Genomic DNA, 144,179 nt, shown 5'->3' with positions numbered 1-144,179 from the left:
TACTATTCTGGACAGGACCTATGAAGAAAAAGAAACCTTTATTGAAGTCTTGGTACTGTTCTAAGGTAGTTTTAGTCTGATCGACAATTGGGGACTCGATCTCCCTTCTATGTCTGACGTGTACTAGATGTGTGTTTCTGTGATAATCGGATGGGGCTAGGAAAACTGGTGGCAGTAGGAAGGCAATGTAACATGTTCCATCCCAATCTTGGGGCAGACGTACATATGCGGTCTGACCACACACAAAATACGAATGACGTGAGGCTTTAAAAATAGATTTCCCACTGTCACTATACTCGACCATAGTAGTACAATCACTATGTCCTAGATGTACAGAACCATTCTTTCTGACACATAATTCGCCTTTCACTGGTAGAACTGTAATAGCAGGCAAATCTGGGGTAGTCTCGGACTGAACATTCAAAACCATGAAATTCGAGGAATAATTACCTAGATCATATACTTCATTTTCTAGATCTAACCCTGTCCTATGGGAAAGACCTTCCTTGTCTGGGAAACATGTTCTATTCAGAAGGGACATATCGTTCGAGGATGACGTTAACGTGGACCATGCTCCACACGAACCATTGTGTGAAAACGGATAGGGAAAGAGTGGCAGAACTCCCTTCGGTGTCTGGAAAGGGGGGAGTCGACCACACACCCAACAATTAGTGGCATTGCTGGTCTGGTGTGAATAGTGTAACATACGGATAAAAGTATTATTACGCATGGCAAGACGATAGGATAACTCGTGAGGAGGCAGTTCACTAAAAGTGTGCTCTGCTGTAACATTAGAAAACATATGTACATGTGAAATAGTAGGAGGAAAATATATATATAAAACATAACTTATGCCTGTAATCATAAAACTCAGAAATAATGTAATTAAAAGAGTAACAATGCATCTGCTTCGAAGAGCTTTGTGATAACGTATTCTCTTAGAGTTTCGACTAACTCTCTCACTATGTCGGTCTATCTCATACATGTCAGGAACCTGTCTAACCGCTTCACCCGAGAGGGACTTAGACAATTAAACTGGCTGACTTACTAGACCTTAATTTTTCTTTATACTCCTGCTGTGGAGTTTTCTCTAACAGGGGAAGTTTAGAGTCAGTATCTGGGCAGTCCTTGAGAACGGGGCAGTCTTTGAAAAAAGTTTTTGGTCTGAGTCCATGAAATCGCTTCACATGACTGGAGTGCAACCACCCCTTACGACCTTCGATCTTGATTGCAGTCCTTGTTGTTAGCAGGACGAGTCTTGGCTCCTTCCAGCGGGGCTCCAGCGGACTTGAACGATCGAAGTTCCTTATGAGGACGAAGTCGCCTGGAACGACCTCGTGCGGTTTTACTTGAGTGTTGTCTGGAAAAGCAGCGGCAACCTGTGAACGACAAGAGAGTAGTGCAGACATCAAGGAAGCCAGGTAATCTGTCAGCATATTACTGTCAACATCTGTAATTGTACGTGGTCTAGGTGTACCCCACATGTTTGGGGGACGACCGAAAATGACTTCAAAGGGGGACAGACCTGAACGGGAGTGAGCGACCATTCTCATATAAAAAAGGGCGACTGGCAGTGCTACCAACCAATCTACGCCTTTCTCTGCGCATACCTTGGCAATGCGGATCTTTAAAGTCTGATTATGTCTCTCAACGAGGCCAGCTGCCTCGGGGTGTCGTACACAGTGGAACTTCCACTGGTACCCTAACAGAAGGGATACTTGTTTCATGAGTTCGGATGAGAATGGCTGGCCGTTATCTGAATACACGACCCTCGGTAAACCGTAGCGGGGGAAGTACTCACGAACCAACTGCCTGGCAGTGGTCGCGGCAGTGTAATCTGGGACTGGATATGCCTCTGTCCATCTGGACAAAGCGCACACAACTACGAGGGCATACTTGAAACCTCGACATCACTCCATCTGAATATAATCCATCTGGAGGACTTCAAAAGGGTGGTCAGGAGGATGGAATCCACCTTGTTCCACCGGGACACCTTTACCTGGATTGAACTGACAACAGATCATGCAGGTACGCACTTTCTGCTTGGCGGCTGCTCGTAAATGCTTGTTAAACCAGAGGTTCTGAATACTGTCTAACATGGCTTTCTCTCCTAAATGTGCTGGACTATGTGCGGTGTTAATAATGACTTGAACCATAGAGTCGGGGAGAAACCATGTGGCTTTTCCCTTCGTCAACCATCCCTGATCTGTCCGGACCCCTCCTTGTTCAGGCCATTTCTTGATTTCATCGGGAGTAGCATGTGACTGTATGTCTAGCACGTCTTGGGTAGGATCCTTAACTGTCATACAAGTAGTCTGAACTGGAATATCTGTCGGTGTCGTGTTAACTGGAATGTCTGGAGTCTGAGCTGTAAGCTTGGCTGTTCGATCTGCTAGATCGTTACCCTGGGAAATGATGTCAGTGACTTTCGTATGTGCCTTGCACTTCATGATAGCGATAGCTGTCGGTAAATGTATTGCTTCTAACAGAGCTTGAATGAGGGGGCCATGCTGAATCTTGGTTCCATGAGAAGTCATGAAACCTCTCTCTTGCCAGAGTACTCCAAAGTCGTGTACGACTCCGAATGCATAACGTGAATCTGTGTATATGTTTACTTTCAGGTCCTTGGCTCGTATGCAGGCTTGGGTCAGAGCGACGAGCTCTGCTGCTTGAGCAGACAGGGTGTCAATACGATGTGTTTCTATAACTTCGGTCTCAGTAGTCACTGCATACGCGGCTACTAGTTCTCCTGTACTTGTTCTCATACATGAACCATCCACATAAAGTGTCAGGTCGGGGTCAGGTAATGCAATGTCTGTCAAGTCTTGTCTTGGCTTTGTCATGGTGTTAACCACTTCCACACAGTCATGTGTGGCAGGATTTGAAGTAACTGAAGGTAACAGTGTAGCGGGATTTAAAATGTTGCAGCGTCTGATTTCTATGTGTGGCTGAAACAGTGTCAGTTCATATCCTGTTAAACGTGCAATTGTCAAATGCTGAGTCTGTGTTCGGTTTAAAAGAACTTCCACGGAGTGTGGAACTTGTACCGTCAGGGAGTGTCCTAACACTATGGAATCACTCTGTCTGATAGCTAGTGCTGTGGCTGCAACTGACTTGAGGCACGCAGGCAAAGCCTGGGCCACCGGATCTAACGTGCTAGAAAAATAAGCACAGGGCTTGTATTGTCCTGCTTGATCTTGTGTGAGAACAGATAATGCAGTACCATCACGTTCAGTGACAAAAAGTGTAAAAGGCTTACTGTAGTTTGGTGTTGCTAGAACAGGTGCTTGGCATAAAGCTTTCTTTAATTCATTGAAAACAAGTGTATGTTCTTGGGTCCAAGGGAGGACAGTCAATGTGGCTGCCTCCTGTGTCATTAACTGTATCAGTGGCTTGGCTAGAAATGCGTACTGAGGAATCCATTGTCTGCAGTAAGAAGTGAGGCCGATAAAAGCTCGTACCTCCTTCTGAGTCTTGGGCTGTGGAAGATGTGCTATTAACTGGATACGGTCTGATGTCAACTGCCTACCCCTCTTGGACAGTAAGTGTCCAAGGTAGACCACTTGCTGGACACAGAATTGCAGTTTCGAAGGGGACACCTTGTGCCCCATCTCGGCCAGGAAATACAAGACCGTAAGTGACGCATGTTCGCAGTCACGTTCAGAACGGGCTGTGATCAGTAGATCATCGACATACTGGAGCAGGGCAGTGTCAGTTGGCATGTGAATATTGTCTAGTTGTCTCTTAAGTGCTTGACTGTAAATACTAGGACTTTCTGTGAAACCTTGAGGAGCTCGCGTGAATTTATAGCTTCTTCCATTTAAACAGAATCCGAAAAGAAACTGGCTGTCTGGATGAATGGGGACACTAAAGAATGCGTTCTTGAGATCAATAACAGTAAAGAACGTAGCTTCGGAATCAATGGCAGTCAATAGGGAAGAAATATCTGGAACCACTGGGTACTGGGGTATGATACATTTATTGAGTTCTCGAAGGTCAATCACTAATCGATAAACTGGAGGTGCATTTGGATCAGTACGTTTAAAAATCGGAATGATAGGAGAATTACATACATTGGAGTCAGTTTCTACAACCACTCCTTCAGCAATAAGCTCGTCAATAATTTTGGATAAGGCTGCTACAGCCTCAGGTGGCAATTTGTACTGTCGGATTCGTGGTAATACAACACCTTGTTTCAGAGTGACACGATAGGGTGTAATATGCATACAACCTACATCAGTTGGACCTTGCGCCCATAAATGCTGTGGTACATTCAATAATCTTGGATCAAAATCGCGTAATACATAATGACCTTTAAAATCTCGTAAGAACAGTCTCACTCCTTCTGGGGAGCAACAAATTACTGTTCCTAATTCCTTCAGGGTTTTAATACCTAATAAATTTTCTGGACAAGATTTCGTAAGTAACAAGTCAGTAGTTCGGGACAATGGACCAACTTCTAGGGAAACCGGTTTCGATATTTCATTAACAATAGGCTTTCCTGAAAATCCAAGGGAAACATTTCTTGAGCCTGAGAGTGGAGCCCCTGGAACCTCGTCATGACTGATGGTAGTCCTACTTGCCCCTGTATCAATCAGAAACTTTCTGTCTTTCCCTAATACTTGACTGTGTACATAGGGACCCTCTTGATCTACAGGAATTTCGATGAGAGGCAAGCCAACCTCCCTCTCTAGGCTGTTTCATGAATACTGCTGATATTCTGGATAATCCGACTGTGCATACTGGTACATCTGCTGTGTAACGTGTTGTGTGGCAGCTATAGGCTGCGGTACTGTAACTGTCTGTTGTGCATTCTGCGGTGCTTGCGTGTTCTGCGGAACTTGTTCTTGTCTAGGAGGACGTGGTCTCTCTTTCGTCTTACCAGTAGCTATGTTATGTTTCAGAACTGCACATTTGTTTATATAATGACCTGGCTGTTTACAATAATTGCAGGTCCCTTTAACGGGAGCTGCAGGATGACTAGTTTGACTCGGACCCCTCTTCTGACTGTCTTGTGGAACAGACTGGGCAACTAGCACTTTCATTTTCGTGTCTTTCATACGTCTCCTTTCGTGTTCTTGCTCTTCCCTGATTCTGTTCTGGTGATACTGGAGCATCTGGAGCATTTGTGACGGAGTATTAGCTTGCCAAGTACTCTCGACTTTCAGTACTCGATTTTTAACTTGTGGACTTGAATTCTCAACTAGTTTGGTAACAAAAAGATGTGGATACGACTCACTACTTGTTTTCAGGCCGCTATTTATAATGAAACATTTCTCAAATCTAGAATAAAAATCACTAGTGTCTTCATCTTGTTTCTGTTTACAGGCTGAGATAGCATCCCAGTCTTCCTTTTTCGTGGCTAGTAATCTTGGCAAGACTTGTATTAGCAATTCGGGCAATGCTTTAGCTTTTTCCCCAAGACCAGTACCTGGAACTCGTGTGTTATCTTCAGTCTCTAATGCGGTCCAATCTATCTTTTTCTCTCCCACCTCCCATTCTTTTTCTTTAAGTTTTTCATATATGCCCGCAGGCAACAGGACCTTTAACATTTTAATGATATCAGGATACGTGTATTCTCCCATACGGAGCATGTCCTTTAATTCACGGTGGAACCCTGCTGGATCTTTATCGTGACAGGGTATTAACTTTTTCATTTCCAGAAGTTCTATTTTCGTGATAGGGGTGTAAACAAATACTCGTTCTAGATCACCCCCCGCCCCCTTAACTGGGTGTACTTCTCGCAACGGATTCTGTCTGTCTATGTAGAATGACTTTCTTGCTGGGGGTGGAACAGGAACAAAATGTGGATTCAGAAACGTGCTGTATTTGTGACGTTGTTCTAAAATGACACTAATTAAATCAGTACCTAGACCTTTCCATCTGTTTAGGAGTAGCTCGTTCAGGACATCATACAAAGGACCTGGATCAGAATGCTGATCCTCATACAATGTAATGAGGTGTTGGATCATATACATACCCACCAGACGCTGCTCGGCTGGGGGCAGCTTCAGAAACGTTTGGGCCACTATTTCATCTGAAAACGTGGTAGAATCACTAGTCCATCGGACTGCTGATCGGGCTAGTTCTTGTTCATGCATGGTACTAAGCTCACTATAACCTATTCGTAATTTCAGAATTTTATCTGTAGCCTGGAATACTTGTTCCAGAGAACACTGTTCTGGTACGGGAGGAGGAAAAACTTTCTTGTAATCCAGGCGTGAATGTCGGTCGGAAAATCTAGTTCTACCTACATACGCTATTCCGTCAGGATTCTCGCTGTCTACCTCTTCACTGGAAGAGTCATTCTCTTTCTCGGTTGCTCTTATTGCTTTCTCCTTCTCGTGTATACGTAGAATTTCTTTACGAATTTTCCTGTACATACTTTCTATACTACCTTGTGTCTTGTGTTTTCCCTCGGCTATATTGTCACTCCATCTCGTCAGGGCTTTCATCTCGTCTTTGTCTTTATCAGGATAATCCTGTTCTCTTATTAAACAGTTAATCATAAATTGCAGAATCATACTTTGAATCTCGACTTTTCTGTGTGCCATAGCTTCGTGAATACTTTCTGAATGCTCCCCTGTACGGATAAAATGATATATTCTGTCTAGATGTTCCTTCATATCTGGCAGGGTGGCCAAAAAGTTGGCAACCCGTCTTAAACGTACTGAATACAATATCATGTGATCTTCACCTGGTACTGAATCATATATGCAGTCAGTAAGGTGTCGCTTGAAATCTGCGTATGTAGTCACTTTTGGCGTACGCTGTAACGCTGCTTCTCTCAGCGTCATTCGTTTTACTTGAGGCGGGGTGGTAGGAGCACCTCCCGCCGCTCCTCCTGAACTAGAATCGTCTATTAATACTGAATGTGCTGGTAAAGTGACTGGCAAAACTCGTGACGTGGACTGGTCCGGGGGTACTGGCACATGGACAGGGTTCCCGGGACCAGTGACTGGAGGAACAGGAATTACATTATTAACAGGGTGCTGAGGTTGAGCAGGCAGAATAGGATTTGCATATTCTGGGACAGTATCGTCCAAATAGGACGACAGAAATATTTCAGCTGCAGTCGGTTTATGACGTAGCTTAGTCGGGATTAAGGGTGGCGGTAAATTACAGGATGCTTCCGGGGTTGCCTCCGGCAAGCCCTCGGCAAGAAGAGGATACATACCTTTAATAAGGGCATTTCTCTGTCTGTCTGACTGTTCTGCTCTAACTCGTTCACCTTCTTCTAGAAGTTCTAGAAGTTCCCTTTCTTGGGCTTTTTCTGAGGATTCCCTACTTAATTCTGCTTTTCTGAATTCTTTCTCGGATCTCCTGTGAGATTCTTTGCGCCATAACTCGATGGCGTCTTTCTGGGACTGTCTGGCTTTCTTTTTCCATAATGCTTCTTCTACTCGCATGATGCACTCGGCATCCCATGTACCTGATACGGGCCATCTATATTTCTCTTCAAGATCCTTCGTGTACTCCGCCCATAAGTCTAGATATAATATGGCATCTAAGCCATGCTTGTGACACATAAAATGACCAGGACTGTCCCTAGGAGGGACAGGAACTGCTTCTTCGAGTAACCCTTTTCTAGTTTTGATCTGACGTAATTTCGAAAACAGAGGCATCTTAAACTTGTACTTGGACTTTAACACAATACACAATAAACACAGAAATGAAATGGCAAACAAATCACTCATACCACGACATAAATATACATTAATAACAGTTCGAACAGAATACTACCTGATACACTGAAAACATAATACTTGAATTTCTCGAGAACAGACTTAATAGAAATACTGGATGCACTGCCAAAAACAGTACAGAAACTAGATGCACTGCTAAAAACAGTACAGAACATACCGGTCTCATAAAGAGACACGTCATACCGTATCCACCTAGATGAATACTTCGGACTGGATCTGTGTACCCAAACCCATCGGACCAGGGACAAACTAATGAACCTGTCTAGATACTTCCCCCGCAACGGTACTCACCGGGAAGCAGAAACTGAAGGCCTCGGACTGGACTGGACTGCTACGACGTCTGGTTACGAACTTCGGACTTCAGAAACAGGTGGGCCTCCGGATACCTCGGACCTTGCTCTCTCGGCTTGGGCTCTGGTCGGGACGAACCGCATTCCACACCGCCTCGTCTGGATGCCGGACCGCAGTCTCCGTCTCCTCCGTGGGCCTGAGGGAGACTTGAAGCAGAAATATCTGCACGTGCACGGTAGAGTTCCGTCACGGCTGTAGAAGGGTCAGGGGGCCTGCGTTACATCGCCGGCGCGTGGGGAAAGGGCTCGTCCCTATTCGGGCGCCATTATGTGGTAAATAAATAATTAATTACCGGTACTATTTTTGAATACATTAATGAAAACAGATAGCTCAATAAATAAGAGGCAGGATCCGAGGAATCTGAGTTGAACAGGCTTTAATCAGGCATAAAGGAAGGGACAGGATCGGAACAGCCTGAAAAAGAATGGCACGAGTGGCAGCTGCAACGTCTTATTAACAGTACATAGTATATATAGTAACACATTATAATTACATTACATACAGTAGGCGTAACAAGTGACAAACGTAAGATAAGAACACATGGGCGTGAAAAGAAGGCGTGCACGAAGACATGTGATGTAGACGTCACAGAAGTGTCATGAAATGGGTGGATACATAGAGGGGGCTACCTGGGCAGCTGGAACCTTTAACCTAGTGGTGCGCGCAAACGGACTATGACGTGTATCTGGGGAGAACTGGGGGCTCTGACTTCTGCACTAGAAGAGGAGACGAAAGTCTGCGGTGTCAGGACGACATGTACCTATAGCATATCTGGTATCTTGTGTTTGGAGTACATGTTGATAGAATCTAAAAGTCATCAGGGTAAAGGCTACTTGACACTAAGGCTGGTGCATGCATATATTCTTCATGTATTGCGTGTGCTATGAATCTTCTATGGATATTAATACAGTAATTCACTTGCATGGAGACAGGAAGACTAGACTATAGCTGAAGATGTTTATGCGGTTCGTTAGCTTAGGAATGTGAAGACGGAGAGCTGAACTGATAACTGTAGGCATAACATATTCTTGGCAGGCAGGCAGAGCCAGGCCGGGCACCGCGCTGCGCGGCAGGAAGTAAGTGAAGGGTCAGGGATGCAGGTGGGGGCTGCATCGCTCCTCAGAGTGGGTTCAGGAGACCGGAGCTTGAATCTAGCGTCCGGGCCCTCATGAGGCCTAGAAACGGGGACAATTTGCTGAATTAACGTGCACAATGGAAAAGGGTGTCAACATAGGCCTAGAAGCCTAATTCACGTTGCTTTCACGGGGACTGGATAACTGGCATACTAACGTTGGACACAACTATAATTGCGTCTTTATTCGGTCATAGGGGAATACATGCATATTAATCATGCACATATTACATAGGATGGGGAACACGTAGGCACACATGACAAGGCAAAATTCAATTTTCCTCAGCATGATCACTCTGGGGAGGGACCCAGGACAGGATCATTGTAGCAACCCCACAGGAAGAGTCACATGAACTGTTTCTATTATTGAAAGGTCAATTGTCAAAGAGCAAAATTAACTTGCTTTGTTTTTAGACAACCATTACTACTACTGGAGTGTTAAGGTGAGCAATATTGTGCATATGGCCACAAGTTTTCCTCTTTGATTGTAATCTTTTCTCCTTGGATAATCATGCCCCTGTTTCTCCTCTCCACTGACATTTGTTCACCTGCTCCTTCATTCTGGTTAGTTTAATTACATTTCCTGGTCATTCGTAATGATACAATGATAGATTTGTTCATTACAATTTAGGGTGTCCTACATTGGTTTGTTTTCTCTTATAGTGTACCTATTTCTGTCTCTAATAGGTTAAAACATGTTAGATATAGTATGCCTTCCTTCAAGGTGACCGAGACACCCTGGTCAGGACCATGTTTTGGCACATATGTTAAAGTGGAAACCATGGGACCTGATGAGCTAATAAAATCCAGTTTAAACATTCTCGTACACAAATGTTTTTGCATGAAAATGTATCTGTGGGGAGCCGCGGTCGGTAGTGGGAGTTACTGCCGGGCAGGTACATGGGGAGGGGGAGGGGCAGTGTGGGGGATAGTAATCTATGGATTACGGAGGTTTACAGGTAAGTAAACATATAAATAAATAAAATGAATTCTGTTGCATGCACTGCATCCCCAAATGCGATGTAGTGTGGGCAACGAAATTGGTTTTATTTATTTATATGTTTACTTACCTGTAAATTTCCATAATCCATAGTTTACTACCCCCAACCTACCCCTCCCCCTCCCCACGTCACCCCTCCTGCAGGTACTCCCACTACCGACCGCGGCTGTCTGTGGGAACGTACTATGGAAGATTATTTGTCACCAGGTTACTTTTTTTCTTAAGTTGATAAACTTTTGTGCAAACTTTGTGAACATCACAGCATGGCAACAACAACTCACAATGCATTCTCAACCAGTCATTGTTAACACTTCCCAACCCCACCTCCTCGATTCCCTCTATTCTTCCCAGTTAACTCAAGCCATCTCTCCCTCTGCTATTGCCCCATCAACTAGACTACCTCTTCTTCCCCCCTCTCTTGGCCCACTCAATTATCAGACATTTAATGAAATATTTTTCTGCTTTAGAGTTGTTTATTTCTATTTCCACACCCTACAACACTTTCGGAGTATTATTCTCTGCTGATTTGAGGGTGTTCCTCGTTCCTTGGTACAAGACATTTGGGGACTCACACTAACATTTAAAAAATTTGACATTAATACTTTAAATGTGTTGTTCCGAGTGCCTCGGTACAAGAATGGGTTTTCATGTGCTCTTTTTAACTAACCAACAGTACAACCTATCCAGGAATCCAAACGCTCTGAGCAATGCTCCTTTCTAAGACTTTAATGGCCTCTTTACATTCTGGGCCCATAATTTTACTTCAGTTCTATTCCTATGTGGGTCTATCTCATTTCTTACTAACATCTGATAGCAGTTTTCAAGGAATGAGGTAGAAACTTTGGGAAGGAAGTTCAGCGTTTTCGGTCTTTTTCTTGATTTTTGAGACCATTGAAGGATATAGATTCCCTCAGCTACGCATAACAGGCCCTGGGTAAACCAGGACGAATTGGTGTTTACATGAGTGTATGTATGTATGTATGTATGTATGTATGTTTGGATTTATATAGCGCTTATAACCCAGGGGTCTCTAAGCGCTTGCCTTGGGAACCCGTCCTGGCTTTTCCCTGTGAGATAGCCCCTACGGGGCATCCCCAAGGTGAAAGCCAGGCATCCCGCCGCGGGGGGCCGTTGTGGAGATTAAGCAAGCTATTGCCCAGAGTTGCAGAGTGTGAACCCATGATTAGGTCAGGCACCGAAGCAAGAATTATCGAGTCCGTGGACATTTGAGCTCAAGACCCTGCCGCGTCGGGAATTGAACCCTGGTCCCGGGTCTGACCTCTGCTTCAGGGTCTGCCTGCTCTAACCAGTGAGCCACACTTCTCCACTGTGTAATCATACATAATTTTGGTTATCCCCATGTCATGCCTGTTGCAATTCTAAAAAATGACGATATTATGCCATGACATATAATTACAAGCCATTAGTGTCAAAGTATTTGCTTAGCCATACAGGACCCACCTGAGCGACCCGAACACAAGCAATTTCTGTTTGGGGGTGTGTGAGAAATTGGGCATTGGTTGAGTGGGGTGTTGGCCCTTCTCAAGCAACAGCCACAATCCTCATCATGATGAACCACAAAAGCCATCAAACACCCTAGGCTTAACCCTATGGTCACTGGGCAAAATAAAATTCAGGCTTAACATAGAGCACTGTGAAAGAATTGATGCAACACACAAAAGGTGATAGAGTGAAAACACAAAACAGGAAAAACCTTCACAAATTTAAAAAAATAGTAAAATGTAATTTCTGCTGGTCATTGCAGACGGAAAGATTTTGGTGCAAAAGGGCCTGGTCGCAAAGAGCCTAAAACTTCAGGATTTCTACTTTTCTACAAGGAGGAGCACAACTGATACATCACCAAGGGTCCAGGACCTGGGAGGCCCCTCTCTCCAGCAGAGCCAGCAGGGCTCAGGAATGTCCACTTGCAGGTACAGTCAGGAACAGTACAGCAGGACAGATGGGAAGTTCCAAGGAAGCCTGTGGAGCTTGTTGTGTCCGTGTAGCTAAGAACATGAGGTCAGCTAACTTGCCCTTGGAGTCACTCAGATAGCCTGGGGTGAAGGGTGAAGGTGCCCTCTACCTTCTCAGTCATTAGGACAGCCCTCAAGCAGCACAGCAGTCCTCTGTCAGAAGGAAAGTCCTTCTTCTATAGTATCCACGGGTCCAAGGGTTTACTGAAGAGTGGGTCTAAGCATCATATTTTTAAACCTGGTGCCCCCTTTGAAGTGAAATAAACTTCAGGAGTTGTCTGGAATGTCCTACCTGCAAGGGCTAGTCTCAGTCTATCTGCAGGCACAGTAGGCTAGTGTGAAGTCATTTGTGTGTGAGTTGAAGTCTTTGTAGTGCAAGTGTGTCAGGTGACAACTCTGCTTCCCTCATCAAGAGAGGATCACCCATCCTGCCAACACTCAGACCTTCTATTGTTTGAGTGTCTGGGAGGAATACACAAAGGACAACTGCAAAATACACATATAGGCACATGTATCAAACATGCCATTTGTCATTCCTTATTAGTGAAAAACAGGATTCGCTAATAAGGAAGCACAAATGCCTATGCATGTAGGAATCGCTGAGAAAATAGCGATTTCTACAAATTCTTTAATTGCGACTCGCAAATTGCGAGTTGCAATTAAGGAATGCCTTCCCATTGATTCCTATGAAAATGACACCCTGTTGCACCCCTGAAATAGTGATGTGCACCCATGTTGCACACACACATGCCCCAAGGGCATGAGTGTGTGCAACATGAAACTAAAGTGCATTTTTCAAACTATTTTGCAAATTACCATCAAGTTCAACTTCATGGTAATTTGCGCCCCCTATTAGCGAAATCGCTATTCTAAAGTGGTTGTTGCATTGCATTTAAGGAATCACAAATTGCGATTCCTTAAATGCAATTGCAATTTGATAATTTGCAAATACTTGTGAATCCTCAAATTGCGAGTGCCTTGAACCTTGATGCATCGCAAATGCCCTTTTCGCGGCGCAAACGGACCATTTTTGCAAATCGCACCATTTGCGCTCGCAGAACTGGTTGATGCATGTGCCTGTTAGTCATGTAACCCAGGAAACATGCTGCACGCACCCAATGGTTAAGACAACTTACTGAAAGTTGAATTCTCATAATTTTCACTTAAATCCGACATTCTGAATAAAGAGTGATTTGAATTACAATTCCTCAGACACTGACTGTGCCATTACTACCTACTCAAACACAAGTTATAACTTATGAAAAGCAATAGTGTAACCCAATGTTATTCTATGAGCGAGGTAGGCCTCACAGTAGTAAAAAATTACTTTGCATGTTTTTCACTACAAGCATGTTTAAAACCTAAAAGTACATGTCTAACTTTTCAAATGCACTGCACTCTGCCCAATGGGCCTTTTAAGCCCCACACTATAGGTGACTTAAAAGGAAGGTTAAGGCCTGGGAAAAGCTTTATTTTGGCAAATAGAAATGGCAGTTTAAAACTGCACACACAAGCTGCATTCACATGCCTGAGGCATGCAATAAAGGGAAACTTAAATGGGTGGCACAATAAGTGTTGAATGCCAACTTGTTTAAACTAATTTACAGACCCTGGGTACTTGTAGTACCAATTTACCAGGGACTTAGAAGTATAATAAATGTGCCAGATGGGTGTAAGCTAAATTTCCATGTTTAAAGGAGAGAGCACAAGCACTTTAGCACCGGTTGGCAGTGGTAAAGTACACAGAGGACTAAAAAACAACAAACATGGGTTAAAAGCACAGGAGGGGTGAAGGAAACAAGTTTTGGGGTGACCCTGCTGAGAGGGCCAGGCCCAGAAGGATGCTTGTGTTTTTGTAACTTTTATAAGTGCAAAAGTGTCCTCATATCCATTGGACAGAAAGGTGCATTTTGGGATAAAGAATAGTATCAAACGGTATTGCAAATCAAATGTTTACTCATAATTGTAAAGAGAGTTGCCATTATTATTCACAAATCAAATTATGTAAATTTAGACTCCGATAGGACTAAAATCCGTTTTCTAGCACTGGACTGAGACTATCTCGCAAACCACTATGTGATCTTAGTCGTTTATTTGAATTGAACCATTGTGTATTATAATGAGTACTGATTTTACTTTAAATAGGAGCAGCCTGCTTCAGTATGGTTGATATCGTTCTTAGAGCATGCACTTTGATATCTCTGTCTCAGTAGTGGAATAAAATATGAGGACGTTTTTAAAATACCTATTAACAAACGAAATGTAAACGGATGGGTGGAGATTTAGATGTCTGCCTAATTGTAATTTTTGATATTCACCAAGACTCCCAGTAGTATTCCTGAAGACCAGGTGCAGGGTTCCAGGTATACCACTGAGAATTTCATCTGAATACCCCTTTCTGCTTCTATTTCAGTTGTGCTTTGTTATACATAGCAAATGATCTTCCCTTTGGAAATGTCATTCTTTGAAAACATTTCATGGAACTTTTCTGTATTCAAATGCTAATGTGCCCACTTCACTGCTTGATGTACGAAAAGTTGCATTATGTAGTAGGAAGTCATGTTAATGAGAATGAATTTGCATGCCAATCTACACTAACTCTCATCTGTACAATTAATTTATAGATGGGAATAATTCTTGAGATGTTGAACTTCATTTGAATGTTTTTTTTGCAAGGTCTAGTAATGAAGGCTTTTTACTTGAATACAACTACAACGCACATGTTTGTGTAAATAACAGTCTTTCTCTTTTGTTTATTCTCTAATCTGATGTACAAGCTGTTAAAGAAGTTCAATGAATTGATATCCTTGCTGAAGAAAGTTATAATTGGACAAGTGTGTTGTTATTCTTTCAAAAAGGGCTATAGGAGATTGAATTAACATTTGCAGTGGGTGACTGCTCACCTTATATAATAATTACGAGGTGAACACACCTTCCTTGTTGCTCTGGCACACAGAAGACAGGCCTAAATTAGTACAACAAGTAACGCATTTATGCTGTACCAAAACAGTAATAAAGTAAAAACACCAAACAACAAAAATCCTAAACGAAATTAGAAAAATGGAATACAATGTAAGAAGCAAAATGATCGCAAAATGACAAAAATCCAGGAAGGAACAATAGGTATGAATTTTTTATTTTTTAAGAAAACATTTATTCAAAAAACACAAAGCACCACAGATGGTCAATGATCAGGGTAGGCCAGAACCTAGGAGAGATTTGGGTCTGACTGTAATGCAGTGTGGGTCAAATACACCTACCAGGGTCATCATGGTCAAAAATGTAACTTTCTTACTTTGGGGCTGGTTTGATGTTGACAGTGTGTAGACTCCATAGCAACAGCAACTGAGCAACACATTGCCAACAAGAAGGTTCGTCCACCCAATTTAGATGCAGGCAGACCTGTGGTTTGACTATGGCATTGACTACTCTGTCACCGTCATAGCAAAACCTCTCCGAAGAACCGACGCAGTAAGCGCATTCGAGGAAAAGGTTACATGTCAGTCCACCCAATTTAAGATGGCCGGACATGTCACCATTTTTTTACTGTCCGTCACCACCAGGCAAACCCTGGTGTTGACGGACCGCAAAATATAAATAATGCTCCCCTGCCATGGGAGTTGGCTCCCATTGCAAGTAGAGCATTAATATTTTCAGAAAGATAATTCTGTTTCAGGATTTTCAGTTTGAAAATAAAAAAATAAGCCTGTCAGGTGTAGTGTTGGTCATGCTGAGGCAGCCCTGCACCAATCAGCGATGTGCATTGGGAAGAACCCCTGTGACAATGGTTTATGTCAATGCTTAACAAATTAACCCCAACTTGGCCCCTTGTTAATGTTAATGTTATTGAAATTTATAGAGCGGAAACTGCTACCCGAAGGTGTCCTGGCGCTATTTGAAATCCTTCCAAGGTCTAGATGTGAGAAAGATGAAATGCCAGCAAGAGTTCAGCCTACTAGTAAAGAGCCACGTCTTCAAGGCTTTTCTAAAAGCCAGTAGGCCTGGCAAGGCCTACTGGCCTTTAGAAAAGCTTAGTCTTTTAAGTTCTGATCAACCAGAGGAGCACACTTCTGAAGTTCCCCAGGACCTCAGGGGAGGCACTTAGAGACTCACAAAGTGTCAGGCAAAGGCTAACAGCAGGGTCCAATACACTTCCAGTCACCATTCAGCTGGTGGGTACTTCCAGGAAAAGCCATTCTGCAACTGGCTATTTCCCTGTAGCCACACAGGAGGTCAGCCAACTGTCTTTTTGAGTCTAATTCGTTGTCCTGGGTATTAGTGGGAGCTGGTCCAGTCCTTCAGGCCTCCTACCAGGTCAAAGACAGCAGGCCCAGTCCTCTTCATATCTTTCCTAGGTCTAGAAAGTGTTCAGAACTGTCTGCCTCCACCTACACATTTATGTCTGGCACTAAGTAGTGGATGAAAGTGACTCCCAGGCACACCCTAACTAATGGTCAAAAGTTCCCCCCCTGACCCTATTCACTTTTTCAGTTGATCTTATTTGCCTTAATGTAAACAAGCCAAAAGTGGCATGTGTCAAAGCATTGTCAAGACGGTGAAAGTCTTCTACCACACTAAGCTTGGGTTCTGAGGGCTGAGGGTATGTATGGGGAGTGTAGATTCTTTTGTCTAGTGTTGTACAGCATCCAACACTACACTTCAGGTTGAAGCAGGCACTGTGCCCACAAGAAACCCAGAAACAGATATCAGGTAGAACAAAATCAGGGTTCTTCAATCAGAGAGGTGATCCAAGAGAAATATCTTGGTATCCTGTTCTCTCCCTTTGAGGGCCTCCAGGGATACATGTGGCTCAAAAGACCTGTCATGAAAATTCTGATAGTTTAGTGTTACAGGATGCACGCAGGCTCCACTCTGAATATTCTGTGAAGTACAGGGAGTCATCTCAGCCCTTTCAGATCAGCATATTGCTTACTTCTTGTAAGCATTTCCCATCTATTCAAGGCTGCGCCAGGTTGAGATCTGGAAGAGGCGTATGCTAATTAGCCTTCGGAAAGTTCAGGCAGGTTTACGGTTACTTTCCATTAGTTAATGTTCCTTAATATTTATAAAAATATCTGACTTCACAATAGAATTGCATTTTTACTAACTAGTAGATGTTTAAACATTTTTCTGCTTGTTATCATTCCTGAGTTACAGTATTAGTATTTTAATCTGGATAAGCCAGCCACATTGAAAAAAGCTTTTTGGGCCTCATCAATTTTGGGACATGCTAACATACATTTTCTAAATGTCCCACTTTTAAATACAATGCAAGACCAACATAGGAGTCACTTATTAATATTTAAAAAGAAGATTTTCTTCTGTCATTAAGGGTTATCATGACAAGTGGTACTGCAGGAATTACACTGCAGCTGTTAGGCTGTGCAGGGTGATCCTGAAGTTATATCTGCCCTGCAATTGTAGTTGATGGCACAATGAGTGCTACAGTCCAATATTGCCTTTAATTTGCATGTCATGGGTGCACTTTCTAATTCATTTATTAGAGACTTAAAGCAAATTAAATGTTCTAATTATGAATAAGCGATCCGCCCGCCATCCACACTGTAAAGACCCCCCACCATATTATGATGACTTGGGGGTCCACGACAGACGGAAAGACTGTCCGTGGCTTTTCCACCAGTCGACTCGTCGACCAGCGGAAAACAAGGTTAATATGGTGGCGGTGCCTGCAAGACACCGCCATCCATATTACGATGCTTGCGGAGATGTGCCTTTCAAATGGCAGCGCTGCTGGCATGGAAAGGCATGTGGTCTTTGCCTTCTGGGGCCTGTAGCGGGCCCCCAAGATGTTGGGAGGTGGGGGGTGCACATGGGGGGTACCTATGGCCCCCCTGCATTTGCATGCACAAGGTGGCAGGCACTGCACAGTGCCTGTCACTTTGTGCATGCAAATACACGATGTGCAGTCCCAGCATTGTGGCGGGCGGTGCTGTGAACACTGCCCAACACAATGCTGGGAATAGGAGTTGGCACCGCCACGGTGGCATCCTAATTCCAGGTGCGGGACTGCTGTCCCCTTGAAGACGGTCCCGCATTCTGTTACGGTGGTGGGTGGACTTTGTCCGCCCCCCATTTTAATGGAGCCCATAGAGTTGTAAAGCCAGAAAAAATATAGGGTCCAGCAAAGGTAGAATAATATGGGGTCACTATGTAGAGAAGGTGGATTTCCTACACTGGTACATTGGGATTAGAGACACTACATAAGAAAAATATGTGCTGGTATTCATGCTGGTATAAATGCCCCAAAGATATGGAACATATTAATAAATGATATGGTATAGATAGCAAAGTAATATTTTGTATAGAATATCATGGCTACCAGAGTTACATAGATCAGGTTATATATATCAAGGTACCATATTTTTAGTGTCACTGAAAATGATGAAGGCACTGACCTTGTCACCTGTGGGTATAAATGCTCTCAGTTTTTACCAACTGCAGTGATTAGTTTTAAAAGAGTTTTCTGAAGAATATTTTCATATAAGTAATAAGACTAATGTGAAAAGTCTAAACACTGTTGCTCATCCCATCACATTTCACTTCAGCTCCTGAATGAGTGATAACCTCTTCTTGAAATGCTACAAATGTTGCCTTAGAGCTACTGACTGTCAGAAAGACATGGAAACAATAACATTTATTTGCCTGAAAAATGATTGACTTATGTTTTCTTACTTGTCTGAATACACTAGGTTGCAAGGATATGTTGTTAATATTTGAGCCTCCAAAGAATAGGAACAAACATTTATCTATGTGTGATTCAAGTTTGAGCCTTCATGATAGATCACATATATACCGAATGGGAGAGCTTGAACTAGAACCAACCTAATTGCGGTTCATAAGAATAAGAGAAAGGTTTGGCAAGGATATCTGAGACTGAATTTGCTTGTTGCTCTCTCTGTTGGAAAGCATTACAAGGTAAGGGATAGCTTGAAGGAAAAAACAAAGTAATTTTGGTCGTGCCCCCGTTGTTTTGAAGATTTCCCTCAAAATCCCAATTAAACACATTATTTCGAGCTGGAATAGCCATACCATCAAAGAATACTTTGAATCTGACATGGGTTTTGCTGAGAATTTCAAAACACTGTTTAGGCTTATATTAAGGGTGCCAGCATGGTGAAACATTCTGGCGTGTTAGAACATTGGAATGTTGGGAGTTCCATTGAAAACAATGGAGTGCTCTGGACTTATAATGGCTGGTATAAGCCTGGAGCTCCAACATTCCAATGTTTCTTTGTTCACAGCTCTGGCTGTGAACAAAGGCTTCAGGGAGCCTGAGGGGATTCCAATCCCCTCACGCTTCCAAAAGGCTTTGTTTTTTTTGTTAGAACATTCTCTCCTCTAGTGACAGAATGTTCTAATAGCCTTATAGCCCTTCGTAGATGGGCTATACCGCTATTAAAGTCCCTCTCCCTTGTTAAAGGCCCTCGCCTTCGGCTCGGGCCTTTAACGCTGGAGAGGGCCTTTAATAGTTGTATAGCCCTCTACGGTGGGCTATAAGGCTATATTACAAACTGTGCACACAGTTTAGCAATATTAGAACGGGAGATTGATTGGCTAGAAAAACTACATGCACAGTCAAGTGACCCCCATAAACTATTTGAAATAGGTTCAGATGTTTCACAACCAATGTCTACAAAGAGTTCATAGACACATTGATGCCACATATCATGTCTCTCTTTGGCGAAATTGTGGAGAAAAGATGTCACCCCCGAACCATGCAGCAAACACTGATAATAAACCTAGTTAATTCTCACCAACCACCAGACATGTGTTCTTTCTACCAACAACTCCTCTCTTTATTGAACACCAGAAATAAATATGAGCTAAACTATTAGCTAACAGCCTTTTCATTCTTATGCTGGGGTTAGTCCAGCCTGGCGGAGGAAATCCGCCCGACATCCTAATGGACCCCTATGACTTTAAACCTAAATACTTTTTTGAGAGCAGTTTCACAACTAGATTGCGATAAGCAAGCCACTGCTGTCTTTTTAGGTGCTGAAAAGGCACTCCACTCAGTTGAATGGGAGTTTATATTTGCAGTCCTAGAGAGGCTGGGGTAGGATGGGAGTTCCTTCGCTTGATTAAATTACTATACACTGAAGCTAATACTTGAATGCAAGTAAATGACCAGATTACAGAGCCTGTCAAAGTCAGCACACGGACTTGGGAAGGATTCCCTCTCTCCCACTTGTTACACACACTGGTGGCCAAGCCACTCAGGTGCATGATGAAGGAATAGCAAGCGCTATGAGTTGAAAATATTGGCCTATTTCAATGAATTCTTACTTTACATTAGAGAACCGGATCTTAATATTCTCCCCATACTTCAGGAAATTTCAGATTTTGGTGATATGTCAGGCCTAAAAATAAACTGGCTAAACTTCCTACTAACTGCAACCTTAATGCCAATCACACTGAATTTCCCCAAAAAGTAGACATCAGATTTGGTGTGCTATTTGTGTATTAAAGTGCACAAAGTCCCTTCGGTTATGATGGGTGGCAACTACTGCACAATCTTAACTAAGTTATCAGATAAAATAGATGACTGGATTAAACTTCTATTGTCTCTTTACATATATATTTACTTAACTATTCCACTTGCTTTTACCAGGGAATTTTTCAGAACTTTACACATAATGATTTAAATGGCCTGTGCAGGCACACACCCAGGAATTAGTTGAACATGCTAATACTTCCATATAGTCGGGGGGCCTGGCAGCACACAATTTCGAATTATATCAACTCATTGAATTTGCATACCGTTGGCTGCACACAACAACTAGTCTCCATACTCATGGCTAGAGTGGAACACATTCGCCTCCACTCCTCTTTCAGGGAAATGATTTCTCTGACCAATTGGAACATATCATTGCATAGATCTAATTGGAAACACTGTTTATGCATGCCATTGGCTGCAAAAGAGAGTGGATGGCAGTTTGTTGTATTCTCAAGAATTTAAAATAGATAACAGCGCTTGGCAATTTAAAACATCTGATGATTACAAAAATTGTTCACTTACAATAAGTTTAAATCACCTGAAAAATTCACAATCCATCCCGAACAGTAAGACATTGGATATGTTTTTCGTTTTTAGGATTTGTCATGCTTTGAAAACCTTCATTTCGGAATTTCCTGCTGAACCTGCACCCTTTTCTCCACTAACGATTAGGTAAATGCCAAAAATCCCATAACATAATAAGGCAACTGCATGCCCTGACCTTTTGTGTTATCCCTTCTAACATCTCAAAATCTTAGAGGATGTGGCCTTACAGCTATAAATATCGACCTCGAAGCTGGGAAACCGGTTTGAGTCTCGGCAAGACTCTCAACATCCTGTGATTTTGGGCAAATCACCTAATCATCCTGTGCCTAACAAACAAAAATGTGTCCATCTGTAACGAAACTGGTGCTCATGTAAATAGCTCTGATACCCGATTTCTCATGTCTAGTTCGCGCTATATGAAACTCTAAAAAAAAACAGGAAAAAAAAGTAGGAGACTGACATTGGAAGAGAAATTACTGATAAGTAATGGTTACTTTGTTTTCTGGATATTAAGAATGTTTCATTAAATATCTGACATAGACTCATACTGTTTAAATACATACAAAGACACTACTACACAAAATACAAAGATTCGGAATGAGAACGAGTACCTAAGGTCTAAGATGTGAGTAAGAAGTGGCTGACTTCTACCATTTATTCTGGAGCTGTCCAGGAATAAGACAAGACTGGGAAGAACTGTTTGTCGAACTTTTTTTCAGTTAAAAAAAAATAATTTTATTTCAGGGAAGAAGAGAGGGACAAGGTGTCAATACAAAGTATAATAAAAAAAATTGAAAATACAAGCAAATCAATAAGCAATGGGCATAATACAGTTATAAACATAAATGAAAGCTAATCATAAGTGTCAGGACTAAGTAGAATAAAAACCACGGTTATAGAGATAAAATTATATAAAGGGAAGTACATACAATTGATGTTGTAAAAGAAACGGAATGCGGGGGGCATTCAAGGAGGCTTGAGAACTTCTTGCTGTGAAGGCAGTGGATGAAACGAACGTTTAGCACATACATCAAGATAAAGCGTAACAGGGAGCCATAAGTCTGTGCGTTTTGCTGCCATGTGGGCAGGAAAAACAAAAGCAGTATCCAATCTATGGTTATGGCAAACATTATACCACCATGCTTTAAAAGAAATGTGAGAAAAATTCTTCCAGTTGACTGTGATTTGCTGAAACGCAACAGCTAATAGTAAATCAATAATCCAAGTGTTGAGATCAGCACCCTCCCAGCAAGGAGAGAGGCTTCCTAAAAAACATTAGTATAAGAGAAAGGAATGCAAGTATGAAACATTAAATTAATTTGGGCCCAAACCTGCAACCAGAAGTCATGAACAGATTTACATAAGAACAACATGTGAAACAAAGTCGCCTGCGGAGAAGAACAAGACCAGCAAATGAGTGGAGTGGTAGAAAAGCGCTTATGAAGACCAAATGGCGTGAAAAGAAGCCTATTGTAAGTGAAGAACAGGGTTTGTGTCAAGGTTGCTGCTCTAGAGGACTTGCGAATCTTATTCCAAATCTTATTCCATAAAGGGATGGGCCAAGATGTACCAAAATCTTGTTCCCAGCATTCCTCCACCTTAGGTTTGGGTCTAATAAAGTCTTTAGTGTGAAGGTATTTGTAAATGAGGGAAGCTTTGGGAGTGGTGTGCAGGAAAGAATGGAGTAATGTGGCGTGGGTACGAGAAGAAGTAGGGGAAGGTGCATGCAAGAGACGGGTGTAAGTTATCATTGCAGCCTCTTTAAGAAGAAGATATTTGTGGGTAAAAGAAACAGGTAAGCCATAGGTGGTGCAAAGAGTAGGGAAGGGTATGAAAGATGAATGTGAGAACAGTTGGGAAACCCAGATTAGCCCTCTATGCCGCCAAAACTTCCAGTAAAAGGGCTTGCCACGTATCAAGAGGGAAGTGTTATGCCAAATAGTGGAAGCAAGAAACTCAGCAATAGTCATGGGAGGATTAGGAGAGGAAGAGTGAAGCAATTTAATAGTGAATTTGTGAATGGGAGTAGGAACAGAGGAGGGCTTGCGTAAGAAAGAAAGATACTCAGCGAGGGAGAAAGGGGAAAGGAAGAGACGTTCAAGTTTAGCCCATAAAGGGCAAGGGGAAGTCGGATCCTGCAACCAAAGGGAAGCCTGTCGCAGCAGAAATGCCTTATGATAAACTGGGAAATCTGGAAAGTTGACTCCACCCTCTGATTTGGGATGAATAAGTCGGGTAAGGGACATTCTAGGTTTTTTTATTGCTCCAGAGAAAAGATGTCCAAATTGAGTTAATTCTCTTGAAAAATTTAGAGGGAATGGAGACAGGAATATTAGAAATAGTGTAGAGGACTATGGGAGACAGCATCATTTTAATTGAATCAAGGCGGCCCCACCATGATAAGTAAAGGGATGCCACCTATATGTTAAGTCTGATAGTTTTTGAACGCATTTATTTAAACAAAGGGAAACCGTGTCTGAAATAGAAGGGGTAATATAAAGGCCAAGATATATAAAGTGTGAGGAGCTCCATGTAAAGTTGGAGGCACTAAAATCAGGCTTAAATGTGAACTTCGTCAAGGGCAGAATCTCACACTTGTCATTATTAAGCTTGTAACCAGATATCCGGGAATAATCCTGTACTTCAGAAAGGCAGGAATGGATTCAGTTGGGTGGGAAATAAAAAGTAAAATGTCGTCTGCATACGCAGCAAGCTTAATTTGAGACTCTGAAGCATGAAAGCCATGAATGTGAGGGTTTTGACGAAGTCTGGATAAAAAAGGTTCTAAGGCCAGGTTAAAAAGAAAAGGGGATAGGGGACAGTATTGACGTACACCTCTCCCTAAATCAAAAAAGGAGGAGACTAGGCCATTGGCGCAAACCGCCGCACGGGGATTGGAGTACAATAAAGAAACCAAAGAGATAAATTTAGGGCCAAAACCAAACCATTTAAGGGTATGAAATAAATAGGTCCACTCAACCCTATCAAAAGCTTTCTCAGCATCTAGGGCAATTGCTGCAAGGGCATCGGGTAATTTATGAGATTTTGATAAAACATTAAACAAAAGTCTAGTATTATCCGTGATAAATCGGCCCTTGACGAAGCCTGATTGTTCCTCGCCTAAGAGATCTGGAAGTAAGAGGTCGAGACGTGCTGCGAGTGATTTAGCAAATATCTTGTAGTCAATATTGACCAAGGAAATGGGCCTATAGTTCTTACAGTGTTGTGCATCTTTCCCCTCCTTTGGTTTGAGGCAGATATGGGCGTCGGAAAAAGAACCTGAAGAGGCACCTAAGGCAAGAAATTAGTCCAATAAAGAGTGTAGTTTTGGGATGAGGAGTTTTGGAAAATGTATGAAAAACTCAACAGTAAGACCATCTGGTCCAGGGGCTTTGTCTGTTTTTCAGAGTCTGGAGTGCTAGAAGTAGTTCATGCTGGGAAATATCCAATTCTAAAGGAGAAAGGTCAAGAGGGAAATTGTCAGGTTTGTGTATGGTAGAAAAGAAATGATCTAGAGATTGGGTAGAGGGTTGAGTTTCAGAAGAGTACAAAGTTTTGTAAAAAGAGGAAAATTCGGTGAGTATGTCTGCATCCTTATGTTGAAGATTGGAGTGAGCATCATAAATGGATTCAATATTCAATTTGTTGTGTTTAATTTTCAAATAGTTAGCTAAGATTTTCCCGGCCTTATTTCTGCCACCATAGAATTTTGCACTAGATTTCAATAGATAAAGGGAAGCGTCCTCTGTGGACTTTTTGTTGAACTTCATTTTGGCATTGACAAGGGCTGTTAGACTGTCTTGTGAATGAGAAGTAAAGTAGACGTGTTCCAATTTCTTGATATCATGGAGAAGATCCCCTGTAAATTTGCGAGCAATTCTTCGTTTCTTTGCAACATATCCAATTATAAAATCTCTGGCCGAAGCCTTAAAGGCATCCCAGATAGTAGATTTGGGGATGGAGGGAGTGTCATTAAATAAAAAATATTCATTGAAGAATTCAATAAAGGAAGCTTAAATTTGGGATCCAACAAAAGAGTGTTATTAAAGCGCCATCTTTTTGGTCCAACAGGTTTAGGGAGTATATCAATATGAACTATGGTAGGAGCATGATCTGAAAGCAAAATTGGACCAATTTCAGCATTGGTAAGAGTTTGGGCAATATTATGAGTAACAAAAATGTAATCAATTCGGGACTGGGGATGATAGAAAGTAAATTCTCTTGTTGTCGGATTACACAAGCGCCAGGCGTCAATAAGTTTATGTTGAGAGATAGCTTGGGTTAAGAGCTTGTGAGGTTTATTTGGAACATAGGGAGACTTAGAGTGTCGATCAATAAAGGGATCAAGGGGTTGATTACAGTCACCTGCGAAAATAAAGTTATCGTCAGCAAATCTGGTGATATGATGGGAAAAGTTATGCCAAAAAGCAGGATCGCCACCAGTGGGAGCATAGACATTGAGGAGGGAAATTGGAACACCCTTTAAAGACAGTTTAACATGTAGCCATCTACCTTCAGCATCTGAGTCCTGAGCAATTAGGGAATGAGATAAGGTTTTACGACATAATATGGCTACTCCATTCCGTTTACCATCACCCTGGGAATAATAAACCTCACGCACCCAACCTCTTTTGAGCTTAGCCGATTCTACTTCCGATAAATGAGTTTCTTGTAAAAACGCAATATCTACATTTAACCTGGCTAGGTGTGATAACATTCGTTGCCTCTTAATTGGGGAGTTGATGCCCTTAACATTCCACGTAATTATTTTCAATGACATAATACATAAAATAGAAGATAAAAGAGATCAGTAGCAACATAAGAAGGGGAACCCATGAGAAAAGGTGAGTAAAAGAGAAGAATACGATCATAAATGCCAGAAAGGAGGAAGAGAAGGAATAAGGAAAGGAAGAAGAATATCGGATTAAGGAGAAAAGGAAGATAGAAATAAAGGGGAAGATAAGAAGCCATAAAAGAAAAGCAGATGTTAGGAAATAGAACAGCAAAGACCCAAGACACATGAGACAAAAACCTGTAAAAAAAGGAGAGTACAGAGCAAGATCCTGAAGTTGAGGGAGAAAAAGCAAATAGAGAAAAAAGAGACACCTTTAAGCATAGAAAAAATAGGAAAACTGGGCAAAGGGGGACAAAGGGGAGAGTAAACATGATGAACATGAAGGAAAACTGTACTTACGGGAGGGGAGGAAAGCACACTCGGGAAGAGAATGAAACGAGAGGAGGAGGAGGGGGTAGAGCCAACTAGAGGAGGTCGGGCAACAGGGTCAACAAACCGCCCAACCAAGGGGACAACACGGAACGCGATATGTAACCTGTGGATAGAGAAGATTAACATTAGGAGACGGAACCACCATTAACATTAAGCCAAACAAAAAAACCATGCAAGTAGAGAAAAAAAAAAGGGAGCAGGAAAGGAGAATAATGAGGGAAAAGGGAATAGGTACATAAGCCTGTGGGGGTAAAAAAGCACATCTGTGAGATGCGAGGAACAAATGGAGCAAGAAGAACAACAATGAAAGTCAACCCTCAAAGAGAGAGAAGATGCGAAAATCAAGGAGGAGAAGAAGAAGATGGGCCAGAAAGGTCCATACCAGCAGCTTGGCAGGAATTCAGGAAACTCTGGAGACAAACTGGATCCTCGTAGGTTGTCGTTTTGTTATTATAGGTAACCCTGAAGAAGCACGGGTGAAATAAACCATATCTAGCACCAATGGAGCAAAGAGCCGGTCTCATATCCAGAAAGGCCTTACGTCGAGTCGCCGTGGCTCTTGCATAGTCCTGTGCAAAAAACAAGGAGGAACCTGACCAGGTTAGGCGAGGAGAGGGTCTGGCTTCTGAAAGAACCTTTAATAAGTCCGTGTATTCCAGAAAGTACATGATGACGCCTCTTGGTCTCGGAGAAGTGGAGGTAGGAGAAGGAGCTCTGCCAAGCCTGTGGGCCCGCTGCATATTAAGCACAGTACCTTCCGGCAAGTGCAAGAGGGTAGGAAGAAAGGAACTGAAAAAGGCAACAGGATCAGTCCCCTCGCAGCCCTCAACCAGGCCGTAAATACGTAGGTTGTTGCGCCTATTTCGATTTTCCAACTCCTCCACCTGTTTTTGTAGAGACGCAACCTGTGAATGCAAATGGGAGACCTTGGACGACGACTCCTGAAGAGAAGAGACGCTGCGCTCCACAGACGAGACTCTCGCATCCATTTGAGACCAGTTATCAGTCAAGATCTGTAGTTTGTTGTTAGTTTCTTCCATAAAAGGACGCAACGCTCTTATCTCCTCCAGTAATAGTTCCATGGAAATGGCAGAAGCAGGATTAGATGGAGAAGGAGGGTCCTTCTTTAGTCTCTTGGTGGTTCCTTTCTCCACAGATTGCGCAGAGTGCTCCATTGAGGACTGCGGTAAATGGACAGAAGACGACTGAGAAGCTTCTAATTGGGCAAAGGCCGAGAACACTTTAGAGTTCTTGATGAAGATATGCTGCGTAGATTTAGTGACGCCGTTCGGCGTAAGTTTGCCCATGTAAACTAGCCGTCAGCAAGGGTGGCAAATAAAGAAGGAATACGTAGAATTTCCGTAAACTGCAAAACCACTTGAAAGGAACAATGTATCAGAGGAGAAAAATAGTCTGTAATGCAGTAATAAAAATAGGATAAACCAGCAGCCGCAAATGAATAATCGAGAGGAATATCACATTTCATATAATGGCCGCCATCTTGGGAAAGCTGAGGAGACCTGAGGCAGCATGAAGAGCCAACAGGAAAAAGCAGTCACAATGAGGAGGTAAAACAAGTTGAAAATGAGGATAACATGGCTCAATTTATGTGAGAAGCAGAGGTGTGCATAAGGAAATCGCCGTTCAAAATAGCTGCTCGTACCTGAAGAGGAGCCTCGGAGTGTTCTGAAAACAAAATGGTGGCCGCGGCGGTGACAGAGCCGCGACCGGAGCTTCGAACCTCAGAAAACAGCAATAGAGGCTTCCTAAGAGCAATATGAAGGGCTCATGGCATGCTAAGCTGTCTCCGCCATGTAAACCCGCTGAAAGCGAGTCGGAGAAAAGTCGCGGACCGCTCGTTCCCCTCAGCGGGATCAGAGCGCTCACGTCTGTACCGCCATCCGCTACGGGCGCTAAGCCACGCCCCCATGTGACTCCTGTTTGTCGAACTTAATTAACCCGAACCCCTAATAGCTTTACTTGGCTATATTAAAAATGCACCTGAGCTACTCTGTAAATTCTCAGCACTGGCACTACTCTTAGGCAAGCACACCGTGTTTGGTGCGGGTCCTTTTTCCCTTTCTCCCTTTCCCTCGAGCAGCTTAGCGGTGGACATCTTGGGTGGGGGGTGAATGGCCTTGACGCTTCGCGCGGTCTAGTCGTCACAAGGACGCTAGACCGGTACTTAAGGCTGGTAAATCAGGCGGCCAGTCATTGGAAACTAACCTGAATTGCAAGGATACAGCACAGAGTGCAGCGCGCTCAGAGGAACGATTAGAAGCTCATTTTAAACTCCCGTTTTCGTCATTTTTGTTGGTGCTTAATTTAGCTTTAGACCCTGTTTTTAAATATTGGCCACTTACTTGCATATAATTGTTGAAGCACACCGTGTTTGGTGCGGGTCCTTTTTCCCTTTCTCCCTTTCCCTCGAGCAGCTTAGCGGCGGACATCTTGGGTGGGGGGTGAATGGCCTTGACGCTTCGCGCGGTCTAGTCGTCACAAGGACGCTAGACCGGTACTTAAGCCGGGTAAATCAGGTGGCCGGTCATTGGAAACAAACCTGAATTGCAAGGATACAGCACAGAGTGCAGCGCGCTCAGAGGAACGATTAGAAGCTCATTTTAAACTCCCGTTTTCGTCATTTTTGTTGGTGCTTAATTTAGCCTTAGACCCTGTTTTTAAATATTGGCCACTTACTTGCATATAATTGTTGAAGCACACCGTGTTTGGTGCGGGTCCTTTTTCCCTTTCTCCCTTTCCCTCGAGCAGCTTAGCGGCAGACATCTTGGGTGGGGGGTGAATGGCCTTGACGCTTCGCGCGGTCTAGTCGTCACAAGGACGCTAGACCGGTACTTAAACCGGTCATGCAGACGCGCAGCGGTCACGCGCTGCAGGCTCGCCAGAGCATCGCCGGAGTCACACCAGAGCCCAGCCCGTCTGCGCCCGTCCGCGCACGAACGGGCGCAGGGGCCAGGCTCCCTGGCTATCGGCTAGCGTACTCGTCGGAGGAGCTCCATCAACTCGATAAGGGTGAGCTGCCACTAGATTCTGCTGTCCTATCAAAACTGGATGAGTATGCTATTAAACGTCTTGGTAACGACAAGCCCGAAATCCGGTCTTCTTGTCTGAAGTTAGCCAGTCTAAATACTAGGTCACTACATAAACATTATGTGGAGATTTTTACACTGCTTCAGGATAATGACATTGATGTCCTTACTCTGACTGAGACTTGGACGAATGATAATTTCATGCCAGATATTATTGCGGCTCTCCCAACTAACTACGATGCTTTTTGGCATAACCGTGCAGGAAGTGCACGGGGTGGGGGGGTAGCGATTTTATTTAAAAATAATCTGTTAGTGGGTAAATTACTGTCAGAAACAGTGGACCTATCCGACCTGCTAGGGGTAAAGATCACCCTGAATAACTCCTGCTTGGTAGTCTTGTCGGTTTATCGTCCACCTAATTCGACCCCGCTATTTAATGATCTATTTGCTCCCATTATGTCCGATCTCTGCACGCAATATAAAAAAAGCGTGGTTGCAGGTGATTTTAATCTACACTGGGATAATCCCCACAGGGATCTGGCTACACGTCAATTGAACACCACAATGTCCAGCCTAAGTTTTAAACAACTAGTGGAAGTACCCACACATATTAAGGGTCATACCCTTGATCTTGTATGGACTTCAGATTCTAACATAACACTTAGTGGTGTTCTCCCATGTGTTTGGACCGATCACTATTTAGTGAATTGTGAGGCCCATATCGATGGTCATTTAAGTGATCAGCCTCGGAGAGTCAGGAAAACCCGTAATTGGGATGAGATTGACTTAAAAACCCTGACCGAAATACTTCCGAAAGTGGCTCGACCATTGGTTGGAACTGATTTGGACTGGGAATATACAGACCTAACGCAGAGTTTGCGTCAAGCTTTTGATCAGATAGCACCTGAGAGGATACAACTTATGAGAGGCTCAGGTAAAGGAGCTCCATGGTCTACTCCTCTCCTGAGGGAGCACAAACGAAAGCTTCGGGCTCTGGAGAGATCCTGGAGGAAAACTAAACAGGATACAGCCAGGGATCAGTATAAAGCCTCCTTTTATAGGTATAAAAAACTTATACTACAAACAAAGGCGGAGCATTATGAGTCTCGTCTGAATAAGGCGGGAAATATTCAGAAAGAGACCTTTAAAATCTTGGCGGAGCTTAGCAAGAAATCGGAAAGCTCAGAAATTAATATAGACTGTAACACCCTGCAGGGATACTTCCTAGAAAAAGTGGAGAACATCATTTCGGAAATAAAAAGTAATACGGTAAATGGATTTGTTCCATACTCTGATCCTCATAACTCCATGGATTGTACCATCATGGAGTTTCCAGAGATAGATGTGTTGAGCCTTGAGCATTTGATGGGTAAAACTAAATCTGGTTCCCCAGCGGACCCGTGCCCCCCAGGGTATTTCGCGAGGTGCGTCCTATCATGGAGGAGCGTATTATTTCCCTCCTTAACAGATCTTTAAAAACGGGGTATCTACCTGTCAAATTTAAGGAAGCGCGTGTTAGGCCGCTATTGAAGAAACCCGGCGCCGATCCTGCGGTCTTGAAGAACTATAGACCAATCTCTCAGCTGCCTTTTTTTTCCAAGATTTTAGAACAGCATGTCCTGAAATTTCTGTCCCTTTACGTGGAGTCTCATGATCTACTCCACGGGCGGCAGGCAGGGTTTCGAGCTCATCACAGCACCGAATTGGTGATGCTTTCGGTGCTGGATGAATTAAGGGGCATGTCTGACCTTAAGAAATCGAGCGCCCTGATTCTTTTAGATCTGTCAGCGGCGTTCGATACTGTCAGCCATGCTATGCTCCTGGAAAGACTCGACAGCTTCGGGGTCAAAGGCGTGGCCTTTAAATGGCTGGAATCCTTTCTTTCCGGAAGGACACAGAGGATACAACTTGGGGACCTGACATCAGAAGTGGGGACCTTGGGTTTGTGGGGTGCCCCAGGGCTCCGCTTTGTCCCCACTGCTGTTTAACTTATATCTTCAGCCCCTGATTGTGTCTTTGGCCAGCATGGGCTGCGGAGTTTTCAATTATGCTGATGATACTCAGCTTATGCTGAGTATTGATAACTCAGTGGCCGTGCAGTCCCAAGTACAGAATATCCTGAGGTACACGGTTGGGTGGATGACAGGAAATATGCTGAAGATCAACCCAGATAAGACTGAGGTATTGGTAATTACATCATCCACCTCACCTTGGAGCGATCTTTACTGGCCTCCGGAGTTAGGTCCAACTCCGAAGCCGAGTGCAACTGTAAAGAGTTTGGGGATCAAGCTGGACTGCGATTTGTCGATGGGCAGCCAAATTTCCTCTGTTGTGAGGAGCTGTACGAACATCATCAGGCAGCTACGCAAGCTAGCCCCAGTTCTATCGCAGGCTATGCTGCGTACAATCGTAGCGGCAACCATCATCTCTAGATTAGATTATGGGAATGCCCTCTATCTTGGCCTCCCAAAAACTCTGACAAATAGGTTGCAGGTCGTGATGAACGATGCGGCGCGACTGATTTTTGGACTCCCCAGAAGGACTAAAGCTTCTCGGCTACTGCAGAGCCTTCACTGGCTCCCTATAAAGGAGAGGGTAGAGTTCAAGAGTCTATGCACGGCCCATAAGGCTTTTTATGGCCAGGCACCTGCCTACATTAAAGATCGTTTGGTTGTGTACAACCCAAAAAGAACACTTAGATCCTCCGCCTCTCAGCTGCTGATCTGTCCTCGGTACAGATTGGTGACTAAGGGTGGGAGAGCTTTCTCTGTGTTGGTCCCTCAGTTATGGAACAAGTTGCGAGAGGCATTGCTCAGAGAGGGGACTCTCTTGAGGTTCAGAAAGTCTTTAAAGACATGGCTGTTTGGGAGGGCTTTGGGTGCAGTGTAGGCTGGTGCACTATTTCTTTGTGTTGTATACGGTTATGGTATATATCCCATCGTTTTCCGCGCGCCTAGAGACCTGTAGGTGATTGGCGCGATATAAATCTAACATACAAATACAAATACAAATACAAGAGGCACATGGATATTTGAAGTGGAAGTTGGACCTTATCAGCCATCACAGACTGGATAAGGGACTTAAAATATTGTAAGAATATGTGGATAATTTTATTATTCTTATGCCTAAGAAATCCTGACCAAAAGATATCCGAGTCTCATTCCAGGCTTCCTTGCTAGACATTCCATTGAGACTATGAACATTGCTTCTAATTAGTATGCTGAAACTTTATGGGCCTGATTCACAAAGATACTCTTGCAATTATGTGTAAGTTTACGATTCTCTGCTACTCACAAAGGAGTAATATTTGTAGTAGTGCAGAGTCCCTGCACATAAAAACATAGGTGTTTTTATGTGAGCAGACTGCACTCTTGTAAAGATACCACTCATAAATCCATTTGTGAATAGCAAACAATTGTAAACTTACACAAAAGTGTAAGTTTGCCTTTGTGAATCAGGCCCTATATCTGTACAGTAATACTATTGGCTAATTTTTGCCTCTCATTCGGTTGGTGGAATGCATGATGTTTAATACCAGGGTCTAGGTGTACATGTAGATGATACTGTAAAAAAAAGTCCTAATTCTGTAATTATGACACAGATATATATATATATATATATATATATATATATATATATATATATATATATATATATATATATATATATATATATATATATATATATATTGCTTTTGGTTGTATTCAAATTGTCCTTTATTTGTTCCCTTGTGAGATTCATAAACTTCCTATTGTTTTGATCCTAGAGTAATAGGGAATGTGAACTCTTTGATGAGGGAGGTTGGCAGTGGGAGCATTCATATACAGGCACTCCATTTTATTCTGTGCCAGGGCTCTTCTTACAATAACTTTCTTCAAGCAAATCACCTCGGAAGTATCTTTAAATATTTGCCGACAAGCAATGCTTGGCCCTGGTGCAATGCCCCACTGAGGAAGCCGCACTTCACAATCTATGCAGAGGAGATCCCAAGTGCTCCGAGTTCAGCACTATCCTCCGACCAGGTTATCTTCTATTAATGAGTGTAGAAAACGTTGGGAACTTTGATATTTACCAAAATGACAACAACTACTATACAGCACTTTTTGAACACACACCAATGTTCTTCCAATTGCCACATGCCTCCCCCATGCTCTGCAGCTCCTGGTGTTGTGCTCTTAAGCAACATACTTGTCACTGTGCAGATGTCATGACGCACAGGGTCACGCTGTGTGACATTTTATGCTGTCATTTTTGGCATTCATTCACACTTGCATACAAGCATATTTGGCACAAACATCAGAAGGAGTCAGCGATACTTCAAACTTAGTAAACATATTTTAGAAGGACACACACCATGTAAATTGGTAGGTACACTGGTAATAATCATTATTCGAAAATGTTTACTGTTAGAAATGGGGGTCTCTAGTTGGCACTGGCTGGCGCCACTGTCCAAATAGGGACCCTTCATCCTAAGTCAGGTCAAGTGGGTCACCCCTTTCGATAACCCCTGCTCAACCCTGTGGTAACGTAGCACAAGCAGTTAGGCCTATCTCATAGGCAGGGTGTGAAACGTTTATGACCACATACAATAAGGCAGTAATGACACCACAAAAGGACACAACTCAGGTAGGTATAGAAAAATAATATCTTTATCTGACAGTTTAACTCAACTCTCAAAGCGCTTCAACAAAGACAATTTAAATCACCCTGTAGGGTCTCAAAGAGATAAAAGCATCTCCTCCAAAGCGAAGCACTCTCTGAGTTCGGTGACGGGGCCTACATGACCCGTTGTGCACCATGTACCTGCCATTAAAAGGGGGGACAGCACGCAGATTCTCAAAGAAGTGGAGACGGTAACAGGCGGACTCCCAGCGACCACAATGCGGGCGGCAGAGAACCGCAGCATGCACCCACACTGACTCAGGCACTTGGGGACAGGCGGGCTCTCAGCAGCAGCAGCATGTGGCTGGGCCTTGGGTTGGGGAGGCAAAGACTCTTGTTGTGTCGCTCCATGGTTGGTGTGCAGCGGCAGCAGCTCTCTCTTAGCTGCGGCAGCCCATAGGACAATTCCGGAGGGGATGCAAACTTGTCAAGGGTGTGGGTCCTCAGCGGCTACAGCTCTCCCTCAGCTGCGGTGGCCCGCGGGACAATTCAAAAGGGGGATGCAAAGTTGGCAAGGGTGCGGGCACTCAGAGGCTACACCCCTCTCAGCTGCGGCGGCCCGCAGGACAATTCCGAAAGGGGGGATGCAAAGTAGTCCAAAGTGTGGGCGCTCAGCGGTTACCACTCTCTCTTAGCAGTGGCGGCCTACACAACAAAGCATGATGATTCACAGTAACAAAGGGTGGTGGGCGCCCAGCTGCTACAGCTCTCCGCTGGCTGCAGGACCCACGGGACAGCTCACAATGGTTCACAGTAGCACATGGTGTGGGCACTCAGCGGCTACAGCTCTCTCTCGGCGGTGGTGGCCCAAGGGACAAAACATGATGATTCACAGTAGCACAGGGTGTGGGCACTCAGCGGCTATAGCTCTCTCTCAGCTGCAGCGGCACACGGGGCGAATCACGATAGTGCGCAGTAGCACAGGGTGTGGGCACTCATCAGCTACAGCTCTCTCTCGGCTGCGGCGGCCCACGGGAAAAATCACAATGGTGCGGGTTCGGGCAGCTCTCAGTGGTGGCAGCTCTGCCTCAGCTGCAGTGGCCCACACGGATCCTGCGAAAAGGTTGGAGGGTACAGATTTAAGCATGCTCTCAGCGACGGTGGCTCGCACAGATTTAGCGAGGAAAGGTTCAAAGGTTCAGAATGAGGCGGACGCTCTGCGGCGGCATTTCTCTCTGAGCTGCAGCGGCCTGCACAGGTTCAGCAAGGAAAGATTCAAAGGTTAAGAATTAGGCAGGTGCTTAGCGGCTGCATTTCTCTCTGAGCTGCAGCAGCCAGCACAGGTTTAGCAAAGGTTTCCGACGTTGCCTAGTCCGCGGCCCTTACAGTAGAACTAGAGGCTCTGGATTACTCAAAGGGGGCCTCACCTGCAAGCAGAACTCCTCACACTGGAATTCCAACGGCCGACTGGGTGAAGTCTAATGTCCCTGAGACTTCGGCAGGATGCTCCCTCGATTTGGGCCCTTGGGTAGGTTCTTCGGCAAGATGGGTTAAAGTTGGAAAGTCCTTTTGTCTGTTCATTCGGACAGAGTCCCGTCTTGACATCCAGAAGGAACACCCTTGGCCAAAGTTCCAGCACAGCATTTTATACCTAAAAGGTCAATGTTCCCTAATGTTGCAAATCACTGACTCCAGTCAGAACCAGGTCTGTGGGGTCGGGGAGCACTTGGTTTACAAGGTGACATCCTGCCCTTTCAGAATGAGGGGGTCTGCTATCAGACACCCAGTGGGAGGTGGAGCCATCATTCACCTTGCCAGGCACGACCCTGCTTAGATCAAACAGTCACCCCTCCCCATGCGTGGTATACCGATCCCTCTCACCAGCCAGGTCTGACCCTGTTAGCCCTGCTGCTCCAAAACCAGATGGCCAATACGCATACTCGCAACAGTACGCAGTAAAGATTTAAAGAAGAAACTACAGTGTTTTCAGGAAATGCATTTCACAACATATAACACCTAAACGGTCCTCACTAAAAGGTGGCCCTCGCTGGCCGGATTATAAACATAACAAACGTGTAGTTCCTATCGGGGTCCTAGGCCCAGATAGGATGATAGAAAGTAATCCTTAGCAACACAAGGTATACTAATGTAAGCGTCAGAGTTATCCTAATTCACATAGTCATTTATATAGATGGAGCAATCGTGCTGTGGCACTGAATAGGAGTGGCACAGCGCCCAGAACATCTATATCCATCCAACATACAAGACAGGAAGAGTTGCAGGGGAAGGGAGACCTACGTCAATGATACCTGGTCTAACACGCGTCCCCTCCAGGTGAAATGTGGGCGAGAACAAACCATCCCCTTGGGGGTTCTCCTCACTAAGGCGGAAAAATCTGCACAGATCGTCAGCATTGGTGTGTTCTGTATCAGGGCGGTGTTCCACTGTGGAATCCATACCCTGTAGGGAAACAGACCACCTCAACAACTTGGGATTCTCACCCCTCATCTGCATCAACCATCTACGGGGCCTGTGGTCTGTCTGAACTCGGAAGTGAGTCCCAAACAGGTAGGGTATCAACTTCTTTAGTGCCCAGACTGCAGCGAATGCCTCACGCTCAATTGTACTCCACTTCTGTTCCCGGGGAAGCAACCTTCTTCTTAGGAAGGCCACCAGCTGGTCTAGTCCCTCCTCATTGATCTGTGACAGAACAGCCCCTATACCATGCTCTGAGGCATCTGTCTGGACAACAAATTCCTTTGAAAAGTTTGGCGCCTGAAGCACGGGTGCGGTGCACAAGGCAGTCTTCAGGGCGTCAAAAGCTTTCTGACAGGTGTCAGTCCATTTAACCTTTTTCGGCTGCTTCCTAGAAGTCAGCTCAGTCAAGGGTGCAACAATGTGGCCATATTCCTTAACAAACCTCCTATAGTACCCCGTGAGTCCTAAAAAGGCCCTCACTTGCATCTGAGTCTTGGAGGGTTCTCACGGCAGGATAGTCTCAATTTTGGGCTGAAGGGGTGCCACCTGGCTGCTCCCCAGCTGGTGCCCCAAATATACCACCCAGCCCTGTCGAATCTGGCACTTACGGGCTTTGATTGTAAGCCTGCTCTCCGCAGTGCCATCAATACTTCCCAGAGGTGGCATCGGTGGTCCTCCCAAGAGGAGCTAAACACCGCAATGTCATCCAGGTAGGCAGCACTGAATTCCTCCAGCCCAACCAACAGCCAGTTGACCAACCTCTGAAAGGTGACAGAGGCACTTTTCATTCCAAAGGGCATCACCCGGGTACTGGTAGTGCCCATCGGGGGTGGAGAAGGCTGATCTCTCCTTTGCTCCCTCGGTCAAGGCGTTCTGCCAATACCCAGACATCAAATCAAATGTGCTGACATATTTGGCAGCCCCCAACTGATCTATGAGCTCATCAGCTTGGGGGATGGGGTGCGCGTCAGTATTGGTGACTAAGTTGAGGCCCCGATAATACACACAGTACCGAAGTTCTGGGGTAGCACCAGGTACAGCAGCTTTCGGGACCAGGACCATTGGGCTGGACAACAGGCTGCTCGAAGTCTCAATCACCCCAAGAGCAAACATTTTGGTGGCCTCCTTCCTAATGTAGGCCCTTATCCGGTAAGTCACTAAGTAAGCCTTATGCTTAATGAGAGGACTGTCCCCGGTGTCTACGTCATGGACACACCAATCATTGACGCTAAGCACGTGGGAGAACAGATCACCGAATTGTCCCAACAGTTGGCGACACTCCCCCTGCTGCTCGGGGGTCAGTGCGGGGGAGAGGACCACACCTTCCACTGACCCATCTCGTTCCCATGCACGCAGGAGGTCCGGAAGGGGCTCACTCTCCTCCACCATTCCAGCATCGGTGGCCAGAAGCATGCTCACCCCCGACTTCTTAAAGTGGGGCTTCAGGCGGTTAATGTGTAGGACCCGTAAGGTGTTTCTGGGAGACTGTAAGTCCACCAAGTAGGGAACAGGACTTTTGCTCTCCACCACCTCAAAGGAGCCGGTCCACCTATCTTGGAGCACACAAGGCACCACAGGGGTCATGACCCAAACCTTTTGTCCAGGCTGAGAGTGGCATTCTGATCGTGCCAGCATTTCATCTCTTCCTGGCTGGCTTCCAGGTTTGCCTCAGCAAGTTTCCTGAAATGCCGAGCCTCTTACCAGGTGACCATAGAGCAGCTCAAAGGTACTGACCTTAAGGATTTCTGGGGTACCTCACGGTGGGCAAACAACAGGCATGGCAAGAAGACATCCCACTTACACCTCATGGGCTCACCTAGGCCCATAATCATGCCCTTATGGGTCCACTTGAATTTCTCAACCAGCCCGTTACCCTGGGGGTTGTAAGGAGTGGTGAACTTATAGGTTATCCCACACTCCTCCCACAGAGACTTCATGTACTTGGAGATGAAATTAGTCCCCTATAAGACACCACCTCTCTGGGGAATCCCACGCAGGGGAAAATCCCCATCAGTGCCCGTCCCACCATGGGGCTGTCACTGTCTTGAGTGGGATGGCCTCTGGGTACCGGATGGCATGGTCCAGCAAGACCAGGATGAACCTGTTGCCCATGGCTGTCTTGGGATCCAGAGGTCCCACAATATCGATGCCAACTCTCTCGAATGGGGTACTAACAACAAGAAAGGACTGTAGGTGGGCCTTAAGCTTCCCCAAACTCTTCCCATTTGCCTGGCAAGTCTCACACGTCCTGCAGTGAGCATTTGAGCTCCTGCACATCTGGGGCCGATAGAATTGGTTGATCAGCCCCTCAAAGGTCTTGGTCTGCCCCTGATATCCAGCCAAATGGACAGCATGAGACAACGGCACATCATGAGCCAACCCCAGTAGGAAGGTTCCGAAGCACTAGGGTACCACCAGCACACAGGCTGACCCAGGTTCAGCAACCTTAGGATCGCTGTAAAGGAGGTCATTCTTCCAATAGATCCAATGTGACCCTGTCTGATCACCTATGGCCTGGGCGGCGGCCTGTCACCGCACTCCCTCCAGAGAAGGGCAGGTTCTCTGTTGCTTGCAAAGTTCATCCCTGGAGGACCCCCCTTCCTGCTGCCAATGGGTCAGTCGGGTAGGTCCCTCAGTTTCGCTACCTGTTCCCCTGTAGGGCCTAGGGCATCCTCCTTAGGGTCTGCCCCCTCCGGGACTGTGGGAACCATGGGGGCTGGTTTCCCACACCCCCTACCCTTTCTCTTTGAGGCCAGGATCTGGGCCATCATTTCAGGCTCCAGGACATCCTGCCACCCTTCTGAGCTGTCATGGACCGCGTGGTTGCACATGCCCATTCAGACAGTCCCAAAATGTCCAAATTAGACTATCTCTCCACTGTAGCCCATGGGAAGTTCTCTAGATCATTGCCCAACAAACAGTCTACCGGCATGGCGGGCCTCACAGCCACTAGGAGAGTTCCTGAGACCCCCAACTCAAAAGGAACCTGAGCCACCTCACACTGGCACTCTGAGTTGTCGGCTGACACGACGGGACTGAACGCAAGCGGGACAATCTGCTCTTTGGACACCAACCTGGAGCTGATAGCAGCCACACTAGCTCCTGTGTCCCTGGGAGCATCCACCCTATGGCCATTGATGGTCACCCACTGCCGGTACTTCTTAGTGTTATTAGGCAGTGCGGGGTTACGGGTCAACTCTACGTGATCCCATCCACCTTGGACCTCCATTTCCTCCCCTCCCAGGGCTACGCTGGCAATCTGGCAGAAGGGTGCACGGTGTCCCTCTGGGGACACTGGGGATCGTAATACCGGTGGCCCACTTGACCACACTTGAAACAAGTGAGTGGCCCCCTCTGAACAGGCCTACCTGTTGGGGACACTAGCTTCTTCTCTGGAGACAGCTGGGACACCACTGCTTGGTTCCCTGGGGAATTACTTTGGGGCCCTTTCTTGAACTCCCTCAGTTTACCCTTGTCCCCCCCACTTCTCTGCTGGGGACCCTGCCCACCTTTTGCGAAGTCTCCCACAAAACCTTTGTGGACCTGGGTACTCACCCAGCAGTCTGCTTCCTCAGCAAGCTTCCTAGGACTGGTCAGCTTGCTATCAATAAGGTGATGGCGTAGCTCTGGAAAACAGTTACTAGAGAAATGCGCCCATGCAAACAAATCATACAACTGCTCAAAAGTTTCCGTCCTGCTACCTTTCACCCAGCGATCCATTACTCTACAGAAATATGACACATATTCAACCCACGTGGTACCCTCTAACTTCTTACAGGTTCTAAACCTCTGCCTGTACATTTCTGGGGTCAAACCATACCGGGTCATCAAAGCTTCCTTCCCATGGCATACACCATACTGCTCTCCTCAGGCAGGTCCAACAGGGTATCCCTACCATCACTCACAAAGCGTCCCCACAACCCCGCTCCCCGATCCTTCTCAGGAACCCGGTGGGACACCATTGCTATCTCATATGCGGCAAACCATTGCCCAATATCCTTAATAACATCTTTAGGAATATAAACTCTACTCTCAGAAGTTACTAAAGTTATGCTGCCACCAGAGGGGGGAGGCCGGCACACTCCTTGCCCTGATCTGTATCTCTCTCAAGATTCTGTCATGCTCCATTTTCATTTCTCAAGTTCAATTGACAATCGATTCTCCTCAATGTCTAAATTTTTACTCTCCAGGTCCTTCTGACCTTCCAATTTAGCCATCTCCAAACTATGCCTACTATCTCTCAACACTGTCCTCCAGATCTTCTGGGGTCAGGCTCTTTTGGGATACACTTGTACCTGGATTGGAGGGTGTTCTATCCCCACCCCCTCTACTGCATCATCCGGCTGCCCTCCAACGTTCTCCTCCTCATTCCCGGCAGACTCTCTCGCTTCCTACCAGGCCTTTGGGGAATTCTGATACTCATCCTTCCTAGAGAGGCCTATCACAGGGACTGACAATTCCCTACAAAGTGACTTCAGCTGTCTGGCAGTATAGGTATCTAATCTTCCCTCCTCAAAGGTGAGATCCACTGAAGCATTGGACGTTGGATTTCCTTTACTAGCAGTATTCATGGCTGCTATCAACATGTCACTACTAAGACAACCAACCAATCAAACACATTTTTTTTTGTGGCTGCGCTTGTCTTCACTCACCAGTGGTGTTTATCAGTTATTGCACGTGGATCACAAAGGCAAGTCCTGATCCTCATCGCTGACCGCTAATGTTAGAAATGAAGGTCTGTAGTTGGCACTGGCTGGCACCACTGTCCAAATAGGGACCCTTCCTCCTAAGTCAGGGCAAGTGGGTCACCCCTTTCGATAACCCCTGCTCAACCCTGTGGAAACTTAGCACGAGCAGTTTGTCCTATCTCAGAGGCAGTGTGTGAAGCGTTTATGAACACGTACAATAAGGCAGTAATAACATCACAAAAGGAGACAACTCAGGTAGGTATAGAAAAATAATCTCTTTATCTAGCAGATTAACTAAACTAGGGATTCAAAGAAATGACAACGTATCGACCAAATCGTAAAACTGACTGAGTTCAGAGATGGGGCCTACGCAACCCGGCACGCAACTTCTCAAAGAAGCAGAGACGGTGACAGGCGGACTCCCAGCTACCACAATAGGGGCGGTAGATGTCCGTGGCATGCATCCACACTGACTCAGACACTCTGGGACAGGCAGGCTCTCCGCAGTAGCAGCACACGGCAACAACGGTCCGGGTTAGAAGAGGCAAGGCCTCTCGTCCTGTTGCTCCGTGGTGGGCGCACAGCGGCAGCAGCTCTCTCTCAGCTGCAGCGGCCCACGGGATAATTCCAAATGGGGATGCAAAGTAGTCCAAGGTGTCAAGGGTGCGGGTGCTCAGTGGCTACAGCTCTCTCTCAGCTGCAGCTGCCCACTCAACAAAGCACGATGATGCACAGCAGCATAGTATGGTGGGCACTCAGCGGCTACAGCTCTCCTCTGGCTGCGGCGGCCAACAGGACAGCTCACTGGGGTGCACAGTGGCCAGGGGTGTGAGCATTCAGAGGCTACAGCTCACCTCTGACTGCGGCAGACCACAGGGCCAATCACAATGGTGCACAGTAGCAAAAGGTGTGGGCACTCAGCGGCTACAGCTCTCTCTTGGCTATGGTAGCCTATGGGACAAATCACAATGGTACACAGTAGCAAAAGGTGGGGGCACTCAGCGGCTACAGCTCTTTCTCGGCTGAGGCGCCCCATTGGACAAATCATAATGGTGCACAGTAGCAAAAGGTGTGGGGACTCAGTGGCTACAGCTCTCTCTCAGCTACACTGCCCACTGGACAAATCACGATGGTGCAGTGGCCCACACGGATCCTGCAAAGGTTGGAGGGTGCAGATTTAGGCAGGCTCTCAGCAGCGGCAGCTCTCGTCTCACCTGTGGCCGCATCACCTTTGAACCTTCCCTTGCTAAACCTCCCGCACAGGTTTAGCAAGGGAAGGTTCAAAGGTTCAGAGCTAGGTGGGCTCTCATCAGCTGCAGTTCCCTCTGAGCTGCAGCGGCCCGCACAGGTTCAGCAAAGAAAGGTTAAAAGGTTCAGAGTTGCATGGGAATTCCAACTGCCCACTGGGTGAAGTCTAATGTCGCTGAGACTTCAGCAGGAGGCTCCCTCGATTTGGGCCCTCGGGTAGTTTCTTCGGCAAGATGGGTTGAAGTTGCAAAGTCCTTCTCTCTGCTCACTCGGACAGAGTCTCGTCTTGACTTCCAGAAGGAACAAACTTGGCCAAAGTTCCAGCGCAGCATTTTATACCTAAAAAATCTTTGTTCTCTAAGGTTACAAATCACTGACTCCAGTCAGAACCAGATCGACGGGGTCGGGGAGCTTTTGGTTTACGAAATAACACCCTGCCCTTTCAAAATGAGGAGGTCTGGTATCAGACACCCAGTGGGAGTTGGAGCCATCATTCACCTTGCCAGGCACAACTCTGCTTGGATCAAAGAGTCACCCCTCCCCAAGCTTGGAATACCGATCCCTTTCTCCAGCCTGGTCTGACCCAGCTGGCCCTACTGCTCCAAAACCAGACGACCAATATACATACTCGCAACAGTCCGCAGTAAAGCTTTAAACAAGAAACTACCGCATTTTCAGGAAAGGCATTTCACAACATATAACACCTAAACGGTCCTCACTAAAAGGTGGCCCTTGTCGGCCCAATCACAAGCATATCTAACTTGTCGTTCTTCTCGGGGTCCTAGGCCCAGATAGGATGATAGAAAGTAATCCTTAGCAACACAGGCTATACTAATGTAAGCATCAGAGTTATCCTAATTCACACAGTCATTTATATACATAGAGTAATCGTGCAGTGGCACTGAGTAGCAGTGGCACGGTGCCCAGAACATATATATCCAGCCAACATACAAGAAAGGAAGAGTTGCAGGGGAAGGGAGACCTACGCCAATGATGCCAGGTCTAACATTTACCTTTGAATATGGCAGTGTGTGCTTATCTATATTCAGAAAAAAGCAAAGTTTTAAACTTAGATATAGTTTGTGTTTATTATATTACACTACTATTACACAACACATTTAACCCCTCCTGTTCGTGGTTTGGCCAATGGCAGACACATGCACACCCTCTCCAGTGCGTCCATCAACAATTGGCTAACGCCAAGGGGTGTAGAGACAGAATTTAGAGTAAAAAATATTGAGTTGCCCAAATATCGAGTCAATATTATCGTGGTTCGGAAATATTGACAGCAAGAATATCATGGTCAAGAATATCAACTTAAGGTTAGTACTATTAATTTCAAGTAATTTAGTAAGTGTTTAATATCATTTGCAAAATTATAGTCGTGTGAAAATTGTGAAAATATAGTTTTTTAATTAATGTTATGTATGTGATGTATTTTTTTTGTATGATAATTGTTTGTATTTTTAATATATGTGTTAGATTTTTAGTAGTTATTAATTTTGTTTTGTTTGAATTTTGCATTTTTAGTTCCGTAGCTGGTTTTGGGTTTATAGAGGAATAGGGGGGGAAGTGATTTAATTATATAAAATGCATTATTTGTATTTATTAATATTTGTTTAATTAAGATGTTATAGTCTTAAATGGGTAGAGTAATTTATTAATAATGAATTAATAATCAGTTGCTATTCATTTTAATTAATTAGTTGGTAATTAATTATGATAATTGGGTAATTAACTTTAGGTGTGTGTTGTGGTGTTTATAGGTGTAAAGGGTGGGAAGTAATTTATTTTTATTTGATGAATTAATAATTGGATGTTAATTAATTTTAATTATTTGATTGGTAATTAACTATGGTAATTGTGTAATTAATATTAGGTGCGTGTTGTGGTGTTTATAGGAGTAAAGGGTGGGAAGTAATTTGTATTTAATTAATATATAGTTGTTAATTAATGTTAATTATTTTATATTTATTTTGGGTAATTGTATAATTTGGTGTGTGTTATTTTTATTTTTAAAGGGGTAAAGGGTGGGTAATAAATACATGTTAATTACTTGATTATTAGTTGTTAATAGTAATAGTTTTTAATTTAAAAATAATTTGTATCTGTGTTTTATTATTGTATAGTTTAATTTAGGTGTGTGTTGTGGATATTATAGTGTTAAAGTGTGTGTAGTCAATTAATGTTTATTATTTGTTTAATTAATAATATATTTTTAATTAATTATTTATTATGTTCTTATGGAAGAAAATGTAATAAAAAATGTTGAAGTGGTTTGTTATTGGTTTGGTGTTATAGGGTAGGAAATTTAAAAAAACATTTATGTATTAACCCCTTCCATGCGTCGGATGGACCTCGGCCGTCCGACGTCACGGTGGGCGTGTGCTTCGGACGGCGTGGGCTGTCCGATCTGCACACACGTCAAATTCGCCAGCACTGCGGGGGAATTTGATGCGCATTGAAGAGGTCAATTAATCTTTTTATTTGTAAATATTTTCTAGTTTAAACTAATCATTTTTTATAAATGTATTTAATATTTTATTTCATATATTATTTGTAGGTTTTTGTTATATGTAGTTAATATTATGATATGTTTTCTTTTTATATACTTAATATAATTAATTTTTCATTTTTTAAATATCGACTGTGAATAGTAAGTTTTTGTTTCTCTGCTATCCAACACTTTCCCTAATGTTGCACTCACTGGAGATGGAAAAATACATTTTACCCATCCACTATCTAACACTTTCCTTACAGTTGCACTCTTTGGAGTGGAAATAGTAATTTTTTACCCTCCGCTATCCAAACACTTTTCCCTACCCTTGCTCTCACTGGATTGGGATAGTAATTTTTACCCCTCCGCTATCCAACATTTTCCCTACTGTTGCACTCACTGGAGCTGGAATAGTAAATGTAATTCCTCCGCTATCCAACACTTTCCCCACTGTTGTACTGAGTGTACTGTGAAATTTAAGTTTAAATATTTTTTAACAGTTTAATGTTTAAATGTATTATAGATTTTTGTTTTTTTACATTTTAAATCATTAATATATATTGCTATTTTGCATACTATTTTAAACTTTTAACTTAAATTCAATATATTAGATTATTAATTATTTTAAAGTAAATATATGTGTATAAATTATTATGTTTGTGTGTTTATGTTTTCATTTTTCAAGTGTATTTGTTATATTTTATTAAAATGTATATTAAGGGGTCGATTCCGATTCGATAAAATCCCCTACGAATCGCCGTACAGAGCATTTTTCCCGTACGAATCGTACACCTTCAACGTACGTACGATGAAGTACGATCGGAACCCATAGCAGATCTCCGTACGAATCGTACGAAAGACCAATCGACTTAAAAATACGTACAAATCACATTCGGAACACTCAGTACGCGACGTCCGTATGGATTGAAGCAGCTTTTCACGATACCAGCAAGTACGATTCGTTACGACAACACTCCGTACGACTCTTTTCCTACGGGAGTTTAAAACGTCCGTAAAAGCATATTTCGACTCAAACCGCGTGCGACACGGACCCCCCAGGTACGCGAGTGCACCCCATGATTGCAGGGGTACGGTGCGTAGGGGTACGGTGCATGGGTTTATGGTGCATGGGTGTATGGTGCGTAGGTGTACGGTGCTTCGGGGTAAGGTGCATAGGGGTACGGTGCGTACCCCCATGATTGCAGACGTACGGTGCGTATGTGAATATGTGGTTCTCCGTACCAATTGCTCATACGACATTTTCTGTACGAATCGCGTTCTAGTTCCCCGGTCGGGATCATACTTGTCGGGTCGTACAGCATGTTTACGATTTGTACGGTTCACAGTGAGGGTCCTATATCGTACGGTACTTTTTACATCGATATTTTTTACATCGATGCAATATATTCCCCCAAGAATGGATACACGGTCGGTAAACTCCATGAGAAATTGGAAACAACTTGATGCAAATAAATTGAATCAAATACTAATAAACAGCATACCCGCCTGTGACCAGAATATGGACAACCGGGCGGTAGCCACTAACCAGTGGTTAGAAAGTACAGCAAATAAATGCCTCCCTTTAAAGGTGATAAAAAGAAATTTCCATCATCCCCCCGCCCCTTGGTTCAATGAACTTTTAAAAGCTGCAAAGTCAAAATGTAAAGCGTTGGAAAGGGCATGGCGAAAAGACTACAATCATGAACAAAAAACAATATACAATAAGGCCAGAAACGCTTATCATTCCTCATGTACTAAAGCCCGGGCCCTTTACGTCGCTAGCTCCATTAATAATGCTGCAAACAAAGCAAAATCTTTATTTAACACTGTGAAGGATTTGGCAGGCGCACAAACAATTGCCACTGCCCGCCCCTTAACGAAACAACAATGTCATGACCTAGCAAAAATTTTTAATGATAAAATAGTAAATATTATCTCTAACATCGCTGCTAGACCTCATGACAATTGCGCACAGCTCACTATCCCTTTGTTACCAGACAATGCTAACCTCCTCGAGAAATGGCCCCCTGTAACTTTGGATTCCCTAAAAACCTCTTTGAAATCTATTACATCAGGCTCCCCCTGTGACCCTATCCCTGTGAGTATTTTAAAACAACTTGACAATATCCCTCTAACAACTATAGCAGACACACTAAATGCTTCCCTTCAATCCGCTATAGTTCCGCCATGTTGGAAGCATGCAATGGTAACCCCTCTGTTGAAGAAGCCATCAGCTGATCCCACAGTCCTGTCGAATTACAGACCCATTTCGCTGCTTCCTGCTTTTTCCAAACTTTTGGAAAGGCACGTCCACTCTGCCCTCAGTACCTTTACAGAAGAGAACAATCTCCTTCATCCCTCACAATCAGGCTTCAGAGCAGGATTCTCTACAGAAACTGCCCTACTGGGTGTAACGGAAAAAATCCGAAAACTCCTGGATGAGGGTCAGACAGTCGCACTCATTCTTTTAGATTTGAGTGCGGCGTTTGATACTATATCACATAGTACCCTCCTGGCTACCCTTGAGAGAAATGGCATCCGTAGCGATGCCCTACAATGGATAAAGTCCTTTCTCACAGGGAGAACCTTCCAGATAAAATCCAGTATTGCCTGCTCCGACATTGTTGCTGCTCCACAGGGGGTGCCGCAAGGCTCCATCCTGAGTCCGTTGTTTTTTAACTTGTACCTAAGACCACTGGCCGATCTAGCAGATAGCGCAGGCCTGACATTAATGACTTACGCTGACGACTCCCAAATCATTTTTTCCTTATCTGAGTCGAATCCATCAGCACCCTCTCTACTCAAAACTGGACTCCATGAAATCTTCAACTGGATGTCCGACAACCAGCTGAAATTAAATGGGGACAAAACAGAGGTTCTCATATTGGGAAAAAACAAGGAGCTCTGGAACCTCTCCCATTGGCCTCCTGAGTTGGGTACTCTTCCCTCGCCAGCAACTCAAGCAAAAAACCTGGGGGTCATTTTTGACAATACTCTGTCAATGAAACAGCAGGCATATAAAGTCGCGGGCCTATGCTTCACCATTATAAAATGGTTGAAGAAGATCATGTGGATGTTGCCCCCTGTCGCACAAAAAACCGTAGTCAACGCACTAATAACATCGCGTATTGACTACGGAAACATCTTATACCTAAGTTCGAACTTAGCAGTGATCAAGCGACTCCAAATGATACAAAACTCTGCTGCAAGACTCCTATGCAGGATACCTAAGTTTGAAAGAGTATCATATCACCTAAATGATTTGCACTGGCTTAAAGTTGAACATCGGATTAGCTTTAAAACCCTCAGTTTTATGTTCAAGATAAAATCCAAAACTGCACCCTCCTACCTACAAGCCTTAGCTTCCCCCTACCTGCCAACCAGAAACCTGCGTTCTCAAACTGCAGCGAACTTTTCCGTCCCTAGATACAAACTTCAAAGGACTGGCGGAAGGTCTTTTGCGGTTCGAGGGCCGGTTATGTGGAATTCCCTCCCCCAGTTTATCCGCAAAGAAGAAAGCTACACTAAATTCAGGAAACTGGTCAAAACTTGGCTCTTCCAGAAACAACTGTGCTAAAAGTCCAACTCAGCACTTTCCTTTGTTAAAACCATTGTCACAGGTGCCGGGAAACCCTTGTTGGGTAGCTGAGCGCCATATAAATGCAAAAAATAAAATAAATAAAATAAAATAAATATTCATCAGTGCAAAGCACCCTAGAATTCCTTATTTTTGTTGCTGGTGAAAACCTAGAATTGCTTCCGCGTCTCTTCCCGACTCCCTTCCCACCCATCTGTGACATCAGCACGCTGACATCACATTTTGTTGACCGGAGCAGAAAGGAGGAGCAGGTAAGCATCCTCTCCCACTCCGGTGGGAAAAAAAAGGCCCAAAAAGGCACTCCACCTTTCAGGGTGGCGTCGTTTGAAAGGGTCCTCCAATTTAGAAACAGTTTCCTGGTTGTGGATCATGGCTGCGCTCCGATCCACAGCCAGGAAACACAACTAGACACCAGGGATCTTTATTTGAGAGGTCAGGCCATATGTTAACCGGCCTATCATCCCCAGGGGCATATTTGTTTTCTAAATGTTGTTTGTATGGACTGGTGCTTGGCTGTTGGTGTGCAGGGACTGATGCTTCTCTGGCAGTGTGTGTTGACAGGGGTTTGGCTGGTGGTGTGTGTGGGCAGTGGTGTGCATGGACAAGTGCTTGGCTGGTGGTGTGTGTAGACTGGCATTGGCTGGTGGTGTACGTGGACTGGCGTTTGGCTGGTGTTGTGTGTGGACTGGTGCTTGGATGGCAGTGTGTGTGGACTGGTGCTGGTCTGGGTTTGATAAGTTTCCCTACATGGTTGCCAACCCAAGGACTAATTAGAACACCTTTTATTATTGCCACATTAAGTTTTGGGCCGTTCCCAGTTGAAGACAATTGGCCCACCCACACATGTCAGGTAGCTTTTTATTCGGGAGATCTGGGGGAATGCTGGGTGGTAGGAAATTTGTGCCGGCCCAGTCGGTCATCCCACAATGTTTACACAGAGAAATGTGAGAAAATGTGAATTTTTAGCTAAATCTGAGTTTGCCGTGGATTCTGGGTAACTTTGGGGTATCCATTAAAGCCACTCCTTTATGGACTCCCCCGGGTGTCTAGCTTTCAGAAGTGTCTCAGTTTGTCTCAGTTTGGTAAATTTCCCTAGCTGGCCACCAAGCCCGGCCCAGCCCTAAATTACAGATGCCCCACTTGCAAAACCAGGTCATTTTGTGATAGACAATTTTGACGTCCCCTCAATATGTAGTGGGCCCTTCCCTGTCGCGAGCACTTGGTCCTACCACACAAGTGAGGTAGCATTTTTTTGGGGTGCCATGGAGGAATGCTGGGTGGTAGGAAATATGTGATTGACTGCAGATTCCAAGACTTTTATCCCACAGTAACGCAAGAAAAAATTAATTTTTGGGACAAAGTTTGAAGTTTGCAGGGGATTATGGGTATAAAATCTAGTCAAAGCCATGCAATTCACCCCACCTTGGACTTCCCATAGTGTCTTGTTTTCAAATATGTGCTGGTTTGGTAGTTTTCCACAGGTGCTGTCGGAGCTGGGGCCCAAAATCCTCAGCTAGCCAGCTTGTAAAAAAATCATGCATTCTGCTGGGTGAACTATGATGTCTACTAGGTCACGATAAGGTCCAGCCACACAAGTGGGGTACCATGTTTTTTAGGAGACATGTGGAAATACCGAATAGTACCGAATAGTAGAACATTTCTTAATACTAATTGAATATCTCTACCTTTCAATTATAAGCAAGTATGCAACACAGAAGACATTTTACAAAGTTTACACGTTTCCTAGAGGACAGAATTCACAAATGTTATTAATTTCCTATACAATTAGTCACATGAAATGTGTGAAAATTTCTTTTTTGGACACAATTTGAAGTTTTCAGGGAATTCTGGGTATACAATCTAGCCAGAGCCATGCAATTCACCCCACCTTGACCTTCCTCTGGTATCTAGTTTTCAAAGATGTGCAAGAAAAAACGTATTTTTTGGACAAAGTTTGAAGTTTGCGGGGGATTCTGGGTATAAAATCTAGTCAGAGCCATGCAATTCACCTCACCTCGGACTTCCCCTAGTGTCTAGTTTTCAAAGATGTGCTGGTTTGGTAGTTTTCCCTAGGTGCCGGCTGAGCTGGGGCCTCAAATCCTCAGCTAGCCACTTTGTAAAACAACCTGCCTTCTGCTGGGTGAAATATGATGTCTCCGAGGTCATGTTTGGGAGTGTCTTGTGTCCCAGGCACAAGGTCCAGCCACACAAGTGGCATATCAATTTTATCAGGAGACATGTGGAAATACAGAATAGTAGAACATTTGGTATTACTAATTGAATATCTCTACCTTTGTTCCTTTCAAATACAAGCAAGTATGTAACACAGAAGACATTTTACAAAGTGGCTTATGAAAATCAGGCCTGTATGGGTACCCAGAAATTCAGAGATATACAAATAACCACTGCTTCTACACATATCAGAAAAACAGAGTAGTCCTTCACACCATTTTTTCATTCTTTATATTTTACCATATGAATTGCTTTATAATCGGTACACAAAGAAAAACCATTGTAAGCTGCATCTCGGTTTTTGGCTTTGGGTACCTTGGGTTATTGGGGAACCTGCAAGCCCTGTACATCCCTATAACCAGTAGAGTACACCAGACATAATGGTATATTACTTTTCAAAATCTGTCGTAGTAAGAATAGATTACTGAGGAAACAGTAGACACAGATGGCTGTTTTTTAATCTCAATGTTATTATTCTTTTATTCAATTGTTACTTTTCATGGGAAAGCCTTGAAGGATTTACACAAATCACCCCTTGCTAAATTCAGAATTGTATCTAGTTTTCAGAAATGTATGACTTTCCGGGGTCCACAATGAGTTTCATACCGATTTCTACCACAAACTGGAAGGAGGTTGAAAGCACAAAAAATAGGAAAAATGGGCGATCTTCCAGTAAAATGGTGAAACTGGAATTTTTGTAGTATTAAGTGTGGGTGTAGGGAGCCATTGTACTTTTTTAAATGTAACTTGAATATGCACATGCTGGTTTGGCTGATATATATGTATTGTATATATGTATATAAATGCATTATATTGTTTGTTTACAGCCCTGATGAAATGCCTTGTCGGAATGAAACACATTGGCTGGGCTGCAGTTTGATGTTGTGAAGAATAAAGAAAATCTTTTTTGGAATATCATATCATGGCTACTGCATTATATTGGATCTATAAGTGGAATTCATATGTTTGAATAATCTAGATGAATATGTGTGTAATGAACTTTCAGTAAACATATTGGACTTCCTAAGCACTTGCTTTTTTATATTGTTTTTCATCTTGGTTTATGGTTTCAGAGCAGTAGGACCATTAGAAAGTTGAGTGCTACTGCATACCTATTACGAATACAAAACGCCTGTGCAGTCAGTTAGAGCCAATACTGTTCATTTTTGGAACTACTCAAATGTCAAGGTTACTCATGCAATGAAACAACTATAAACCACCATATTTATATCAAATGCAAATACAAACATTTGCAGCAGCTTATTTCTATGTATATATACATATATCATTGCTAAATTAATAAATGCATTACCAGACATTATTTAATGGTCTAAATAAATATATGAATTCGGTGAGTTATAGTTGTTTCATTGTACGAGTGACATTTGATGTTAGATTATGGACCGTTGCCTTAAAAGTATAAGCTGTGTGTTTACAGCTCGTGTTTCTACTAAAAGTCTAAACTTTAAATTAGAATGTGAATGCAGATTTGCATTACGTTGTAGACACACAATAAAAATAAACATTAATGTGATAAGGTAGCTGGTCTTGCTGATTTAGCATGGCTGTTAAAAAGCACACACTTCTTTCAGCGTGTGTATTAATTAAATGCTGAACAGATAGACATATGTGCATGTATATTTGCAGTGCAGCTTTAGTTATAGGAAACTACATTGATAGTACTAATTATAAATGGGCAAGAAATGGGTCACTGTTAATGTGGTCAGCAACAGGGTTTTGAGATCACGGGGAAGCCATCTGGGCAGTGAACTGCTAAATAAGTGGCAGGTGTGAAACTGGGGCTTACGCGCAACTCATCAATCAATTACAGAAATATTTTTTTCTGAAAAGGAAAGGGACAGATCTTCTTATTGGACACCAATAAGAGAACGCGAATGGAATGATGGGTGAGGAGGAGGTATGATGAAGATATCTTCCAGAAACCGCAGGAGAATAAAGAGCAGAGTTCTGATGCACATAAGGAAGGAGGCGTAATGTAATATGAGGCCAATGAATGGAGAAAATGGTTATAGAAGCAATAAGTAATAATAATGATATTCATAATGCAATAAAATAGACTTTTACTGGTACTCTGCTGTAAATTTGTGATGTGATGGGGCAGCGAAGTAATGAATCTTCATAATTAATAATAAAACTGTGTCTACAACTATCAAAGTTTCTGAATTTAGTTGGTTTTCTGTACAAACTTGTGCATTTGTTCCCAGCTTTAAATTATCTGACAACTTAATTATGCATGCGATGCAAAATTATGCAGCAAACTCCTTCTCTGAGAATAAACATGCCAGTGAGATAAAACAATAGCCTATTAATATTTAAGTACCGACAAATGAATAAAAATAAGCACACATGATCTCTTAAAAATACTGGCTCGCTGCAATTTGTAGCATTATTTAATATGTTTGTCTTTCAGTTTTGGTCATTGGGTGCCACTCCTGCTGGTCAGATTTTGAGCGAGACAAAGTGGCCATATTTGTAAAAAAGTAAAAGTCCAAACGTTATTCAGCGACCTTTAAACGGTCTAGTATTTTTCAGGCTCTGTTCCAAATGATTATTAATAGAACATTTGTGAACCTTTCTAATCGGGTGAAAAATTGATCTCGCTTTTAATCATGGAAATGCACAAATTTCCAATGTTCCTTAATTAGACGGCAACTAGTGAAGCACTGTAAGAAATTAAAACAACGAATTGGCTTTTGCATTTCTAGCCAAATGACGTAATGTTATAGCATGCAAAGAAGCTGGCATGGTGATACTCCAAACTGAACAATGATATCACTCAGCAGTAATGGTATCAACACATATTACAAAGCAATGCTAAAATTGCCAAGCTGCACATATGCATTAGATTACTGGTTTCTTTGTGGCAGGGGCATCATTTATATCAAGAAACAAGAAGTAGACGGGGGATGAACCAGATCCACCCTCTTCTGGCGGAATGATGTGGATGACAATCACACAATCGAATGTGTAGTGCCAAACATTAAGACCCAGCGTGGATTTGCATGCTCACACACCAGAAGTGATGTCAGTGAATACTCTAGAATAGTCATGCCAGTCCCTTTAATATCAGTACCAATGATCTAAATCTGTAATCTATCGGAGAGCATTGTTTTGGATCATGGTGAGCTACCAACACTTAACAATGAGATCCTCATTTATGACCTGGCGTTCAGCTCTGTGGTTCGCCCGGTCAGCAGAGGACACGGCCTCGATTCCTGTTTCACTTATTCCTGCTTCTCTTCGCATGTGCCCAGTTGAAATACACATTTGGAATGGAGAAGTTTAGGAGCCTGGGAGCCACTGTCCAGTTGAGATTTCCTGCCTTCCTAAGGATTATGTACAACAATAAAATGTACAATGTCAGGTCCCCCTTGGAAGCTGATGAGCTACTCGCCACTATCAATGCACATGCAAACCCTCCGGGCAATGGATGAAATTTTGGTTATTTTCTGTAAATGAGTGCAATGAGTTAAATGGAAAAAAAGGAAAAAAAAAACTGAAAAAAAACCAAAAAACAAAAAAGGAGGGATAAAGTGGGAAAAAAAAGGGAAAAAATAAAAACAGTATAAAGAGTGAAAGGGGAAAAGGGAAAGGAAAAGGGGAAAAAAAAGAAAAAGGGAGAAAGAATAGGATGGAAGGGGAAAAAAAAGAAGAGGGAGAAGGAAAAAAAATATATATATAAAAAAAAAAATAAAAAAAAATAAAAAAAATAATTAAAAAAAAATAAACATATGTCATTACATTTGGGTAAGGACACATAATCTTGTAATTAAAACACTACTGGGTGATACATTATAAAAAAGGAAGACTATATTTCATATTCCCACACTACTCCCCAAACCTAATCCTAAATACCAGAGTATTACTCGCAGAAATAGATTACCTACTAGACATGGGACATATAATTTGTTCTTTATGAATCAACACTGTTTATATCTTAAACATAGCGACCGGAAAAATGATTGATTATATTGATACTTGGGTATGGAACGGGAGCACATCAGGATCGATAAGCTGGCAATCCATCATGCCAGAGTAAAGTGGGGGGGGGTTCTAGGGGAGGGAGGGAGGGAGAGGGAAAGGCAAAACATAAAAGTCCTCATAAACCGAATTCGATAATAACAAATAATATGGATCCAATTGTGTCTCCAAGAGACCACTTAGCTAAAACAAAAAGAGATATAGTTAAGGATAAGTCGCTTCTAAAAAAAAAAAAAAATTCAACAGAGATGAGAGATGAGAAACTGGATTAAATTGTCTTAAAACTAATGTCAGACATTAAATTTTTATCCTGGAACGTAAATGGTCTGCGCGTCAGGGCTAGAAGAAATAGAATTTTACAGTACCTACGAGACTCATCCGCGCAGATCATCGCGATCCAGGAAACACATCTGAATAGACACGAGATCACGGATATACTTAAAAAGCATAAATGGGTCGATAAACTTATTACTACGGACCACAATGCTAGCATTCGTGGTAATGCTATCATCTTTAAAAAATCAGCAAAGGCCCAGATAATGAGTTGGAAAACTGATGCCAGTAGTAGATGGTTGTTAGTCAATGCTAAACTAAATTCAAAGGCTGTCACTATCATTAGTTATTATGGACCTAACCAGGATGACTCTTCTTATCTAAACACTTTGCAAAATCAGCTGATTTCTTGCTCTGACTCTATTATATGGGTCGGCGACTTCAACCTTGTCTTAGACACAAAACTAGACAAATCTGCAACCTCCAGGGCCATAGTACATAGCAGTATGAGGGATACACTGCTTAGAAGTATGTCGAATCTAGGTTTAATCGACATATGGAGACAAAGAGCTGGGAACGCTATGGGTGTCTCATACCACAACTATAAATATGGCCATAAATCACGCATAGATTATGCTTTATTTAGTTTTTCAATCAAGGACCAGGTTAAATCTATAACATATCTGCCCCTGCACCTGTCAGATCACTCTGCGATTATTTCTCAATAAAATTGGAGCAGAAACCCTCTCACCTATCCTGGTCGTTCGATCGAACAATCCTATTAGAGGATGATGAGAAAGATTATCTGATGCAGGAAACTGTCTCCTTTTTAGAACATAACATAGACTCTGCCTCTCTAGGCATCGTATGGGAGGCTTGGAAGGCCGAGATTAGGGGGTGTATTACAGGCAGGGCCTCCTTCAGGAGAAAGAGATATGAAGAGGCAATTCGACATATAGAATTAGAATTAACCCAGCTAGAATTGCTAGACCAGCCCTCCTCTGACAACCAAGAGGAGAAAAAAGAATTAAAGGCCAAGCTAGACTCAATATTACAGGACAGGATAAGTAAAAGATGGCAGGCAAGTAAACTCGCCCATTTCGAATATGGTGAATCGGCTGGAAAACTGCTAGCCTGGAAAACTAAAGCTGATCAATCCAGAAATTCCATTAAGGAAATAAGGGTAACTGGGGAAGCCATTACTAGATCAACAGATACAGCCATTGAAAAAGCCTTCAATGAGTTCTTTCAGAATATCTACACTGAGCAACTTAATGTAAATTTAAATGAAGGGAATAAATGGCTGAACAATATAACGCTCCGAGAGCTGGAAAGTCACCAAACCGAAAAAATAGATAAAGCCATAACAGAGTTGGAAGTTTCCGACACTATTAAACAACTAGCACAGGGTAAAGCCGCGGGACGAGACGGTCTCCCCGGAGAATTATATAGGGTACTCAATTCTATTCTTACCCCATTCCTTACAAACCTTTTTAATAATATTATGATTAGAGGGGAGATACCACCTAGTTCCTGGGGCAAAGCTAATATAGCTTTAATATTAAAAACAGGCAAGGACCCAGCCGAGTGTGGATCATATCGCCCAATCTCGCTTCTCAATAGCGACTATAAAATCTTTACTTCAATCCTGGCTGCGAGATTGGGAGGCGAGATTGGGTAGATTATTCACCCTGACCAAAAGGGGTTTATTAGAGACCGGCAATTGGCTGACCTAACCTATGATCTGGTGGGAGCCGCGGATATTGCTTCAACCTTCGGCTTACCCCTGGCCATCATGACCCTTGACGCAACAAAAGCGTTTGATAGGGTAAATTGGGAATATTTAAATGTAATAATGAAAAAGTACCATCTGGGCCCCAAATTTTGTCGGGCAATAGGCTTATTATATAACAACGCTAGAGCATCCCTATTAATAAATGGTACGCGAACGTCTCCTTTTAAAATCAGTCAAGGAACAAGACAGGGCTGTCCCTTATCCCCCCTTCTTTTTAATTTATACGTAGAACCGTTTGCACAATCTATAAGGGAAGATACTAATATTCCACATTTAAATTTTTCTGGCTGGGAAAAGAAGATTGGTCTTTACGCTGATGATATAATCATATATACAACGGATCCTGTGTTGGCATTCCCGATTATCATAAAGAAAGCGGGGGACTTTGGGAAATTTACGGGATATGAAATCAACGCAGGAAAAACCGAAATCATGGTGTGGAATATCCATAATCTTCAGCTCCCGGTAAAAACTTCATTGAGGTACCTGGGAATTACTATTACTAAAGATCTAGAAAACCTGGCTCAAAACAACTTAGCCCGTGTTTCCCGAGAATCTCAAATTTTGATGAAAGCTTGGTCTTTCCTTCCGCTTACCATCTTTGGAAGAACTAGCTTGATAAAAATGAGTATCCTCCCGAAATTTACTTTTATTTTCAACTCTATCCCGCTAGTTTTCGACACCAAACAGCTTGCAAAATGTCAGCAAAATATTAACTCATTTGTTTGGGGGTATAAATCCAGCAGATTAGCCTGGAAAAAATTGAGAAGGAGAAGAGAAAAAGGGGGGCTCGCATTGCCAGATTTGGAATACTATGCCTGGGCATTTCATCTGACCCATTCCCGGATGTTACTTAAGATCCCCCGGGAAAATGCAAATAGATTATGTATAAGGCAATGCTAATGGGCTCGAGCCTTCCGGTCAACGGATTCCTCTTCAAGTTCGGCCAACAAAAGTTCTTCAAAAAAATCAGACTAAAGTCACTACTTAGCATCTCAAAAGAATGGTCCCAAATAAAGCTTAAAACTGGCATAGGATACTTCTCTAAATATGCCCCGATTTGGGACTCACCGGGACTAACACCACAAGAAACCAACACAGTTAAAAGAGTTTTGCTAGACGCAGGTATCACACAGTGGGGCGATCTCTTGGTGGAAGGATCAATCATGGACTGGGATATTTTTAACTCCAAGGTAACAGCACCACTTTCTTGGTTAATATACCTGCAATTAAGTAGCTGGCTCCGCATTCAAACTAAGAAGAAAGCAATGATAGGAGAAGAGAGTGTCTTACAAAAGACCTTAGTTGAAAGACCCCCCGGGAAAAAGGAAGTTGCACTTTTCTATTGGCATATCATAGAGGATGGAGAGAGAGATCCTAATCTCCCGGAAAAACTCTGGGGTGTGGAGGGAGAATCACATATGGAGGGCATATGGGAAGAATCTTTCGCCCTCCTCTACAAAATTATTAAGCCAGCATGGTTGAGGCGCAACCACCTTTTCACACTGCACAGAGCGTTTTATTCTCCTAAACGCCTTTCGAAATTTCTACCCGGGAAGTGTTGTTGCAAATGTTCTCTTCCAGCTGCCTCAGATCTCCACATGTTTTATGAGTGCCCGAATATTGCTACCTTCTGGAACGAAGTCAGAACAACACTTGAATCCATTCTTGGTCTACCTATCCCGTGTTCGTGGCTTTTAGTTATCTTTGGAATAAATGACAATATTAAAGGACTAGAGAGAGAATTTTGTTCTATGCCATTTTATTGGCAAGAAGAGAAATCTGCAAAAACTGGGTTAACATAAACTCTCCAACACATGCAGAATGGTTGTCTTCACTATATGTAACGTCTAAGCAGGATCTATCAAGAACATGTAGCCCTCGATCTCTGAGATTTTGGGACTTTTTGACCAATTGGAGAAGGGACAGTTAGACACCCGGGGTCTTTTTTTTTCTTTTTTCTTTTTTTTTTTTTCCCGGGTCCGATGATTAGGCCTAAGATCTCCCTGTCCAAAGGGTGCAACCGAAACAGACATTGGACAACTGGCCGAACTGGTCTGAAGGGAGAATGCTCGTCCAAGCCCTGCTGGTGGCGCTGGGACCGACTCTTTGAGCACTAGCAGCTGGCTACCTGGCTGCTTGGTGCAATAAACGGGTCTCTCCTCGAGCCTGTGCAGATTGGAGCTCAGTTGGACTGATTTAATGGCTAATGAGGACAAAAAAAAAACAACAACAAAAAAAAAAAAAAAGAAATACACATTTGCTGTCAAACATATGAAGTGTCATATGCTGCAGCAGCCTCCTTATCTAGCAGCTAAACTGCATGCCATTGTAGGCCCCAAAATGTTGCTTATAAAAATATCTCCCCATTTGCTGTACATCTTATATCATTAACTCCAACGTGCTGATATTTATTTGTAAATTACATTTAGGACAAAATATGTAAGTCCAAATTTTTCTGAATGGGATATGTTGGTACCACACCTGGCTAATAGGGAGTCAGTGGAGTTACAAGAGTGTTGGTCAGCTTCTCTCAAACATTCCAAGGGGTTTGATCACTTTGGAATACACTCTGCCAGAAGTTCAGATGGTGGGCATGGCATTGCTCCCTATGAGTAGAACGAGCTGTTATTGGTGTTTAGAAGTTTACTTCAGAGAAAACAACTTTCACTTAGCAGAATATGCAGAGTAGGTTCCTGGAGATTTCGATCTTTTTGAGATGTGTTTTCTGAGGATAAATTATGTGTTGTTAGTGAACCCTAAGCATTTGATGTAGTTTAATGGTGGTTGGGTGAACCCTTCAAAATTCATCCTTACATTTCTTGAGGATGGTGTTTAGGAGGAAATTGCCCATTGTGGTGCCGGGATTCAGCATAGATGAGGCTTTGACGATTGGCAATCTTCGAGCAATGTGTTGTCATTTACTCATACTTATTTTTGACACAGGTAGGTGTCATGCATATTCTAATGAGTATTAATGCTTTTATCAGCTATGTGATCTCACATGGTTTGAATGTATTGGTCCTGTTCATCCCCCTTTGGGGGGGATGAACAGGTCATAGGCACAGTAGTAAATCAGGGTGTGCTCCTCTGGATGATCTGTGATCTGTTGTTAATAGACCATGAAACACGAAAGTACACTGTCCTTCAAGGCAATTCGAGAAGAGAGAGTGCTAATTAAGGTTTGATAATCCTTTATTTTGAAGGCTTCAAAGAGATCTAACAGGACAAAGTCAGCTATGGCTGGTTAGCTGTTGGTGATTTGTACCGCATTTTCAATGTCTTGAGTGGTAGCTACCCTTTTGCAGCATTGGAGTCTAAATTAAGACCAGTAGTCTTGGAGGAGAGTGGTTTTCAGAGCCAAATACGGTTTGATGATCTTGATAAGAAATTTATTTAGGTGGTAGCAGAATTTTTCAGGTAATGGTATTTGATGGTATTTGGAATATAGCTTTATATGCAAAAACGGATCACTGACATAATACCGACTACAAAAATATAGGCATTTAAAATATCGACTCCAAAATATCGACTACAAAAATATCGAAGTCCTATCTACAAACAGGTAAGTACAAAAATATCGAGTCAAAAATATCGTTTAAAAATATGTACTTTGTAAAAATATCGAATTTATTCAAATTAATGTAAAATTAAAAAAATATTAAAAATAAATAACTAAAATATAAATAACCTTAAAATTATTAAATAATTAATTTAAGTTATTTAAAAAAACTACAATTGTATTTGTTAAAACATATATATATATATTAATAGAATATTATTAAAAAATATACAATATTATTACCGTAGCATAGCAAGAGTGCTAAAATTACTATTCCCACTCCAATGAGTGCATAAGTAGGGAAAGCGTTGGATAGCGTAGCGGTAAAAATTACTATTCCAACTCCAAAGAGTTCAACAGTAGGGAAAGCGTTGTATAGCGTAGGGGTAAAAGTTACTATTCCCACTCCAAGGAGTGCAACAGTAGAGAAAGCGTTGGATAGCGTAGGGGTAAAAATTACTATTCCCACTCCAGTGAGTGCAACAGTAGGGAAAGCGTTGGATAGCGTAGGGGTAAAAATTACTAATCCCACTCCAGTGAGTGCAACAGTAGGGAAAGCGTTGAATAGCGTAGGGGTAAAAATTACTATTCCCACTGCAAAGAGTGCAATAGTAGGGAAAGCGTTGGATAGCGTAGGGGTAAACATTACTATTTGAACAATGTGTGATTACACTATCACTGTAAGGCGCGCTGGTTCTACATGAAACCTATTGGTTTCTGTACCATATATCAAGTTTTCACAAGAAAGATTCAATTCAGTCTTATATCCATCTTTCAGTATTTTTATTCCATTAGGACGATTTCTTCATAATCAGATCATTCATTTCATTCATGAATATTATTCTCTGTTTATCATATTTTCCAAACATTATTTCCATTTCGCCCAATGCATTTCGGCATTAACCTTCGTCGGGGGCCTATAAAATGTAAACATACAGGACCTTAGTATTCAGTCTCAGAACTTACAAGATCATAACATCATTACATATCTTCACATTATATACCAATAAACGTTCGTGGGCTGCAGTAAAAAGAACATAGTTCACAACCTTGAAAAGAATTACAGATACCAAAATCATCATTTGCCACAAATTATAGTGGTTAGTGTTCCTAACGAGCAGATCAGACATAGCGCTATGCATCGACTTACCCAGGAAAATAATGCGCAGCGTTCTCGCGGTTCAGAAACCCGGAAGTTACCGATGGTTTAAAGGGCCAATGGGGTTCAGTTATGTAGAGCGGTGACTGAGGTCACGTGATCGAGTGTAGACCAGAATATTCCTAAATGCTTTTTACGGATGTTTAAAGAGATTGGGGATGTCTATAGTCTCATGGGTCATCGGGAAAATCGTTAAGGATTACAATCTAAATTTTAACGATGTTTTACAACTCGCGGTCCGGTTAGGACCGGGTAGTCAATGTTATCGAGGATCTAATAGGCTGAGTGGTAGTCACGTGATTGTTCAAGAGACGCATTCACATCTCAATTGAAAGACGCAGTGTGATAGGGTATTGGTAAATCACGAGGGGCGCGATGCATAAAGTAAACAGACTAATCGAAAATTAGATCAAATACAGTGATAAGCTATGTATAATACTTAATTATAAATATAACATAATTATAAATGCAAAACTCAAAGCAACAATCTATATATTGTGAAATTCAATATCTGATATACAGTGCAAAATAGAAAAGTGACATTATATATACTACAGAACTCAATATTCACATTACATTGTCGCTCATGTTGTTCATATTAGGGCCAAGAGTCTCTCATCATTCCAATGTGGTGTATTATTTACAAAAAGCACGAGTGTTCAATCCGGTCATTAATCACCATGGGTTGTAGGGAATTCAGTTTTTTGATCCAGTAGAATTCAGATTGTAAGCGTTGTTTCAAGGGGTCTGTGTCATATCGTTGTGGGAGTATCTCAAGTATGGTAAAAATTACTATTCCCACTCCAGTGAGTGCAACAGTAGCTTCAAGCAGCACCCGCCGCAATGTTAAAAATACAGGATGTGACCGCAAGGGTGGCGGTCACATCCTAATTTGCACGGAGGGACCGTCGCTGCCCCTGCGGACGGTCCCTCCACCTCTGGGGTGGCGGACGGACCTGCGTCTTAATAGGCCCCATAATTTGCTAAAATATCGACTTTTTAAAAATTTCTTAAAAGTAATATATAATTAATTTAATAATAAATATAATTAAGTAAAACATATTTACACATAATTTTAAAAAGCTTACAACTAATAAATAATAAATGTAATGTAAAAAACATGCATTGTTATTTTTTAATATTCATTAACTTAATAATATTAATAAATCATTAATATATAAAATGAAAAAACATAATTTAAAATATAGTATATATATATATATAAACCTATAATATAAATATAGAGTTAAAACATTAAAATAAATGTTTGTTTTGAAAATAATATTTTACTCTACATTAAATATAACAATACTGAAAGCGTTGCATAGCGTAGGGGATAAAATTACTATACCCACTCCAGCGAGTGGAACAGTAGGGAAAATGTTGGATAGCGGGTGGTTAAAATTTCTATTCCCACTCCAGTGAGTGCAACAGTAGGGAAAGTGTTGGATAGCGGGTGGGTAAAAATTACTATTCCCACTCCAGTGAGTGCAACAGTACGGAAAGTGGTGAAAAGCGGGTGGGTAAAAATGATTGTTCCCACCACAGAAAGTTCAACAGTAGGGAAAGTGTTGGATAGCGGGAGGGTAAAAACTGCTATTTTCAATCTCAATAGTACAACAGTAGGAAAAGTGTTGGAAAGCATAGGGGAATCATTTAATATACCCACTCCTGCAGTATAATTAACATTAATGAACAATTATTTATGTTTTCAAAATGAATTTACCTCCCACCATTTTCCCTATTAACATCACCTACAATATAGTAAAATATTAATATATTATCATAATTAATTAACAATTAATTAATTAAGGAATAACTATTAACAATAACATTAATAACCATCTAAACTAAATTAATTCACACAATTAACACTAAAAAATAACTTTGAGTAAATATTATATAAAAAATAATTAAAATTACATTAAAATTAAACTACTTCCCAGCCTACTCCCCTATCAATCCTCAACCCACTCCTAAAACATGTACACAATTAAAATATTTACAAATCAATTAATATTAATCAGGATCTAATTAATTACTAATAATAACAATAATTTAACACCATTAACATAATTACCAAATACATATAAATTGTTATTAATCAATTTATAATTAATTAATAATTAATGAATTAATTAACTTAATTAACAATAAAATGATTTAATGCTAAAGTATTAGTTAATAAAATAATTAATTAATTGAAATTAAATTACTTCCCACCCTATTTGCCTATAAACCCACAACCCGCTACAGAATTTAATTACGCAAAAAGTAATTAACATATAATCAATTAATTCAAAATAATTAATAAAAAATGTATTATAATTAAATCACTTCCCACCCTATTCCCCTATGAACCCATTAGCCACTACGGTATTAAATTATGCAGAAATTAATTACCATAAAATTCATTACTTTAAAAAAATCAAACATACATTACAAAAATAATACATACTTTTAACACATATACTAACATTCAAAACATGAAAAAAATCGATATTATTAAAAACAATGGGGCATATTAGCAAGAACCTCGTTAAAATTATCGCCGTTTTAGCGGCAGGAAACTGCCGCTAAAACTGCAATAACGGGCTTGCTAATATGCCTTATAGAACTCCAATAGAAGCCCAGGTTCTATTGGAATAGGCCCAATTTCCTGCCGATAAAACGGCAATAATTTTAACGAGAATCTTGCTAATATGCCCCAATATTTTTACAAACGATATTACTAACTTTGATATTATAAAAAACGATATTTCTTACCTGCATGTTGATATTCATAACCACTATATGTTTGCAGCTCGATATACTGTACACTCGATGTTCAAAACTCGATATTTTGTCCACTCGATATTTTGAATTCGATATTATGACTAGTTACCACATGTTAATTCTGGCGATTCAGGTTTTGACTCTGGATAAGATCAGCAAGGAAAGAATCTGTTGAATACAATCCTTTTGACTGCTCTTTTGAAAGTGATGATTGGTGGGTTCAACCAAATGTATTATGGGATCAGAAACAAAGACAGTAGAGGTGTAAGACTCTTTTTTATAAATGTCATTGTTATAGAAAAAAGGAATTATTTTTCCATAAGGAGTGTCTGTCTCCTGAGATAGTAAGATTGTGGACTAGGTACTTGGATGGGTTGTAGTGCAGCACTTTTTATGTCAGGCATGCTACCTTACGATGTATCCAGGCTTTGAACGGAAGCCGGAGGAGAGACTTGAGAGAGAATGTGATGTGGTTGAAGTGTCTTGTTTGATCAACAGGGGTCTTCTTGATCTGTGCCAGTCAAGATGTTGGCAAACCTGTGAATGCCACTACTATAATCTAGTCTAGATACAACTAGGGATTGAACTGCAATCTTGAAATGTAGTGGTCTGAATAATGGTTTTACCTTCTAGAGGAGGCTGAGTTGGAGACATTCTCTTTGGGGAAGAACTGATGTGGGCTTGTATGTTGAGGTTTTTGTCTAGTGTTATGACAAGGTACTTTGTTAATTCTATTGTGACAGGTTTTCATGTGAGGGTGCCCAAGTGGTTGAGGCATTCTTGAATGAGTTTGTGTGGAGAGACCATCTGATGGGAGGATGAGTAGGAATTCAGTTTTTAAAGAGTTCAGTTTAAGGTGATTTTATGCCAACAAGGATTAGGTTGAGTCAGATAACATCCTCCAGGGAGGAAGTATAGCTGAGTATCATCAGCATAATGTGATAAGCAAGGTTTGCATATTTGATGATCTCCATCAGAAGTTCCATATAGAGTTTGAAGAGTCTGGGGGATATGGTTGATCTTTGAAGAGCCCTAAGTCTAAATCAGGATGAGCTTGGCAATGAGCCGCTCACTTTGATACATTCTGAGTTATATAGTAGATAAGAGGTGAACCATTTGGGAACTTTTCCTTAAAAAAGACTGCTGTGGTTGACTGTGTCAAATGCAGAGGAAAGATCATGGAGGATGAGTGGGCAGGACTTGTTCTGATCCAGGATTTTAATTATCTCATCCATGATGTTTGGGAAGCCTTCTTGTGTGCTGTGTTTTACCCCAACTGGAACTTGTTGAGCAAGTTAAACAGTTTTTGGAGCTCATAGAGTTGAATGTGTACAGATGTTTCCAGTAATTTCACCAGGAAGGGAATGTTTGACATTGGATGCTGGGTCAGCGCCTATTTTTTTTCAGGAGAGCTGTCACTTGCCACATCTTCAAGCAGTCTGGGATAGTGCATTGGGATAGTGATTAGTTTACTATTTTCAACCAAAGGGAGGGAGAAGTTGATTGAGGTCTTTTGTAGTTGCTGATGGGGCTGGGTCATTGAAATTTGAGGTTGGTTTAATTGATGCTATGATCTTTTGATCCTCATTTTAATTAAGAGTTTTGAATTCACTCTATGCACCACATTTCTGGTCATAGTGAGATGGTTGAGATCTTGAGTCCTCCCAGATATTATGTATTATGTATTCCTATTAGTAAGAACTCATGTCTGCATACATACCCTGTAAAGCCTGCCTTCTGATATTGATTGAGTTTTCAATCTTCCTTATTTTCTTCTTGAAATGTTCTTGAAATGGTTCACAGTTCTCCTTAGAGTTATTACTGATTAATTATGATGGTACTGGAGATCACAGTCATTTGTCTGAAAATGTTGAAGAGTTTGTCTGGATGGTTTGGCGTTATTGAGTTTTGATCTGAAGAATAATGCTTTGTTTTTTCAATTAATCTTTTTGTTGTAATTTCTTAACTCTCGTAGCTGTCTCAGAGACAGCGAGGTGGGTTCTTGCCTTCAAACTTTTCCTGCTAGTCCGAGCCTACTCCTTTCTTCAGTTAAGGTTCATTTGTATCTGGGTTGGGACAGTTTGTTTTTTTGTCTTTTGGAGAATAGTGGGGCTTCTAGTTCCATTGTGACTATCATTGTCCAGTTGTAGTCTTCAATTAGTTACTGTATGTTCCGCAATTCACTAGAGAAGGTGAGGTTCATCTACAGCAGAAAGGCTAGATCGTCTCCATTAAAGTTTTTAGTCACTCTTATCCAGTGTTTTGTTTGATCCCTTGGCATTTTGCCTTCTGTACGAGTGCTGTGAGGTGGGATATGAATTTATGGTCGTCTGACCATTCAGTTGCATAGTAGATCCCTATCTCAGATCTCTATCCAATGAGATTAAGTGAAGATCCTTTGATGTGCATCAATCCTGTGCAGGCATGCACAAGGTTTAGATCTGGGAGGAAGTGTTTTTTGGGATGTCACCTATATGCCTTTCTCCTCATTCCAGTGGAGATTGAAATTCCCCAGGAAAAGGGCTTTAGGAAGTAGTAGGAAGTGTTGTAATGGTTTCCATTATTTGTTTGAGGAGGACCTGCCTATTCCAATGTGAGTCGTAAATGAGGTGTAATTTAGCTAATACTAGGCCTGATGTGAATATTTGGATGGCCATGTATTCACATGAGGATAGATTATCCACAGGGAAGGGATTAACAGGCAGGGATATTTGATGAATTATTGCAATGTCCCTGTCCTGCGGACAATCTAGTTGCCTTATTGTGTAATTCTGGGGTACAAAGATATCCATGGGTGGCAGATATGTATTTAACCATGTTTCAGTTAGTAATATCATGTCTACCACGTGTGATAGGATTGTTTCGGCTATGTTTGTGCCATGTTTGTCAGTGGATGTACAGTTGTTTAACACCTTATTTACTGCTCTCTCAGGAGCTGGGGGAAGAGCCAGGTGGTCTGGGATCAGCTGGATCAAATTCAATCTGTCATGGTTCACACCCTGTGCTTTTAAGTGTGGACTTCTTGTGTTGGTTTAAGTAATTATCAATATGTCAGAAGTCGGCAGTTTGTCAGTCTGTGAGGCTTCTTCATAGGATTGAAGCAATGATCCAAGATCCAATGTGGATAGCTGATTTCATGCTCTTTTATGGTGCTTGTATCATTTGGGGCTTGTATGGATGGCCATGGATGAATGGGAGAGCAGGATTGAGTGCAGCCTGTGTTACTATCGGAGATTGAGTTTTTTGAGAGAAGGCTATCTTTAACAAGGGATGGCTCCCCATTAGTTGTGCCTCATGCCCTTAGCCCCCCTGAGGCTCCCACTATATCCTCTGACCCCTGTGTTGTATCAGTAGTGCATCCACAGGAACAATGGGAGTGTGACTTTGGCACTTCTTGGCCTTTTTCTTTGTGGGATAGGCTGTGAGTGAAGATTCGCAAATCCTCTAGATCTGCCACTTTAACACAAACACTATTTTTTATTTATAATAGACTTCTTTTTACACCACACTTGCTTAGTAAGAAATGTTCCTCTGTCCCTGACTTTTGTTGGTCTTGCTCTGCACCCAATGCAACTCTATTCCACATGCTCTTCTCTTGCACTGTCGATCACGATTTTTGGAAACAAATTTGGACCCAAATTAATGATATTTTTCATACTCAAATCCCTTTTTCTTTTATTCACATTTTTTTGGGTAGTCTCTCCCCTTGTTGGGATCATGTCACTTTTGATGTGCGAATCATTGATTTACTGATAGCGGTTGCATTCCAACAAATTACTGTTAACTGGAAGAATTTTGGGAATATATCGGTTAAAGCATGGTGGTATAATGTTTGTCATAACCATAGGTTGGATACTGCCTTTGTTTTTCCTCTTCATATGGCGATGAAACGTACCAATTTATGGCTCCCTATTACATTGTACCTTGATACCTGTGCTAAAAATTCATTTCATTTATCACCCATTCAGCAAGAAGTCTCCAAACCTCCCTGATTGACCTTATTGTTCCTAAGTATTTTCCTATCTAACAGATTTTACTACTGTTTTCTTTTTTCTTTACTGTATAGCCTCATCTTGTCTCCAAAACCAGTATACCTTTTATTATTTCTGCAGTGTTTTTCTAGATTGTTTTGTTTCTTTTCTGTATCATATGTGTATATTGTATCAACACCTCTTATTGCTTAATAAACTCTCTTTTTTTTAACTGAAAAAAAGTAGTGCATCCACAGGGGAAGCCCAGGATACGGCTCAGAAGGCCCTTCCCTAGATGGACAGGGAGTGCATTATGGAGGGTGATACCCAGGGGAATAATACACAGCCAAGTTCCATTATAAGCCCAACTGTGAGTCCCAGGTTCAAGCATAGAGGAAGTGTAGTCATTCCAGAGCAGAAAAGTGTTTCATTCACAATCACAATCGACATGAACATCAGTTATTCTGATTATTCGCTAGGTGTCTGCCCCAAGGAGATCATTGGCTTCTTGAGCACCAAGCTAGCTCCAATTATCTCAAGGTTGGTGATGATTGAAGCCCATGTTTAACAGTTCACAGAACAGCTGAACATCCTAGTCATCCCCCATAAGGATCAGAGTTTTCCACACTGGGTGGCATCTATTAACACAGGCACAGGTCAACTACAGAGTCCTTTTTCAGATTCCCTCTGAGTTAGCCCCTGTACCCCCACAGAAACCCAGGATCCTTCCTGCTCCCTTATATGTTATTCCGAGTTCCTCGATTCCCCTGGCTGGACCATGTCCCCCTGAAGTTACCCATCCTGCATCCTCCCAGTCAGGGCCTGTGATTAACCTGCAGCCAGAATGTGGTAGTCCTAGGGAATGATCCTCCATGCAATAATTCTACAACAGAAACCTTTGGGGAGTTAGGGGACAAGGTGGTACACTGGCTTAGGTTCCATTCTAATATAGGCATTGTGGCATGTGTTTTGATCACTATAGGATCAAATAGTTCATCTAGACTCACCAACATCCTGGCACTTTGACTAGGTTTCTCCTACAAACCCACGATTGTGTGTCAGGCATCCTGGATCCCGTTACGGGACAGGCTGGCCTGACATGATCTCCTTTTGCCAGCCCCACAGCCTTCCCTAGCCCTGTCCCTATGTAATAGATGAAGCAAAAGACACACAATTGATGGATGGATTGCAGAACAAATCAAAACATTCTCCCCAGTCAAGAGATCTGGGTTAAATCTATCATTCTTTTGCTCACCATGCCAGCCCAGTTTAGAACAGGCCATATGAAAATCAGTCTTGACCCTGTGCCTCATGGGAATAGTCCATCCCGAACTGCCAAGCCAGGTCCTGCCTGGACTGGAAACAAGCATCCTTGGACTGGTTTCAAGGTTTCACCCCTCATCAGCCAGGATAGCTTGTATCCAGTGGCACAGTGAGCCCGGGACCCACTTCTGGGCATATCGCGCGTACTTAGGGCGAGGAAGAAAAAGCCACACAATTGATGGACGGAATGCTGAAAAATGTCTTTTGACTATGTAATAGATTTGCACCACTGAGTAATCTTTAATCATGTGATTGACTTGCTACCCCGATACACTTCTGATACTGGTCCTGCAAAAATTGTCCTCACAAATATTCCATCTGGCAACCAGGACGAGATGAGCCTGCTAGCGTGAAATATTGCAGTTTGTCCGTCAAGTTTAATGGCAGTAACTGGGTGCAACTTGTCAGGACATACTTTGTCACCTGTTGGCAGGAAACTGGGACGTAACCAATAAAACGATCACTCACACCCTCATCACCAGTACACACAGAAAGAGGAATATGCTTCAAGGAAATGCTTTTGTGCAGGAAGGTGCCCCTTCCAGCACTAAAACAACCCTGCATGCAATGTAGGTACCGTTTACCATGATACAAGTGTGCCTACATATGCATTAGCAGCCCATTGTGCGCCAGCGCTGGTGAAAGGACAGGAATGTGCTTTATTGTAATAAATATGACACCTTCCTGCGCTTTCCCTGTAGCACAGACCAGCACAGCACAGCAAGGTGACTGGCTGCGCTACATTGCACTACAATGTCTTAAATATTTCCCTCGGGATTTGTCTTAAAATTTCGAATCGCATTATCATTAATCCATTACATATATTTAAGCATTGTCTATATTGAGCACTAATACGCTAATAAGTATGCAAAATATACTTACCCACATTCTAGCGTAAGTACATTTACTGGAGCCACTAACTTGTTTTTGTATTTCATTTTAAAGATACGATTTTGAAAAGTATTTATTTGTGTTTTTCCTTTTATTGTGAAAATGGTGCGGTACTTGTGTGCGTTTAACTGCCTTCTCCATTTTTCTAATGCTGGACAGTTTTAATGTTCTTATCTTGTTATTTTATTTTTTCCTATATGCAGATCTGTTTTGACTAATCCTAGCTGTAACTAACAACATTTGTCTTATTATACCGACTACAAGAGCACCCTTCAGTGTAAAAGAACGAAACCACTTTCTCTGCAGAGCATCTTAATGTTATATATGTATCTATAGTTACTGATTGTTCTATTTTCTTTGCGTCTCACTAAGGTGGTGGTTATTGTGAGACAAAAACTGGTCAACTGACATTTCAAAACTGACAAACACAAATGACTCTTCTTGGATATGCTATATTCATTTACAATGACATGGGAGTTGTGTAGTGTGTGGAAATAATATAAGTAGTCATTTATAATTGCACCCATTGCTAATAAAGTGTGTTCTCAAAGATCAGAAATGAGAAATTCCCGTGTTCTTATCAGTAGTCAAACAGCGTATTTGTGCTCTCTTGATCAAGTCAGTTTTCAATAAGTAAATTGATTGTTATATTGACATAGATATTCAATTGGACAGCACTTTACAGCCAGTGTATACATTGAAAGGTTTGACATAGCCCACAATGGAATTGTTGTTTGAAACACAATTGGTTCTAGAGCTCTGCTCAGATTTTAACTTTTCCTGGAATATTTTGAAACAGTGCTATGTACAATACCAATCAAAGGAACCTTGTCTTAAAAAACGCGATGAAGAGTGGAATGCTTAGATTCACCACAGGCCCTGATAATTACTGGGGTCTCATGTCAGTCCATTTTTTGTCCATCATTGTTCATGCCATCTCTGTAAGTAAGCAGTCATATGAAAATCAATCGCGCTCCTGTTCCAAAAGGGACAGTTCAGGATACTGCTAAAGACAGGTTCCCTCTGAATGTGAATATTACCAATACCAGAGCCTTTTTGGCCTATTTAGGCCTCATCAGTGACATGTAGCTTGGGCAATTTGGCACACAGAGCAAGGGCCACATATCTAGGTACATTCATCATCTAGGGTATTTCCCAATAATCTGAGCCACAGATAGTGATAATGAATCGGCTAATTGCATATCAGATTATAAGGGTGGCCTGCTCCATTAGAAACAGTCTTTCCAAACTACCATGGCAGGTCCCCTTTGAAAGGGAACACAAGGAAACCTAAACTTATTTTCACATATTTCGGCTTTATCAGTGAGGTCGGACTGGAGTTCTTTTGCAATTTGAGCGTGGTACCCAGATATGGCAACATGCATTTCACCGAGGCTCTCTGACTGAAGAAACAAAAAAGTGATTAGTGAAATGCTTGAATAAATATGAGTCACTGGTAATTACTTGGTTCTGCATTACAGTCTATTTTTTTTGTCACAATGACACTTCAGACATGAACCAGAAATATGCAAGTCATGATACTACTGCAGAAGGAATAATCCATCATCACCTAGGACAAATACCATTGATCTGCACCACACACTCCTAAAAACATGTCTCACATATACAACATTCACCCATTCACCCCAAACGTAGCTAACAACATTACCATGGGGGCATGTGCACAGGCAGCCAGCACTACAACTCCAACATTCCCCCTGTCCCTCACCCCAGCAGGATGGAGCACTTGGAAACCATTGCAGTACACCAAACAAACTAACAGGTAGGTAGCCATCTTCCCTGGGAGGGCTGTTTGGGGGTGGGAGGCCTATACCACTACTCCCACTATGCACCCTGTCCCACACCCCAGCAGAAAGATGGAACACTCCCCCACCCAAGAGCACTTGGAAGCCATTGCAGTACACCAAACAAACTAACAGCTAAGTAGCCGTCTTCCCTGGAAGGGCTGTTTGGGGGTGGGAGGCCTGTACCACTACTCCCACTATGCATCCTGGCCCACACCCCAGCAGAAAGATGGAGCACTCCCCCACCCAGGAGCACTTGGAAGCCATTGCAGTACACCAAATGAACTAACAGGTAGGTATCCATCTTCCCTGTGAGGGCTGTTTGGGGGTGGGAGGTCTGTACCAATACTCCCATCACGCACCCTGGCTTACACCGTAGCAAGATCGAGCACTCCCCTACCCAGGAGCACTTTGAAGCCATTGCAGTACACCAAACGAACTAGCAGGTAGGTATCCATCTTCCCTGTGAGGAAAATTTAATTTTGCCCTGCTATGTGTCCCCTACGTGTTCCCCATCATGTAATATATATGCATGACCTCCATGCATTTTCCTTCCATGACCGAAAATAAAGACGCATTTACAGTTGCGTCCAACGTTAGTATGTCAGTTATCCAGTCCTCCGTGAAAGCAACGTGAATTAGGCTTTTAGGCCTATGTTGACAACGTCTTTACATAGTGCACGTTAAATCACCGAGATGCACCCGTTTCTAAGGCTCCACAGGGCCCGGACACAAGATCTAGGCCTCAAGCCTCCCGAAACGTTCCGAGAGATGCAGCCCCGCCTGCATCCCTGACCCTTCACTTACTTCCTGCCAAGCAACGCGGTGCCCGGCTCGGCCTGGCCTGCTTGCCCAGAATATATTATGCCTACAGTTATCTGTTCAGCTCCCCGGAGTCACATTCCTAGCTAACGAACAGGATAAACATATCTGTCTACAATCCAGTCTTTCTGTCTCCATGCAAAGTGATTTACTGAATTAGTATCCATAGAAGACCCATAGCTCACGCAATACATAAAGAAATATATGCATACACTAGCCTTTAGTGACAAGCAGCCTTTGCCCTGATGACTTTTAGAATCAAGCAACATGTACTCCAAACACAAGATATCAGATACGCTATAGGTACAGGTCGTTCTGACATCCCAGACTTCAGTCTCCTCTATTAGTGCTAGAAGTCAGCGCCCCCCAGCCCTCCCCAGTTACACGTCATGACTCGTTTTGCGCGCACCAGTAGGTTAAAGGTTCCAGCTGCCCATGAAACCCCCTCCATATGTCCACCCACTTATGACACTTCTGTGACGTCTACATCACACACCCCCGTGCACGCCCTGTGCACGCCTTCTTTTACGCCCATATGTTCTTATCTTTCCTTTTTCCACTTGTTACGCCTACTGTATTCAATGCAACTGTACAGTTCTACTATATATATTGTATGATGTTGATGAAATGTTGAATATCCCTTCCTGAACCTTAGTAGGTGATGGAACCCGATGTCCATTGGCTCGAGCCACTTAATTAAAGCCTGTATGACTCAGATACCACGGACTCTGCCTCTCATTTATTGAGCTATTCTTATAATCATTTAATGCATAGAAAAATAGTCCCGGTAATTATTATTTACCACACCTGGGAGGGCTGTTTGGGGGTGGGAGGTCTGTACTAATACTCCCACCACGCACCTTGGCCTACACCTCAGCAGGATGGAGCCCTCCCCCACCCCAGCCAGAAGCAGTTAGAAGCCAATACATTACCCTCATCACACTAACAGGTAGGTATCCATCTTCCCTGGGAGTGTGTCAGTGGGTGGGAGGCCTGTACCACTACTTCCACCATGCACCCTGGCCCACACCTCAGCAAGATGGAGCTCTCCCCCCAACCCACACAGAAGCAGTTGGAAGCCATTACATTCCCCTCATCACACTAACAAGCTGTTTGGGGGTGGGAGGCCTATACCACTACTCCCACTATGCACCCTGTCCCACACCCCAGCAGAAAGATGGAACACTCCCCCACCCAAGAGCACTTGGAAGCCATTGCAGTACACCAAACAAACTAACAGCTAAGTAGCCGTCTTCCCTGGAAGGGCTGTTTGGGGGAGGGAGGCCTGTACCACTACTCCCACTATGCATCCTGGCCCACACCCCAGCAGAAAGATGGAGCACTCCCCCACCCAGGAGCACTTGGAAGCCATTGCAGTACACCAAATGAACTAACAGGTAGGTATCCATCTTCCCTGTGAGGGCTGTTTGGGGGTGGGAGGTCTGTACCAATACTCCCATCACGCACCCTGTCCCACACCTCCGCAGGAAGGAGCCCTCCCCTCCCCCACCCCACCCCACCCAACCCAGAAGCAGTTGGAAGCCATTACATTACCCTCGTCACACTAACAGGTAGTTAGCCATCTTCCCTCGGAGGGCTGTTTGGGAGTGGGAGGCCTGTACCACTACTCCCAAAATGCACCCTGGCCCACACCCCAGCAGGATGGAGCACTCACCCACCCAGGAGCACTTGGAAGCCATTGCAGTACACCAAACAAACTAACAGGTAGGTAGCCATCTTACTAGTGAGTGCTGTTTGGGAGTGGGAGGCCTGCACAACAACTCCCACCATGAACCCTGTCCCACACCTCAGCAGGAAGGAGCCCTCCCCCACCCAGGAGCACTTGGAAGACATTGCATGACACGAAACAAACTAACAGATAGGTAGCCATCTTCCCTGGGAGGGCTGTGAGGGGGTGGGAGGCCTGTTCCTCTACTCCCACCATGCAGCCTGGCCCACAGCACCATCAAGTTGGAGAACTTCCCCCACCCACCCAGAAACTGATGGAAGCCATTGCAGCACAACAAACAAACTAACAGGTAGGTAGACATATCACTCTGTCTCATTACACCACGGAGCAGGATGTAAGCCTACACCACGCGCACAAAGATGTGTCTCATTACAAAGCCAAATGTCAGCATATGAAAGGTAAGTAGCCAGTATGTGCACCCACACATTTGTCACAAACAATATGGTGCCATATGACAACAGAAGTCCTCTCATTGCACTAATATGCCCACAAACCCCATTGCCACGCACAGTGTGCACACAGGTAAGCAAAGGAAACTGCCACAGCTACCAAAGTGTGACACACCAATGCACATGTTGAAGAAAGTCTGGTAACAATCATGCACATCACTGATTGACATGTGCATCACATGGAGCCAGAGCAACAAGGAACATTCAAAATTTAACTAAGCATGTGTTGTGGTATGAAACAAGATATGCACCTGACAAGACAAATGTATGCTGGAGAAGACAATGGCCAGTCCATGGCCAGATGTGACATCTGCCAGGTCAGACAAATCTACAAAGAATCCTTGATGGAAAACATGTGGGGCCAGTCCCTAGAATGGAAACAGGTCCCTGTAATCATAAATTATGCACTGTCGCATGGTATGCATTGACACCTCACACCATGGACAAGTAATGCATGTACCACTGCATCATATCAGGAGGCACAGTAATGCACATAGAAAACTATGTGATGATCTGCCAATTGTGTAGTGTACAAACAGTGGAGGACACACAGCTAACACAAAGCATGTGGGGTGCACTACAATGACCATTTTTCATCTAATCCACAGGTGACCAGGAACTCACTGCAGAGGACAACACCAGCAACCTGCAGAACCAGTCTCACCCCCGGTACAGGGACTCTTGGATGTAGACTCCCAGGATCCTCATGATGATGAGCTCGAGGCCATACCATCTGGTGTGCCAGGGAGCAACAGGTGCCAGGACCCCATACTCCCCACCACCACACCTGCTGCCACAACTTCATCGCAGATCCCTGCTGTTAGGGCCTGTGCATCGACCGCCACCACCAGTGCCGCATGCAACACCCTCCCTGTCCCAGAGGATAACCACCCCACACCACCGACTGAGGACGGCAGGGAGATGCGGGGACCCACCGTGGTGAGGCAACAGGTCCGTGGCAGCAGGGTAGGTGGGAGGGCAAGGGTCACCCACGGACACCAGGATGCTGGTACCCAATCCCTGGAACACATCACCAGAGTCCTTAACGTCTATGAACTGGCCCAGGGACAAAGTGGCCGGTCAGACGACCTGTTACATGAGCTCGTCCTGCTGATGAGGTCCATCGACACCCACATTGGACAAATTGTGGACCTCATGGGACAGCAAGTGGCGATACTGAGGGACAGGCCTGCGCCATGACCAACACCTCCACCTTCCTTTGGTGGGCTGCAGGATGACAGTTCACCATCTTTCCCTGCGGCCACAGAGAGGGGTGAGTCCTCAGACGCCCCTGGCCCTACAGCGGGGTCCACCCCTGCCAAGCGACCAAGGGGCCGTCCTAAGAAGAGCCTGGGAGAATCTGGAGGCAAAGCACCTGCAAAACGCCAGTCACGAAGCCAGCCCTGATGGCAACCATCTTTATCAATGCTTTGACCATTTGGACTGTCATTCTCCAAACTGCCTTGGGAATGGCATATGTCTTGTTGGACTGTGTCACCACATCTATGTGGAGACTACTCTACTATCTCATTTAGCATGACTGTCAACTCACTGCTCCGCCACCACCTCAATGGAAATGTACAACCCCCTCACATGTCAACATTGAAAATTAAAAAAAACTTACACACATGTTGTTGTGTCAGCTCCGTCTTTATTTCAGGATGTACAGTCTTTGACATGTCCATAATATATCAGGAGTATGTACTGTATGGAGGCAAGGATACGTTGAAGCCACCTAGGGAAACACAACAGAACAACACCCACTGGTGTGGGTGTGGCATCACAGACATTACACAACACCTACCATCTACATGAGCCAACATGCAGATGTCACAATGGGCAACAAGTGTCAACATACATGTCTCGTATACGTTTCAAAATTACATGTCCCAGAAACATTGCCACACACTGCTGAGTCTACAAATGGCTGTTGTTACAATTCTCACATACCCCTTCACGACAATAGCAATATCATCATACAATGTGTATGTTGTACATTGTCACCCAACTTTAAGTGAAGTAGCGGGGGATGAGCTGTTGACACATGTCAACACCTTCCTCCTCTCCACTGTCCTTATCACTGGACTCAGGTTGGTGTGCAGGTGGGGGCCTTGGGTCCTCATCATCATCCAGGAGCAGTGGAATCTCCTTTCGAATGGCTAGGTTGTGCCGCATGCAGCATGCCACTACAATCTGACAAACCTTCCTGGGCGAGTATGCCAGTGCACCTCTGGTCTTGTCCAGGCAGCGGAAACGTGACTTGTGCAGACTAAAAGTACGCTCCATCATGCTCCTCATTGTAGCAGACATAAGCCGGCGTCCTGGGATTCCGCAGTGGGATCAGCACCCAGGGACGGTTGGGATATGCAGAGTCACCTAGATATGACAAACACCAATAGATATTGCAATGTCGCTGAAGCAGAGTGCAGCAGGTCAAACATCCAGCACGCCATATGACCAGGCATACTCACCCATAATCCATGCACGCTCGGGAAGCAGATTCGCCATCAGCTGGGGCACAATGCTGTTCTGCAGGATGTAGGAGTCATGAGCTGAGCCTGGGAATCTGGCACACACGTGGGAGATGATCATATTAGCCAGGCACACCACTTGCACATTTATGGAGTGGTAATGTTTGCGATTTGTGTAAATGTGCTCACTTGCCTGTGGTGGCACAAGACCGACATGTGTGCAATCAATGGTCCCAACAACATGGGGGATGTGCCCAAGGGGATTAAAGTCTCCCGTCACAGCTGGTAATTCAGCACCCCTGGGGAAATGGATATATCTGTCATTGTAGATCATCACGGCGGACAGAACATCTTGCAGCACCATGCTGAACATTGGTTATGACATCCCACCAGCGCTGGCCACTGTCTGCTGGAACGATCCAGTGGCAAATAAATGCAGGGCTGCCATCACCTTATAAGTTGGGGTGAAAGCTGTTGGATATGTCCGGCGAGGCTGCAGGTGGGGCTCCAACATATCACAAAGGGTTTTTAGGGTGGATCTATCCAGACAGAATTTCCGGATAATCGCAACATCCTCCATGTCCTCCAGCACTGTCAAGTGACTAATCAGATTTGGCCTCCTCCTAGTTGAGATGAAAGTGGACACATGTCAATGCAATACATCATGAGATGGGCACAGCATCACTCGTTCTGGATGACATATCAACAACAATGACTGCCATCAAAATTGAGTTACAGGCCAGCTAACATGTAGGGACACCTTCAGCTACACAAAGGGCACACCTGTCAACTTATACAAAACAAGTACCTCAAATATCACCTTGGCCAATGTGAATGCACATAAGGATATGGCCACATTTCACATGGGCACGCCTGGGAGCATAGCATCCAGCATGTGTGTAACAAATCAACCCCACTTACTCTTACCTAGCTGAGGTACCTGTCACACCTTAATGCGTCATTTCAACCTGGCACACATCCACAACGACCACAGTTGGCTCTGGAATGACAATTATGTGCATGAGCAGACATGAGAGGCCATGCAAAATAGTGCATCATTCATTGAGACGAGCATTGCTGTGATTGTCACTGCACCTCAAACACATTTACATGTGTACACATTGTAGAGTCCTGAACAACACTGTCCTGCCTACACAACCATCAAATTCGAAAGTGACATGTGAGGGAGTACAGGCCAATCTACGAAATCACATACACAAACATGGCATGTGTAGTCACCAGTGGAGTCAATGGAACATTGGAATAGTGTGCACAATGATGTGCCGTTGACCATGTGGGCACTGTGCACTGCTGATGTTTGCCAGATGGGCATGGCCATTGTATGGCACCCATATCTTGGTTCATCCCAAGTGCAGTAGTGATAGGCATGGAGACATGGGAGAATGGCGGTGGGCATGCTCCACTACCCAGATCGTTGTAGCTACCACCTGACCCCAGTGGTATGTCACCAGCACCCCCATTCACACAAGTGCAGTAGTAATAGGCATGGAGACCTGGGAGAATGGTGGTGGGCATGCTCCGCCACCCAAATTGCGGTAGCTACCGCCTGGCCCCACCGGTGTGTCACTAGCACTCCCCATTCCCACAAGTGTGGTAGTGATAGGCATGGAGACATGGGAGCATGGCAGTGGACATGCTCAGCCTCCTAAATCGCGGTAGCGCACCCCTGCGGTGTGTCACTGCCATGGAGCATGCCCTAGAGCAAATGGGAACCTTGATTGCGGTGGCATGATGCAATTTTGAAAATCGCGGTAGGCGTGCTCCGCCACCGTGGAGGCGGTCATTGGGTGCTTTTGAAAGATGCACCATCGTGGTAGTGCACACCAGGCCCCTGTCGTGTATCACCACCATGGAGCATGCTCTAGAGCTAATGGGAACGGTGATTGAGGTGGCATGATGCAATTTTGAAAATCGCGGTAGGCCGGCTCCGCCACCGCGGAGGAGGTAATTGGATCCTTTTGAAAGATTCACCATCGCGGTAGAGCACTCCGGGCCCCGGCGGTGTTTCACCACCATGGAGCATGCCCTAGAGCTAATGGGAACGATGATTGCGGTGCCATGAAGCAATTTTAAAAATCGCGGTAGGCGTGCACCGCCACTGCGGAGGCCGTCATTGGATGCTTTTGAAAGAGGCAGACCAGGACCACCAATTGCTGCAGCTTTGCACCTTTGAAACAACCCCAGGGCGCTACATATGTGTTAAAGGGAGCCTCACATTTCCACTGCTCCCAGAGCCTGCTGCCTAGACCCCTCATCTGCTGCTGCTGCCTCCAGGGACTGCTGCCAGAGACCCCTCATCTGCTGCTGCTACTTCCAGGGACTGCTTCCAGAGACCCCTCATCTGCTGTCGTCTCCAGGGACTGCTGCCAGAGACCTCTCATCTGCTGCTGCCTTCAGGGACTGGTGCCTGAGACCCCTTACCACCCAATTCCACCACAGTTGATGCATGTCCACAGGGAAGGCAAGGACAGAGAAGATATATGCCTGTCCATTCACAAGCGAGGAACTGGAGGTCCTGGTGTACAAGGTGTTCACACAGTACCCAAGGCCGTATGGTGCCCCAAATGTTGTAGTAAGTCATCAAAAGCGGAGGTGTAGGGCAGGGGGCACACATGTAGTTGGACTGATGCAGTATATGCCTGAGGGTGTGGGGTTGTATCATGCACTGGCAAACATGCTGTCTCCAGGGGGGAGGAGTGTGTGCCCCAATGTAACAGGTTTCCCTGCCTGCAGTTGTAGGTATGAGTGAACTGTGTTGTGTTGTCAGCCATACAGTGACACAGTATGTTGGTCTTGCAAGAGCCAGGACAGTGATTGCTTGGTTGAATGGCTGTGTCTGCCCCTGTTGTCCATCGCAGTGTGCGCCCAGATGGTCAGCACAGTGCCCACCCACCAAGACGATGTCACATCACTTCACTTACTGTATTTTTCATAGGCTGTTCTCATTGCACTACAGCTATGCACCATCTCAGCCCTGTAGATTGCACATGACCTGACTTGTTTTGAGTTTTTTTGTTTTGGAGTTCATGTCCCTCAATGCCACTCCCATTACATACTTATCGATTCACAGGGCAGGGACATTGAGTGCTGTACAGTCTTGGACACAGTGAGTCCACCCCAGACACAGGTTGGTATGTGATATATGTGTTGCTCAGACATGCAACGGAGGGGTTTCAGGGCTGGCATCCTGCATGTGCGTGAGAGGTGCAGGGACTGTGTCCCCCTCACAACTGCATGCAATCACATCAGGTAATCCCATGCAGATGTCCCATGTGAGATGTACCCTAGTCTCGGATGGACATATTGTAGTTTTTGTAATGAGTTTGCTTCTTGCTCCTATACTGGTAGATGTTGGTACATACCACTGTGCCACTGATCGTTTCCCCCTCTTGTCTTCCATGCCTGCAGCTCAAGGTATACCAGCGTAAGGCCATGTGGAGGGCCGTTGTAGCAAAGGTGCGAGCTTCGGGGGTCTCAAACCGACGGCGCACCCACTGCCACAAGAGGTAGGACGACATCAGCCAGCTGGCCAAGAACGTTGTAGAGATGACCCTGGGGCTGCTTCCCCGCACTGGACATTTGGCATGGCGCAGCATGACCCCACTGATGGGCTGTATCTTGGCGGCGACTCAGCCTGAGCTGGAAGCACATCTGAAGGAGCATCAGCAGCAAGGCAGGGGTGAGTATTTGAGGAGGGAGACTTTATCTTGAAGAGGCTGCATGTGTACAGGGCCTGTGCCAGCGCTGGCCTATGTGATGTTGGTGGAGTGATGCAGTGTCATGTAAGTGGCTGCTGGGCTGGGTGCCAGTGTCATGCATTTGCCCTACCTGTACTCACAAGGGCAATTCTCCATGCTGTGCATTCCCTTTGCAGTCTGAGTTGTACTCTTTATGTTTCTTCAGCATTAGGGTAGTCTAGGGAATCACACTGGGAGGGAACAGCAGTGTTTCCAATCTGAGTGTAACTTCATCAATGCGTCCATTGCATGCACCCAGATTGTTGAGGCCTAGACATCTGACAACAATGTGCATCAGTCTTTGGGCCCCAAAGTACAACATGGTGGTTGGCATGGTCTCTTTGCCATTGTGGACTGTCATGTTGTAGTCTGTGTCTGTGTTGTCCCCACCTGCTCCTTCCAGGTCTGTCAGTGGCAACAAGTGGTGTGCCCCCATCATGTCCCTAGGTGTGCGCAAAGCTAGTTGTGTGTCTGGTAGACTAGAGCCACAGGCAGGGTGTTTTGCTGTGTGGCCATCACATGGCTCAGTCATGACAGAAAATCTGGGTTACATGCACTGTTTGTGTCTATGTAGTGAGTTGCGGCGATGTGATTGCAGAGGGTGGTGTGCACCATGTCGATTTGGTCCTCTTTTGTATTGCATTGCTTGCAATGGTTTGTTCTGTTGCTACCACTAACCTGGACAGTACGGTGCAGCCCACCCACGCCGGAATGTGTGCCCTCCATGTAAGCAACCACCAGGGCTAATTTCAATGGCACATACTCCCATTCCTGCTCCGGGGCCTTTGTCCACCCCCCAGGTTGTGGCCATGTCTGATGATAGTGACCGCGGTTCACATATGTCACAGTCACGATACAGCACACGAAGCACACAGCAGCAACAACCCAAGCAGTCCCGCCCGCAAACAGAAGAGCAAAGCCACCCCAGAGTGCCAAGACAAACGTCCGTCTGGCAAAACCAAGGCCCAAAAAGCAAACACGCAGACGTCAAGCTCACATGCCTCAGAGGCATCCCTTGCTAAGGACTCTTCTGTCCCTAAAGCATCTCGCAAAGAGAGGCATGCAGTTTCTGTGCCCACTGAGGAGGTGGTGCATGGCAAGGGTACACCTAAGAAGGGCTCCAAGGCAGATTCACCTACCACCTCAACTCCCATCCCAAGCCCAGTGAAGCAGGGGAAGGAGGGCACTGTAGGGGGTACACCTGGAAAATAGGGGAAAGAGGATCAAAGGCGAAGCCAGGTGAAGCGTTCCGCTGGATCCAGCACATCCCCAGAGGGAGGGCCAGTGTCTGCACCTGATGCAGCTTTGTTGGTGTGTATGCCTGTTGTGTCAACACCACTTTCCAATAATCCCAAGACAGGGAAGCCATTTAGAATCCTCAAGAAGTGGAAAGACACCCCTCCACAATCTCCCAGCCACAGTGTGTCTCAGGTCTGCATGACTCCACCTCCACGTGCCACTACACCACCTGATCCAAGCAGCCCTCCGGCTTGCCAAGCCATTCATAGCACTAACTCACCTGGGCTGCTCTCCCCAGTCAGGTGCTCCTACTGTCCCCAACACGCAGCCAGCTCCCTGTCTGCCTGACAGCCAAGTCTGGGTGGTTTTCCCCCTCACACACCTGTCTCTCACACAGGTGGGCATGTACTGCCCATTGTTACCCCCTGACTGTGTTGCTGCCCATGGAAGGGTACAGTTGCACACACTCCCTGTGCAGATTCTCATGTACTCGCTCTGCACTTTGCCCGGGACACTGGCCTTGTTGCTCTTTGCTGTGTTGGACTATTCCCTGTGGAGCCTCTTGTGTACTCGCTCTGTACTTTGCCCTGGACACTGGCCTTGTTGCTGTTTGCTGTGTTGGACTATTCCCTGTGCAGCCTCTCGTGTACTCACTCTGCACTTTGCCCTGGACATTGGCCTTCCTGTTTTGCCCTTGCTGGTGCAGATTCTCATGGACATGCTCCGCACTTTAACCTGGACACTGGGCTTCCTGTTTTGCCCTTGCCTGTGCAGCCTCTCATGTACTCGCTCTGCAATTTGCCCTCGACAGTGGCCTTCCTATTTTGCCCTTCCCTGTGCAGCCTCTCATGTACCCACTCTGCACTTTGCCGTGGACACTGGTCTTGATGCTCTTTGCTGTGTTGGACTATTCCCTGTGCACTCGCTCTGCACTTTGCCCTGGACACTGGGCCTCCTATATTGCCCTTGCCTTTGCAGCCTCTCATGTACTAACTATACACTTTGCCCTGGACACTGGCCTTCCTGTTTTGCCCTTACCTGTGCAGCCTCCCATGTACTCGCTCTGCACTTTGCCCTGGACACTGGCCTTGTTGCTCTTTGCTGTGTTGGAATATTCCCTGTGCAGCCTCTCGTGCACTCGCTCTGCACTTTGCCATGGACACTGGCCTTCCTGTTTTGGCCTTGCCTGTGCAGATTCTCATGGATCTGCTCTGCGTTTTGCGCATTGCTATTCTCTACTCTTGGTGCATATCTGTGCAATATTTGAATAAAGACAGTTACTCCTGTTGTCTGTTTTGTCAGTGTCCTTACTGAATAAAATTATTTGATGTGTGTATATGGTTGACTGTGCCCCATGCTCTGTGTGCCACTTCAACATTGCCAATGTCTTTGCTCGCCTACTCCTTTTTCACAGGGGTGACAGGGACTTCAGTTCTTCCTGACACTGATACTTGTGGTGTCTAGGATGGCAATTGTACCTGTAATGCAGTTGTCATTTTCATGGTTTGTATATGTTGGCTAGATTCTTCACATGTCAGGTTGGGGGACACTGGCAGCACAGCGTGTGATTCTGTGCACAGGTTTGCAGGCAGGCTGGGGGATGTCATCATGTATGTGTGTTATTCCTTTATGTGTGCCCAGCAGTGTATGTGTATGGTCATCTTGTGATGGCCAGTCATCCTGGTCCCATGCCCTACCTTAAATGTGCGCTCTTGGGTAGTCAAGAAGTGTGCTGTGTGAAGGGTGTGACTTTGTAGGGAGTGTTGATGTGTGTGCGCCCCTGCATTGTCAACCACACACATGTGTCACCCAGGGGTTGTGTGCCTGTGGTTTGGATTGTTCAGCCCTGTAGATGTGTTTGTATGCACATGTGTGAGTTGTATGTTATACACTGTGCAGTGTTGGTTTGTCCATGCAATTCTGTCTTACTCCTACTTGTTGTTTTTTTCACTTGTGAGTATGCAGAGTGTGTGACTGGCATGTCAGTGTTGTGTTTGGTTGATCATCCATGTGTCTTGATTCGGTTTGCGTAGACTCTGCAGACCTGCTGCTCCACACTGCCATTGTGTTTATGTTTTCTCATACATTGCTGTCACATGGTGCCTTTTTGCCTCCAGTATGGCATGTTGTGTGTGGTGTCATACCATCCCCTATCTGTGCTTCAAATGCCTACCCTTTTTGGGTCTGAACTCCCCCTGTTTGTGTATGGTGCATTCCTGCCATGTCCACTACTGACGTGCAGTACACTTCACTTAGATGTCGGCTGTCCCCTTGGTTTCTATGTGTGTGTGTGCCTCCTTATCACTTCATTTGTGACACTGTGCTGTGTGGTGCAGTTCTTTGGCCAGGAGCTATGTGCCACTCAGGATATTTCCCCACTTGTTTATTTGTGATGTTCGTGTGCTGTTTGGCAGTCATGGTTGCTCATCTTCTGTTCAGCTGTGTGTGCTGCCCAGTCCTCTGGTCAAGTTGTTACACCTTTCTGTCCCAGACTTGTACATCTGTTGTTGTTGTGTTGGATGTATGTGTGTTGTCTGTGGTATTGCTTCACTTCCTGGGTGTGCTGTTGTGTTTGTGCTGTGCTGGTTTGTGTTGTGTGGGTTGAGGTTGTGTCAGTTGATGTTGTGTCACTCATGTCTGTGTGTGACTGGTGTGCTGGGTGTGCACACACTGCTTGTTGTGCGTGCAGTGCTGTGTGTATGTTGTATTGTCATTGCCTGGTGTGCATCCCCTGATGTCCTGCAGTGTTTGCTCTGTTCTTTTGGCTGTGCACCTGTTGTTTGTTTGATGTGGCTGTGTTGTTCTGTGATGGTGCACTTCTTGTGTGTGCTGTGGTATGTTGTCTATGCATTGTTCCTGAGTGAATAGGTTGTGCACTCCTGTTGTCTCTGTGCTCCCATTACCTTTCCACAGTTTTGCAGCACAGGGATTGTCTGTTTTTGTTGTGGTTCTGTGTGTGTTTCAGTTGGGTTATGTGTCTGTTTGTTGTTTTCATGCAGACATTTGTTCTGGCATCCCTGTGTGTGTGTGATATTTGTCGCTACACCCAGGGTGTGTGTTTGTGTGTTTGTGTGTATAGACTGGCAAGTATTGGAAGCCTTCAGTGTGTTTGGCAATGGTGCTGTGTGCTGCTGGTGTGAGGGGGGTATGTGTGTACATTCCTAATGGGGTTTGGCAGTCATGGAGTGTTGCAATGGGCCCTGTGTGTTGTGCTGCTATTGTATTCCTGTGAGGTGGTTGTATGCACGTGTGGCTGTTCACAGTTTTATTCCAGGCCTTCCTTTCATCCTTGTGCCTACACATGGTTTACCTTGCTGTCTCCCTGTGTTGTTGCACTGTGATGTCTGTGGTTTGACTTCACTGACTGTAACAGCCATGTGTGGTTTGATGGTCTAAGGGGGGTGTTCTGTGTTCCTTGTCTTGCATGTGATGTGCACATGCTTGTTGTATGTCTCCATTGACTTCCATTTGTGTGCATCCCACTTTGGCTTTCCTATTTGTTGTGCTCCATTGATGTTGGCATTTGGAATGTGTATGTGTGTCAGTGTTTGGTATGTATGCTTGTTCCTTGTGTGTGTTCATTTGGTGCTTGTACTCATTTCTGTTTCCCTGAGTGTTGTGGTGTTGTGGGGTATGTGTTTCCCTGGCCCTGTGCTACTGTGCTCTGTGTTGTGTGTTCCTGTGCAGCCACTCCTGCAGTGGCTTTCTCCCTGTTGTGTGGTGCAGGGTGTGGTTTGATCTGGCTTGTTGTTGTGCATGGGGGTGCACAGGAGGGGCACATGGCATGTTCCTTCATGGGGTGTGCTAATGTGTGGTGGGAGGAGGTGTGGCCCTGAGGTCTTTGTGCCCTGCTCATGATTTGGACTGGCCCTGCCTTCTGCATTCTGCGTATGTATTCCCTTGTGTTCTCGGCTGCGGTGACGTGACCGGGACATTGGTGCAAGATCGCGGTGAATATGTATCCTGGATACGGAGGGGTGACTTGGTGGCAGGTGGGTCATATGTGGGTGCCCTTGTGGTTGTGTTCCTGTCCCCAGCAGGGTGTCTGATGTGGATTTGTACCCTGTGTTAGCCCATCTAATGTGTGTTGTATTATTACATACCTGCGGCGGTGTCCGCGGCGGTCCATGAGATGCTGGTGATGTAGCAGGTACAGCACCGGAAAAACGTGTAGAGCTGGATCCATGGTGGTTGTGACCGGGTGGAGAGGACCGGGACTCCGCTGCAGTGCGTCTGCTTGTTTGGGGCATCCTAATTTGTGGAGCGGGCGGACGTCATTCCGCACAGTGGAGAGTCACCATTGGCTCTCACCACCGCGGCGGCGGACGCACTTTGATGGAGGTGTGCGTCGCACCGTGGCGGGTGGGAAATGGGCTATGTCTGGCCATACTAATATGGCGGACGTGAGTACCGATGCGCGCGGGTGGAAAAATGCATTTTTCTGCACCGCCGGCACCGCGGTGGTGCCATCGCCCGACATCTTAAGGGACCCCTTTGTTGCCCTGTTGGAGAAACACAGGGGCATATTACCAACATTAAGCGATATTTATCGCTAACGATGCTTAGCAACAAATTTTTTAACGCTAAGCATCGTCAGAAATTATCGCAGATAAACCTTGCTATTATCAAGGTTTATCGCAAATGCGATAAAAAACGGCCGCAATGCATGAATATCGCTGAAAAGTGAGCGATATTCATGCATTACCGAGCTAATGCTCTTAGCCATGTTATCCACCTCCCATTGGATAACATGGCTAAGAACTGCTCAGGGCAGGTGTTAGTTTTTGGAGATATTCGCGCTTAGCGTGAATATCTCCAAAAGTTGGTAATAGGAGATAGCGATGTTAGCGACTGTTTCCAGTCGCTAACATCTTGGCACGCCCACTTTGCATGTCATTAGTGATAAATATCACTGACATGCAAAGTGGGGCCCAAGATGGTCGCTATCTCCTACTAGCTGTCGCTAACTGGTGTTAGCGACAGCCCGGTAATAGGGAGATAATTTTATCTCCGCTTTCTTGGCTTTTAAAGCCAAAAAAGCAGAGATAAACCCCCTTGATAATATGCCCCACAATTCTCCCACTATTATCTAAATTTGCCCCTTAGTCTACAAAATGAAAGCCAAAATATCACAGTAGGCAAGGCAGCACATTGTATCCAGGATGCTGGAAATGGTCCTTTCAGCTGGGTCACCCCCAAATATTTTACCTTCCTCCTCCCCTTTTTGCTGAATTAATTTTTGTTGGGCTTAGGACTCTGTGCACTATACCACTACTAACCAGTGCTAAAGCATTGGTGCTTACGCTCTTAAACATGGTCTGATTGGCTTATCCACAATTGGCATATTTTATGTACCTTTAAGTCAATAGTCCAGTGCACTACATGTTCCCAGGGCCTGTAAATTAAGTGCTACTGGTGGGCTTGCAGCAGTGATTTTGCTACCCGTCTATGTAGCTGGCAGGCTTCTGCATGGATTTGAAGCACTTCATAAAAGTGAGGTACCACATGTTGCAGGCAGCCACTTGCCAACACCTTCTCCCTGCCACTTCCAATTGCCACACCGCTTCCTCAACATTTAAATATAACTCAATGTGAGCGACGCAGAGGTGTATCGAGCTGGTGGTAGCACGAGCCAGCTCTCCCTGTATCAATACATCTGAATGTAAACCCATTAGATATAGCACACCTCCCACTTTCCCCAGTACAATAATGATTACAACAATAGTTGAAATGACCTCAAAAACATAGTATGATGTAAAACAGTTGAGAGCTCTAAATAGCGGCTGCAGACCTATAGACCTATACATAAAAAATATAACACCATAAAAGGTAATAGAAAACACCTTAATATTTTAAATCATGACAAAATCTTTGAATCTTCTAGGAGACTTATGCAACTATAAAAAATAACAGAAATAATAACAGAAAATACCCTCATATTTCAAGTAATGACAAAATCTTTGAATCTTTCAGGAAGTTTACAAATCCACTGCTCCGCTGGAATACTTGCATGGTTCTTCGCTTTGCTTCCAACAGACTCAATTGCGAGTCTGTACTATGCCAGTTACCTTAACTAATCCAGCATAATTCCACCACTGCCCATTTTGTATTGACACTGCCCCTCCATCTTTGCTCACTTCTTCCACACAACAAGCAGAACCAAAATTCAACTTTCCTTTAACATTTAGAATCAGGCAAATTTACTTGCACATAATCACCTTTCTAAACCAATACAGTTTTAGTCCCTTTCATTATGTCATACCTCTTTGTACTTTTTTCCTGACTTTCCTGGATGCTATTTCTGATTATTTCAATGGCATGTGTATTAATAGTACTACATTTGACTTTTAATAGGTAATTCAACCATGTGTGTCTCAACAAATCCTGAATTGCATTGCCCATCAGAGCCATGAATGGCGTAACTCTGGTCACACTATGAGGGGTATTGCGAAACAACCATATCGTAGCACACACCTCATCCACCAAAGAAACATATTTGATTACAGCTCCCCTGACACAGTCAGAAACATCCTGTTGTCCCTCTCAATCTGACCATTCCTCTGGGGATAATAAAGACTGCACCTCTTGTGTTAAATCCCTGCTCCCTCTATCTCATCTGAAATGAATTGCACACTGTTGTCTGATAAAAGTACTGAAGGAAAACCTTCTCTAGCCAAGACATCAGTGAGAAACATTAGTACACGTCTGGTGTTAGGTTCCCTAATGTATTTAGCTTCAAGCCACTTTGACAAGTGGTCAGTCAGAACAATGGAAGGTTGAGCTTGAGGCAAAATCTGGAAAGATCCCATAAAATGTATGCTTACTCCCGCCTAAACCTTCTGAGGAGTCTTAGGGCTAACCAATGATGGAGTCACACATTTCAAACGTTTGTCATTTGACACAATGTTCCTGCATTTACTAATTCACTCCTTCACTGCCCTCTCCACCCTCTGCCATCAGACAAATTCTCTCAGTCGCTTATCAGTCATTGTCATGCCTAGATGACCCACATAACTTATGCTCAATAGTCTCTCCTTGACATTTCTTGGTAGAATAAATTTGTCCCTTCTAAATACTAATCCATCTTCAAAGGAAAGTTCTACTGCACATTGCTAAAAGTCTGGAATACCACAGAATGACTACCTTCCTTTGGCCTACCCTTTCTTGTATTTTCCACCAATTTGTTTAATAGAAGATCCTGGTCAAAAGCAGATCTCCACTTCTTTTCGCTGACACATTTAATATTGAACCAAAATACCATGGCCACCGTGCACTCCAAATCCTTCTGATCACTCACTTCTCCATTTTCTCCTGGAATAGGTAATCTGAAAGACAGTCTGCTTTTCTATTTTTTCCACCTGGTATGATTTCAATACAAAAATCATACTCAAGCAACGTCACACTCAGCTTCACTAATCTAGCAGTGACTTTTGTGGAATGTACATTTGTATCACTTGGAATAGGTATCAGTGTCTTATGATCTGATCTAAGCATAAACCTAGTACCCCACACATACGTTCTGAGGCACTCTACCTCCCAGACGCATGCGACCATTTCACGTTCAATGACTGAGTACTCTTCTTCAAGTGATCTGAGTATACGAGATGCAAATGCAACAGTGCGTACAACATCCTCTCTGCCCTGGGACAGCACCACTACAAGTCCCGCTCCACTCACATCCTTGGTCACTGTGAGCCTTTCACCCGGAGTCAACAGATTACATAATGGTGCATTGACCAAACCCTTTTTGATCTCCTTGAGCACAAACTTCTGTGAATCATCCCACACAAATCTGACATTCTTCTTTAACAATGCAAAAAGAGGTTCAGGAATGGTGGAAAAGTTTGGCATAATATTCCCACATTCCCAAAAATGCTTTTAGTTGTGCTTCATATGAAGCAATTGGTACTTCTTCAATGTCTTTCAATGCAGGTGGGTGCGGACCAATCCCCTTGCCAGAAAACACGTGGCCCATATACTCTGCTTCACTTACCCCAAAATCGCATTTGTCTTAACCCCGTCTCAGCCAATGCAGTCAAAACAGCATCCAATCTAACTTGGTGGTCAGAGTTATCTTTTCCAAAAACAAGAACATTCCCCCAGATTCATCAAAGTCCCGTTTTGCGAGTCCTTAATAGCGATTTTTAAGGAATCGCTATTAAAGACTCGCAAAACGGGATGCATGTAGAAATCGCAATATTTTTTGCGATTTCTACTGCTTCCTTATTTGCGATTCGGTAATTGCAAATCGCAAATAAGGAATGGCTTTCCCAATCATTCCTATTGTCCTAAAGGCCAATAGGAATGAATGGGGAGTCATTCCTTATTTGCGATTAGCAATTAGCGAATTGCAAATAAGGAAGCGATTTCAAGGGCGCCAGGGTATCCAAAGGACACCCTGTAGCACCCCTGAAATGGTAAGGTACACTGGTGTTGCGCACACACATGTCCAAAGTACATGCGTGTGTGTCACATACAACTTAGAAAAATGCACTGAAGTGCATTTTTCTAAGTTTTCGCTATTTACCACGTAGTTAGACTTCGCGGTAAATAGCAGCCCCAGATTGCGAATTCGCAATTTTAAAATGGTTCATGAATTGCATTTAAGGAATCTCAAATTGAGATTCCTTAAATGCAATTATTCGCCATTTAGCGATTTCTAAAAATGTGATTTTTGCATTTGGGATGATGAATCCCAAATGAAAAAATAGCGCTCGCAAAGGGCAAGATTCTCAGAATCTGGCCCTTTGCGAGCCGATTTCGGCTTGATGAATCTGGCTGATTGTCTTGAAAAACAAGCACATCCTCTAATCCTTTCACAACATCACACATAGCTCTCTGAAAACCCCCTGCGGCAGAAGCGAGCCCGAAATGCATCTTACAAAATGGATACATTCAATTTGGTGAGAAAAAGGAAGTTAAGTTAGATGCCTATAATCCTCTGCCAATACAACCGGATAGTATATGAACTGTAGATAATGCTTGGAAAACACATTAGACCTAGCCAGGGTACACATAATTTCCTTGATTTTAGGCAGAGGCTGCCCATTCACCCAGATGGCTTTATCCACTATGTCTAAGTCTATGTGGGGATACTTGGAGAGTGCAAGGCTACTCCAAGGAGTGTCCTGGTGCTGAAGCTGAGAGGTAGCAGCAAAGAAGATAAGGTTAGGGACAGGAGAAAAGTCAGGTTTTCAATTTTATACCAAACAGGTGTATGGATTCAATGTTTCTCAAATGAAGGGGCATTTTGTTCCAGTGGAAAGGTCCAAGGTAGGAGAGAGCCTTACCTCCTGAGCTAGTCTTTTTAAAACAGGGAATATTAGCTAGTAGTAGATTAGAAGAGAGAAGATTTCTACTGTGTGTTATAGCCAGAGAGAGAACACTATTTGTTCAATCACACCATATTTGCATAAGTTATCCAGTCCATCATTCAAGCTATTTCTCACACTCAAGTTCATCCCGCTCAAATTATGCTTCACTGAAACACTCCCATTTATTAATTTGATGACATGATCAAATCAATTCAACATTCCCAGATGTTCATCGAAAATGTTTTCACTAGTAAGGCGTGTAAACTATCACCCAGCATATTAGGTTGACCTGCAATTGTCAAAATATGATGCGCAAATACCAGGTTTAAGAATATTACTCAAGCAGACTTGACGATGCCGACCAAGAAAATCTGGCCCACATTGTGAGACATAGATTTTCCCTTGCACCTCTCAACCCCTGAAACAAATACCCATTTCAAAGAATCTCACAAAGTCAATGTTAGCACCATTAAACCCCTAAGTAGTGACATATGGTGGTAGCAACACCTCATTCATACTGCTTTTGAGAGCAGTATCTTTGGAAATAATAGTCATCTTGGACTCAGAGTCTGTCAATAATGGTATCAATGTAATATTTCTTCTGGATCCTCGGATTTAGGTATGACATTTCTTGAAGATTCTAAAAAAATACTCTGAATTGTTGTGATCATTGATGATTCCTCTTGTGCTATCACTGTGCTCCCAGAACTGGATTCCTCCAGCCTTTGCACCCTTATACACAGCAACAAAGTGTTCATGTCATCAGATAAGCCCTGGTTAAAATCTACAGTTACCAAAATCACCTTTCCCTTCGTATTGCGCAAGCTGCATATTCTGGCAAAATGGCCAGTGATCCTGCACTTGTTACTTTCCTTGGGGAAAGCATGACACTTCTTAGTAGAAGTAATGTGGAATTTGGATCCACAATAATGACATATGTTGCTGGAACTAAAAGGTTTTCTCCTATCCATTGCTTTTTTTTATCTATTGCCTTGTTCACTTAGGACTTGTTGATTTTAATTATCAAAACAGGACCATCTGTCTTGCTGAGTTCTTTGGCTGAATCCTTTCAATCTTGATTTGCGTTGTCTATCTAAACAGCTTCATCTGATGTCGTATTTGTGCATGTGAGTAATTTCTTGATCCTTTTGTTATAATATCTAGTAACAAGTTATCCCTAATCAATTATTCAGTCAAATTCCAAATTCACAAATGAATTTTGCAGTCTAAAAAAAATCTTCTCTAATCTCTTTATCGCCTCCTCAAATTCTTCCAGAACTTCGTAATTTCCAGGTTAAAATGCACGGTGGTGAACAAATACTCCTTGTCCTTCCAGGCATAAAGAGTGCTCAAGTTGCCATTTTCTCCTTTCAGGCCTTAATTTACACCCATCTATAGCTACAAGAAATGCATTAAACACTCTAAACCACTATTTCCAAGGTATGGTGGGCTCCCCTGGAAATTGTAAGTATGGTGGGGAGTGATTAATGGTCTCCATGGTTACAATGTTTGGAATAGATATTCAATTTAGACCCTGTAAAAATAATTAAACCTCAAAATTCTTAAACATTTAGAATGTAGGGAGAGATATGCAATATAACAATAATGACACAAAATAATGACTGTTTTAGAATCATATACCAAGAGTGTGCCTTTCACTGCAATATACATTATTACAAGGCTGTAGAAAAATTCAGAAGGTGTGCCTGTTACCATAATCTGTACCCATTGTGTCTCCCTTCCTGAACGGTTATTATTAGAACATGCAATATAGGATGAAGGTGTTCCTGTCACCATAACTTATACCAGGAACAGGCTGCACAAAGGCTATTACTTCAGGGTGAAATATTTAATGAAGGTGTGCCTGTCACTGTAAAATACACTGGCAACAGGTTGAAACATATACCAGGATCAGGCTGTTGTTCTGTGTTAGAAATGTAGGCCTCTAGTTGGCAGAGGAAGGTACCTTTGTCCAAATGGGGACCCTTGCTTCTAGTCAGAGTAAGGGAGATAGACTTCTAAAATAACCCCTGCTCACCCCCTTGGTAGCTTGGCACGAGCAGACAGACTTATCACAGAGGCAGTGTGTAAAGCATTTGTGAACACATACAGTAATACAGTGAAAACACTACAAATGAGCACCACACCAGTTTAGAAAAATAAGAAATCTTTATCTAAACTAAAACAAGACCAAACAACGTAAACCCACAATACAGTAATAGAAATATGACTTTTGGATGGCAGAAATACTTCAGTTTAAAGCAAATTGCAGATGAAACACTTTTCACACAAAGTACCTTGGATGTGTCCCACAAACAAATAAAAAGGGCCTTTACATCACACCACTTGTCCTTATTTAGTCTTGATTAAATTCATCACAACTCTGGGTATAAATGACCCTACAACAAATGGAGACAATTCAACAATATTGATCAAAGCAGAAATCCAGAAAGATCAATCTTCTTGTTGTTCAGCAGTCTTTATTCATATTATAAAAGTGTAAAAACTCCCAGCACAAGATTTGCCAACACGTGTTTTGTCTTTTGCTAAGACTTTTTCAAGGCATGATTGTTGAAACCAAAAGCCAGAATTGTAAATGGACCGCAACTAGTCCTGCGTAATAGTGTGAATACCGGAATCCCCAGTCTGCCAATATGTGCTCACGAGTCAGTTCAAAGTGTCACAAGTGGAATCACGAGCACTGTCCTGATGTCTTTCCATTACGTCCAAATAATCCAATAAATTCCATAGCTGGGTGCAGGCAATCATTTAGCCACTAGACTCATTCACCTCCTCCATGGATTATAATTATAAGGTCATCAAGTCCTATAATATTTGAACAGATCCCCTTAAGAGCATCAATTGCCCGTTGTTTGCAACTGTAAACGGACCCTTATTAACATCCCTGCTCCAATGCGAGGTGTGACCTTATAGTCAGCCAAACCGTCCTCCTGTAATGCTGTACGGACACTCTACTGACGTTAGCATCCACCACTTAAAGTGGTACTCTTGTGGAAATAACCACACACATGTCACCCATTACCACCTTGTGCTGTCCAACAATAGTACGTTGAGACCATGCACTGTTCCAAATATTCAAACAATCCACACGTCCCTACAGTCCCAAGAGACGTTAATAAGGGTCCGTTTACAGTGGCTAAATGATTGCCCGCATCCAGCTTTGAAATTTATTAGATTATTTGGACGTAATGGACGGACATCAGGACTGTGCTCATGGTTCTACTTGTGACACTTTGATATGACTCGTGAGCACATATTGGCAGACTGGGGATTCCGGTCTTCACATTATTACGCAGGACTAGTTGCGGTCCTGGCTTTTGATTTCAAAGTTTATGCTTTAAAAAAGTCTTAGCAAAAGACTAAACATGTGACGGCAACTCATGTGCTGGGAGTTTTTACACTTTTAAAATATGAATAAAGACTGCTGAACGACAAGAAGAATGATCTTTTTGGATTTCTGCTTTGATCAATATTGCTGAAGGGTCATTTATACCCAGAGATGTGATACATTTAATCAAGACTAAATAAGGACAAGTGGTGTGCTGTAAAAGCCCTAGTTTTTGTGTTCAAATTGGTTGCACATTGAGTTGTGCCGACAACACCGTTAGGTAGTAGATGTTTGGGGCTAACCCAGCACCCGTATACAGAAACACAGTATGCCACTTATATTTTTCATGCTTAATGATTGCAAGATTATTGTTTGCCTAGTGAATGTGCGGACATTTCCCTTTAAGGGAACACTACTACCTGTATATTTATGCCAAATAAAAAGGACCGCAGGGAAGGTGATGCGTTGGTTCCTTACACTCAGGGAACGTGATGTTTCAGTTCCTTGCTCCGGGGGAGGTGATGCTTACTGATGCGCAGGGGAGGTGAAGAGTAAGTTCCTTACCACAGAGGAGGTGATGCATCCGTTTCTTACTGCGTGTGGAAGTGATGCATCGATTTCTTACTGCATCCCCCAAGGATGCAACAAACTTGTGACAATTTCTTCGGCGATGCATCTGAAACAGGTGCAGATGTTTCCTGCTTCTCGGTGTTGCATTGATTTGCCAGCTACCAGTGGAAAACAGCCTCTGGAGGTCCAAAACAAGAGCAGGCACCGCTGAGCAGCTCAGAACTCACAGCAAGGACGTCCAGGGGAGCTGGTGGTGAAGTATTTGTGTCCCTGAGACTTCAGAACAGTAGGCAAGCTCATTTTTAAGCCATTGGAGATCGTCCTCAAGCAGGGGACACAGCAAACAGCAAAGTGATTTTCTCTTTTCCTTGGCAGCAAGTGACCACTGCAGGCAGACTCCAGCCAGCAAAGAGCACAGGGGAAGTATTCCTCCTCAGCTTCTCTGGCTCTTCTACTTGGCAAAGGTTACTCTTGAGTCCCAGAAGTGAGCTAAGGTTCTGGGGCCTGGGCCCCAATATTTATACTACAATATCCTTTGTTCTCTGGTGGCAGAGAAGCCCTGTGCTAGGTCAAAACCGGTTCTGTTCTCTCTGGTGCAGCTTCCTGCCAGGAGGTGGAGACAGCATTGTGGAAGGCAGAACAGGCCATTTCAGGTGAAAGGAAATCTCCTCCCACTACTCTAAAGGCAGCCAAGGTCTATTTAACCCAGCCCTGATTTCATCAGGCTCCGTCGAGCCACTGCTCCTCCCAGCCCCTGACACTCCAAATCCAGACATGCAATGCACAAACCTAGCAGAGGCACACTGGATGGATAATGAAGAAAATGCCTACTTTCTAAAAGTGGTATATTCAAACACAGAATGTAAAAATCACCCTCACTAAAAAGACATAATTTAACATTCTGAGCGCAGGCATACTAAACTTTCTGTATCTACCTTATTCCCTGAGGTAGCTATCTTTATAAGATGTTATAAGCAAACTCCCCATTCTACCCTATGAGAACAGGAGCCTGAAATAGTGAAAAATGAAATTGGTAGTATTTCACTATCAGGACATGCCACACACACCAGGGCACGTCCTCTATTTTACATACACTGCACCCTTCCCACAGGGGTACCTTGGACCTACCTTAGGGGTGACTAACATGCAAGAAAAGGGAAGGGTAGGGCCTGGGAAGTCGGTGCACTTGCTAGCTCAACATGGCAGTACCAGACTGCACACAGGCTCTGCAATGGCAGCCAGAGTTAAATTTACAGCCTGCTTATGTGGGTGGCACAATCAGTGTTGCAGCCCACTAAGCAGCATTTGATTTACAGGCCCTGGGCAAACACAGTGCACTGTACTAGGTACTGACTAGTAAATCAAATATGCCAATCATGGAAGCACCAATCCATGACAACAATTTACAAAGGGAGCACTTGCACTGTGGCACTGAACAGCAGTGGCAAAGTTCCCAAAGCATCTAGACCAGCAAAATTAATTTCAACACACAGCAAAAACACAGGAGGCAAAAGACAAAAATACAGGGAAAACCCACGCCAATGATGCCAGGTCTAACACGTGTCCCCTTCAGCTGAAATGTACTACCCACCCTCTTAGGAGTACTCTTCACTAAGGTGGAAAATTCTAAACAGCCCATCAGTATTGGCTTGTTCTGTACCAGGGTGGTGTTCCACCATGAAGTTCAGCCCCTGTATGGAAATGGACCACCTCAACAGCTTTGGATTCTCACCCCTCATTTGCATCAACCATCCGACAGACCTATGGTTGGTCTGAACCTGGAAGTGAGTTCAAACACGTAGGGCCTCAGCTTCTTTCAGCGCCCGGACTACAGCAAATGCCTCAAGCTCAATTGCATTCCACATCTGTTCCCGTGGAAGTAACATCCTACTAATCAAGGCTACAGGTTGGTCAAGGCTCTCCTCGTTTAGATGTGAGAGCACAGCCCCCACACCATGCTCTGAAGCATCTGTCTGCACAATGAATTCCCTTGAAAAGTTGGGTGCCTGAAGCATGAGCACCGTGCATACGGCAGATTTCAGGGCATCAAAAGCCTTCCTGCAGGTGTCAGTCCAGTTCACCTTCATGGGCTGCTTCCTGGAAGTCAGCTCTGTTAAGGGGCGACAATGGTGCCATAGCCCATTACAAATCTCCTGTAAATGTAAATGTAAATGTAAATTGATACTTGTATAGGGCACTACTCACCCGCAAGGGTCTCAAGGCGCTTGTACGAATAACGCTGTGGAACCCATCCTGGCTTTCCCTGTGAGGTGTCCACTCCTGGGCACCCCCAAGGTGGAGTCCAGGCATCCTTAGCGTTGTGGGGGCCGTTGTGGAGATTAAGCAAGCTATTGCCCAGAGTAGCAGAGTGGGACTCCATGATTGGAATATGCACCGAGGCGAGAATTATCAGGTCCGTGGAATTTTTGAACTCAAGACCCTCCGAGGCGGGGAATTGAACCCTGGTCCCGGGCTAGACCATTGCATCCGGGTCTGCCGCTCTAACCATTGAGCCACACTTCTCCACTGTAATACCTGGTGAGTCCTAAGAAGGCTCTCACCTTTGTCTGGATCTTGGGACGTACCCAAGCCAAAATGGTATCAATCTTGGGCTGTAGGGGGCCACCTCACCACTCCCTACCTGGTGTCCCAAGTACACTATAGAGCCTTGCCCGATCTGGCACTTACTTGCCTTGATCGTGTGCCCTGCCCTCTGCTGAGTTTTCAACACTTCCCAGAGGTGGGGCGGATGCTCCTCCCAATCGGCACTGAACCCTTCTATGTCATCCAGGTAGGTGGCACTGAAATCCTCCAGTCCAGCCAACACCTGGTTGACCAACCTCTGAAAGGTGGCAGGGTCAATCTTCACCCCATAGGGCATCCCACGGAATGGACAGTGCCCCTCTGGCATTGAGAATGCTGACCTCTCCTTTGCCCCATCATTTAAAGCAATCTGCCAGTACCCAGACATTAAGTCAAATGTACTGAGGTACTGGGCAGCTCCCAACCGTTCCATGAGCTAATCAGCTCTAGGGATGGTGTGCGCATAAGTCCTGGTCACCAAATTAATCTCTCAGTCGTCCACACAGAACCGGAGTTCTGGTGTGGTACCGGGTGCAGCAGCCTTTGGGAGCAAGACCACTGGGCTGGCCCAAGGGCTGTTTGAGGGCTCAATCACCACTAGCGCTAACATCTTGGAGACCTCCTCCTTGATGCAAACCTTGACCCTGTCAGTCACTCTGAAAATGGTATGCTTCACAGGAGGACTGTCCCCAGTGTCCACATCATGGACACACTATGGAGTGACATCCGTGGTCAGGAAGAACAGAGCAGCAAACTGCCTTAACAGTTGGCAGCAGTCACTCTGCTGTTCAGGAGTTAGGGCGGGAGAGATGGTTACACCGTCCACTGACCCATCATGTTCCTTCGCAGACAGGAGGCAGGAAGAGGCTCAGTCTCCTCCTCTGTTAGGTTTGAAATTCCCATCCCTGCAACACACTTGTTTCAGGCTAAATTAAGTTAGCAGTGCGTTGCTAAATAGACGATATTTGTATTTTTGAGTTATCCCTGTAATGTGTAGGCTTCAGTTCCATTTTGTATTTCGTAATCCCTAACAGGCTGCTTAGAATGTGCCTGACTAGGCCCTTTTACTTGCATTGCTTGCCTCAGCTGAAAACTGTATTTCATTATTATTTTCTCTTCTGTTCAAGGCTGTTTCTCGACTTACTAATGAATAGGCCATTCTGTCCTCGCATACTTATCCGAGTGTATAGTTTCTGCTACCATGTTAGGTGACGCTGAGGCTCAGCTCAGTAACCTTGAATTGTCCATAATGAGTACCCATCTGGAAGTTGCTAGCTCATCCCTCTGTACACTCTTTGTTCATGTTCGGCCCAGGCAGGTATTTTTCCATTGTGGGCGTGGTTGGAGGTTTCTCGGGAGGAATGATTACTTACTGTAGACTGTTGGGGGGCCAGTCCCTCAGCAGACATTTTAGGATGCAGGTCAGGATGGACTCCTCTGCAGAGTATTGCTAATAAAATATATGCTTGTATTCTTTACTGTCAGGCCGACGCTTCATTCTTGGAAAGGCATAGCAGTTGGTTGTAAGTAACCCGGTGGCCCCCAAGGGCCACATCCTTCAGTTGGCACCTGAACAGGAAACCCGCAAGGTGACTTGCAGGGTCGATGGTGCGTCTGGTTGGTCGGGCGGATCGGGGTACCCCACACGATCGAGCTTGCTTTTCGCAGCTGCCCATCTGGAAGTTGCTAGCTCATCCCTCTGTACACTCTTTGTTCATGTTCGGCCCAGGCCGGTATTTTTCCATTGTGGGCGTGGTTGGAGGTTTCTCGGGAGGAATGATTACTTACTGTAGACTGTTGGGGGGACAGTCCCTCAGCAGACATTTTAGGATGCAGGTCAGGATGGACTCCTCTGCAGAGTATTGCTAATAAAATATATGCTTGTATTCTTTACTGTCAGGCCGACGCTTCATTCTTGGAAAGGCATAGCAGTTGGTTGTAAGTAACCCGGTGGCCCCCAAGGGCCACATCCTTCAGTTGGCACCTGAACAGGAAACCCGCAAGGTGACTTGCAGGGTCGATGGTGCGTCTGGTTGGTCGGGCGGATCGGGGTACCCCACACGATCGAGCTTGCTTTTCGCAGCTGCCCCGCCGGTCTGCTCAAGCGACTCCTCGTCTGGTGGTCACCGGCTGGGGTCCTGAAATGGCGAAACCTTAAAGTTGACCATTTGGTCCAAAGAGTCGGCAGTGGAGAATAATTTGACTCAACCTGAGTGCACCAGGTGAGTGATTTGATTCTTGGGAAAATTCTTGTATGACACGAGCCTGGCGGCTGTGTCTTGATACGGTCTCCTGACTGTCTTGGTGCAGTCCTTAGACTGCCTTACTTGCACGGCACAAGCCGACGGGCTGTGTCTTGGTACAGTCTTTTGGGCTGTCTTGGATTGAACTTGGTGGGTTTGCGAACACTTTCTGAAAGACACAGAGTGTTTGTGAACAATTTGCCAGGCCAACTGGTAATTTGGCCTTCTCTCGAAAAGGTATGGGGCTAGAGCCTGTCTTCCTGAACTTGGTGCAGTCTCCGGACGGCAGTGGGCGGTTATCGGACCGTTTTGGTTTTGTTCTTGAACACATTTTTCTTGTCATTTTCTCTTTTATTATTTTCCTTGGTGTTATACTTGTTCGTTGGGGACTGCATATGCGTCTTATATTAAGATGCCTTATTTAAGTAAGTTAGGATGTTTTGGATGTCGATGGTGTTCTACTGATGCTCGATTGGAAGAGAGCCAGCCTGCGTCTCCGGAAGGTTTTCCAAATTTCGACACATATGTCAAACACAGTATTGACCCTATTATGTTTAGCACCTTGTTGAATAAATATACGAGGGACAATACAGAGTTACGATGGCCACTTACTGGTTAATTTGATGAACACAAATTGAATTTCGTGCAGGACAAATTGTTCGCTAAAAAGAGCAGGCAGTTGATGTTTGATTTTCTAAGAGTATGACAGAAAGAAGCAAAGCAGCGATGTATGAGAGCAGAGAAAGGGGCTCTGAAGAGACAGACACAAACTATAACACAGAAAGTAGTGGCTTAAGGGAAAAGATAGAGAAGGGCATTGAATCTGCAGATAGAAAGTTCCGAATACAGACTGATAAATGTTATGTTACTAGAGAGGAAGGTGATTTTGTTGAACAGCTATTGGATTCACAGCCCCCACCTCCTTATGCCCCTGAACGGATGTACCTGACAGTTCCTATATCCCAGTCTTCTACCCTGAGTACCGTTCTCTCTAGTGTTACTGTTACTAGCACTATTGCATCATTTCCGGCCCACTTACTTCTCCTCTGTCCACACCAGTCACAGGGGCGGGAGCCGTTATCTCCCCTATCCTGTCTATTGGTTCAGTTTTGACTGCTACACCTCCTTTCTCCCCTACAACACTTTCTCCCTACATGATGGTACCTGTCTCTGCTCTTTCCCCCTTGGGTATGACACCTCAAGCACTGTCAAGTGTTGAAATGCCTGTGCTTGGGATGCATGAAGTCAATTGGGCAGCAGTGCAAGACCCCCTGGAGACAGTGTTGGTGCGTTCTGCAGTGGGTGATGAGGAAAAGCAAATTGTGCCAATCAAGCAGCTCAGTGGGCCCGGAATGAGGTCTATGGTGTGGAGGATGTGTCAAGCATGATGAAATATTATGAGCTCTTTATACAGCAGCATGCGCTTCAGCACATGCTGACCATGCTAATAGGAATGTGGGAACAATGCTTATAGGTTGTTGCACTGCAGATCATCTAAGACATACGAGACTGGGTACAGGCTACAGGTATGGCTCCCAATTATGTTTTTGGCAATGTAATCACACTGGTGGGTTACCAAGGCAGATTGCCCCAAAAGATTCCATCGATAGAGACACAGCACCCCATGCAGGAGGTCCATCCCATTGACCATCCTGAAATACCAGAACTGCGTGACTCCACGGACAATGTGATTAGACTATGGGTTGCTGCTCGGTTCCAGGATTAGTGGATCTTTACTCCTTGGAAGAGAAGTGAGGTCCTCTCCCTATAGAGCCAGCTGCCGGATCCTAAAAAAAAAACACTGCATATTATAAAGAATTGACGGAGGCGGCCCCCTCCACAGTGATGACGTTAGCTGATAATGAATTGTTCTTTGGTCTGCTGGTACCGTTGGATATATGGAGGCAGGTACATATGCAGGACCATGCACTGGAGTTGGATGGTACATGGGATGAGATCAAGACATAAGATAAGGAGCGTAAGCCCAGAGACAAGCCGAAAGCAGAGCTCCTAGCTTTGCCAGGCCGTATTATCACTTACATGCACTCCCTTATCCCACCAAGAGAGTGGATTTGGATAAGTTGACTGCGTTTCGTCAGAAGAAGGATGAAAGTGTGTCTCATTTCTTTACTAGAATTGAAGGCTGTTTTTAGAAATTATCCATCACAGGAGGGTGGTGTTCGTTTGTTTGTTAACAGATTTGTTACTAATTTGTTTCCAGAGATTTTAACTAGGTTGCAGGCTTCAGAAAGTACTTGGACGACCTCTTCCCCATCAGTGATTTTGAGTATGGCACGGTACTATGTGCATAGAGAGAATGCGGACAAAGAGATGGTGGAGAAAAAGTCAAATGATCTGAAGATGAGGGTGTTGATACAGCAGGTTGTGAGGGGGAGAGGCAGAAGTTCGGGTTCGACTCAGCGGTTACCCAGGTCTAATAGGGGTGGTGCTTCGAGTGCGTCCCTGGTGCTTAACCAATGTTCATATTGTAAGCAGGAGGGACATTGGCCGAATGAGTGTCCGCAGTTGTTGCAGAAAGGAGAGGTCCTGAGAGGACGAGGGTTTAGAGGATGAGGAAGAGGAGGCCAAGAGGGGATGCAGTCAGAGAATACATCATAAAATAGACAGAGCGGGAACTATTTTGAAGAAACTTGAGGCCGACAATACTACCACGACGACTACGACATGGATGAAATGACAGGGTTGTCCAATGGCTAGGACTGCCATGGACAGTGTGAGGGACCAATTCCGGTGGCAATAGATCTACACTGAACCTATGTTACGGCAGATTTGCAGGTTAACTACTAAGAAATTTCTAGTTGATACAGGGGCTATGAATGGCACTTTTTCGAGTTCACTGGTCCCGGGGGCAGCTCTGTCTGGCCAAAATAATATGTTGGTAGGCTTTTCAGGTATGCTGGTTGTTAGCCCATTTCCAAACCGCTTGCCTTGACTATTGTCTCCTTCACGGTGGATTCACCATTTTTATTGACGTCCTATTATGGGGAGAATTTGTTGGGATTGGATTTGTTAAAAAGATTACATGTGACAATATTTTGTTCTCTAGAGGGTGTATACATGACTGTTGGCCAACATGTGAACCGTGCAAAGCAATGCTTCCCAAAAGATGCTGCCCTTCCTGCAGAGTTCAAGAATGGGCCATGCACATTGTGAGCTACAAGGGACACGGATGTAGTGTTGCTCCAGGTGAGGTTCCGTAAAAATTATTACGACGTTCTGGGCATTACCGAATATGGACGAGTTTGGTATCTACGAACCGTAAATGACGAGTTCGGCAAGTGTGTGTATTTTCGCTACGCTACCTGTCAGGATTCCTCTAATATTACGGTTTCTTCATCCGAACCCTTGGGTTCCATTTTAGATACGGCATCCATTTTGTTTCTTGCCCTCACGTAGTCAGCGAGCAGGTAACTGTTCGCTCCCTGACCCTCTAGTTCCCAAGCCTTGCGCAAGACGCATATTCCTTTCATGCGTCTTTATGGCCGGAGGAATGACACAGCAAAGGCAGATGGCCCAGCTGGAGGGTAATCTAGTTGCACCGGCCTATTGTGACAGCCGTGCAGGCGATGGATCTAGCTCTTTGATCCTACGATCATGCTTCCGATGTTACCCTCACCCTCTTTTCTATACACGTGTCTGACTTCCTTGCAGCTGTTCTTTGTCCCTCTCTCCTGGTCATTTACAACTCTAATGGGTGTGCCTAATGGTGGGAAGATGTACTTTTACAGTTGGGAATCGGCATTGCTACTGTAATTATGTTGCGGGTTTCTGAACACATGAAAGCGACCTTTTTGAAATTTTACTGTGGGAACTGAATTGTAACCTTTTGTCCACATGTTATGCAATGGCAACATCTTGTATAAAAGAGAGCGACCTACATATGCAATTTGAAGCAGACTCGCAGAACCTACATGCCTATGTACTTCTTATGACTCTTGTTTCCCTGCAGTAATAAACGCTGATCTTTGACGCCGAAGGAAGTGTCCCGTGTCTCTGTAGTTTGTGCACCGAAACAGGTATCCCATGAAGGTTATAGGTGTTGTTCCCTGGCACCGCTGGTACTGTTAAAAGTCCAGTCCTTCAGTTGGCGCCCATCGTGGGGCGACTTCAGCGGTACCGGTCCAAAGCCTGATGATCGTGAGGAACTTCGTGTGAAATCTCCGAGGGAAGGTGCACCCCGCTTCATCGATCCTGTTGTCGAAATAAGTGGCCCGACGATTTTCCCTGCGAAGATTCCCGCCTCCTGACGGCTGCGACGGACCGATGCCCTGACTGTCGACCTGTCTTCGACGCCCGGTGCAGACCTTACGTACAAGCAAGACGATAGACGGGCCTTCCTGGTGACGCCATTGAAGTTCTGAGTTAAGTATTTGTGGGTCGCTCCCAGTCCTTAGTGGTTGTTCTAGCTTTTTGAAAGCTTTGTTGTAGCCTTTAAGGCTTTGTTGTAATAGCTCACCGAGCTTTGTAATAGCCTCCTCAGGCTTTGTGGTTAGCTCTTCGAGCTTTGTGGTAGCCTTAAGGCTTTGTTGTATTGCATGGTTCCATTGCATTTGTGGTTCTTAGTATTGGTTCTTAGTATTATTTGACAGTTGCAATTGCCAAAAACCGAGGGTTTTGACTTACATGAGGTTTAATTGCTTCGGTAATCCTTGAAGTTTGATACTAGGTTAGTGTGCACGATGCCTAGCCATAGTGGTTTGTTTCGTATTTTCAAATGTTGCGCAATGGATTCCCGGTTGGAGGACTCGTGTCCGATACCTCCAGTTGGAACTCCGATACATGATCTTTATAGTCGACATGGGGTGGGTCCTATAATATATAATGATTACTGGATCCGCTATACAAAGAAAGACGGTGACCTTAGATGGCCACCACATGGAACTTTTGAACTTTCAATTTTAGATAATCTTGAGGCTAAATTATTTTTAAAGAAAGCTAGGCCAGCTATGTTTGATTCCTTTCGGATATGGCGTAAAGAGGCCAAGCAGAAAGAAATCAAACAACTTAAAAAGGATCAAAAGCAAGGGTTCGTTCCGATAATGCAAACTATACGAGAATGTAAACAGGATAAAGAAGAAAAGGAAATGGAAATCTCTACTAGATTGCATCACATGAAAATAGATAAATGTTACCCGGTTTTACCGAGTAGTCTAGAGAAGAAAGAAGAAGATTTGAAGGAGGATTCCTTGTTATCGTATTTGATGAAATCACCACCTCCTTATGTACAGGGTGCTACTGCTCCTGTAGCTGCTCCTGTTGCTCCTCCAGTTGTTCCTCTTGTTGCTCCAGCGGCTGCGGGTCAGCCCGCTGTTAACCCTACGTATGTTCTACCACCTGTCCTTGTTCCTACTGCTCCTGTACCTGTACCTTCGCAGACTGTTGCTTCTGCTACTCCGACTACTTTGTCCGTTCCTACTATGCCTTCTTTCACCTCCGGTGTTGTTGCCCCTGTTTTTCTTTCCCCTTCTGTTCGTAAGCGTGTTCCTAACTCTGTTGCTACCCTTTATTCACCTCTTTCTGGTCCGTTATTTTTGTCTGATTTATCTAAAACTCCTCAGAGACGGAGTCAGATCCCTAGTGGTAGGGAGAAAGAGACGTTAGTAACCATGGCTCATAGGTGGATAAGACATCCTGCTAATTACACTCCACGTGTGGTCTTCGACACGTTTTCTCAGTTTAATGAGCCTACGCAGAGATTCGTGTTTGAAGAGATGTGTAACTTTTTGAGGGAAGAATGGTATAATGATGATGTAGATAATGTACCGTCCGACATAATTGAACTTCAGAATCACTTTTCGAACGGTATGATTATAGGTGAAGATGTACGACGTGCCGTGGAACGCTTATTAGCGTTCAGATCCACAGCGCATTCTCGGGTGTCATTAGATGATACCACTGAGAATTGGAAAACGGTTCCTGGTCAGTATCCTATGAGAGAGGTTCCGCCACTTTGGGTGCCTGGTGACATTAATGCTAACCCTGTGGTTCTACCGCATTTTCGGAGGGTATGGATACATCTTCCATGGAAACGATCGGAAGTTTTGCAAGTGAAGCAATCCTTGCCCGATCCGCGTACAAATCCGGCTGGTTATTATAAGGAATTATCACAACTGGTGGAAGCTTCTATTATGAACCTTGCCGACATCGACATGTTGTTCGGTAATGTTGTACCGCAACCAGTTTGGGCTAAAATTCGTCAAGCCGACCACGCAGTTGAACTAGGGGGTGATTGGGCTGCATTGATAACGGCTGATGGACTACAAGTTGGTGGGGCTAAGCCTGACCAGCTGATCTTGGATTTGCCTCAGAAAATAATTACGCTCATGAAAACTCTCATGCCAGCGATGAAGGTGAACTGGGATAAGTTATCAGCTTGTAAGCAAAAGAAAGACGAGAGTGTCTCGGATTTCTTCACGAGGTTTGAGGACGCGTTTGTCGACCACAGCGGCCAGGACATGGGCGCTGAGGGAGGCCAGCGGTTATTTGTTGACAAGTTCGTGTCGAATTTGTTGCCTGAGCTAAGCAACAAATTGAAGAATTCAGAGAGTGCATGGGCAGTTTCAACCCCTGCGCAAATACTAGCAACGGCCCAGTATTATGAAAATAGGGAAAAGGAAGAAAGTGATCGTGTAGAAAAGAAAACGAAGGAGCTCAAAACGAAGGTTTTGTTGCAGCAAGCATATCCTCCACGATCAAACCAAAATGATTCACAACAGCAGTATCGACCACGAGCACAGCCCGATAGGATGCAGCCGCGCTCTGACAACTTTGATTATAGATCTTCACTTGGGTATAATCAGTGCGCATATTGTAGGAAAGAGGGACATCTAAAATATGATTGTCTTGCCTTACGGGACCGTCTGAATGGTGTGTCGACACGAGGAAACCGTGGTGGTGGTCCTCAACAGGCATCACGAGGTTGAGGTCGTGGTTCATCCCACAATCAGATTGATCGTCATCAAAATCAATCGGATGCGAATAATTGTTTTGACCAGCGAAACACGGGGTCAGTTCGATCTCCACAGTATAATGTGGATGATTATTACGTAGAGCATGAGACTGTTGCAAACGACCATTACTAGGACAGCCAACGACAAAGAGAGGGAGTAGTATCAGTTCCGGTCGATCAGAGTGGGCCTTACGTTGCAGTGGCTACATCGGGCGTAGTTGAGCCTTTTCTGTTAGACACTGGTGCGACGAAAAGTTCCATCATGCATTCGAAACTCCCTGGCGCACCTTTGTCTGGCTTAACGAACGTTTCCGTTGGATTCTCTGGCGCCCCTGTTAGCAACCCAGTCTCTAGTCCTTTGCCTCTTATGATTGGACCTCGTGAGCTAACGGCTCCACTGATTCTATCTACAGGTTGTGGTGAGAATCTTTTGGGCCTGGATTTATTAAAACGATTATATGCAACTTTGTATTGTTCCCCTGAAGGAGTGGAGCTTACATTGGGACGGAGAGTGATCTCTCCCATGTATCTGTCGGTCGATAAATTCCCACCGGAATTGAATTCCCTCCCTGCGTCCTTATGGGCCACAGGTCCCAATGATGTGGGCCTGTTAGACATTCCACCCTATGTGATTCAATTGAAACCTAATGCGCGGTTACCACGTTTACCTCAATATCGTATTTCTTTTGAGGGCGAACGAGCGCTGTTAGCAATCGTTCATGATCTCATTGGAAAAGGTGTTGTTGAAGAAACCCGTGGAAACGTGTGTAATAGCCCTGTATTGCCAATTCTGAAACAAACTGACCCAACTAAACCTCCTGTGTATCGTTTCGTAATAGATTTAAGAGAGGTGAACAAAATAGTGGTTCCACAATTTCCTGTGGTTCCTGACATTACGGCCTTGCTAACAATGATTCCGGCATCTGCCTCCTGGTTCACAGTGATCGATCTAAAGAATGCTTTCTTTAGCATCCCGATTGCAGAGGAAAGCAGAGACCTATTCGGATTCTCATTAGGTGGTCGCAGTTTTAGGCTGAAACGCGCTCCACAGGGCTACTGTGAGAGTCCGTCAATCTACAGCCAAGCACTTAAAGGTCAACTTGATGCCTTTGTTTTACCAACGGGTGCGGCTTTGATTCAATACGTTGATGATCTTTTAGTGGCAGCTGATACAGAAGCTATTTGCAAAACGGCTACGGTATCATTTTTACACTATCTACATGACTTACATCACAAGGTATCGCCTTCAAAGCTACAGTATTGTTGTCAAGAAGTTACCTATCTAGGTCACTTATTGTCAAGAGAAGGGAAAAGGTTGACCCCAGAGAGAATTGCAGCGATTTCCCGAATGACTGTGCCACAAACCCAGAGAGATGTCCGTGCCTTTTTAGGTATTACGTCCTATTGTAGACAATGGATTCCAAATTTTTCATTGTTGGCGAAACCATTGATAGCTCTTACGTGCAAAGATGTTCCATCCCCATTGCCTTGGTCTGAAGAGTGTCAGAAAAGTTTTTCTGAATTGCGTGATGCGTTGTGTTCGGCTCCTGTGTTGGGCACTCCTGACTACAGTAAGCCGTTTACACTATACGTTCACGAGAGGGATGGTTGCGCGTTGAGTGTTCTGACACAACCTTTTGGCGGCAAGCAACGCCCATGCGCCTATTTTTCTTCGACTTTAGACCCAGTAGCCAGAGCCTTGCCGAGTTGTTTAAGGGCAACAGCGGCAGCTGCGGCGTCCATTCGACAGTCCGCAGGTCTGGTCATGGATAATATGCTTACGGTGATGGTCCCGCATGCAGTTGACACTCTATTGAATTGAACGAAAACTCAACATTTGACGAGCGCAAGGTTGTCTGGATATGAGTTGACGTTGCTGGCCAGTCATATACGGATAAAACGATGTAATGTGTTGAATCCAGCAACATTGCTGCCGATCGACACAGAGTCAAGTGGTGAAGCAGTACATGACTGCTATCTCAGAACTGAGGAGGAGACCAAGGGTCGTATTGACCTAAAAGATACTCCATTGACAGATCCCGATGGTACTTTATATGTGGATGGTTCCTGTTTTAAGTTGCCGAACGGTGATGTGACAACTGCGTATGCTGTAGTAACATTGAGAACGATTGTGGAAAGCGCAAGATTAAGTCAGAATTCGGCTCAGGCTGCCGAGTTGATCGCATTAAGGAGAGCGTTTGTGTTGTCTAAAGATAAACGGGTGAATGTGTTTACAGATAGCCAGTATGCGTTTGGTGTGGCACATAGTTTTGGACGACTGTGGAGAGAGAGAGGATTCCTTACGTCGCATGGCACGAAGATTCAACATGGTCAGCTTGTAAATGATCTTTTAGATGCACTCACATTGCCTAAACAGGTGGCCATAGTCAAATGTAGCGCACATCAGAAAGTAACGGATGATGTGGGTCGTGGTAATGCGTTTGCGGATGAAACGGCTAAAGAGACGGCTAAAGATTTGACAAACAGAATGTATGTTATGAACTCAGTGAGTTGGCCAACAGAGACTGGCATGTGTGAAGACACATTTGAAAGCGTGAAAGGAATACAGAATGAAGCCACTGAGACGGAAAGGACTAAATGGAAAGAGAGCACGGGAAGATTGGATGAGAATGGATGTTGGGTTGATTTATCAGAGAAGCAGAGATGGATGTTACCGGATGCGTATGTGCTCGCTGTTGTTACAATGGCTCATGGTATGGCGCACATCAACACGAAAGGCATATGCAAGTTGTTGTCTCATGTATGGAAGAATGATGGGATTACTAAGTGTGCAGAGAGAGTGGTTAAGAATTGTATGGTATGTTTGATGCACAATCCTGGTAAGGGCACTCCCACTCCGCCTGGCCATTTTGCCCCTCCTACATACCCTTTCGAAGTCATCCAGTTGGACTTTATCCACATGGACCGATGTAATAACTTGAAGTATGTGTTGGTTGTGGTGTGTGCATTCTCTAGGTGGATTGAGGCCTACCCCCTTAAGGATAATACGGCTTTATCCACGGCAATAATTTTGCTCAAAGAATATTTTCCTCGTTATGGAATGCCTCGGGTCGTATGGTCGGACAACGGAAGTGAGTTTGTTGGGAGTGTGATGAAGAGTGTGTGTCGTGGTTTAGGGATCGTGCAAAAATTTCATAGTGCAAACCATCCACAATCAGCAGGCTTGGTGGAAGGATATAATGGCACCCTAAAACTGAAATTGGCTAAAATTCAGGCAACGACTAGTTTATCATGGCCCGACGCTTTGCCTCTAGCTCTCCTGTCGACCAGGGCAACTGTACACTCTCGAGTAGGGCTCAGCCCATACGAGATTGTGTTCGGCCGCCCTGCTAATGTATGGGGAGTCCCAAGACCTAAAGAATTTGATAGAGTCGAATATCCTATGTTGATCGATTATCTCTATGATCTGACTGCTAAATTGAGTTTGATTCACCAACAGGTCTTTGAGGCTCTGCCGTCACAAACAGAAGGTCCTGGTCATCGGCTCCAACCAGGAGATTGGATTCTTGTCCGAAACTTCGGACGAAAGCGGAATCTTGAGCCGAGATTCGTGGGACCGTTCCAGGTACAGCTAGCAACGAGAACGGCAGTTCGGCTGGAAGGCCGGAAAAACTGGGTACACGCTACCCACACCAAAAGAGTCCCGCTTCCTTTGCCGTCGGACACCTGGATGAAAAGAGGTTTTTCTTCTTGTGAAACAGACACTCCACAACATTTTGTTCCGTTCAGCGAAGCTCAGTCCATAGCTGACACCCCTCGAACAATTTCTTTGCCATCGCCATTGAAGAACTCTGAAAAATTGCCTGAACAATTGAACACTCATTTGCCATCCAATCCACTGTTTGAAGATCAGACTCGCCCTGGAAGCAGCCGATACTTTCTTCGTTCACGAACGAGCCACAAATAAAAAGATTTTTTTTGTTTCTAGGTTCTACATTTGCTCTGAAAACAGTGGACATTATATATTGTGTATCTTTTTCCTTTTTTTCGTACAGCTAAGAACATTATTTAGCTAGAACCTACCATCCAGGTTGACCGTAAGGCCGTGCGGGTACTTCTTTCTGTTTAGCAGCTATCGACACAAGGTCGGTTTCTTTTATCGATTTCTGGGAACTCCTGGGAATTGGTAATCGCTACTCAGAACGAAGTGCGTCAAGAACGTCGCGGACGGTCGTTAGGGGATGGAATCATCATTGTCTGAGCTGTCGAAAAGAGAGGAAATGTTGGCGCAAAGATCTGCATTGCATAAAATGTTTCATACGAAATGGTTTTTCTCACAGGTGATCATACTGTTCCTCACCATATCTATGTTACTGGTAGGGGGAGTATACTATGGGTCCCAGTTCTTATTGTCATCTGCTACACCTACTCTTCCATCTCATGATCTATATTTCGTTTCTACTGTCTCTCCACATTCCTTTTATCTTCTGCCTCAACACGAACAAGTCAGACGTGCGGAATTCAGAAACAACTCTTTTATCCAACTCTTGCATCAGCATCAGTTAGTGGTAAACACTACCAATTGTTGGGTGTGTGGATTAATGCCACATACCATGGATAAGGGTATTCCGTACTTAGTTCTGCCTTATAGTGCGCAAGGGTCAGCTCGAGCATTACAAACTATGTTCCGTAGCGCACTAGATTCCTACCCCCATCGAGAACCACGCTCAGCAAACTTTGGTCCTGGCCCGTACCACAAGACTCTGGCGAGAGCTATTGCAGACTTAGATAGAGATATTTTTGACACATCGCTCATCCCAGAGGAAGAGGTGCGAGCATATAAGGAACTAAGTGAGGCTGAGTACAGCTTATCAGTGGGTGAGAGGCAGCTTAAAAGCTCGTCACCGATATGGATTGTACCTCACCTTGGTAATTTCTGCTTGAAAGGTCTTGGTCGAAATCCGAGAGCTCAGTTTGGGGCGAGTGCTTGTACCGAGACGTATGTCTTACCGACGCTCTCCTCCCCTGTCTTCCTGCCTGCCAAGGGTACCTACTTTGTATGTTATGATCGAGCCTATACGTGGTTACCTCATGACTTCTCGGGTACCTGCTATATTGCGAATCTTTTGCCTCCGACTTTCACTGTGGCCTCTGATTACCACAGAACTAGAATTGTGAGAGGTGTGGTTAGCAAAGAAGATACTTCCGGACAAGAAGCGGGAGACTTCTTTAAGGGTTTCCTACCGTTCTGGGGACCGATGGTTAATAGCAGGAACCTGAGGCAGTTAACCCGTGTAGTAGAATCAACTGCCAATATAACTGCAAATGCCCTTGGTAATTTGACAGCCGAACTCCAGGCGGATAGACTAATGACATTGCAGAACCGTATGGTTCTAGATATCGTTCTAGCAGATAGAGGTGGGGTTTGTAAAGTCATCCATTCGAGCTGCTGCGTATTCATACCTGATAACGCTCCAACGGTTTATTAAGCCATCTCTACGTTGCACAAAATTTCGGAGTCCATACACGTGGACGAAGGAAATTGGACGCTTCTGGGATGGTTTTGGGGTCTGATATCGACTTGGGGTTGGAAGATTCTGATGATCATAGGGGTTGTTGTAACATTTCTGTTCTCATGTTGTCTTTGTGTGCAATGTGGTCCTGCCTTATGTGGCCTTTGTGCTACGACGTGTATAAGACAGCCCGTTGTCACCAAAGAGGCATTGAAGGATAGAATAATGCATCAGCAACATCTGAATGATCTGATGAGTATCGAAATCGATTATGATTCCGACTAGTGCTTGCCTACATGAGGGCAAAAGGACCGTCTGAGGTTCCGTAAAAATTATTACGACGTTCTGGGCATTACCGAATATGGACGAGTTGGTATCTACGAACCGTAAATGACGAGTTCGGCAAGTGTGTGTATTTTCGCTACGCTACCTGTCAGGATTCCTTTAATATTACGGTTTCTTCATCCGAACCCTTGGGTTCCATTTTAGATACGGCATCCATTTTGTTTCTTGCCCTCACGTAGTCAGCGAGCAGGTAACTTTTCGCTCCCTGACCCTCTAGTTCCCAAGCCTTGCGCAAGACGCATATTCCTTTCATGCGTCTTTATGGCCGGAGGAATGACACAGCAAAGGCAGATGGCCCAGCTGGAGGGTAATCTAGTTGCACCGGCCTATTGTGACAGCCGTGCAGGCGATGGATCTAGCTCTTTGATCCTACGATCATGCTTCCGATATTACCCTCACCCTCTTTTCTCTACACGTGTCTGACTTCCTTGCAGCTGTTCTTTGTCCCTCTCTCCTGGTCATTTACAACTCTAATGGGTGTGCCTAATGGTGGGAAGATGTACTTTTACAGTTGGGAACCAGCATTGCTACTGTAATTATGTTGCGGTTTTCTGAACACATGAAAGCGACCTTTTTGAAATTTTACTGTGGGAACTGAATTGTAACCTTTTGTCCACATGTTGTGCAATGGCAACATCTTGTATAAAAGAGAGCGACCTACATATGCAATTTGAAGCAGACTCGCAGAACCTACATGCCTATGTACTTCTTATGACTCTTGTTTCCCTGCAGTAATAAACGCTGATCTTTGACGCCGAAGGAAGTGTACCGTGTCTCTGTAGTTTGTGCGCCGAAACAGGTATCCCATGAAGGTTATAGGTGTTGTTCCCTGGCACCGCTGGTACTGTTAAAAGTCCAGTCCTTCACAGGTCCCACTGGTCTCCATTCAGATAAAGGACAATGCCAAATTGCCATGCATTTCCCAGTACAAGATCTCGCTGGCAGGAGAAAAGGCTTTATTACAAATAATTCAGGATTTGATTAAGTCTGGTGTGTTTAAAGAGACAGTGGCAAATGTGTGTAATAGCCCATGTCTTCCTATTCTTAAAAAGACACCCTTGGATACTTCTGATGCCCACACTGACATTTACAGTTTCGTGATTGACTTCAGAGAGGTAAATAGGATCGTAGTTCCCCAGTACCCTGTGGTTCCAGACATTACCACAATCCTTACAATGATTCCCCCATCCGCAAAATTCTTTTCCCTAATTGACTCAAAGAATGCTTTCTTCAGCATACCAATCCTTACAGATAACAGATGTCTATTTGGATTTGCAATAGTCGGTCGGAGCGTTAGATTCTGACGTGCTCCACAAGGCTATACAGAAAGTCCTAGTATTTATAGCCAGGCATTGAAAGCTCAATTGGATACTTTGGAGCTCCCCTCTGGTAATGTGCTGTTGCAGTACGTTGACAACCTTCTTTTGGCTTCAGACACGGAGGATGGTTGCAAGGAAACCACAGTTAAACGATTGTTCTATTTGTTGCTCCATGGATACCAGGTGTCACTTTTGAAATTAGAATATTGTCGACAGGAGGTCACCTATTTAAGTCACCTACTGTTGAAGGAGGGAAGCAGACTAATACCTGAATGTATAGCTGCAATTACTAATATGCCTGTTCCTAAGACCCAACACAAGGTATGTGCGTTCATTGGGATAACCTTGTATTGTTGGCACTGGATCCCTAACTGCTCCCTACTTGCGAAACCCCTTTCTTTACCTGACCACCAAAGATGTGCATGAACCCCTGCCATGGACACCTGCATGCCAGCAAATTTTTGAGCAATTAAAGGTTGCGCTTTGCTCTGCTCCTGAGCTTGGTACTCCTGATTACCAGAATCCTTTTGTGCTCTACATGCATGAGGCGGACTGTTGCTCGCTTTCTGTTCTAACAAAGGGTTTTAGTGGTAAGCAGAGACCCTGCGCCTATTTCTCTGCCGTGCTAGATAACGTCGTCAGAGCTCTCCAGAGCTGTCTGAGAGCTATCGTGTCAGTGGCAGTTTCTATCAGACAATACACTGGGCTCGTCCTTGATACTGATCTCACAATAATGGTACTTCATGCTGTGGATATACTATTGAACAAGACAAAGATGCAGCACCTTACTAGTATGCATCTGACTGGATAAGAACTAACATTGTTTGTTCCGCACATTACCATCAAACGATATGCCACTCTGAACCCAGCCACATTACTACCCCTCACTTCAGAAGAAAAGGACAATGATGTCCATGATTGTTTATTTTGGATTGAGGTAGAAACAAAAGGACGGGTAGACCTAACTGATGTTCCTCTATCTGACCCCTAAGGGGAGCTATATGTAAGCATGGGCTGAAAATTCGTTCCGCTCGCGGAATTTGTAGATTTTCCGCGATTTCACGATCCGCGAATCTCGCGAATTCGCGGTAAAATCCGCAAATCAGCGGGGACGAATTTTCAGCCAAGCACTTACAGGGCTACAGCAGCAGGTGAAAAAGTTGAAGCAAATTTTTTGTATCCTTTTACAAAAGGGTTACAAAGAAATTAACTTCAACTTGGGCACCTGCTGCTGTAAGCCTGTAAGTGCTTCCTGGCGCCTCGTTGCCTACTTGCAACTATTCTCTGACCCTGCTCTGACCCTTGAAGCAGGGTCAGAGAATACTTAAAAGTAGGCAATGAGGCGGATGTCACGAAAATTAAACCTCAACAGGAAGCACTGACAGATATAAAAACAAGCATTTGCAATGCAATAGGTCTCGCATTAGGAAAGTTTGAGCTATTGGTCTTGTAAATGACAATTTTTTTTATTTATGTGTTGGTTTTGAAAATAGCTAAATTAATAGCTTTGTCATTTACAATTCCAATAGTTATAACTTTCGCAAATGTGACACCTATAGCATTTGTAATGCAACATGTTTTGTATTTACATGACTTAGCTGTATTGATATTACAAATTACAATGTCTTTTATTTTTTTTTAATAATTAATACTTAAATAAAAGGGATTTTAATTTATAATGGCAATAGCTTAAACTTTTGTAAATAACTTTTGTGAAGATTATGTTCAGTGTATTTTATTGTGACGAAAATCCAAGAACAGAAGTGAAATATTAACATCTTTTTGTGACATTTGTAATAAAGTTTGAAACATTGAGAGAACATAAACCAGTTGTTGTTGAATGGTTGCGCAGATTGATGCCGGGGTGGCGCTGAGTGGTGCTGTGGTGGTGCTGAGTGGTGCTGTGGTGATGCTGAGTGGTGCTGTGGTGGTGCTGAGTGATACTGGGATGGTGCTGAGTGATGCTGGGGTGGTGCTGAGTGATAATGTGGTGGTGCTGAGTGATGCTGTGGTGGTGCTGAGTGATGCTGTGGTGGTGCTGAGTGGTGCTGTGGTGGTGCTGATTGGTGCTGTGGTGGTGCTGAGTGATGCTGTGGTGGTGCTGAGTGATAGTGTGGCGGTGCTGAGTGGTGCTGTGGTGGTGCTGAGTGATAATGTGGTGGCGCTGAGTGATGCTGTGGTGGTGCTGAGTGATGTTGTGGTGGTGCTAAGTGGTACTGTGGTGGTGCTGAGTGATGCTGTGGTGGTGCTGGGTGATGCTGTGGTGGTGCTGAGTGGTGCTGTGGTGGTGCTGAGTGATAATGTGGTGGTACTGAGTGATGCTGTGGTGCTGCTGAGTGATGCTGTGGTAGCACTGAGTGGTGCTGTGGTGGTGCTGAGTGGTGCTGTGGTGCTGCTGAGTGATGCTGTGGTGGTGCTGAGTGATACTGTGGTGGTGCTGAGGGGTGCTGTGGTGGTGCTGAGTGATAATGTGGTGGTGCTGAGTGATAATGTGGTGGTGCTGAGTGATGCTGGGGTAGCGCTGAGTGATGATGTGGTGATGCAGAGGGCAGAAAGGCACAAAAAGCAGTATAACAAAAGGCAGAAGGGCAGAAAAACAAGGGAAAAACGAGTCTAACAGAGGGCAGAAGGGCACAAAAAAACAGTCTAACAGAGGACGGAAGGGCAGAAAAACAAGGGAAAAAAGAGTCTAACAGAGGGCAGAAGGGCACAAAAACGAGTCTAACGGGGCAGAAAGGCAAAAAAACTAGTCTAACAGAGGGCAGAAGGGCACAAAAAATGAGTCTAACAGAGGGCAGAAGGACACAAAAACAAGGGAATAACAGAAGGCTGAAGGGCACAAAAAACGAGTCTAACAGAGGGCAGAAGGGCAGAAAAACAAGGGAAAAATGCGTCTAACAGAGGGCACAAGGGCACAAAAAACGAGTCTAACAGGGGGCAGAAGGGCAGAAAAAAAAGGGAAAAACGAGTCTAACAGAGGGCAGAAGGTCAGAAAAACAAGGGAAAAACGAGTCTAACAGAGGGCAGAAGGGCACAAAAAAACAGTCTAACAGAGGACAGAAGGGCAGAAAAACAAGGGAAAAAAGAGTCTAACAGAGGGCAGAAGGGCACAAAAAACGAGTCTAACAGGGGGCAGAATGAATCCCGCCCTGCGTGATTGTCCACGAAGATGCCACCTTTTTGTGCAATACCTCTACTCAACTGGAGTACTTTCTACTGTCTAATCAGTAAGTGCTCCCTCGTTGGCTAAATGTATAGGGGCAGATTTACAATAACTGGGGCATCCCCAGGAATGCGCCAGTTATTGTGCGCCGCAGCTCCGCCACCCATGAAGCACCGCACTTACAATGCGGCGCACCATGTGGCAAAAACGGCATAGATTCGTCATGTGCATCTGTGCCGTAAAAGCAGCGCATTGCTGGAGCTGCGTCGCGCTCTCGACGCAACTCCAGCAATGCTCCGGGGGGCCCTATCTCCCCAATGCTGCATCAAGCCTTGCGCCTGCTTCAAGCAGGCGCAGGGTTTTGACGCAGCATTGGCCTAAAAGTGACTGAGTGAAATCTTGTAGATTTTACTCAGCCACTTTTAGGAGGCGTTCCTGCGCAGGAACGCCCTCCCCTGCACCGGAACGTCTCCTGATGGCGCAGGGCTTTACAACGTGACGCATCTCTCAGATGCGTCACGTTGTTAATACCCAGCACCATGGCGCATCTTTTGTGCTGCCGCTGCATCACAAAAGGTCTCGGTAGAGGGTGGCAGTGGTGAACCAGAGGGTGGCAGTGATGAACCAGAGGGTGACAGTGATGAACCAGAGGGTGGCAGGGGTGAACCAGAGGGTGACAGTGCTGAACCAGAGGGTGGCAGTGCTGAACCAGAGGGTGGCAGGGGTGAACCAGATGGTGGCAGGGGTGAACCGGAGGGTGACAGTGATGAACCAGATGGTGGCAGGGGTGAACCAGAGGGTGGCAGTGGTGAACCAGAGGGTGGCATGGGTGAACCAGAGGGTGGCAGTGCTGAACCAGAGAGTGGCAGTGGTGAACCAGAGGGTGGCAGTGCTGAACCAGAGGGTGACAGTGGTTAACCAGAGGGTGGCAGTCATGAACCAGAGGGTGGCAGTGCTGAACCAGAGGGTGACAGTGGTTAACCAGAGGGTGGCAGTGGTGAACCAGAGGTGCTGTGATGAACCAGAGGGTGGCAGTCGTGAACCAGATGGTGGCAGTGGTGAACCAGAGGGTGACAGTGCTGAACCACAGGGTGGCAGGGGTGAACCAGAGAGTGGCAGTGCTGAACCAGAGGGTGGCAGTGGTGACCCAGATGGTGGCAGGGGTGAACCAGAGGGTGGCAGTGGTGAACCAGAGGGTGGCAGTGATGAACCAGAGGGTGGCAGTGGTGAACCAGAGGGTGCTGTGCCCTTACACGACTGCATGGGTAACTTCGCCATGCAAGCGGCCCGCGAACGCGCAAAAAGCCCAGCGAACACTCAAAAAAAACCGCGAACACGCAAAAAACCCTGCAAACACGCAAAAACTCAAAAATCCACAAATTCGCACTAATTCGTGGATTTTGCGGATTGCAAATTGGATTTCGTGCGAATTCGCAGAACGCGAATTCGCAAATATCGCCCATTCTTAGCTATATGTCAATGGCTCTTCTTTAAGACAGGCTTGCCGAGATCAGGTCGACAGAATGGTTTGCAGCAGTTACCCCTGACGAAGGGTCCCTGAAGGCCCGAAATGCATTGGGTTGTAATAAACTGCTTAAAGATGAAACATGCCTTCAGTGCGTATTTTTGAATGAAGAGGTTCGGATGGCCCATCAAAGATATGAGAAATAGTGGAAAATTGGCTTTTCCTTGTTCGTGGATGTATCAGATGAAAAATTACTTAAGACTTGAAAATAATGGATCACAATGGATTAATTTGTATGAAAATAGTAAATATATTCGCAATTGCAGAAGCAACAGTGCCATGGTTTGGGGCACTGATCCAGTGCCCTGTTATGGTGATTCAATGTTACGCGTGTCTTAGAAGCTGGGCACGCAACCATTGAGCACGCATATTTAAAAATGTAAATATAAAGAGGTGGAGAAAAGTGGATAAGAAAAGGTGTGCACCCTAAACCCCCCCCATATGTTGTCTTGTTTAAAACTACCAGATGGCACCACCACTGCACTCTATGCAATCACAGCGTTATACACTGTAGTTGAGACATCCCGTATCCCACACCAATTCGCCCAGGCTGCAAGGTTGGTTGCCCTCCTCTGGGCTTGTGAGTTGAATGAGGGACTGACTGTTAATATCTACACCAACAGCCAGTACGCCTTTGGGGTGGCCCTCTGGGTGGAGAGAGGGTTCTTGACTTCGTACGGGCTGCAAATACAGAATGGCCCATTGATACATAGATTGCTGTCCGCGTTGACACTTTCCATTAAGTTAGCAATTGTAAAATGTAGCGTTCATAAAGCCATCACAGATGATGTTGGAAGGGGAAATGTGTTTGCAGACCAGACAGCTCGATCCAAAATGAAAACGATGTTTGTGGCAGGTCCCGCTAGGTGGGTTCCAGACAATGGAATGTTGGAGGACACATTGGAAAATGTCAGGGAAATTCAGGGTGAGGTGACTCTAGATGAATTGGCAATGTGAGAGGAGAGAACAGGTCGTTCGGTGAGGATGGGTGTTGGACTGACTTGTCTGGGAAACAGCGATGGTTGCTGCCCAATTCATATGTGCTCCCTTTTGTTACCATGGCCCATGACCCAGCGCATATTAGTGCCAAAAGAATATGCAAGCTACTGGACCCAATATGACAGAACGATAATATCTGTAAGGTGGCCACACACCTAGTGAAGCATTGTATCATTTGTTTGAAGCCTAACCATAGAAAACATACTCCTACATACGCTGGTAACTTTGCACCGCCTTCCTTCCCTTTTGATGTTCTCCAGATGGATTTCATCCAACTGGAACAAGTTACCAATTTGAAATATGTGCTTGTAGTGATTTGCGCATTCAGTAAATGGATTGAGGCCTACCCCACTAAAGAGACTACAGCTATGGTGATGGTGAAGGCTATGGATATTCATCAGAGAGGAGGGAAGAGGAGTTGGCAAGGGCACGTGACTAAATAAACCACATGTGTGGAATAACAGTTCGTGTGCTGTCTTTGAGTCCAGACCAGGTTTTCCGCAACTTCAACTGGCCTAAGCCAAGATTCGCAAATAGGAGGACCAAGAATCTTAGAGATGTGTTAGTCCACACACGCCCAAGAAATAGTCAAATTAAATCCACCATAAGAGATGGCCCGTAACGGGCCATTATCCCTGCGGAACGTGCGGGATTTGTAAATTTACCAACACTACAAAAACATTACAACTCACGGAAAACCTGGTCTGGACTCAAAGACAGCACACAAACTGTAATTCCACACATGTGGTTTATTTAGTCACGTGCCCTTGCCAACTACAATACGTGGGCATGACCTGTAGAAAGGTCAAACTACGTATAGGAGAACACAGGAGCAATATTAGACTAAAGAAGAAAACAACGAAGCTCTGTACTCATTTTGTCGATGCGGGACATTCATGCGATGATTTAAGATGGACAATTTTAGAAATGCTTTATGACAAGAAACTGAATGCTGAACAGATACTGTTCGAGAAGGAACAAAGGTGGGTGAATCGCCTCAGGACTCACATATCAGGGATGAATGACAATATCCCCTGCACCAATTTTATTGATCTGGTTATATATGAGTCTATGCTATCCTCCTACTGAAAAACAGGACTAACTGACATGAGAACATGTATGTTTTTCTTCTCCTTTCCCTTCTTTAGGTGAACCCCTTAAAGTGTATCGCAATGTTTCTCCATACAGGAATAAGTATTTGCATATGTCTCGCTGAGCATTTTGTAAGTACGAATGCTCGACCATATACAACAGTGAGGTCCATAGGACTTTATCCAGATGTATACCATTCCGGATGGTAACTAATGAAAAGCCAACGACTGTCCCGAGTATAACTTTGTAAAATAATTAAAAAACACTACCGGAGGCATTGAAAAATAACACACATTTATTTCTAAATTTTTCAAGCCGGTCATAATCCTAATGGCTTTACACCATCCGTGCGCATTAAATGATGTTTATGATAGAGGCATCCATCTGTAAGGTACAATTTTAGTCCCTTTTCTACCTCCATGCTGTATGTGAAAAGACGCGAGGAAGTAACCGCCCCCCATTACCAGGGGCAGAGTCAGCACAAGGAGGAAAGGATCCTTACACGTGGGTAAGAATGGCGTTCAAGTAATTACTTCCACGGAGTTTCGCTCCGTTTGTTTAGACCTAATGCAACCATTTAAACGTATTCTATATATCCCCATGACTGCAGCACGGACTATTTAATAGCGACCATCTGCACCCTGAGGAAGAAATACAAGCCCTTAAATAAGGTATGATCTGTGTTATTATTTTTCCTGAACACCGTGTCCCCTTGCTTTATCCTTATGAGTAGGCAAGCAGAAACCCCAACTTGATATCTTGTGCAACAATGATAAGACGTATGACATTGTTTCCTTGTGTTACCATATTGTTGTGTCAACTAGGAGACACTAAATATAACCTCGCTATTCTGATTAGCCTAGTATGAGCTACACTTCACAATCCCCAGTTTGGTGAATGATGATATCCTCCTGTTTGAATATGTTTTTATAGACCACGGCAGCTGTATTATTATGGCTTCATGCACTTTAAATTAACCAGGCTGATTGTATGCTCCATTAAGCCGTGAAGAAACACGTATGATAGACTTTATTTAGACCCCTATGTTAAGTCTACAAAACACATTTATTACTTTTTATTTTTTACGTCACGAACAGCGAAGTGACACAGACCCACTTATACTTCTCTTCTTAGTTCCACCGTGTTCCTGTGCTCACAGCGTTTTGCACCTTAGCAAATAATGTATTTCGGCTAAATTACAAAAAGTGTTTGTACTTGTGCTATATGCCCATGTGTTTTCCTCAACGAAAAGTGTGTTGTTGATTTATGTTCCCTGAATACAGGTTTTTCTCAGTCTTAACAAGGAAAACTACACAAATTGTGTAAGTACCACTTACTGTTTGTATTGTCCTGACGAAAGCTCCACAGACCCTGTTGGGCCAAGGGGAGCTGAAACATGTCGACGTTCTTCAAGATAGATCAGGTAATCCAGTAACCCGATTACCATATAGATCGCAGTAATTTTTACCCATCAGTGCCCACCTCTTAATAATAAATTCAGCTTTTGGTGTGACACTGCTTTTTAACTATTCACACTATTTGCTTTTCACATCACTCCTCTGTTGATGTTCCGGATATCTCTGGACACTTCTACTTTTACCAGAGGTTGCCTCGGGTGAGGCAGGCATAAAGCACTTTTTGAAAAACCCAATGACTATGCCATGACGCTTGATAAGGGGCGGATGAAAACCATACACCGCATCGAAAAAGATCTGAGCGTCTATGAGGGTTTTTCAGAGATAACTATATAACCAAAGGTTATAGTAGATACCAGTGTCCATTCCATTTTTGATTATTGCAGAAGGCTATGGATAGCCACGTATGATTTGGAGTGACAACAGAAGTCACTTCATTTGAAGTCATTGAATTGGTGTGCAATGGCTTGCATATTCAGCAGAAGTTTCATGCAGCGAATCACCCCCAATCAGCAGGCCTGGTTGAGAAGTACAATGGTACTCTCAAATTAAAGTTAGTGAAGATTCAAGAAAGCACAGTACTGCGATGGCCAGATGCATTGCCCTTGGCCTCATTATCTACCAGAATGACAGTGCATTCTAGAACAGGGTTGTCCCCGTTTAAGGTAGTCTTTGGACACCCTGTTAATGTCTGGGGCGTCCAAGACCCAAATGCTTTTCTGAGATAGAGTACCCCCTGCTTGTAGACTATCTGTATGAGTTGTCTAAAGTTCTTCATTCTCTTCACCAACAGATACACACCATGCTGCAACCAGTACCAGAGGGGCCCAGGCATTAAATACAACCCGCAGACTTTGTACTTGTCAAAAACTTTCAATGGAAAAGCTGTTTGGAGCCGAGGTGGAAAGGGCCTCTCCTCATCCTTCTCACCACCCACACAGCAATGAAACTTGATGGCAGAAAACACTGGGTCCACGGATAACACCTCAAATGGGTACCCCTGCCACTCCTGTATGAAAGTTGTGTCCGCAACGGTATCACTGATCAGGAAGGAGAGAGGGTGCCACGCTTCCTTCCCTTCTCTTACTCACAATTGAGGTGGGCTCAGACTGATGAAGACGCAGCCCTGTTCGAGGTGATCCCACCAGAGATAAGGGCCGCCCCAGATGACTCCGTTTCTAATACAACGAAATCTGAGTCTCGATGCCCACCTGATCCTGAATTTCTGCCCATTTTTGTTGACAAAACTGTGCCAGGCATAACCAGATATAACCTACGGTCCTGAAAGAAGGACGGTGCACCAGCTGAACAGTCCAGTTAGGGAAGGACTTGAGCTTAGGGCACAGGGGCTGTGTCTAAGGTGCCTGTATTAGACTAGTGTGAGCTGCACTAGTGCATTGCCCTGGACACAGGCCAGTATAGATGAGGGTACTTGCCCAGGAGGGAGGGTGCCCTGTCCTGAAAGAAGAGGATTTGTTTTTCAGCAAGGGCTGTGGTCACACAGCTCCCCTGTGGGAGTGCTTCCTAGCACCATCGTTGATGAACAATAGGAGCCTGCCAGCGGGGCTCTAAACCGACGCTCGGTGACTTTTAACCCTCTCATCACTTGTATCTCTGTGGCTCCAATTCTGAAGGTTTCTTTCTATGTACCCATTTGGCCATGCAGTCAAGAAAGAGGAACAGCCCCTAGTTGACCCTCCATTACAGCAGAATGGTCCAATTTGGTCTAGTTGGCCTACTACAAGTAGGGTAGTAGTGGTAGTAGTCATCCTCATAGTCATGCTAACACTATTTGAGGTGGTGTGGTATTTGGAGGAACAGCATCCTATGCACACTCTGGTACGCACTACCCCGATTCCCCCCGAGCACCTATTTGTTACATTGGCCCCTCATAAAGAGAGACATAGACAAACTTACACCAAGAACGCATTTCTTCAGATGCTTCATGAGGTACACAGCAACACTAATGCTACAAATTGTTGGGTGTGTGGGTTACTCCCCTCCGTTATGCACAAAAACTATTTGCTGGTGTCATTGCCCCTATCTTATCTGGGTAGCTGTGAGGCATGGTTTCAATTGTTCTGTATGGTGTACATGCACTATCCTGCTTACGCTATGAAAATGGTACAGTTTAATTATGAAGCAGTGTTGGAACATATAGTGGTACACCAGGGATATACACCTGGAACAGATGGAAAGGAGGGCACTTTACATCCAGTAGCTTGCATGAACATCTTTGAGGCTAATGAAAATGTCACTTGGTTACAAAATGAAATGCTAGATTTCCAAGGATTAAATGTTACTGAATACTTCAAATGTTTCCGGGAGTGAAATATCACTGCAGACAAAGCCATGCCCATCCCTGTGATTAATGCCACATCTAGCTTCTGTGTTGAAGGCTCTGGGAACGTGCCTGTAGGACAGAGCTGTTGTAACTACACATACCGATTGAACACTACTAGTAGCCCACCTTTGCTCACACCACCAAATGTATACTTCATCTGTGGGGAACAAGCTTATACATGTCTTCCCAGGGGTCTGGTCAGTGTTATGTCTCCTTCCTCTTACCCCCCTGTTTACATTGCACCTTCTAATTATCACAAGGATTATAGGCTACAGCGTAGGGACCTCCATTTGCATGGAGTTAGGAGAGTAGTCAATACAGACAATATTGATCAGATAGATACTTCCCTTACTGACATAATTAAGGGCATTCTGACATTCTAGGGTCACATGTTCAATAGCCTTAATATTCGTTGCCTGGCCAGAGTGGTTGAGGGAGTCATTAATACTACTGTAGGTATATTGACTAATATTACAGTTGAGCTTCAGGCTATGAGGCTCATTGCCCTTCAAAATTGGATGGTTTTAGACATCATTCTGGCTGATAGGGCTGGAGCCTGTCGCTTCATCAGCAGAATATGCTGCGTGTACATTCCTGATAGTGCCCCAACTGTATACTCCGCAATAAAGAAATTACACAGACTAGCTTCAGACATCCATCGGGATAACGGTTCATGGTCCTCACAGGGTGGCTCTGGGGTCTATTGACATCATGGTATTGTAAGATACTCCTTGTATTAATAGCTATCTCGGGTGTCATCTTTACATGTTGGTTATGTATTAATTGCCTTCCAGCATGTTGCGCCTATTGTGTGAGCAAGCTCACCCCTACTCCTAGGTTCTCAGGACCTCATAACAAGGTCTCTACTATGATGATGCAGGATATCCAGGATATGCTGCTCATAGACGAGGGCATTTTCGAGAATTAGTTGGATTTTCACATTAAGTGAGTTGCTTTCTTTTCCATTGTTACATGATTGTCACATGAGTACCTATGCATCCCCCCCTCCTTTAGAAATGTAAAGACCCTACGGGATAGCTCAATAAAACATTTAGCCACCTATGCTAAAAGAAAGGTTTGTTAGGTCTGAAATCCCCATTCTTGCAACGCACTCGTTTCACACTATATTAGGTTAGCAGTGTGTGGCTAAATAGATGCCATTTGTATTCACGTTATGCAACTCACTGAGTTATCCCCGTAATTTGCAGGCTTCAGTTAGCGAGTGTGACTCCATTTTGTATTTCGTAATCAATAATAGGCTGCTTAGACTGTGCCTGACTTAGGCCCTATTACTTGTATTGCTTGCCTCAGCAGAACACTGTATTTCGTTATTATTTTCTCTTCTGTTCAAGACTGTTTCTCGACTTAATAATGAATAGGCCATTCTGTCCTCGCATACCTATCCGAGCATGTAGTTTCTGCTCCCACTTTAGGAGATGCTGAGGCTCAGCACAGTAACCTTGAATTGTCGAAAAGTGTACCCATCTGGCAGGTGGTAGCTCATCCCTCTGTACCCTCTTTGTTCATGTTCAGCCCAAGGTGGTAATTTTCCATTGTGGGCGTGGTTGGAGGCTTCTCTGGAAGAATTATTACTCACTGTAGAATGTAGGGGGGCCCAGTCCCTCGGCAGACATCTTAGGGTGCAGGTCAGGATGGACTCCTCTGCAGAGTATTGCTAATAAAATGTATGTTTGTATAAGAGTCTGACTGACTCTTCATTCTTGGGAAGGCATAACAGGTGGTTGTAAGTAACCTGGGTGGCCCCTGAGGGCGACTTCCTTCACCTCCATTCTAGAATCTGTTGCTAAGAGCATGCCCGCCTCTGACCTCTCCAAGTGGGGCTTAGGGCGGTTCACATGCAGGACCTACAAAGGGTTCCTTAGAGACTGCAAGTCCACCAATTAGGTGACTTTACTCTTGCGCTCCAGCACCTCAAATGGTCCGGTCCAGTTATCCTGGCGCGCACAGTGCTCCACTGGGGCCATGACCCACACTTTCCGTCCAGGCTGAAACGCGATCAGAGTGGCATTCTCATCATAACAACATTTCATCTCCTCCTGGCTGGCTTCCAGCTGCGCCTAAGTGAGTTATTTGAAGCTCTTAGTCTGGTTCCTGAAGGCCAGCATGTAGCTGTGGAGGTACTAGATATCGCAGTTGGCGCCCTGAGGAAGTCTTTGGTTAATTCCAGAGGACAAAACACATGTTGCCAGAATCTGTGGCTATCTGTTCTGTTGCTGAAGAACTGAAACACACATTATTTTGCACAAGATACAGAATAAAGAATAAAGAAGAAATACACTGAGAAGTCTAATGCGTGGACTAATTGTTGCTGAAATATAATGACTGTAGCTCAGGAAATTGATTCCGTATTCTAAGTGTGTGGACTTTGTGTACACCACTGACAACGTTGGGTGGTCTTTGCCCAATTTCCTTTTGAGCTCTGTCCTGGTCGGAAGAATACATTGGTGTTAATCACAGGTTCACTTAACCTTGTGCAGCTTATACCCCACTACCCTCTTCTTACGTGTCCTCTTACAGGATGCCCATACAGGAGCTCAAAGGGACTGAACCCTAAAGACTTCTGCAGTACCTCCCTGTAAGCAAAACAGGCACAGTAAGAGGACGCCCCACTTACCCCTCATGAGTTCACCAAGACCCATAATCATGCCCTTCAGGGTCCGGTTGAATAGCTCAACCAACCCATTACCTTGGGGGTGGTATGGAGTGGTGAACTTGTAGGAAACACTACACTCCTGTCACAGGGACTTCATATACCTATATATGAAGTTGGTACCATGGTCGAACACCATCTCTCTGGGGAACCCCACATGGGAGAAAATCCGCATCAGCACACAACCCACCACAGGGTCTGTCACAGTATGGAGAGGAATTGTGTCCGGGTACCGGGTGACATGGTCCACCAAGACCAGGATGAACCTGTTGCCCATGGATGTCTTGGGATCCAGAGGCCGCCCAATGTCAATACCCACCCTCTCACAGGGGGTGCTGACCACAGGGAAATGTTGGAGAGGAGACCTATAATTCTTCCCACTCTCACCACTTGCCTGGCAAGTCTGGCAAGACCTACAATGAGTATTAGAACTCTTACGCATTTGGGGCCAGTAAAAGTGGGTGACAAGCCTTACAAAGGACAAGCCTTTCAAAGGTCTTGTCTTGCCCCATGTGTCCTGCCAAAGGCACATCATGAGCCAGACCCGGTGGGAAGGCTATGAAGTGCTGGGGTACCACCAGCACAAGGACTGACCCAGGCACAGCAACCTTAGGCTTGTTATACAGGAGGCCATTCCCCCAGTAAATCCAATGTGATCCAGACTGATCACCTGCTGCCTGATTTGCAACATGTTGCCGCAAACCCACAAGAGAAGGGAATTTCTGCTGCTCCTGGCAGAGTGAATTCCTCCCTGGTGGGGCCCCCTTCCTGCTGCCAATGGGTCAGCTCAGGTAGGTCCCGCAGTTCAGCCACTTGTTCCCCTGTAGGCTCCAGGGCATCTCCCTCAAGGTTTGCCTCCTCCTGGACCGTGGGAACTTCAGGGAATGGTTTCCCGTGCACCCTGCCTCTCCTCTTTCTGGCAGGCACTGGGCCACTCTTTTAGGCTCCAGGTCCTCTTGAATGCCCTTACCAGCAACCATAGACCGAGTGGTCATACATGCCCACTCAGGCACACTCAACATCTCTAAATGAGACCACTGCTCCACGTTCACCCAAGGGGAGCTCTCCAAATCATTGCCTAGCAGACAGTCAACAGGCATGGCTGGCCTCACAGCTACTTTCAAGGTACCTGAGATCCCTCCAATCAAAAGGAACCAGTGCCACTTTGCAGAGGCACTCTGAGATGTCCGCGGCAACCACTGAGTAGAAAGTATTGGGGACCACACGCTCTTCAGACACCAGCTGACAACTGACAGCTGTCACACTGTCTCCGGTGTCCCTCGGAGTCTCCACAATATGGCCATTGAGGGTCACCCACTGCTGGAACTTCTTGGTGTTATCAGACAGATACACTCTTGGCACCATCTCACTGTCTCCTAAAGACAGGGACATTTCTGTGGGACTTCAGCCCTCTTGGACACCCGACTCCTCCCCCAAGGCTACACTAGCCATTTCCCGGTGTGGTGAACCAGTGGTTGCAGTGGTGACCTTCGTGGCACACCTAGGATCTCCTTGGAAGTGGCCCACCTGGCCACAACCATAACATGCCTTGGAACCCCTATGAACAGGCTTACCTGCTGGACCCATGGCTTCTTTTCAGTGAGAGGCTGGGAAACCTTACCTTGGTTCCCTTGGGGATTACTTTGGGGCCCTTTTTAGAACTCTGTCTGTTTACCCTTTTCATCCCCACTCTTCTGCTGGGCACCCTGCCTACCTTTGGCGGAGTCTCCCACACAACCTTTTTGAACCCTGGTACTGACCCAGCGGTCTGTCTCCACAGCAAGCTTCCTAGGGTCAGTCAGCTTACTGTCAATCAAGTGCTGACATTGCTCTGAAAAGCAATTATCTGACAAGTGCTGCCATGCAACTAAATCATTCAGCCCCTGCAAATCATTCACCTTGTTACCCTTTACCCAACCAGCCAATGCTCTGCAAAAGTAGCACACATACTCCACCCAAGTACTGGGCTCCTGCTTCTTACAGTTTCTAAATGTCTGCCCTTACAGCTCTGGGGTCAACCCATACCTTGCTACTAAGGCTTCCTTCATGGGGGCACAGAACATCTGATCATCTGTGGACAATACTAGCAATGTTTCCCTTCCTTCACTAAGAAAGCGGCCCCACAACCCCTCTCCCTCATCTCTCTCAGGGACTCTGTGGGACCTCATTGCTACCTCATATGCCTTAAACCACTGACCAATGTCCTCATGCTTTGTGAAATTCGTAATGACCTTCTTGGGGATGTATACCTTCCCTTCTCCAGGCACGGATGGTGCTCTGCCACCATGGCAATGATCTCAAGAATTTTGGCTTTCAGATCTAATTCCCACAATCATCTTTCATGCTCTAAGAGCATCTTCTTCTCTTCCAGGGCCAATTTCTTACTCTCCAATTCCAATTTCTGATTCTCCATGTCAAACTTCTTCCCCAGCTTGGGCTTTGTAAGCTCCAACTCATGCATTCTGCTTCTCTCCCGGTCCTCCAACTCTTCTGGAGATAGACCCTTTGACGACACACTGCTGCCCTGCCTGGAAGGTAACTACCCTCTAGTCAGGCTCAATAGCCCCTCCTGCTGCCCATCTTAATGATCTCCCTCCACCATAGGCTCCTTTGTATGCTCACTGGAATTCCTTTATTCCAAGGAATGCCAGTTCAGCATTCCTTGGAATCAAGGGCCCTCAGCACCTTTTGGTATACCTCCTTTCTGATGATGCTTCTCACTGAGATTTTTAAATTTTCTGCAGACAGCTTTAAGTTGTGGCACAGTGTAGGTAGCGACACTTTCCTCTTCAAATGTAATATCCACAGATGCAAGTGATGCTGCTTTACTCATGGTGAAAATTGGCAGTTTTCAAGATGCAAAAAATTCCATGGAAATAAACTCTATCAAATGTATGTGATTGCGTAATGGTCTGCACTATACTAGTAGTGTACACCAATCACTATATGTAAGACACAAATACAAAATCAGATCATCACCGCTGACCACGAATGTTAGAAATGGGGGTCTCCAGTTGGCAATGGTCTGCACCTTTGTCTAAGTAGGGACCCTTCTTCTAGTTAAGGTAAGGGGGTACATTTCTAAAACAACCCCTGCTCACACCCTTGATAGCTTGGCACGAGCAGAACGGCATATCTCAGAGGCAGTGTGTAAAGCATTTGTAAACACATACAATAATACAGGGAAAACACTACAAATGGATACCACACCAGTTTAGAAAAAATACGTACTCTTTATCTAAACCAAAGCAAGACCAAACAACAAAAATCCACAATACAGTAATAAAAATATGACTTTAAAATGGTAGAAATATTTCAGTTCAAAATAAATTGCAGATGCAACACTTTTCACATAAAGTACTTTGGATGCATCACACAAACAACAAAAAAGGGCGCAGGGAGGGTGATGTGTCGGTTCTTTAAACTCAGGGAAGGTGATGCATCGGTTCCTTGCTCTGGGGGAGCAGATGTGTCGGTTCCTTACTGCTGCTCAGGGGAGGTGATGCCTTGGTTCCTTACCGGGGAGGTGGTGATGCGTCAGTTTCTTACTTCATCCCCCAATGATGCGACAAACTTGGCACCTCAATGCTATGATCCAGGACGATACCTGGATTCTTGCAGCTGCGCAGCAGGCCTTGTGTTGAAATCGTTGCTGTGATCTTGGACTTTGGAGATCTGTGCACTCGATGCGGCATGCATCGATTTTTCCAGCCGTAGACAGGCCCTGCAACGATTTCCTGTGCGATGTGTAGGAAACAGGTGTGGATGCATCAGGCTTCTCGTGTTGCATTGATTTTCCAGCTCCCAGGGGAAAACAGTATTTAGACACCCTAAACAACAGCAGGCACCTCTGAGCAGGTCAGAATTCTTAGCTAGGAAGTTCAGGGGAGCTAGTGGTCAAGTCTTTGTGTCCCTGAGACTTCGGAACCGGAGGCAAACTCAGTTTTCAAGTCCTTGGAGATCTTCCTCAAGCAGGGGACACAGCAAACAGCAAAGTCCTTTTCTCCTTTCCTTGGCAGCAAGTAGCCACCGCAGCCCAAGCCCAGACAGCAAACAGCACCACGGGCAGTATTCCTCCTCAGATTCTCTGGCTCTTCTCCTTTGCAAAGGTTCATCTTGATTCCCAGAAGTGATCTAAAGTTTTGGGGTCTGGGCCCCAATATTTATGCAACAAAATCCTTTGTTCTCTGGTGGCAAAGAAGCCCTATGCTTGGCCAAAACTGGTTCTGCCCTCTCTGGTGCAGCTTCCTGGCCGGATTTGGAGACAGCATTATGCAAGACAGAGCAGGCCCATTCAGGTGAAAGGAAATCTCCTCCCCCTACTCTGAATGCAGCCCAAGTCTGTTCAGCCCAGCCCTGACTCATCTGGTTCTCTGGAGCCACTGCTCCTTCACAGCCTATGACACTTCAAAGTCAGATATGCGATACACAAACCTAACAGAGGCACACTGGATGGCTAAGCAAGAAAATACCTACTTTCTAAAAGTGGTATTTTCAAACACAGAATGTAAAAATCACCCACACTAAAAGATGCATTTTAACATTCTGAGCTCAGGCATACTAAACTTTAGTTTCCTACCTTGTTCCCAGGAGTAGTTATGTTTATAAGATAATATAAAAAAACTCCCCATTCGATCCTATGGCAACAGGTAGCCTTGCAATAGTGAAAAACTAAATTGGCAGTATTTCACTATCAGGACATGCCACACACACCAGGGCATGTCCTACTTTTTGCATAACATGCACATTGCCCACAGGGTTACCTTGGGCCTACCTTGGGGGTGACTAACATGTAAGAAAAGGGAAGGGTAGGGCCTGGCAAGTGGGTGCACTTGCTAGGTCGACATGGAAGTACCAGACTGCACACAGACTCTGCAATGGCAGGCCAGAGTTACTTTTAAAGGCTGCTTATGTGGGTGGCACAATCAGTGCTGCAGCCCACAAGTAGCATTTGATTTAGAGGCACTGGGCACAAACAATGCACTGTACTAGGGACTGACTATTAAATCAGATATGTCAAGCATGGAGTCACCAAACCATAACAACAATTTACAAAGGGAGCACTTGCACTTTGGCACTGAACAGCAGTGGCAAAGTGAGCATAGCATCTATACCAGCAAAGCAAAGTCCAACACCCAACAAAAACACAGGAGGCAAAAGGCAAAAATAGAGAAGAAACCCACGCCAATGATGCCATGTCTACCATGCCGCATGATCTACATAATGGATGCGCTATTAACATCTATGACCTTGTTATGCACTTGTGCTATTACTATGCATGTCACGTGATTATGCCCGTTTGCAAAAGGGGGAACTTGTTTGTTTGGTTGTCATTTTGATTGATATGCCACTTGGGGAATGTTTGTATACATACATATGTGTAAGTGTGTGGCAGGTGGCACATTTTCTGAACAACAGGGGTAAACGGGACACATTACTTGGGGATATGAAAATATCACTTATTTCGACTTTTATGTATTTAATGAATTCCTTTAGGTATAATTTGGAGGACACTATTGTCCCATCTAAAATTGGATCAATTGCAAATCTTTGCCAAATTTGGTTTAGAAATATGATAATTACTGGATTAAATGTTTCCAGATGCGACCAATGAATATGGTTACTGTAAATATCAATCTGTGTACCAGAATTCTAGTGAGTATTAAGACACTAAAGGTATGTCCACCTCAATCCATATATGGGGGCAAGTGAACACAACATAGAAATGGTATTACAATCAAAAAATTAAAATATAAATCATGGAAATATGCTGGGAGTTGTTGAAACACAATATGTTTGCACAAATAATGGTATATATTAGCAATGTCCAGTATAATTTATATTTATCTTGATTGATTTATTTGTCTCTTCTATGCTTGATGTTTTTAATGGTATGTGGGAAATAACCACGCCTGTCCCCTTACTTGGAGGGTTTCCTTGCACACATGCTCCCACATGGGTTCAATTACTTTTAATATTTCATGATTATGGGTCTATGTACTGTGATTGTCATGTCTGTGTTTGTTGCTATATAAAATGGACTATTAGTTAGTAACTTCTTTGTTTCTGATGTTATGTGATGTTTTTTGTAGGTGTTATTGTTTGTGGAATTGTTTCTTATATATGTATTATGTACATCATTTACAGCCCAAATAAAATGTACATTTCTTTATGAACAAAACAGCTAGGCTGGCTGTTCATTCGATGGATTATATGCACTGCATGAGAATGAAATAAAAGAATATTTTTATACAACACTGAAGATTTGTGGACTATTATATCTCTGGGTGCACCATTCCACATTTTTCCTAATTTAGTTCTCTTTGCTAGCATTATCATAGTACTGGAAATGAAGTGCACCAGTATTTGAAGATTGAATTAACACATACTTTGGAAAGCCACTCACCGACACCCGCTCCCTACCACTTCCAACTGCCTAACTGCGTCCTCAGAGTTGGAATATAACTGTCAAGGTGAGCGACGCGGTGCGTAGTTGTCACAAGCGTGTGAAAACTCATGCAGCTCTGCCCGTATTAATACATCTTAATTTAAACCCATTAGAAACAACAGTAGCACTTTAAACATGCCTCAGGAATGCACTGAGGAGCCTATGTGTGCAGTTTGCACAACTACCTCGGCTTGGAATTTAAAACCCCTTGCCAAACCTTAAACACCCCTTTTATTAAATATTAGGCACCACTAGGTTAGACCCTAGATATCTCGTAGGGCAGGGTGCTGAGTAGGTTGAAGGCAGGGCATGTACGGTTAGGTTTTACATGTCCTGGTAGTGAAAAACTTTCAAATTTGCTTTCCTCTCCTGTGAGGCCTATTCTTCTCATAGGTTAACATTGGTAATTCCTTATTACATTTAATAAGCTGTAATTCCTACTTGAGAAAAGGTGGTTGCACAAATACTTTACACATTGCCTCTTAAGGCCTGACTGCCCCGTGCCAAGCTACCAGAGAGAGAGAGAGAGAGAGCACAGGTTCATTTAGGATGTGTTTGTGAATCACCTTGACTAGGATTTATGTTCCTGCTTAGACAGGGTGCTCACCTCTGCTAACCAGAAACCCAATTTCCAACACAGGAGGTCCTGGTGAACCTGTTGATTTGGGGAAATGTACATTTTTGCACCTAGAGGAGTCACCGCATTGGTCAGATATTTTCAGCACCTTCACCCAGACAAGATTTCTACCTTGGTTTTTTGTCTCTGAAATGGAGCTTTGTTTTCTCCATCAAGACAAGGCAGCAGGATCTATACAAAGAGGGATCTTTGGGCCAGATACTTTGTCTTTAAGGGTCTACTGTATTAGATTAGTTTCTGTGAAGAAGTACCAAGCAATAGACACCTGTTTCCTAAGCCTAATGGAGTCAAACGTTTGCTGGATCAGTTCTGGTATTTGGTCTTGATCTTCAAGCTGCTGGAAGTCACAATTGTTCTAAGTCCTAAAACTTTGCAGTGGTATTCCTCAACACTGCATCTAAGGCCCCCAGTGCTCAAGGCATGGCCAAGAAAAGGCTTTACGGAGGGTCCAGTGTCAGTCCAGTTGTGACTGGGAAACCGGTCACCAAGTTAAAAAGTAGTACTTTTGCTTGTTGTGTTGCCACCAAGAAGGTCAGCCTACTGACCCTTTGTTAGACTTGCCATCTTTTGGCGTTGTTTACCCTGTCTTTTTGCCTCTGACATCCTGTTTTTGATTGTGTGCACAATTTAGTTTTTGCTGGTTTTAGGACTCTGGGCACTTTACCACTGCTGCCAGGGCTGAAGTGCAAGTGCTCCCTGCCTAAAATATATTGGTGATTGGTTTATACATGATTGGCATATGTGATTTACTGGTAAGTCTCTAGTAAAGTGCATCAGGTGTGCCCAGGGCCCGTGAATCAAATGCTATCAGTAGGCCTGTAACACTGATTGTGCCCCTCACACGGGTATCCCTAAGAACATGAATCAGGCCTGCCACAGCAGTGTCTGTGAGTGCAGTTTTAAACTGCCATTTCCACCTGGCAAGTGCACATACTTTCCAGGCCCAAACCTTATGCCTAAGGTACCCCCATGGGCAGGGTGCAATGTATTTAAAAAGGCAGGACTTGCACTGTTGTGTTTTACATGTCCTGGTAGTGAAAGATGCTGATTTCATTTTTCACAACTGCAAGGGCTATATCTCCCATAGATTAGCATTGGAGGTACCTTGTAACACCTTATAGGTGTATCTTCCAATTGGGAATATATTGATATTTGGAGTTTAGGGTCTCTTCAAATTAAAAATACATCTTTCGTTGAATTTGGTTTTAGATTGTGTGTTTGAAAATAACTGTCTGTAGAATACATGTCTGGGTTGGCTGACTGTTGTACTCTTGTGCATTCATTCTAGATAGTCACACAAAGAGAGCTGAGGTGTGCTTTGCATATTCCAACGGCCCATCACCAGGCTGATAGACCTTCCTGAGCTAAAGTGGTGGGAGGAGTTGTAACTGTGATCTTGTGCACTACAACGACTTTCCATTGAAGCTTTCCTACTTCAGAGGCAGAAAAGGGTATAAGTATTGGACCACTGAGACCCAAAAATCAGAACACTTCTGGACTGAGGACATTCAGCCAGGAAGATGAGCTATATGCTGTAGGAGGGACTACTTTCTTCGTTGTACTGGCCTGCTGTATGCTGCTTCTGTCTGGGAGTGAAAAGGCAGGACTTTCCTTCCTGTATCCCGATTCCGAGGTTCTCCAAGAGCTTTAGTTCAACTTGCCTCCTGTTAAGAAGTCTTGGGGCCATCAAAGACTTCATGCCTGGGCTCTCCTGCTGAAAGTCCTGTCTTGCCAAGCGGTGCAAAATTCAGATCCTGGGCCCTTGGAAGTGTAACCTGTAATCTTAAGGAGAAAATCCATGCATCAACTCCCAGCGCCTGTTTTATTGACTCATCGCTGCAAAAGGTCAACGCATCACCACTGCCTGCCCTTAAACATAGTGACTGCTTGAAGCATTGACCACAGCTTTCACCGCAGGCTTCAGCTCACTGTTGAAGCGTGTCAGACAAATTACTGATGCATGAGCCTCGAGCCCCGTGTAGCACATGTCCTTGACACCCTCACTGACTCTGATGCAGTGCCTGTTTTACGGCTGTGGGATCGACACAGCACCTGCTTCTCCACTGTTGCATCGATGCAGCACATCTGGATTTTTAACTCATCGCTACTAGATGGCGATTATTCATCGACACCGTATTGCAGTAAGGAGCTGAGGCAGCATGTCCGGAAATCGATGCATCACCTACCCTGCCTAGCTGTAAGGAACCAAAGCATCACCTTCCCTACTAGTAAGGAGCCCACACATAACTTGCCCTATTGAAGAAGGAACGTACACATCACTTTGTTTTCCCGGCACCACCTCCGTGCCTAGCACTGTCTTTGATTTATGATGCATTTAGGCTGCTTTGTGCTAAAGTGAAAGAATCCATAGATTTTATTTATTTTTAAGTTTGAGTTTATTGAAAGACACGAGAAAAAGAACAGCACATAAAAAAATTAAGCTTAGAGAAGTATATTTAATATAAGGAATGTTAAGTTAATAGAAAAAAAATCAACGTTATAACAATCATGCAGTATAGAAAGCGAGGAGGAGAAAAGAAAAAAGGGGTAAAAACATAATCTAACTCTACCAAATTTTTTGAGAAAGCGATAACAAGGTAAAAAAGTTAAACACTGTAAGCATAAAAGGAAATTATCTAGGAATTAAGAGAATCACAATATAAACTCATTTTAATATATAAACTTGAATAACAATATCCTAATTTTATTAAATAAAACAAGGTGAGATTAAGGCGGTTTTCAGACATCATCAGCAACATTAACGGTCTTAGTGACGGTTCCAAGATAAATATGCAGTGAGGGGAAGCCATAAAAGGTCTCTTTTAATAGCTAAAGAAATAGGGTTAACAAAATTAGTATCAAGCCTGTGATGAAACACACAGAATTCCACCAAGCTCTGAAAGTAACTTTTTTCAGTTTGTTTCCAATTTGAGGTTAATAGGTGTAAAGCAACATCTAATAATATATCTAGCAACTTATAATTAGCTGGTGATTGAGGCCAGTGAGGACAGGGAACCTAAAAAAATATTGGAGAAGGAGCAGGAAATGTTAACTTTAAAGATCTTTTTAATCTGAGATAAAACCAGTTGCCAGAAATGAGCAATATTATGGCATTCAAATAACGTGTTTTAAATCTGCATTAGAGTTAGAACAGGATCAACAAGTAAGGAGGTAGTGTGTGAAAATGAATCTAATTTTGCAGGGGAAGTAATATTCATTGATAATCAAAATAAAGGGTTTGAGAGGTGTTAGCTGCTCTTGAGGTTTTGTGGATTTTGAGCCACAATTTATCCCATAATGAGATTGGCCAGCATTGTTGCAGATCTCATTCCCATGCCAACTCAGTTCTTGATTACATCGCTAGATTTCTATTGAGTGCATTTGCTTAATCTTTTAAAAGTTATATTTTTACTTGTATTAGTTAGATTTTTGTTGCTTTGGTCTTGTTTTACTCAGATAAATATTGGCTATTTTTCTAAACTGGTATGAACTCCTTTTGTAGTGATTTTAATGTTCTATTGTGGGTCTATGTACAAATACCTTACACATGGCATCTGAGATAAGCCTGACTGCTCGTGCCAAGCTAACAAGGGGATGAACAGGTGCAATCTTAGCTGTGTGACTCCCTTACTGTCACTAGTGACCCAATTTCTAACACCCTTGAAGTATACATCTTTGTCTTGAGTGCAGGAGGGAGCAGGCCCAGGCCTTCTGAGTCCTTTTGAGATTACAATAAGCAGAGTTCATTGTTGGAGATGAACTGCAGCTCCTACCTAATCAATGGGGTAAACGATTCCAGGGACAACCCAACCAACATTCTCAGCAGTTTCTGTTTGCTCTGCTGCATTTAATCCCACAGTACACCTTACTCATGAATTCCAAGATGGCCAAATCCTTTCGTCCTTGGGCCACACCTGTCTGCCCACCCAGTTGTTTTTCAGGAAAATTAGAAGCCTCCGTCATTTCTGGTCCACTCTACCACTGGGATTGTAGGCAGCCTGGCTGGGAGAGAAAAGGTTTGCCTTTCCCAGTTTTCACCATTTTGTGAAAGAACAGGCCCTTTACAAGTTAATAACCAGCTCTCAATAGGCTAATACTATTTAGCCTACTGGATTATAAAGTAGGTTAAATGAAATTTCAAACAGTTACTTCTTTAGCTGTTTCCTGTCAAAAGCTACAGAATAGAGTTATGATATGTCCTCTGACATATTCAATGATTCAGCTACAGCCCTGTAAGTAAAACAACTTTTTGGGGCTAGTCACTGGAGGGACAGATCAACTTTAATTGTTCAAATATAAGGCACACAACCTTGTAGTCAGCAAGGTGTACTAAGGAGGTCTTATCATGACTTCCTTGCTGTCAAAAATAGTTATTTGGCTAGTTTTATAGATGCCTGCAGTCAGACTATAAATGGTATTCCTGAAGCCATCTGTTTACAGGTCCACTGGGCGGATGGCACAATAGATGCTACAATACACAAATGAGATATAATATCTATGCCTGGATGCATTTTCTTCCTGCATCATGTACTAGGGAATTGTAGGCAAGTAAATATGTAAAAATAGGGCCTGAAAAGATGTGACAAGTCTTGGAGTACCATGCAGAAATGACAGATTGCTACAATATGTATAACCGTGGTCCTTCCTAGGCTCTTAGCTGTCTTACCTTTTCAAGGCCTTTAACATGGTGTTTCTGATGGTGCAGGAGTAGCATGTTGTAAAATGCCTTGTTTCATTATCAAGAGCTGGGACTTAGGTTCTAGGAGATCTGGCTTATTATATAACCTTCCACCTTGAAGCAAGGACTTGTGGGATCTCCATTTGAGCATTAGAGGATGAATAACTATCTTTAAAAATCTGGGACAATGTGTATAATCTTGTCCCTGGAAATAACTCTGAAACTGGGACAAGGGCAAAAACAAGGGTAATGTCCGTTCATTCCATATACACAGATGGTCCTCAGGGAGCTCAGCAGCATTAGCACTCTGCACCCTTTGTCTGCTTTTTACCGGAGGAGAGGCAGGGATGCCTGTCGGGGATTGGGCAGACCAGAGGCCAGGAGCACTACACCTCCCATCATCTCTTGTGTTGCTCCACGCCGCACACTGTGATCAGCGTGCCAGGAGGCACCTAAAAGGGGGCCAGGGCTCCCGCAGAGCGGAGCCCAGCAGCATTAGCACTCTGCACCCTTTGCCCACTTTTTACCAGAGGAGAGGCTGGGTAGCCTGTCAAGGATCGGGCAGACCGAAGGCCAGGAAGACTATGCCTCCCATCATCCCTAGCAATGCTCCACACCAAGCACCAGCATCAGCACACCAGGAGGAGCTTAAAAGGGGGGCAAGGCTCCCGCAGTATTGGACGATCGTGGGCATGCCCGGGCCAAGGGTGGGCCTGTCTGCCCCCGTCAGAGGCCAGAGGAGACTGGGCTGGGCCACCCTCCTTTCATCGGAGTTCTGCTGAATTTATTTAGAAAGGTGAGCCTATCTAATCCTGCCTTATTTCTCACCTAAACTTGCCTAATGTGATCATGGGGAAGCGAGTGGGCCAGTTGGCACAAAAGCCCGCCACAACAAGTATTGACAGCATGTTGGAAAGAGCGGTCAGTATTGTGAGTAACGAGATAGAACTGACCGAGAGGCACCTCTCTCTCGGCTTGGGGGTACCCCCTCTTCTTCCACCCCCCATTGTGGAGCGGCGCCACCCTGAATACTAGTGCACAAGACTGTTCTATCACCAACTGTGCCGTTTCCAGTGGCGGTATTAAATCCCATGCTCCCTCACCGGATGTTATTACATTGGAAATTCCGACCAGATCTGAGGCAACCACCACCGGGGCAAAACGCAAAAGAAAGCCTGCTAAAGTTACAAGTGCCAAGAGGAAGCAGCCTATTTGCCCTTGCTCATCTCGCTCAGCCCTGAGCTCTTGGATACGTCCCTCCCCAAATCCTACGACAGTTGTTGCCCAGGTCCACACCCCTGTTATTGACCCTGGTCGTTCTATCGAAACCCAGACCGAGACTGGTTTGTTTCCGTTTGAGAGTCAAGGCTATAGCGAAGCTGTTATTGGTCATATTGTGGACACCATTACTGTGTCAAAGGTGTACTTGGCAGTTTCTTCTCCACTTTGAGGGAACACTTGTCTATGCCTCAGCTTGAGTTTCCTAACACGATCTCCCCTGCTCAAGTTAGTTCTATTGTACCTACCTCTTCTGGAATGTCATCTATACCACCTAATAATGTGTCAATGCACACAAACACTTTGACTGGTGCGCTCAATTCGAACCCAGCGATTATTTCCTGTGACATGTGTAACAAAATTAAGATGTGTTTTGTATCCCAGGGTAATAGTGGAGAAAATAGTATCCCTGATAATGGTTGTGTAAATCGCCCGTTTACTAAGAATGTGACGCGCATTACGCCCACTGCTAGTGTCCCTTCTGTGGCTCAAACTAATACTCATGCTGATGGCAGTATATTAAGGGAGGGTGGCACTGATATTACACGCTTGTCAGACTCTATGGGCAGCAGGGAGGAGTTCAATTTACCACCGGCAGCGTGCCCTTATGTTGTGGTCTTGGCAGGTGTGCCACCCTTAAGGCCAAATCAGACTGAATCATGGGAGCAATTATGCCACAAAAGCTTAGACTGGCTATCTAAACATAAAGGGTTTAGGGTGTCACTTATTGACAATATCATCATGGTACGAAGAGTTGGCTGGGTGGGCAGTCCCTAACATGCATTAAGGGGGACTGCATAGTTATTCATTTCCACAGACCGTCAGCGGCTAAATCAATATTATCGTCACAGGAGGCCCAGTGTAATTTAACCATCAGTATCTGGGCCTTGCCATTGGGTTATTTTTATAATTCTTCCCCGAAGACATCATTCCTTGATACGCCTCTCACTGCCCGCCTCCTCTCTCTACACAACAGATTTCTGCCCCTATGAGGTGTGGATAGTCAGGATTGACTGTCCCCTACCCTTCTAAAACCAGTATCAGCAGAGCTAGCCCCTCTCCTAATCGCATCTCCATCTTGCGAACCAGACATCCCAACCGTACTCAATGTAGAACCTACTCTTAAAATTTTAAATACTGAGTTGGAATGTCGCAGGTCTTGCTTCTAAAATGAATCTGCCAGACTGGCTGGAGTTAGTTCATAAACAAGCCATTGTAATGTTCCAGGAGACCTGGGCCACTCTGGAGCTATTTCTGGAGGGGTTTGAATGTTTTAATATCGTAGCTCCCATCCCAGACTCCGGAGGGCCAGCAGGAGGCCTCTCAATCTGGATTGAAATTATGACAGTGGGTCGTGTTAGAGCCCTCGCCACCAATAACGATAAATTTAAGGCCATAACCTATAAACGGGGAATTTTGTTTTATGTAATTAATTTTTATATCAATGATTTTAAGAATGTCCCTAATATGAACTTTATTGATTTGTTTAATTTAATTTCTAACTTACAGACATCTAACAGTGGCGTTAAACCTGAGGGTATTTGCTTAGGGGGCGATTTTAATGTTAAGCTCCCGAAGGGCATTCACTCTGCCATCCATCCTACGTATATGGCACCATTATGTCATAGGGGGGCCCAATTACTAGACCTCTTAAGTGCTAGTAACTTCTTAGATGTGATGGAGCTCGTTGCAGTGCCGATAAGAGCCGACCATATTGAACCTACCTATAGAGGCAGGGGCATCCTCTACCATCAATTATATTTTTGTAAATACCCCTTTAGAAAATTGTGTGCTAAAAGCTGAGGTGGTTCCCAAACTACAGGGGGATCACAACCCTGCCAATCTAACCCTGAGTCTCGTATCTAGACCGACCTACGATAAAGAGTGTGGTGCTAGGGATCTGTCTTCCTCTACTGACAACCTCAGATTAGTCTGGCGTGGTTTAGACAACAAAGCCATATTTGGCAGGATGGTAAGAACTCACTCTGACTTAATCAACACTTGTTTGTTGTTTAAGCAACAAATCTCTGAGGTAGTTGATGCCTTCACGCAGCTCTGTGCAGTCGTCAAAATGTTGTTGTCTAGGCCCAATAATAAAATTCATCAGGACCCAAGTTGGTTTAATGCTGATTGCTCCGCAGCTAATAGAGCCCTGCAAAGGGTGCTTGTTAACAACCCAGAGACAGCTCCCTCATCAATTCACTTAGACTATACTATAAATTAGCTATAGCAACTAGAAAGGAGGAAATAACAAGAGAGCATTGGGACAATCTTGCTCGGGCTACCTTGCTAAAAAATGGCAAGGATTTTTGGTTAGCCGTTAAAGGCATGAGGTCCCTGGGAAATCCTTTATCCACAATGAGCTGCAATATCTCTAGCGAGTCTTAGGAAGCTCACTTTAGTAAGATTTATTCTGCCCCAGTCTCACTTATAGCTACTAACGAGTACACAATGACTACTAGGGTCCTGATTGATCTAGCAGAGGTAGAGGAGGCTATCGATCAGAGTCTGGGATTCAAAGCTCCCGGCCCTGATGGTTTGCCCATCAACCTCCTTAAAAGTCACCCAGATTTTTGGGCGCCCCTATTGCTGAACATTTTTATAAATAATTAATTCCCCCACACCCCATACTTGGTCCTCCAGTATTATCGTGCCGATTTTTAAAAAGGGGGACCGTTCAAACCCAAGTTGTTATAGGCCTATCTCCCTGATTGATAATACGTTGGTAAATAAAATGTACCTAAGAAAACACCTATATATCTAGCATTCATGGATCTCACGTCGGACTTTGACTTTGCTAACAGGTCTCGGCTCTGGACAAACCTTCTAAACTATGGCCTGGACGAGTCCCTCGTACCCTTTTTAGCCTATTTG

This window comes from Lissotriton helveticus, chromosome 8 (genome assembly GCF_964261635.1).
Source record: "Lissotriton helveticus chromosome 8, aLisHel1.1, whole genome shotgun sequence".
NCBI lineage: Eukaryota > Metazoa > Chordata > Amphibia > Caudata > Salamandridae > Lissotriton > Lissotriton helveticus.
This window is presented reverse-complemented; position numbering follows the sequence as displayed.